This window comes from Leuciscus leuciscus, assembly GCF_965113295.1.
Source record: "Leuciscus leuciscus genome assembly, chromosome: 22".
NCBI lineage: Eukaryota > Metazoa > Chordata > Actinopteri > Cypriniformes > Leuciscidae > Leuciscus > Leuciscus leuciscus.
Window position 1 is genome coordinate 35,426,467 of NC_138746.1, and position 144,179 is coordinate 35,570,645.

General features: G+C 39.5%; 3 protein-coding genes across 3 annotated transcripts in view; 1 reads left to right on the forward strand and 2 right to left on the reverse strand.

Moving 5' to 3' along the window:
* Positions 1–2,926, reverse strand: part of prokr1b (prokineticin receptor 1b) — a 9,775-nt gene extending 6,849 nt beyond the window's left edge. The window contains exons 1-2 of the mRNA XM_082154750.1: positions 2,807–2,926; positions 1–4 (exon numbers count right to left, since the gene is read on the reverse strand). The exon at positions 1–4 is cut by the window's left edge and continues 752 nt beyond it. The gene's annotated coding sequence lies outside the window, so the exon portion shown is untranslated. The remainder of the gene's footprint in view (positions 5–2,806) is intronic.
* Positions 2,927–13,589: 10,663 nt separating this feature from the next.
* bfsp1 (beaded filament structural protein 1) lies at positions 13,590–36,067 on the forward strand (the record flags this gene model as incomplete). Its single annotated transcript, XM_082153771.1, has 8 exons — positions 13,590–13,957; positions 16,077–16,137; positions 18,012–18,107; positions 24,402–24,488; positions 27,504–27,617; positions 29,534–29,754; positions 30,749–30,840; positions 34,308–36,067. 8 exons carry the CDS (start codon positions 13,590–13,592, stop codon positions 35,237–35,239), a joined length of 1,971 nt encoding a protein of 656 aa, XP_082009897.1. The 3' UTR covers positions 35,240–36,067.
* Positions 36,068–38,149: 2,082 nt separating this feature from the next.
* pcsk2 (proprotein convertase subtilisin/kexin type 2) lies at positions 38,150–116,059 on the reverse strand. The gene is made up of 12 exons (XM_082153772.1): positions 115,689–116,059; positions 113,297–113,401; positions 104,517–104,630; positions 104,023–104,131; positions 103,100–103,137; positions 93,530–93,606; positions 87,746–87,834; positions 82,296–82,471; positions 76,027–76,242; positions 63,876–63,976; positions 49,219–49,446; positions 38,150–39,634 (listed from the first exon to the last, which is right to left on the reverse strand). The coding sequence occupies exons 1-12, from the start codon at positions 115,860–115,862 to the stop codon at positions 39,145–39,147; spliced, it is 1,917 nt and encodes a 638-aa protein (XP_082009898.1). The 5' UTR covers positions 115,863–116,059; the 3' UTR covers positions 38,150–39,144.
* Positions 116,060–144,179: the final 28,120 nt, after the last annotated feature.

Consider the following 144,179-nt stretch of genomic DNA (forward strand, 5'->3'; position numbering starts at 1 on the left):
AATGCTTCAGATGTTACATTTTCAGAAGGAGAAAGCCGCACATGAAACACAAAACCATCACGGTCAATGAAACAAAACATAAACACAGCCAATAAACACAATCAAACACTTTTGTTATTTCATGTGGTAAACAATATTACTGAGTTTAAAAGTAGACACTTCAAGCTTTCTAAAGACATATCTCTCATGTCTGCGTGGGAATTATTTGCTGAGTTTCGGTTCATTTTTGAGACGCGTTTCAGAAAGAAGTTCACAGAGGCTGAGATGGCAGAAAGCACACACTGTTTGTTTTCTTCATTTCACAATAGCACAAAGTTGTGTTGTTCTTGTGAGTGTATAAATAAAAGTATCCCTTTACAGTTTCGAATGATATATTACATTCCTGTATGATAAAAAACGACAGTATTTTAAGTTGATTTTGCAGATTTCGCAGATCACAATCCAGGGGGTTAAAGAGTAGTTCACCCAAACATTAAAATGGTGAAAATCCTTAAATCTGCCCTCGATCTCGTTCATGTGTTCATCAGAGAATAAGCGATGTCTGATTCAAGAACAAATCACAAAAGCGTTGTACACACAGCAGTTATTGAGTAAATGTCTCACTGTGGAAATTTAACAGTTCCCATATGACAAAAAAATATATACTTTCAAATATATTTTCAAAAATTATTTTAAAATATACAAGAAATGGCCCAAAATATATATATTAATGTAAATATATTTTCTACCAAGACATTTTTTGAATTTTGTATATTTTAAAAATAAAAAGATTTATTTTTAAAAGCATTTCAAATATATTTTGCCCTCCATATATTTCAAACCAAGATAATACATTTACAAATTTAACATTTAAAGAAAAACTTTACTTGTTGTACATGAATAAATTAACTTTAAAATGTAAATAAAAAAAAAAAAAAAAAAAAAAAAATTAGAAATTGCCACACTGCAAAAGTTGGAGTTTATAAAAAAGCAGGAGAAATACTTTGAGGAACATAACCAAAAGTTCAAGGTGTTGGCTGGTGGATTTATGTTGTGGCTGATCAGTGTATTTTAGAATGTAATTTTAAATGATGGATACAAAACATAGTGTAGATCTTCAGAAGGCTATTCCATCCACATTTGCATTTAGCAAAAATGCAGTATACTGTAAGACTGGAAATGTGTTTTCTTGCCCCTGAAATATATTTTGGTATATGAACGTCCGTCCATCCATCCATCCATCTTCTACAGCTTATCCGGGGCCGGGTCGCGGGGGCAGCAGTCTAAGCAGGGATGCCCAGACTTCCCTCTCCCTAGACACTTCCTCCAGCTCTTCCGGGGGGACACCGAGGCGTTCCCAGGCCAGCCGGGAGACATAGTCTCTCCAGCGTGTCCTAGGTCTTCCCCGGGGTCTCCTCCCGGTGGGACATGCCCGGAACGCCTTCCCGGGAAGGCGTCCAGGAGGCATCCGGAAAAGATGCCCGAGCCACCTCAACTGACCCCTCTCGATGTGGAGGAGCAGCCGGAATTCGGTATTCCACGTATTCCGGTGTCAAGTATATGAACGTTAAAACTAAATATATTTTCAATTTCAAAAATGTTTTTCATTGTGTACAACACATATTTAGCATATATTTTGGGCAGAATTATTATTATAAAAAAAATAAAAAAATTGCAGAATGGGATTTCAGAACACTTGCAATATATTTTTTGAGAAACTTTAATCGTGCTTTTAGTTCATTGAAAGCTTAATTTCCCTTTCACTATAATTGTATGGGAAAGAGCAACCAGAGTATTATTCAAAATATCGCCTTTTGTGTTCAAAGAAAGAAAGAAAGAAGTCATACAGAGTTGGAACGATTAGGTGAATAATGATAGATTGTTCATTTTGGAATAAACTGTTCGTTTAAATAATGAACACATTTTCATTAACTTGAGGAGAGGAGATGTTGAAAGAGTCCCGTGGAAGAAACAGCTCCAGTCTCCTGCGGATAACGTATTTATAATGTATGTACTTTCTCCTTCTGCAATGTGTCTGTATTACTAAAAAAGTGGATGAACGTGATTCACTATGAGGGAAACATGAGTGTATGCCACTGAGAAGCATCCAGACCTCTTAGGAAACCAAGCAGAAAGAAAATGATGCATCTTTGCAAACCAAAAGCATTTAGATGGTAAAATATGACATTTTAAAGAAGAAAAAAACAGTTTTAAAGCAGACAGTTTGACTGTATATACATTCAAGGATTGATTATTAAAGTGTGATGCTTATTTTTACATTATTAAACATTTTGCCTTCCTGGCTCCACCACAACATCCTATTCCATTTTAATAAGATTCGGCTTTTATTAAACATGTATTAACAATGCTTTAAAAGGGTGTTAACTTATGATACATCAAGTAAAGCTTTATATATTTATATATTATAATTAATTGTAATCACAGTCATAATACATTATAACCCCACAGTATGTAAATCCTAAATAGAAAAATGCAATACCGAATATTTTATCACATCTGCATCATGAGCTTTATTATAACCATGAAGAGGCATCATAATGCAACTGTGCTTACAATTATTGTTTTTTTTCTTGAAATGAATAATCAACAATTCTGTTTGCTGGCCGTTTACTTTATTACATTAGAGCAAGGCTGTAAACGGTTCATAAAGAAGAAGAAAAATAACAGACCTCAATAATGACAGATATTTCACAGTCAATATTTACCACTTTATCCAACATTATTTATGCTGTCACCTCATGTTTTATAACATGTTTAGTATAAATAACGATGAAGTTGTCTCATCTGATGTTGTGCGTAAACTTACCGACTTGTAAGAGTTGAGAGACGCGTGTCATTGTCTCTCGCGCGCGATGTTTGCCGCATCCGTGTAACGCGCGTGCTGGTGTGCGCGGCTCCGCTCGGGTCCTGCACAGATGAGCATCTTCTCTCTCCCTCTGGTGGCTCATGTGAAGTCTGATCAGTGCGCGATCAGTCCTCCAGCACGGCTTCATCTGTTCACCGTGACGCTGTGACGCGCGCTAATTGTAAGAGTCTCTACAATACGCCAAATTATACATTGAATACAGTCCTTGAATTAAAAGGCTCAGTTGGGATTATAACATTATACAAAACTAGTTATAAAGTGTCCCAATTTACCTGACTGAATTCACCCAATATACTAGTTTGTATTTTTTCGTGTCATTATAATATCTAATATTTCATAGGAATATTGAAATATAATTCCTTACCCTATTCACTTGTGTCTCCCGAAATGCCTGATAAACATGATTTCAGTCCTGATGTCCTGTACATGTATGAAATCTATGCCTTTCGAAACAGAAAGTCATATTTTGATTTGAAACCCCATAACATTTTCCTGAGATGTTTATTTATGACAAACAATTAAAAAATGTGTCAGATTTAAATGATAATTACAAAATATGATCATATTTCGATGAGAGTGTTAAATTTGATCAATAAACGAATGTCAGTCATTTTGAAAGTCCAAGGAGAGGCAGTTGTCATTGTGAAACTTCCAAACATTTGGTGTCTCTGAAAGCCCTGAATGTGCTCTTTACTGGACATCCATGATGAATGATGTCAGAGAAATGCACAAAATGTCCACTACAGAGGACAAAAGTCTATTCCTGTCCCAGGAGGCAGATTTGTATTCATTTAGGAGACATTTTTCTTTGTATATATATTTTTTTCTTTCCTTGATTTTTATTTACTATAATGCATTTTGATTTTGAAAACTTAAGTTATTTTTTATTTGATTTTTTTTAAGCAACAGCATGCGAAGTCTCCATTACCTAGACTAGTAACAACCGGTGGTCAGTGTTGAAGGAACCGTGAGTAATGTAATCTGATTACTTTTCCAAGTAACTAGTGAATACATTTATTTTAAATTTACAATGAAATATCTGTGTAACATTTTCAAACATGTAACGCAAGTTACTTTGTTTTCCCATTGACTGACTCCAGTCCTCATGTTGAGAGAAATCAGGAGTGCAGAGGTATTGTGTGCTTTCCTTCAGCTTGAGGCTTGTTCATTTCACTTTTTGGTGAGAAAGAGCCTTTAAATGTGCCAAAAATATGACCTTTTTTGTTATTAAAAAAATTAACAAACAGCCAAGCCCAGCACAGAGAAAACACAACACAAAAGTAACATAATTACAAAAAAAAGTAATGCAATTAGTTACTTTTTAGGGAGTAATGCAATATTAGTAAGTAAAGTAATATACTAATATAGAAAGGAATGCATTACTTTTAAAAGTAACTTTCCCCAAGGTAGTGAAAAATATATATATTTCAATGCATTAGCATTGCATTTCAAAACAGCAAGAAAACGCAAAAGCATTAACATATTTTTCCACCCATCTAATATTTTTGAAATCACAATGTCAGCTCCTCAGGGAACCACGCAACTTGTCTAATTAAAATTGTTCTTATACATTTAAATGTTTGAATAAAGGCTGTGAATAACCGTTGAGATAAATAGTCCGAGCCACTTCAACCACTCCAGCTGACATTAAACTGAAGTAGACAAACAATGGCTTGTGTCACGGTTCTCCTCTTAACAGCTGAACTTAACCAACAGCCTGATGAGTGAAGCATCCGTCAGTCCATCAGCTCATCCGATGGGTTATTAAACGACTGCAGACGCTCTGATGAGCAGAGGGACTGAGGCTGTTTCCCAGGTAATGAGGACCTGATCCATTCTTTCATTAAACACAGAGAGCCAACAACTGCTGTTTCTGGAGCCGCATCGACTCCCTGTTGTTTTTAGACTAATTCTATTGATATATGTTCATTGTGCTGAGGTTTTGTTCTGAGAAAGTTAGAGCATCTGGTTTACTAAAAAGCCATAGCCAGCAGGATAAACAATATTTTCTTCACTTGTCAGACAATATTTTCAGTAAAAAGACACGCATTGCAAAATAAATGCATGCAACAAATGCTTTGTCAAGAGTCAGGAGAGACAAGCTGAACATATTTTGCATACAGAAGTCTTGGTTAGATGATGCCCTTAGTTGTGCCAAGTTCTTCAAGTCATATGCATATGCTAATATGCTCAGGCTATTCCCTGAGTCAGTGTGATTCATTACAAGAATGCTTTAGTTAAAGAAGCCAAGGAGCAGGAGGAGATCTGGATCATTTCATTGAGGGAATCTTTGTGAAAAAAAAGGTACTTATTATGGAAATAATGTGCTTTAAAAGAATATGGCTGGACTGCATGTTAATTGCAACTGAATGCAAATCTATTACAGTGTGAATTATTATTACATTCAATTTATTTATTTATTTATTTTGCCTTGTCCCTGCGTGCTTTCCTAACTTCTTACATGAAAAACTTGCAGTGTATTAAGGGAATATTCTGGGTTTATTAAAAGTAAGCTGAATCAACAGCACATGCCCATCATTTTGATTACCACAAAAATAAATTACAACCCGTCCCTATTCTTTTATAAAAGTAAAAATCTGGGTTACAGCTCCAAAGGAAGTTAATGGGGACAATTTTGCAAGGTTGTTGCCTAAAACTAAAACTGCCATAGAAATGACCGAAACTTTACAGCCCTGCATTGAAATCCTCCAAAAATTGGTTTCATTGACTTCCATTGTAAGTTTCTCATTATACTTCCAGGGACAAGTCTAAATTATTTGATGTGTTGACATGCTGTGCCACAAACGCTGTTGATTGATCTTAACTTGAAAAGAACCCGAAATATTCCATGTGTTCCATTGTTTTCAGTATTAGTTACATTCCATCCTGCATGATGCCATTATAAATAGAGCATAAGTGGTATTTCTGTCAGGGAGGTTCGTAGTGCTTTAGTCATTCAGTCAAACAATTCTAGCCTATCACAGTGCTACTTTAGCTTTAAAAGTTCATGATGGCCTACATTTATCTGCGTTCATAAGCTGTCATGGCAACCGCCACCAGTCCCGGCCCATGGGGGGTCAGGCTCGCGTCCCAGCGAATTCTCTCAGCGGGATCTGACAGTTAAAAAAAATCTAAATCAATTTTAAGCTGGCATCTCAAACAAACCTGGTCATAAACTATCCCTTCCCTCAATGACTAACCCTAGGATTATTGACTAAGAAAGAACGCCTCATGCCAAAAAGGTTCTATAAGGAGAAATGTCTTAAATGATTAGATAATACTTTCACATTTAATGTGTTATTTCAAATTTTCCAGTGATGTTTCTAGAATGTTTAAAAGCTGTTTAATTCATAAAATTAAATGTAGAATGTTAATATTGCATTATTGATTTGTTCCTAGTTATTCACCAATAAAGTGTTACAGAATCACTTTGTGAGTGTGTGCTGTAATGTGGAAAGCCGTGCAGATTGTGGTTTATATGTTTAGTCTTGAGGACTGAGGTAGACTACGTGACCTAAATGGCCGTGCTGTAACCCAGTGGGTGAGTGCTAGAATGTCAGCAGGCATTACGCTTACAGGGTCAGATCACAGATCAAGTGCCTCAGAGGCTAACGTGAGCTACACGGAGCAAATGATAACCAAGAATGAAACACGCAAAAAAGGGTTGCAGTTGTTGCTGGAGTAACCCATTAGAAATGGTATATAATTGGTCACATCTTTTAGAATTTTCAGTCAGGTTAGGTTTTATTGCCATTGAAAATAATGCTTTAAATATCAGGCCATTTGGGCACAGAATATGTGCTTTTGTCATCATTCTGTTCAGTTTAGTTTAGTTTTCGTGGACTTTGTTTTCATTTGTCGTGTGTCTTTCTTCTGATTAACGTCCCTCATCAGCATCCTTGGTTAGCATCATTAATAGTTTATCCGTGTCAGCTGTGTTAGTTTAATCATCTTGTTTGAGTTTGCGTATAGGTCACCTTATCCTGCACTCTTTTCCGGTATCGTGTATGATATGGTGTGTGTTTTTATTCTTTGTATGGATCGCTACCTGTTGGATTATTATATGTAAAGTTACCCGTTTGAATCTTCATCTTCTGTGTCTACGTCTTCCTATCTGCATGCACCTGTTACAGCTTTAAGGTCCTTGCACACTGAGTATGCGTTTTTTCGCATTCATCAATTGTCAAAATGCTTGCTACGTTTGCGAAAAACACAGAAAATCGAACCCGATCCCAATTTTTTTATGATGGATGAAAGTTTTGGAGGCAGTGTGCAAAGATGATTGACATAACGTGAGGTCGTATTTATTTTATACGTACAACATTTCCGGACTCATTATTCATTTGAAAACAAACTAAATGTTTTGTTAAAGTTTGCAAAGTGCAAAAAGCTGACAAATTGATTTTTTATTTTATTAAATTTTTTCGGGTAGCGAACATCTCAGACACATTAATGATGAGATTAGTAATTAATTAGTAATTATTTATAATTTTTCATAGTTACCTATTAGTTCTTAATGATGCAAATCTCATTCAATAGGCAGGTCCATGGTGGGAATGGTGTCAGTAGAGCGCCATCTTTGGCTTACTCTTACTGACATCAAAGAAAAGGATAAGACACTCTATAAGACAAAAATAGAGTGCTTGAAGCCACTAGCAGAGTACTGGGCCACGTGGAAACGTCTGCCCGAGACCTCACAATGGGTGTTACATACTATTCAACAAGGCTACACCATCCAATTCCGGAAAGACCCACCTCTTCCCAACGGGGTCATTCCCATGACAGTGAGTCCTTAGGAGGCCTCGGCTTTGAGTCAGGAGATTTTGTCACTCTTAGAGAAAGGGGCTATAGAAGAGATACCCCCGCTCAGATAGAGTCAGGCTTCTACAGACGTTATTTTGTTGTGCCCAAAAAGGATGATGCGTTAAGCGTTGCTTAAATCTTGCGCTTAGAGCAAGCAAATTCAAAATGCTGACGTTAAAGTCCATTTTGTCTCATGTCCAAACCGGAGATTGTTTTGTGACCATCGATCTAAATGATGCGTACTTCCACATCCAGATCGTCAAGAGACATAGGAAGTTCCTCAGATTCACTTTCAAGGGCAAAGGTTACCAATACCATGTTTTTCCGTTCGGACTGGCTCTGGTTCCTCGAAAGTTTACAAAGTTATGCTAAGCTTTGGCCCTGCTGCGGCTCCAGGGCGTCTGGATCTTGAACTACCTGGATGATTGGCTGGTTTAAGCTCTATGTCCGAATTTGGCAATAGTTCATCTAGACCTAGTAATCTGTCATTTGAGGAGTCTTGGCTTATGCATAAACGTCAGGAAACGACTTTTCTGGGTGTGGACCTGGACAATGCGGGCACAATTGTCTTCTGCACGCTTTCATTCATTACAGGACTGTCTGGGTCAGTTCTGGGTACGACTTCTAGTCCACGTTGATTTATGTTGCAGACTTATGGCACCTGTGGTTCAGCTGGGCCTGCTCCATATTAGACCATTCCAATGGTGGATCAAAAGCCAAGGGATCTCGCCTCATTGCCACACTTTCCGCAGAGTTCTGATCAAGCGCATTTCATGCCCTGCATCCGTGGATGAGACTCCCGCTTCTTCGCAGAGGAGGTCCAGCTAGGGCAATATAGTCGTCGCAAAACGATCACGACAGATGCATCCCTCATGGGCTGGGGGGCAGTCTATCAAGGACACCCGACCGTTGAAGTCTGGTTAGAGGTGCATCGTGGCTGGCACATAAATTGTTTGGAAATGCTGGCAGTGTTTATGGCACTCAAAGGTTTCTTACCTTATCTGAAGGGATCATTTGACCCCTACACGTATTGGTCAGGACCTACTTTCGAGGCAGGGGTTGGAGCCAGGAGTGTGGAAGCTGCACCCTCAGGTGATGAGCCTCATATGGCAGAGGTTCGGCCGAGCGGAAGTGGATTTGTTTGCTTCGAGCATGACAATGCAGTGCCTGCTCTGGTTTACCTTGTCACCTCCGTCAACACTGGGAATAGATGCTCTGGCTCAAGAGTGGCCCAGGACCAGACTTTTTGCCTTCCTACCCTCAGCGGTGCTGCTCAGAGTACGAACTGACGAAGTGAGACATCTGTTGTCGGTGGCCCAGTTCTGGCCCACTCAGATATGGTTTTCAGACCTGGTCAGTCTGTTAGTCAAGTCAAGTCAAGTCAAGTCAAGTTTATTTGTATAGCGCTTTTCACAATACAGATTGTATCAAAGCAGCTTCAGAGTATTAAATTTAAATAATACAACAAAGTTTGTTTCAAGAGGAATTTATTGATTGATAAAATTAAATTAAATATTTAGTCTGCCCTCCTTGGGAGGTTCCCCTGAGACCACACCTGCTGACTCAGGCCCAGGGTATGATTTGGCACCCCATCCGGACTGTTGTGGGTGTGGCCCCTAAGCAGGGTGCATTAATGTTTTCTGGTCTCTCGGCTGAGATTACAGATACTATTCTTAACTCTAGGGCTCCCTCCACAAGGCACCTGTATGCCTTTAAGTGGAAGCTGTTTGCCTCTTGGTGCAGGCAAAGTGACCTGGACCCAGTTTATTGCCCTGTCGGTTCAATACTGGAGTTCTTGCAGAGTCGCTTTTCGGGCAGGGACTCTTAAATTTATTGTGGCAGCTACAGTATATCTGCTGAACATGTGCCTATGGGAGGTGTTTCTGTTGGAGGTCACCCCCTGGATGGATGGAATAGGCCTTTCCGTGTACAAATTCCCTCATGGGATCTTTCTGTTGTCTTGGAGGGTTTAACAGGTGACCCCTTTGAGCCATTGGAGTCTGTGTCAGAGAAGTTCTCAACCCTTAAGAAAGTTCTTCTAGTTGCTTTATCCTCCTGTGACGAAGCGGTGTTCGCTACGGCAGTTCTAATTAACCTATTTTCGACTACGCCACCTGGGGAATTTCACCCCAGGAATCTAACGATACCTCTAATGTAATAGGCACGCACAGGTCCTAATCACTTCGAGTCAGAGACACAGATGAATTGCAAAAAAGATGTACATTTATTTTATTAATCGTTAAAAGACATTTGTCATTAAAAGGTGTTGACCAGCAATCACTTCAATTTGCTAAATTCTAATGTTGGCGGTGGAGGGACCTGGGCACACCCAGGGGGCAGTCTCGGGATTTCACCTTTTTGGAAATTACTCTACTCAGTGCACACACACACACCAGCACAGCACACTCAGCGACTCATGTCAGAGAAGACCACGGCACACAGTGAGGACACCACCACCTAATTTTGTCACTTGTCTGCCCCCGGGTGCCCAGGACCTACCAAAAAGCAAAAGAAAAGAGACATTAACCAGTGATATGTAAACAAAATAATATATAAACAAAATGATAAGTAAACAAAATAAACTTGGTTTACAATTTCAGGAGGGGACCAACTCCTTGGTCCCGACCTAATCGTCACAAATCAAAACCCAAAAAAACAAGAAAACTCTATAAACAACAGATCACAATTTCAACAGCGTAAGTCAACCAAAAATAATATATAAATTCACCAACACAATAATTGAGTCGGAAACAAATACAAATTCAGAAAACCCACTCACTCATTAACATGAATCAAAGTAATAAACAAAAAGAAAACAAAATAAACTCAAAAACATACCACGGTTACAAAGTCACCGTCAGTGGAAATAGTTCGTTTGAAACGATTCACTCGATGCGGTTCACCGAAACGGTTCACTTGCGATGGTTCACCCAGAATGGGTTACTTGAAGTGAATCTCAAAAGCAGTTCGCTTGGATAATTCGCTGGAAACGATTCACTTAGAACCATTCACCTGGCGTGAAACAGAACAAAACAAACCGAACAGCACAAAACAGAACAAAACAAACCGAACAGCACAAAACAGAACAGCAGCTGGTAAGGCACAGCGCAAACAGGCTCCACAATGAAGTACCAGGCAGATAACTCTCGTTCAGAATGGCGATATGGTCCTTATCGCATGCAACTGAGCACGCCGTCCCGGGATCAATATGCGATGAATAGAGCCGAATGCCTCCGACAACGCTCACCGGCGCCGACAGATCTTACACTGTCTCAGAGGTCCACATTCAACTCTCCCGACAACAGTGACCAGCAAACGGCACTGCCAGTGGCTAGCAGCTTCGGCGAGACTTTTACGAGCGGCAACACAGCTGGCCATAACTCAATCAAACAGCAACAGGGCACATGGATGACATCACGTCCCTGAACGATGACGCATGCCAAAGAGCAGGTAATCCGGGCTCTTATTTGCACCAGACGCTGGGCCATTGGCCACGCATTAAACAATTACGAGTGGGAGGGGCGATAGACCGTCCTGCTACACTCCCTTAAGAGAATTGGGGATCTACAGGTTCTTTCAATCAACCCTTCTTGATGGATTTTGCCCCTGGGTTGGTTAAAGTCTTGTTGCGACCTAGGCCAGGTTATGTTCCTAAGGTTGCTTCGACCCCTTTTCGTTCCCAGCAAGTGGTCCTGGAGGCTTGTTCCCCTCCTGACTCGGTGACTGGGAGTGATGTGCGGCCTCTTGGTCTCTGCCCGGTGAGGGCGTTGAAGATCTGTGTCAACCGTACATCCCAGTGGTGTAATGGCTAAAAGGCGTTTACTATACATTCAATTAATCATTAATTATAAGCTTATTTTTTCTTATTTATTTAACAAATTGTATAATAATTGCTAATATGTCCAAACTATATGTTAAGTTAATCATTAATTACTAGTGTGTTCGTGCTTAACTAATGCATAATTCTGGACCCTTAAAACGAAGTGTTACCCTGAAGGGGACTGAGCAGTAGATATGTCCCCTCAATTATTCTTGTGGAGTTTTTAACAAATTTGAAACTTTTTTCGTTTTTAATTCCACTCATGGAAACTAATGGGGAAAAAACACTTACTGTTCATGAATTTTGTTAAAAGTTGTGTATTATTTTAGTTGTAAAGTTTTGGTCATTTTTTATGATAGATTTACAGCAATGCATAGCCTAACCATTAAAGAGATGTACAGTATGTGCTATTCGGGCATTTAATGTTGCTCTGTGTGAATGCTCTGAATGTGTTCATTTACTCTTTGAAAAATGCTGTCTGTTCAGCTGTCATGTTTCTGCAAAGTTCTGCGTATCATTGTGAAAGCTAAATGCAGCAGACACAAGAATATTCCACATTGTGAAATATCAATTCCAAATGACAAAAAAACCCTATTGATGTCCCAGTGAAGATTCTATAGCCAGGCACACACAACGCACAAGAGAATGTACACAACTCTGTTCATTCGACACACTCATACGTCATCCTCCCATTTGCTTCTAGCCAGTCACGTCCCTCACAATGTCAAAGGAGAGCGTGTTCATTTAGAAAGCAGACTGCAAAGTAAAGGAGAGGGGAGCTCTGCCAGCTTATGCTTTGAGCAATCACTTGAGGATGCTTCAGTGTGATAATAATCCATTATGACAGAGAGTAGCTCCATCTCCAATCAGAGCATGGCAGAGACCCCTAAAGCCCTGATGTGGATGACTCACCTTCACCTGAGCGGGGCCACAGTGCCCTGGTGCGCCAGACAGATCGCAGTGACCAGCTGATTACCTCCGAACACCTCTTAACAAAAGTGGACTCCAAATTCTGACTGGGTGAACAAGAAACTAGTGGTCAAAAGTTTTCATAAATCCCGACCCGACCCGACCTATCCCGCTAAATTTAGATCTCGTTTACAGAATCTCACGTTTAAATTTCCCCTTACAAAAGAGAGCATGATTGGGGATAACATTACCAAATATAAAATGTTTGCTTTACAATCATTTTATTTGCTATTTTGGTCTTATCATGACACTGTATGTAAAAATTAAATAAAATAAAAACAGTAAAAAAAATGTCACAGAGAATTTTTTATTTATTAAATGCGATATTTGTCACAAAAAAATATAAACTAAAAATATGAATAAAAGAAAACTGTTGGCTTACTAGCTATAGTGCAAAATTAATTTTTTCCTGCTGTAAAAGTTAAGGCCACCTAATACAGTAATCAACATTTGAAGTGGATCAAAACCTTTCATTAAAGTTACACATGAATTTTGAACAATACCCGTTCTTGTTTTAGGACAACTTTGATGTACTTTTTGATCCACTTCAAATGTTGACTGCTGTATAAAGTGTGATTGTAGGCCACTGGGTCTTTGAAAGAAAGAGTGGAAATAATTACTATCTCATTTCCATGCAATAAGATATCAATTTCATGAGGTTAATCAGCAGATACACCAATGGATGTATTGACATGCTGGCTGGGTAATAAAGTACTGGCTGTTATGCGTCATTGCCAGACTGTAGTTGAAATGTTTAGTTGTTTTGTGTGCCCTAAAACAGCAGGCCTTGCAGTTTTTCATTGTCAAACAGAGGGCTATTGAATCTTATCATTGTGATCATAGACTTAGCTGCTGTTCTGGAAACAAAAGCAGAGATCAAAAGATCATTCAACACAGCAAAGCCCTTGACAATGATGGTGCTTTTGCTGGCCTTGTGCACACAGGACTCCACTGGAAGAATCCATACGTCACACCATGTGAAACACTGGGATGAAACATTTTTTAGCTATTTGTCCCTGTGGCCCGAATGGGCAGAGTTTAGTCTAGCATGAGACAGCAGAGGGTGAGCACCCTAGTTTTCACACACTAAAGGTGCTGAGGGGTAAAGCACTTAGTTGAAGATCGCAAACAATGTTGAAGACCAGCTACAAGCATGAGGTACGCAAGGAGAAGTACGAGCACTCCGATGTGTACGAGGAGCCCAGCAGCCCAGAGACGGAGTCGACTCGGGACGTCCCGGGATGGCAGAACCTGCAGGAGCTGAACAGCCGCTTCGCGCGCTACATCAACCGCGCGCGCGTCCTGGAGCAACGCAACGCCGTGTTTCGCAAACAGCTGGAGACTCTGCAGCGCATCGAGGGGACGCCGGGGCTGGAGGAGGCCTTCAGCGAGCAGATCAGAGTCAACCGGACACGCATCCGAGAACTGCGGTCCGACCGAGCCAAGCTGGAGAGAGAGCTGAAAGATGCAGAGCGCATGCTGGACGAGTACAACAGCAGGTTAGACAATCTGACAGAGGATGAAGAGTGTGGAAGGTTGTGGTTGAAGACTTCTGATGATTGATAACCAGAGGGGAGGCGAGAATAATGCGAATATAATAGATTTAAGATAAGAAAATTCGGTTTTGTTCTTGGTGTGAAGTGAACAGGCCTTAACTCTCCCTTGTGTTGGTTTCAAATGCAATGCAGTCTGTTGGGGAAGCATCTTCAATCTGTTCATTGACTACATTGCATTTGAAACCAACACAAGAGAGAGTTAAGACATGTTCACACCAAGAACGATAACTATTAAAGATAACTTTATTAGCGTCCACACCAACGCACGATATCATTCTGTTTATTGTAAGCGCACACTGCAGTTTCTTCGTCTGTCTCTTTAAATGCTCGGGCTCTTTAAAGCAGGATGGATTCTGATTGGCTGTCAATGTTTTTATCATTTATCATCTGGACAAAAATCATTGTTAAAGTGATTCGGTTCCACTTTATTTCATCCACTTTAGACATTCTACTAACTACTTTGCAAATACTATGTCAACTATCTCTCATTGGAGTATTAGTAGGTTGTGAGTAGACTGTTAGGTTATGGTAAGGTGTTAGGGTTCGGGTTAGAGGAATAAGTTGACTTGTAGTTAGCAAGTTACTTATAGTCAGTATAATGTCTGTTGAGGAGCAGCACAATAAAGTGTTAGTAGATATTAACCAGACAATCTATTAATACTCTAATGAGAGTTAGTTGACATGTCGTTGCAAATCCTACTTATAGTTAGTAGAATTTCTAAAGTGGACTATCGAAATAAAGTGTTACCAGTGATTCCAGTGATATCGTTCCTCTGTGTCTTTAACTTTACAGTTGGTGTGGACTGTAGATTTTTAGAAATATTTCTTTTTCGATATTGTTAACATTTTTTTCCTTGGTTTGAATGGGCCTTTATCGTGGTTATTGACCAATGCAGATGATATCAAAATGTCCAAATATCGAGATACTGTTTAAGGGATATATAAAAGCAAAAACTATAGTCTAATTATGAAACTGATAAAAAAAAAACTAAAATGACACCAGAATACACTGTATGAGAAATGTGTTATCAAATGACTTATTCATGTGGTAACATCTAAATAAACTGATTTATTCAAGTCAGTAATATTATTTAACAATAGCAAATCTTAAATTGATTGTGTTTTCAGACCTTTGACTAAACCGTATAATTCCACAACAGTACAACTCTACATTACAGTGTATTCTGGTCAGGATCTGCTCAAACAAGGACTGTTGAGCGGCTGCTTCAGCCGAAGTAGATTATATAATATTAATAGAGAAGAGAAGAAATGCTATTTAAACAAAAGCGCAGCAAAACACAGACATAAAGTTCTGATTTAAATAATAATGCAGAAAAACATCGATTTAATGAAAGACTTGAATGTAAAGTTCTGATTTCCATCTTGTTAGTTTACTTTCTAGTTTACCCTGCCTTAAAACTCTGAATATATTTCAAAGATTTGATTCTGCTAAACTTTGGAAAATCATAGGTCCCAGTTTACATCAAGTGTCTTTAACTACGATGTAGTAACATTTTAGTTGCACTTATTGTGTACATACATGTTTTTACATTGTACTTGCATTTAAAATTCCTAAATGTAATTACATAATTACTGTTAACCCCTTAACCCACCTATAAACCAACAAACCTGTCCTAACCGTACCCATATCCTCCTCAATAGTGTTTTGTAATACAACAGCAACACAATAAGTACATTGTACATCTTTTTCTTTTTTTTTTTTTTGATGCTATAAAGTGTGACCAAATATTGTAGTCAATTATTCCTCAAAGGTGCTCAATGATTCAATAAGAAAACTTTGTTTCCTGATAGACCCATTAAGAAAACCTCAAGTTTATTAATGAACTTTTTCAGAGGTCAAGGGCATAGTAAATGAGAATCAGTCATGTTTGCATGCTTTATAACACCCAAGAAACCTCTGAATTATTACCAAACGAAATTACATCAGAGTCCACAGATCAAAGCAGATCAATAACTGTTAGAAAGAGCCTTGAGATCAAAACCGTGAACATGCATGATTGCTGTGATGAACTGTACTTGAAATACTCTCTGTTGTCCACAGATACAGAAATGAATGTGAATACCAAGAGCAGCTGCGGCACACGCTGGAACAGCTCAATAAGGTACAAATATACTGTGACCTGCAGTTTCTCAGGCCATTATGAGGGATCATGTACATCCAGACGGTCATTCTCTCAAAATAACCCCTAAAGTCCTGATGAGGTCTTGATCAGAGACACACACACACGCACACACACACACACACACACACACACACACACACACACACACACCTGAAGGGGGTTATTTTGGGAGAACCACGACTGGATGTACATTATCCCGCTTATTACACGGGTACTTGCAACATAAGTAAATAATTGACACAAAATATTGATCTGAGTTGAAATATTTTATACGGTGTTTAAATGCAAATGGAAAGAGAGAGCAGTTTCAGCGGCAAGATCAAACTAGACGGACATTTAAGAGATACGGTTTACAGTCATAACACTTATTACACAGCATTTCACCACATAAATAATGATGGCGATAAGAGATATTGATTTCAGAATAAACCGTTTTAAAATCGCACCTGTTTGTATCTCATAATCCAACAGTGTACAAAACAGGAGTCACAAAATGGCCGCCGCAGCGTTTGAATGAAACAAGAGAGAGCGAGTCCATGATACTGGAGGGCATAATTAAATAACTGTACACAAAATATTGATTCGACTGAGTTTTAATACTTTATTAGCTCACCAAATACAAAACTTCCACGAAGAGAAAGCGTTCCTAGAAGGCATATAGCGCTGCTGACTTCAGTGACCGGGATGAGCCTGTGTTTCTGTTCACAGAGGTTGTTATCTGGGAATAATTTACCGCTGGATGACGCTATTGACCAATCAGAATCAAGTATTCCACAGAGCCGTGTAATAAAAAGCAATAATCCATGAGATATCATGCATCTCAGAGATATAACCACAGGCGAGGAGGGTTCGAAGGCTCAAGGTGAAGTACCTCAATCCACCTTAGCAGCAGTGAAATCTATGAAACACGCACTCAAGTGACTTATCATTTTTTTATGAATGCAATGCTGTAAGCTACTCAAAACGCTCTTCATCAAGCCTAAGGCCAGAAACATATACAAGTTATTACAAATGCAAAGGCTTTTAGTTGTCTAAACTCGAAGTTGTGCATTGTTACAGGTTGTCTTGTAACACTCCGCATTCTCAGCAGTAACACATGGGGTGCTATAGCAGACATTAGTTTAAAAAGGATAATATTCAACTCAACTTCTATAATGGAAGTTAATTAAAGTTAGTTAAACTGGAAGTTACCCAAATATTGAACAGGACCTATTATTGATTTTCCCATGTTTATCTATCTTCAGTGTGTAATGTTACTGTTTGAGGATGAAAAAGCTCCAGTTCTTCTCTATATCAGTGTCAGTGTTTCTGAACTCCTGAAACGCCTCCATTGTAGTCTTGAGTTTCTCCCAGGAACGAACACGTCACAATATTCCTCATTATAATAATTAATACGCAGAATAAAGGTGCGGGGCCTGGTTGAGTTAGTGTGTTAAACTGATGGTTATGGTAAGGGGTGAGACATTTCCCAAACACACTCGAAGCGCTCGACCAATCACAACACACTGCTCCAGCCGACCAATCAGAGCACAGTGTGCTTTTCAGAAGGAGGGGCTTCATAGAGACAGGAAGTAAACAGAGCGTTACTGACAGACTGGGAAGAGAGGAGCCGCAACAATGGAGAATATGAGGAAAATAATCAACATTCAATCAGGAAAACCTGTTCTAGTAGAGCCTGAAACTACATCAAGACTTTGTAAAAGAGCATAATATGGACTAAAATTAACACATTATTGAAAATCAGGCCTTATGTTGAGACAAGTGTTTCTGAGTAACTCCACCACCATAGTTCACTGAACAATGTTTTCCAGAGAAAGCCTCAATTATGAGTCCCTTTGCTCTTGTGTTTGCAGGAAGCCGACACAGTGCTATTGAGGAACCTCGAGTATCAAATCCATCTGCAGTTTCTGCAAGACGACGTCAACGCTACCAGAGAGAGGCACAAAAAGGTAGGAGGAAAATATAACCCTGATTTCCACTTCTGTCTTTTCAAGGAGCTTCTGGAAAGTTCTTGTGTGAATGTTGTTGAAAGGAGTGTGTGTGCCGAGCTGACATTTACTCATTTACTCGTTCACTCAGAGAGCAGAATCTGGCATCTTTAAATGTGATGTCAGCAGTGTTTTTCCGAGCCGTCGAGTGACAGTCCATTGTGTGGCTGTGCTTTATCTTTAATCAGTAACTTATGTTGTACATCACATTCAGCGTCTGAACGCCAGAATATTCCCATCAACATGTGCATTAATACAGAGACTATGACAGGAGCAGCCGGAAGCACAGAAGCACACGAGCATAGGCATATGACACCGCAGCCAGAATGATAATAATATAAAAATAATAATATAAAAGCATTATTATGTAATAATCTTAATGCTTGTCAATAAGCTTAATGCTGTCCAGTGACCCAAAATATCATATATATATCAGTAATATTCTTTATCTGACATTTATTTTAAATATCTAATAAATAGCTTGACAAGTGCAGTTTTTCTTTCTTGCTTTGACATATTTCCTATGGAAACAGGAAGTCAGGGTGGAATATATCAATGCTAACGCAAATTGGAAGGAGGTTTGCTTTTTGTCTGCATTTTGTTTTCCACTAAATAATCTGAACATCATTCAAGCATAACGAAAAAGTTTTAAGTGACAAAACAAAACTGAAATACAAAATGAAGATGTACAGTAAAGACATTTTTACTGAACTTTTTAATTAGGCTTTTTAATTAGACAAGCTGTTGGACTGACACCCTGTCATTGTAAAGTTGATGAATTTGGTTTGTTGTTTGTAGTTATTTTTCCATCCAAAGTTGTGAAAGTTGTGAACCAACGCATACAATTGGAAAATCGCATAAAACCGCATAAAAGCAGCTTTTCCATTCCATGTGTTCAAGAGAACAAAATCATCACTTAAATTGGTGCAGAATATCAGTAATAAAACTGTAAGTTTCTGCAATCGGACTCTTTTTCCCTCCATCATAAACGAGTGTGTCTCAGAGCGTCAGACGAAACACAGTAAACGCTGTCATGTTCTCTGGCGTTCAGATGCTGGTGTTCGGGAACACACTCGTGTGTGAGACGCTTCTGGAGGGAATTAAACCAAATCATTCTGATCACACACTTCGACTCCGGCGTTTCAGAAACACCAAACCAACATTAGAGATACTGTGACGCCATTGGTCCACTGGTTACTCCAGTTATCCAATCACAGCTGACGCTGAGGCAAAGTCACATGAGGTTGAGGGATTCACTCAGTAAATGTATTGTCAATGTAGTTTATGCGAATGTCTTTTCATTGGATAAAAAAATATCCACCTCATTTGAGCGCATACATTTGACAAGTTTAAGTGCCTGTACGCTTTTTTTAATGCACATTTTTAGAATTTGTGCACATCTTGTGTTTTTTATGCAATATCCCAATATTCACGTAAAGATAGGTGGATAGGGAAACATAGCTAGTGTTGTCCATATCCAGTGTGTTATACTGATGTAAGGTAAGTGTCAGCAAGATGCCAAAAGACTTTCTCATTTGACAACTGAGAGTAGATGCCAGTGTGGAAAACCAGAAGCTGTTATCCTGCTCGTCTGTCAAGAGGTGAATGAGAGAACGTAAGCGACTGATGCTTTTTGCACAGTCATGCGTATACTGTGTCTAAAGCCACTGACTCGGTTAATCATTCACTGTTTACTACACATGAATAGCATATGAGGAAAAAGTGAGCAAAATGTGCAAATGTAACAGTATTTTGTCACATGTGCGTAACATCCCCAATGACAACTATTTCTGTGAGTTGAACTATTTCAAATTTAGATGCATTGCAAAATACTACATTTTAATCCAAATCTCAGTTAGACCAGGTTTGTACACATTGCTTGCGCATCTCTTTCATGCTTACTTTTTTCCCAGATGTTTTATAATTCACATTCAAATTCTCACCAAATCACCACCTCGTAAAATAGTTTTCCAATGAGATCGGGTTGGTTTTCTGTTGTTCAGACTACAAAATGACAGATTTATAGTTCTGAAGTGTAATTCAGTATGAAAGTATTCAGACACTTTCTAGTTGTCAAAATATGACATCCATAGTTTGTCTGAACTTCATCTTTGTTTACTCTGCTAGTACACATGGGTGATCTTGACTTCATATACTATCATTATTATTGTTATTATACATTTATTTATAGGTGCCTTATATGACACTCAAGGGCACGTTACAAACATAATAAAACAATCAACATTAACGCTACAATATGTACGATTTTTGTAGTAAAATATCCAAAAATCACTTGCACAGTGTGATATATTTCCTGCAGTTGTGTACTTACAATATCCCAAAATTTCCAAAGATTTTTTATTTCAGAGAAATTCCAATTTTAAATAATGGCTCGTCCCTGTCGGCCTGTCCCACTTTTCGCCTGTCAATGACGTAATATCCACGTTATCCCTGGTTTCCGCTCGTACTGCCATAGTAACCATGGCGACAGACATGGACAACTGCGTCACGTCTAGCGGCGCGCTCACGCTGTTGTTGTTTCGTTCAAACATTATGGACCATGGCAAGCAGACTTTGGGACAAAAGGAGAACTAAAATGAGGATCAATATCAGCGTGGTGTTTTCGAGATGCCGAGAGCTAGCATCCGTGACTAACTTCGACTTGACAGAGATTGACATAAAGCTAATCATTGTTATACAGCTCCACATGATGAAATGTTAGAATATGATCAGTATGTTATTCTAATGTTGATCTAGCTCACTGCTAGTCTCATACAGATAAACTAACACATAGAATAACATTAAGGGCCCTATCTTGCACCCAGCGCAATTGACTTTGTACACCGACTTTTCCCTCCACAGACGCACGTCAGTTAACTAGGGAATGAACTTGCGCTCCCGGGGGCGGTTCAGCGAAAAGAGGAGGCGTGTTTCGGCACAAACGTTCCCTGGTGCTATTTTGCAGTTTCAGAAAACAATTCAGTTTCAGATGCTATTTTAAGGGCGCATGCTTGGCCATAATCAATGTAGCGTGTGCACAACGCACATACACTTTGCTTCTCTCATCTACACACAGAAGCAGCAGATCTCATTTTTAGAAAACCATACATTATTACAAGGAAAAATATTAACACATGAGGGAAATCATTGTGGTGTCCATGAAGATGTGAAAAAATAGGCATATATCTAGCTTAAACATTTACCCAAATTATTATACGCGTTTAACCGAAGCTAATTTGGGTGTGTTTCTCCATCCCCAATGTCACTTCTCTGTGTTTTACGGCCCTGACGAGAACGTCGGTCTCCTCGGCTGTGAACCGCTCCTGGCGTGCGTCTGGCAAATCCGCCGTTATAATAGCATCCGCCATGGAACAAGCGCGCCTGCTCTTAAAGGGAATGTGAGATGTCGCTCTGATTGGTTTATTTCATGTTTTGCCCAGACCACACCTATGAATAATGAAGCTACTTCAGACCAACACATTTTAGATTTGCGTCAGATCCGAGATCCGCCCACAAAGTTACTTGCGTTTCGCGCTTGATACTTGCGTTTCAGATCGTTAAAATAGGGCCCAATAACTTTAACACACTCAAATGCAGTTTAGTGTGATAGTGTAGAGCAAGCGAAACAGCGCTGCGTTACCTCACAAGTTTCATTCGTCTAATAAACTGCCCTGTGTGAGTATTATTCAGCACTTGCGGGTAAGTTAGTTCGGTAGAATGAAATGTCCTTAATACTTTATATCCGCGGGACTCGCGTGTGGCGCTGATATCTGTCTCTCATTAGCACTCGCGCCCTGCTTCACACCACAGTCATGTTAAACACATCAATGTATTCACTCATCCATAAACATTATTAGATCCATCAGCATGACGGCAAGTTCTATATTTCTGCTTAATAAACCTGTCCTAAGTGAAAGAAATCAAGGCAAACAGATCGAATCCAATATTTGGTGAGGGTGTAGAGAGAGGAACAAGAGATTTATAATCAAATGTGTACAAGTGTTATAGGGTTTTCAACATGATGCAAGGGTTAAGAAAGTTTAAAGTTACAAACCTGCCTCATGTTTTTCAATTACAATTACTTTAACAAAGAGTTCCATATGATTACAAATGTACCCCCACCCCCCCATATTAACCATTTCCACCAAAATGAATTATTAAATTATACATAGAAATATTCTTATAAATAATAATAATACAAAATAAAGAAATACAATGTATACCATAAATAAAGACATTTACAAATAAGCATATCCATTTAAAAAAAATCTTAAACCCTAATTATATTTGGGTTATGTACATGTAATATTATGACTATATAAAATCAAACATAACACAGGTCAAGAGTCTTTCTAAACCTTTAAGTGATATACATCAACTTAAGGGGGAGAGTCTTCGTCCTCTCAAAATATGTAATCATGGGTTTCCAAATAACCCCCAAAAAAACAAGGGGGTAATCCATCAGCCGGAAACTGAAGCTTCCCCGGGCGCCGCCATTGATTAGCGTACCATCACCTGCTGTTAGCATTCCATTGACTCCCATTCATTTTGGCGTCACTTTGACAGCGAATAACTTTACATCTGAGGCGTTTAAAGACTCCATTTGTCCATTATTTATTTCTAAAGAAACACGAAAATTTATAAAAGGCTCCATTACCTTGTATCTTACGTTATGGCCCCGTAGAAGCAGTTTTTGTAAAAACAGGCTAACGATTGCGTCATAACCACGCGACTCTCTGTCGCACAGTAGAGAGATTACCGTATGGACAGGAGGAGAAGCTTGCGGGCGATCGGGGGGACGTGGAGGCAAAATGACAAAATTATTAATCAGAATACTTAGCAAAAGTTTCTCCTGCTCCTAGCTCATGGACACCTCATACTCACGCTCTCCGTCTCTGCACGTTTCGGAAGGGAATGATTCAGATTTCTCTTGGCACAGCTACTAGAAGACAGACGGGTTGCTCACGTCACATCTACGTCATCAAGCTCAGTTTTTAGTCTGCGCAGTACGCTCAGCCATCAGGAAGTGAGTGCTTCTAATTGACTTCACTTTTCTCCGTTGAAGTCTATGGGGTCGCTGTGTCCATTCCTTTTACTGTCTATGCAAAAAACTGACTAATCCTTTCATTAAAGTCCCCATGACTAGCCTAGAAATCTAGACGCACCCTAGCGGCAGCATAACTGCAATTTTATTTTGCAGCCAGTGTCGTCTGGCAACTCTCCTTTAGCTTGCGAGCTGGAAAAACCAAACTCTAGTCAGGCCAATCACATCGTGTATAGAGTGCGGGCTTAACATAATGATGGCAGAGTTGTGAAGTTCCGCGTGAATTCCCTGCTACTTGAAAACAAAGAAGAAAACAGCTGTCTTTCCAATCGGCTTTGGCCGCGACTCTGGAGGACTTGGAGTTAAGCTTTTCTTTGAGAAAAGAACAAAGAACGGCATTCTTAAAAAAGGAAGATGTGTTCGGAGTTTTGCCGACCAGATACGGCAAAAGTTTAATCTATCAACTAGCTCCGCCGGTGGGCAAATGCTCTGGTTGGTTGTAGCGCTGTCCTGTTGCGTGCAGAGGGAATCTGAAGGACAACCGTTTATCCCGCCCCTCAGATTGAGCCCTGACAATGGTGTGTTTTGTTTTTTGAAGTATTGCAGTATTTATTCTACATAATTTATACGTGCGCATTATTATTATTATTGTGTCAAATTGATGTTCCTGGTAATCTTGAATCAGAATAATTCCCTCTGGCAGCATCTCTTCTCTTCTCTGATGACGAGGGCGGGGCAACCTGTCACTCACATGAGTTCAGCCAATAGCAAACAACAACCATCCAATCAATTCCCCACAGACACAATCACAAGCCCCGCCCACATTTGTTCTTGTTCCAGAAGCGTTTCACTCGGATATACGACACAATAGGGAAGAAATACCTCCTCAACTTCCTATTCAAGCCGACTTTAAACATGTCGTTTTAAGTGAGTGATCCAGCGTAGTGGTTTTGAGACCCTGTCATTGGAACCACTGAAGAATAATTTCTTTGCATATACCACTTGCTTTGATAATTTGTTATACAATCAAATCTAATTTATAGAGTGATCTATATATAATCATCTATTTTCTTTTTATTGTTCAAGGGAAACATTCTTTGCATCCTCTCACGCCTGTTTCTCTGTGATGAAATTGACCTTTCACCAGTCCCACTCCTGATGTCCCCCTCCATTGATCCCTGTCCCGTGTGTGTGTTTGTCCTCCTCCACAGAACCTCGCTGAGATCCAGACGTATCTGAATATCCTGCACCAGATCAACCAGACGATCCCCCTGATGTCGAGCTCGTCTGTCTCAGAGGTGGGTGAGCTTGTGTCTCTCAGCGCCTCGGGCCCGTTCTGACTCTCGGGTCACAGGGAATAAGAGCTGTGTGTCTCTGAGTGGTCAGAATCCCTGAGCGATGACACCCTTTATCTTCCTTTATCACCGTTCTTCTGCGGTCGAGAGCCGCAGGGCTTCAGACATCTGAAGCGCACGATTACTGCTGAGGAAAGTCTCATTTTAGAACCAATGTTTTGCTTTTTGGCTTGTTTGTTTTTTACTTAAAGGGGCCTTTCACAAGATGTAAAATATGTCTCTAATGTCCCCAGAGTGTGTATGTGAAGTTTTAGCTTAAAATACCCCACAGATCTTTTTTTTAAATGTTAAAGTTGTCACTTTTTGAGGGTGAGCAAAACACAGCGTTTTTGTGTGTGTCCCTTTAAATGCAAATGAGCTGCTGCACCCGGAAAAGAGGGTGGAGCTTCAACAGCTTGTGTGTGTGTGTCTGTATGTGTGAGGTAATCGGAGCTGCCAACACAAAAACACACACACACACACACACACACACACACACACACACACACACACACACACACACACACACACACACACACACACACACATTGTCTGTGTATCATGCCAAAAGTTTCTCATTGAAAGCACTGCGCATTAAAAAGACCAAGAGTCTGTATGTGACGAGTAGGGTGTGAGAATGTGCTGTTTCATTTGAGCCCCTTTCACACAGAGATTCCGGAAAATAAATGGATAAAGTGACCCGGGATCTGACCTGGGTTCGTTTGATTTTGGTTCATTCACACTGCCAGTGATTTTCCGGAATCAGAAATCCCATAAAGACACGTAACATCGATGTGACTTGTAATGTCTCAGCAGCGTCTTAAGTTTGCTTATGAGCTGCGATCTGCGAGAGAGAGAGAGAAACCACGCTTCTCTCTCTCTCTCTCTCTCTCTCTCTCTCTCTCTCGAGAAACCACGCTTGTGCATTTTTTTCTCTGATTCGATCATAAACTTGTGCATTACGTACCGTTTCACAGCTGGCGAACGATCGCGGCTTCAGCGTCATCACTACGACACGGCATTATTACGGCTTTTGTTCACACAGCGCGCGTTCCGGGACTGAACACGGCAATGTTACTAGGTCCCCAACACGGCATCGATGCCGGAATCAATCCCGGGTCGTGTTTGCATTCATACAGAAGGCGTTCTGGCAATTTTCCGGCAATTTGCCGGGATCATCGCGCTGTGTGAAAGGGGCTTCAGTAACATGCTTTTTAATGTTGATGATCACATTATTTTACATATGCATCTGCTTACATATGCTATCGCTTGTTTCCGCCTCTTCTTCTCCTGTGTTTTGATCAGGAGATTCTGCACTCTTTCAGTAGATGTGTAATAGCGCCCCCTACTGTATAACAGTGGAAACATGGAAAGCCAGAAATGTTCATCAATAGTGGGGAAAGAGTTAATAATTTGTTGTATTTGTTGTATAGTCTCTATTAGTGGCCAAGTCACTCTCAGATTGTTTCAAAGCAGCTTTGCATTCATACACAGGAAAATAACAGAGTTAATGTTTCAGAATTCGTCAATTATTATAAAACAAATTCAATTTCAGCTGTAAAGCAGAAGACAATAGTGTTATTCAACTCAAGTCAAAACAATTTTAAATCAGTTCAGTTCAATAAGTGTTGAAGTTTCAAAGTTAATCAATTATGAAACAAATTTATTGTCTTGATTTACATCATTTTTGTTCTTATCCAATAGTGTCAGTGCAGATGAATCGATAATATTCCTGAATAGTTATTGTCTATAAATTGTCTGCTGATATAGAATATTAGGGGCCAATAGAAGAATTAGTGAGTTATATGAGCAGTGAATCGCTCATCATTCACTTTAATTTCAGCAGTTGAGATGTAAACATATGCACTGAATTTAAATTAACTTTTTTATTTGCTTACAATTTACAAAAAGAAAAGAAATGAAAACACATTTTTGAATCATCCCAAGGAGGAAAAATTTGTCGGAAAGATAATTTTTTAGCTTCTTGTGATATTTGGGGGGTCTAGTGATCATAGGTTACACTTTATTTCGACTGACATTCTCCTAACTATAAGTAACTCACTCTCATTAGAGTCGACTGTTAGTAGACTGATAGTTGAATAAGTTGAATAAAGGTTTGTAGAATAAGTTTACATGTACTTGTCTAAAGTGGAGCATCAATATAAAGTGTTACAGAAGAACAAAAAAAAAAAAAAAAAAAAAAAAAAGAAAAAACCCCTGCTAATCTAGAGTCAGATCAAGTCAATGATATTCTGAGCTAAATGTGAGTGGTGCATGTCTCTGCAAAGCTCAATGGTACAACGTTGAAGTGGGTTGCTATCCTGAAATGTGGTTGCTAAGGTGTTCCGTGTGTGTGTGTGTGTGTGTGTGTGTGTGTGTGTGTGTGTGTGTGTGTGTGTGTGTGTGTGTGTGTGTGTGTGTGTGTGTGTGTGTGTGTGTGTGTGTGTGTGTGTGTGTGTGTGTGTGTGTGTGTGTGTGTGTGTGTGTGTGTGTGTGATTGTTTTGCTTGTCACCAAAATGCCATTGTCGTGTAAATTCACAAGCGTTCGTTTTTTAAACCCTAAGTTGTCAGTTTAGACAGTTTTAAGAGCTTTTTAATTAGTTTTATTCAAATGGTGGTACAGCAATTAATTAAATATGTTCAGGAAAAAAAGATAGCATTCCTTTAAAATTGACTACATTTGTAAGTAATTAAACTGTTTAAAATGTCATATTGTCAGTTTTAAACCTTATTGATGTACCTTTTTCTTTTTAATGAATAATTGAATCCTCGTGTGGTAATTCTAGCGTTCTTGTCCTAATAAAGAGTCTTGTGCGTGTTTGACCTTCAGCTCTTTTAGAAACGTCAGTGTCGGGATTTGAAAGGTGTACAGTGACACGAGTCGAAGTGAAACATGCTCGAGCTGTGTGTGATCAGATCACAGGCACGCTTTGATGATGAGTACAGTAAGAAGTGTGTGAGCTGCTGTTTTCCTGCAGGATCAGGAGCGTGTGATGGCTCAGAGACGGATGCCGGGTCTGAGGACTCAGCTGGAGGAGTACAAGAGCGCCATCTGTCAGCTGAAGGCCCAGAAGCAGCGGCTGCAGACTGAGGTACCAGAGAGTCTCTCTGTCACAGACACAGCAGAACCACAACACCTGGAAACATCAATAAATTGGCAAAAAAATAAATAAAATAAAAATATGTTGTCTTAAAATTTTAAGTTAAGAAATTCAAAGTTTAAGTAAGCAGTACTGGCAGATTCTTATTTTGTACTCATACATTTTACTTATTCTTAACTTGAAATGTTTGATTATACTTATTCATGCACTTCAATGTCAACATTTTTATTAGTATAAACTTAGCTAGTTATAACAAGCTAATTCAAATAATGCTAAATTGCTAATTTGCTAACATATAGCATGGTAAAGCACTTGCTGTAAGAGTGCAGCAATATAAAGCTTTTAACAAACTTGCTCTCCAACCAAGCTCATGCTCCACCTGTCACCATGATGATAACTCTCCTAAAACCAACATTAACAGAAATTATTCTAAATTAGCATAACAAAACATGTATCACTACTAAATCTCCCAATTAACATTAATCTAGCACAAAAAATACATTATATTACACTTAATTTGAGCATTTATTCTCCCTTTCGAGTGCCATGGGCAAAGCATGCTGGGAAATCCCAGCCCAGTTTCAGTTAAACTTAAGTTCGTTTAAATTAAAATAAATAATTTCATAAAACTCAAAACAATGAAACCGTTCAGTTTACTTAAAATATATCAGTTCTGTTAATGTGAAAGAAAAAGAAAGTGCTAAATACTCATAAAAGTTAATCTGACTGAACTAATTAGTTTAATTCAAGTTTGTCCTACTCAAACCAATTAATTATTTTGAGCGTTAGGGTTTACAATAGATACAGTAGCCAAAAATGATCAAATTAATGATGGACGGGATTTTAAACCCTTCAATTCATTTTCTACTCACACATGTATGGGAGACTCTTTGAAGGGTTAGTTCACCCAAAAATGAATAAATCAATCAATAAATAAACTGTGATCAATTACTCACCCTCAAACCTGTAAGACTTTAGTTAATCTTCAGAACACAAATGAAGATATTTTTTATGAAATCGAATGAATCTCCATTAACAGCTCCGCATCTACCACTTTTGACGCTTAAAAAATGTCTTAGCTAGAATGCTAGATCATAAAACTAACCCGTATGAATTGAGTGTTTTAGTTAAAATATTCTGAAAAGACTTTCGCTTTATATGATGAACAGATTCAATTGATCACCTGTCGATTTTTTTTCTGTTATCAGTACTATTGGCCACTGCAAGATTCTTAAATATAGATATTGTTATGCTTAGTAGTTTTTTTTTTTTTTATAAATAAATATTTTATTCAGCAAAGATGCATTCAATTGATTAAAAGTAACAGTAAAGACATGTATAATGTTACAAAATATTCTATTCAAAATAAATGCTGTTCTTTTGAACTTTCCATTCATCAAATAATCCTGAAAAACAAAAGTATCACCGTTTCCATAAAAATCTGAAGCAACACAACTATTTCAACATTGATAATTAAAAATAAATGATTTCTGAAGGATCATGTGACACTGAAGACTGGAGTAATGATGCTGAAAATTCAGCTTTGATCACAGGAATAAATTACACTTTACTGTATATTCACATAGAAAACAGTTACTTAAAATAGTAATAATATTTCACAATATTGTTGTTTTATTTGATGAAAAATACTGTAAAAACAGCAATATTCTTTCAAAAGCATAAAAAAACAATTTTGCCAACCCCAAACTTTTAAACGGTAGTTTAGTTTGTATATACATACAGTATCTTCATTAGTCTTTATGAAGTCTACATCCCTATAGAGGAAAACTTGATCTGTCTTCTGCTGTGTTTGTCAGAGCAGAAGTCCAGTATAAATGGACTATAATGTTTTTTCTGTTAATGAAAATGTTTTAAAGTGAATGTTTTTCTATAATCTGTTTTTCTAGACCTCTGCGATGGAACAAAACATCAGGACGAAACAAGAGAGCTACGACGACGAGATCCAGCGGTACAACGATCAGATCGAGACTCTCAGGAAGGAGATCGACGAGGCTGAGAGATCCCTGGAGAAGTACACCAGTAAGTGCTGGCAGCTGGCCACGTACCAGAGCTCTCTGGAGAACGAGCTCGAGCGCTACAAGAGAATCATCGAGAACGAGGACAACCGGTGAGAACGAGCTCCGTCTTACACTCCTCACACCACATCCTGAATGACACCTGTACATGTGCATCCGTCGTCTATGTGAGATGCTGTCACGTTATTTTATTATGACCACTCTAACAAATGCTGGGTTAAAAACAACCCAAGTTGGGTTGAAAATGGACAAACCCAGCGAATGGGTTGTTTAAGTCAGCGCAGCGGTTGGGTTAAATGTTTGTCCAGCCTCCTGGGTAGTTTTATTTAACTCAACTATTGTTTAAAAATTGTTTGCTTAAAATGAAAATGAACATTTATTAATAGGTTTAATAACTGAACATTCATTAATAAGTTTAATGATTAATAATTAAACAATAAACATGTATTTAATTGCTTATTAATAAATGTTTTGATTATTATTGTTGCCTCTAGTTATGTGTCTGATTTGTAATTTCTAACCTATTTTTGGTTCATTTTCAAGCTAGTAAGTTTTAAAGAGTTAAACAGTTCAATTTTTAAATAGTTGGGTTAAAAAAAAACTGTCCTGCACGTTGGACAAACATTTAACCCAACCGCTGGGTCAAAACAATCAAATCACTGAGTTTGTCAATTTTTAACCCAACTTGGGTTGTTTTTAACAGCATTTTTTAGAGTGTAAGCACCAGTTTTCTTCATTACTGTACTGGCCAAAAAAGTCATCATCGTTGCATTTGTTGTACAAAAGAATGCAGAATTAATCATTTCAAGCTAAAACTAATAGCATTTTTCTTTGGCTTCCACACAGTGGCAGTATAACTACATCATCTTTTTACCCAATAATCCAAGGGAGATTTTATGTTGGGCAATTTCTTCATCTGTAATTAAAGCCTTTACAGATATTTTAGCATAAATGTATTCCAGCATCATTCATTAACACTTTATGTTTGATGTGCTTTGCATATTTGTAATATCTGACAATGCTTTCTCTTGGAATCTTCCTCAAGTCTTTAATACGGCTGCTTCATTTTCTTTCTCCTTCTCACAGATTGAACTCGGCGATAATTGGGACACCTATTACTCTGCTCACAAACAAATATGAAAACCCCCACAATCCTGGCGTGAGCAGGCCGGGTAAAGGTGAGAGTCTGGGGGTGTGTGTGTGTGTGTGTGTGAGTTTTATGTAACATGACTGCATCATTGTGATAGTCTTTGTGAACAGCCAACAGATCAAGAGCTAGCAGCTGCTGGCCTGAAGCAAGGGTTACGCCCACTCAGCTGTCAATCAAACCCACTCTGTCTCGCTCAGGCGCTCGCAGGCTCGTTGAATCTAGAAGCATAATACAATTGCCTGTAAGATTCTTTGCATTGGCCCTGCTAACAATGATAAATGACAATGACCTTATGTCTGGGCTCAAGTAACTGCTGTTTGTTAAGAGCCACAACACGTTTCTTAAGAAGAAAGGGAATGGTTTAGGTTACACTTTGCCCATGTGTTTGTTTTGGGGTGAATTTTACACTAGTAATTTAGTAATTTCACTATTTTAGATGAAGTTCCATTTAAAATATCACAATTTTAAATATGAAAATAAATAAAATTGATATATTTTAAATGGAACTTCAACTAATTTCAATAGTGAAATTACTTCACCCCTATTTACACTCTAATTTTAATTTTTTGTTCAATTGTAGTGAGTGAATTATATATATATATATATATATATATATATATATATATATAGATAGATAGATAGATAGATAGATAGATCATTTACAAATAATACAAATAAGAGTGTAAATACAGGTGAAATAATTTCACTATTTTAGTTTGAGTATATGTTACCATGTGCCAATTGTAAAATTCTAAAATAGAATGTTCAAGCAATATTTAAAAATAGTCCATATGTTTCTAAAATGTTTTCTTTCTCTAATGAAATTTTTCAAACATAAGACATTTTCATGTAAATATTGATAATAATCAATTATAGGTTTGCCCTCTGTCCTCAAAATGACTTTCCATCCAGTTAGTTCCCGTTAGCTGGTCTTGTGTATCCAGACCTTCACCTGGTTCATGAGGTTTGGCCTCAAGCCGCTGGGATTGGCCAAGGACCGCCCACTGTGAAGTGACCAATCACAGTTTAGTTTTGTTCAGCGTCATGTTTAGCGGTGGGTAGATGTCTGTGCAGGAACACACAGGCGTTCTGTAACAGACTCAGGGTATACTGTAGTGTTTACCTGCATATGCCGCAGATATTCCCTTCTCAGCGAGGAACTTCACACGATCTTCCATTATAGATGTGAGATGACACAAATAATAAATTAAAATCACTTTGAAATCCAAAGGGTCGGCCATGATATTAGCAGGGTACAATGGGGCTAAAGAAAAATTTGCTTTTCACCACTCCCATAGTGTATGATTGCAGAAAAAAAGATATGTTTTTGTTGAACATTGATGGAGCAACCGATTTGTGTGAGAATAAATCATAAAAGTGGTTTATTTTGGTTAAAAATATTATAAATGTATAAGGTGGGCCACATTCACACGGGGTAAAACTTAAAATCATCAAGGGGTCAAAAGACCCAGCTTGATATATGACATGTCCTTTCTGAATCTGACCATGTCATGTCAACAAATGGAAAACTCAGCTGGCTGTTTATTATCATGTTAATTATTGTGCCTCAGCAGGGCTTTGACCCCAACTACCTTTTACATGTTCTTCTGTTATTGAACATAAATTGCTTTAATTACCTTGAACAAAACTGAAAGTCATTAACAAGACCTTTGTCTCACAATATATTCAATAATTTGAGTGATTCTCATTTGCTGCTTAAATCTACAACAAAAAATTGGCGAATCGGCAATTGCGTCAAGGATCAGTCAAATTTCCACGTGCATCATCAAAAACGGTTGTTAAGAAAAGTGCTGAGCTGGGTTTGTTTTTGTTTTTTTTGTTTTTGCCATTTAGTGATTTAGAAGAGAATAAAGTCAAATGCGCCTTTTACCCCGTTGTGCCCTGCTTTTCTGTATCCAGTTGGTAAATGTGTGAACGGATCTCTTTTAAAGAGTGCCTCCAACAAAACGTCTGAATGTCTTTTAAGTTTTTAAGCCGTGCACTTCACAAACTTATCTTAATTCAGCATTTAGTTGGTCTTCTGAAGCATTCATTGCTGCAGTCCTGGAACTTGTGATCATGTCTTTTTGTTTCCTGGTGGACCGTTAAATATCGTTGCACACTAGGGGCCTCGTTTATAAAATGTTGCAAAGAAACCATCCTACATTTGATCTTACGATCATTTCTCAAATGTGTGTACGAGTGATTCAGAGAACGGACATACTGTACGCACAAAATAACCGGTGACTCTATATAGGGGTGGTAGTGGCGCAGTGGATAAGACACATGCCTTTGGTGTGAGAGACCCGGGTTCGAATCCACTGTGAGACACCAATGTGTCCCTGAGCAAGACACTTAACCCCTAGTTGCTCCAGAGGCGTGCGACCTCTGACATATATAGCAATTGTAAGTCGCTTTGGATAAAAAGCGTCAGCTAAATGAATAAATGTAAATGTAAATGTAAATGTACGCCTCTCTTCCAGATGTGAAATTTATAAATCGCAAATTATCTTGAAATTGTGCGCAGCTGAATGGTTTCAATCTCCGACTTGTAAACGCAGCCTAATGAATGTCATTAACATATAAAAGACCGAAGTCAACATCCAAATCCTTTACTTGAGAACAGCGAGCAGCAAGAATTTAGGTTTTAGATTATATTAGAAGCTTAGATTTTCAAATACCTGCAGGACTCTTATTCTGACATGGCGCTAAGCACTTTTCCACATCAAAGACCGTTTTCATAAATGCCGTGGATTTTGGCGAACGCACGCTCAAAGATTAAATCTGCGTTCACTCGTTTTATAAATGAAGCCCTAGGTTTCCAGAAAATCTGTAGAAGTCAGCCAATCAGATTTAGAGTTTTGTTTGCAGTTAAGCCCTAAGTATACTTCAATACTGAAGAATACATCGTCTGCGCTATTTACAGTTATCTCTTAATCCCCTCACACAAGCGCTCATCAATGTGGGTGTCTATTGTCATTATGTCTCAAGCTGTTTGTTGTTGTTCTGTCTCATTTGTGTCTTTTTTGATTGAGAAATAATGGGCCTGTGCAGTGTTGTCATTCTCTGGACAAACTATTTAGTGGAGAAAAAAAAAAACTTCAAGGTACATGTGTGAGCTGAGCATAGAGTATGAGCGGTTAGAAAAATCTGCAATTAAATGTGTTCTAGCTTGCTAAGTGGGATTCTCTTCAAAAGGATGTTCAAACATAAGAGTATAAAACCCTGAAAGAAAAAAACCTGCCAGTAGAAGAAGACAGTTTACATTGATGCTTACTATAGTGCCCCCATGAGGCAGTGTTGAGAATGCAATGCATACATTTCCAGTGCAAAAATATGAACAATCGTTTGAGAGTGTTTCACGCCTCAGCTTGGCCAGAGCATATTTCCAAAAGACTGATATGCACCTTTAGTGAAATACTTCAGTTCACAAAGTATTTGCATAACAAGACTGACCCTCAGATTGCACCAAAATCTATTATCTGCTTTTTTCAGATCTCACCCAAGTCATCCAAGTCATCACCAAAGTAAAGCCTCGTCAGAAGAACTTGGCTAAGAAAGTGTTTAAAATGAAAGAGATCAGTTCCAAACAAGCTAGTGGACTTGAGGATAATGCTGCAGATGAATTTTTGGAGGAAGAGAAAGAACAAGTGATGGAGGAGCAGGGGGCGAGAAGAGAGGAACATGCTCCTGGAGAAGATGTGCCTGATGGCGCACGGATCAGCAAGGCCTTCGACACGCTCTGCAACATCTTTCGTAATCGCAAGAAGCGGGGAAGGAGACCAGAGCCCATCGCGGGCTTCTTCACCAAGGGACGCTACGTACTAGTGACCGGTGACTCTAGCTACCTGGACCCCTGCTTCTGTTCAACCACCCCTTCTGCCAGTCACATCTTTGTTACATTCCGAGGTGACATGATGCCTTATGATCCTCACTGGACACGTACACCTTCCCCTACCCCAAGCCCCCTACCAGGACCAACACCCCTACACCCTTCCACACCTTCGGACCCAGGAAAGGGAAAAGGCGACGGAGATAAGACGAAGAGTGGAAATGGTAAGGGAAAGTCCAAAAGTGGAGAGCCTCATCCAAAGGGGAAAGAACCAGAACCAGAACCGAGCCCCAGTCCAGCACCAGGCCCTCATGAAAGGAAAGACCCCAGCCCTCCTCCCCCAGGCCCGAGGCAGCCCTCACCCCATCGCGGAGGCAAGAGCAAGATCCCGGAGGATCCCAGCATCTTCCCACCCATGCCATCGCACAGCTCCATCCCCCCAGACTCCATGAGTTATGAGAAGCTCGAGGTCATTGAGTCAGTGGAGAAGCTCTCGCCTGACAAAAAAGTGAAGGGCTATGAAGAGACAACCACAGTGGTGGAGACCATGATTGAGAAGACCAGTAGAAAGAAACATGCCGATAGATCCTCTTGAGCCACAGAAACATTCTGCACGTTCGATCCATTCTTGCCTCTGACCCGCTCCGGTTTTGCCGTTGACGAGATTCCTAGTGCTGCTGTTAACTTCCTGAACCATTGCCTTTGGCCTTTACTGTCTGAAAACTTGGGAAGCTAAAACTGAATTGCCCCATCTCCCCCCTCACACAAAAAGATGACTTAAAGGAGTAGTTCACTTCAGAATTAAAATGTCCTGATGATTTACTCATCCCCACGTCATCCAAGATGTTCATGTCTTTCTTTCTTCAGTCGAAAAGAAATAAAAAATTTTAAGGAACACATTCCAGGATTTTTCTCCATATAGAGACTTCAATGGGGTCCAACGGGTTGAAGGTCCAAATTGCAGTTTTTTTTGTGGAGCTTCAAAGTCTCTACACGATCCCAGCCGAGGAATAAGAGTCTCATCTAGACAAACATCGTCATTTTATAAAAAAAAAATATATAAAAAAAAATGTATATACTTTTTAACCACAAATGCTCGTCTTGCATTAGGTCTGCGAAGTGCCATGCATTACGTAATCATGCCGAAAGGTCACGTGTGACGTAGGCGGAAGTACCGACCTAGTGTTTTCAAGTCAAACTTGCAAAGACAAAGTCAAGAGCCCTTTGAGGCTGCATTGAAACTGCAATGTGGACCTTCAAACCATTGGTTCCCATTGAAGTCCACTATATGGAGAAAAATCCTGGAATGTTTTCCTCAAAAACCTTAATTTCTTTTCGACTGAAGAAAGAAAGACATTAATATCTTGGATGACGTGGGGGTGAGTAAATTATCAGGAAATTTTAATTCTGAAGTTAACTAATCCTTTAAGAAACATGACATGGAGAAGCTTACTTGCCCTTTTCAATAGGATTCACAGGCTCTATTCCAAAACCTTGTGAGCTGCCTTCTTATGCGCCAAAAATTATTTCAAAAGAGTTTGGTGTTACCATGTTGCTAAGCTAACAACACAATGACACAATAAAAAGAGATGGCTTACAAATCATAGGTTAAATAGTGAATTTCAGTTTTATATTTTATATTTTATATTCTGCATTTCCTTTTGCTTCATTCACCATCTTGGATGGATGTTTTTTACTCTGGGATTGCCTTCTCTGCAAAAGACACTTGCAATTACCCTGATGTCAAACTACAGCAAATATTTAGAGTTTTATTTGCTATTATTTTGTTCAAATTAAGATGCCATCATTGCCCACCACATTCACAGTCTTGATGTGTATTAACTGCACCAAAAATAAACATTGAAACCAAAAATCTCAACTTGTGTTGTCTGTTAGTTGTAGAGCCTTACATGGCACTGTCACCGCCTGTTGTAGAAACCAGTGGATTTTAAAGTGCAGTTTTTTAACAAATTAAACGTTTTGACAGGGTTTTTTTTAAATGAAGTTCACTCACACAAGATTACTTTGTCATATGAGTGTTCTAGGGAAAGCTGTTTTATTCTACACAAGGCTTCTATTCACTCTCTGCAACTCAGTTTAACCCCCTACTTTAGTCTGTAGAATAAATCAATCATGGGTGACTGTGAACACAGTATTTCTCCGCTGCTATGGATGACTTTATATGATGCTGAATCCACAATAATAGGTGTCTGGATAAATTCCAAGACCACCATATTAATGATAAAGATGAATAAGAGCTGACAAAAATGACAGTGCAGCTTTAAACATATAAAAATGTTGGTTACACTTTATTTTGATGGTCCACTTTAAAAACTCTACTAACTATAAGTAACTTTGCAACTACATGTCAACTAACCTCTAATTAGAGTATTAGTAGACTGTTAAGGTTCGGTTTAGTAGAATAAGTTGACATGTAGTTGCAAAGTTGCTTATAGTAAGTGGAATGTCTGTTTGGAGCATCAAAATAAAGTTATAAGCAGATATTAAGCAGACAATCTACTAATACTCTAATGACTGCTAGTTTACATGTAGTTGCAATGTTACTTATAGTTAGTAGAATGTCCCCCTGTGGTGAAAATCCAGCTTTTAATGTAGTTTATGTGTCTATGTGGTGTTAATACGCTTTAAGACAAACCATGTGTAAGTTCATAAGTCGACGCCATTGCTGAGTATTTCCTCCTTAAAACTGCAGTGAACCAAAGACAGTCTCAAAAACACACTTTGAAATCGCTGGTGTTTCTGACGTCACAAACTACCTTGTAACCAATCAGATCAACGTGTGATCGTCAACCAGTGGATCTCTGAGCTGAGTGAGTGAGTGAGTGGAGGCGGGGCTCATTTGCATATTCATAGAACCGCGTATATTAAACGAGGCAAGGGTGTCGAGTTACATTCAAGATATTTTAAGGCATGAAGAAACCTTAACAGGGTTCAGTTAGTTCTGCAGTCTCTCGCTTTCACTCCTCTGTGTGAGGCTGCTTCTCTGCGTGAGCCAGTCGCAAAATGAAACTCATCCATTTTTCATTAAGCTGACCTTGCGGGATACAGACGTGACCTCTGCATAATCTACTATCCAAGGTCCAGAGAGCAAGAGAGGGAGAGAGAAAATACTGAAGTGTCACATTAAGGATTCAAAGAAAGCCTCTCATTTGGGCACAATGCACCTTCTTTTTTTATAAGTTTACATAATGCGTATTTATGCGACTACAAATGTACATTGACAGAGCAACTTGCAACCAAAAACAGCCAATAGTTAGGATACTGAAATATATTACCTAGCAGAAGAATTGTTTATTCTGATTATTAACAATAACTTTATGTATTTATTTTACATTACTTTAAATTCTTATTGGATACGCCACGTTCAAAGATTTGTTGTCAGCTTCTTGGGAACCACAAACCATAGTTTGGGAGTTAGACTCCAACTCTAAACTATTGCACCCCAGATCAACCAACCCAATGGGGAAATTACTGTCTTAATCACTCAGGTGCTTTAACAAACAGCTAAATAGATTTATTATATATAGACAATGCTATGAAATATGCTTTGTTTGGCCATAAGCAGTATAATGACTCACATTCCATCTCTTCATAATAAAAAGTAATCTTCTCCTCACAAAATATATTTATATATTACAGAAAGAAATATCACTGCTCTGTTTGCAAGATACTAAACTTTAAGGAGAACCACACAAAATGATTTACAGTCACAAACTGTACAGCAGAGGTGTGGGACAGCAGGGTAAGCAAGAACATAATCAAGAGTAGATATATTTGGTTTATATACATTTCTGTAAAGAGTTAAAAAAAAAAAAAAGTAGGTGGAATGTAATATTTTTTTCGGTGGGACATACAGTGGTGGCAAAACGTACATTTGGACACTCGAGTCACACTTTTTGAATATCTTTGAGTTTGAATGTCACTGGATTAAAAATCAAAATATCAAACCAAGACAAAATGATGCTGGAGGTTTTCTGAGATATCGTTTTTTAATTACTTTTAAGGGGTGTTGGGTTCGCTTGGTCTGGACCACACACACACACACAAACAAAAATGGTTGAGACGGCACTATTATTCATATGAATCGCACTAACAGAGCAATCGCTCCAGAGTTTGGTTTAATCTCTGGTTTAACCAAACAAGCCTTAACCAACTGCTGACAAGACGATTTACTACTGTGAACTTCACCATTATCATTTGAAGCCTGAAAACCTTCTTTTTGTAAAGTGTTTTGCTTTTAAAATGTGCTTGTGTTGTCTTTCTTTACAAAAACTGACACTTGCATATTTTGACTTTTCTAAGTGTGTCTTGAGTGTCCGAATACTTTTCAGGGCCACTGTATCATTCAGAGAATACACTTTTAACATGAGAGACTCACATATGAGAGACATTCATTGAATAATCACAAGAAAAAAGAGAAAGCCGAGAGAGAATGGGCTAAGAATATATGCTTACACAGAGAAGACATCATGCACATGGCTAGTTATTTTTACTCAAAAGGCTTTTCAAGCTTCTCTCCACAGCTTCGTCTAATTCCTCCTCAAGCTCTTCTTTTTTGGACATGGCCAGTTTGGACTGGTAGTCCCTCACCACTTGGTCTATGTAAGGAGCACTTTGTGTGCCGTGCAGCATGACGGTCCACTCTTTCAGCAGGCCGTTCTGCGGGGTTTCTCCCTGGAAACCCACCTCCAGCAGCCAGGTTCCCCGAGGGTCCTCGCCCCACGTGTGTGTGGTCATGAAGGGCCATTTGTCGAAGCCCACCTTGGCGTCGTCGTCCCGGGGTCGGCGGCTCAGCAGGATCGACTTGGTGCCCATGGGTGAAGTCATGTTGACGTTGAGATCTCCGCGCCGGCTGGCGTTGACGGTGATGACGGCCTGAACGTGCTCCAGATACCGGACGAAATTGTCCTTTCCCTGGCAGGCATCGGTTGAGATGCTCAGCACCAGTTTGTTTCCCGACTGGATTTTACTGCACAAAGAAAGAGAGCGAGATATTATAAAGATGGCATTTAATACTGCTAGTAAGCTATGGGCGACGGTGGAAGATACTGTCTAACTGGCTTGTTCACAGACAACAGATGATTTTATCAGGTGCACTATACGTTAAACACGGCTGTTTTCCCAGCACCACGCTAACAGCGGTTCATATACATGCTAAAGCTCCACGGGACCTTTAGGCGAGCTATAAGCATTTCAACCGAGACAAATGTTATGTTCTTCCATTATCACTTCTCTGGAACAATGGAGACATACAGTACACAACATCCTTACTGATAAATATGTTTTGGAGGAAAAGGCCATGTGGAGAAGTACTGCAGATTTCTGTAGGATCCAAGTTCTGTATCTCAACCCATGCGTTTTATAAACAATCCTGGTATTGATTTGATTATTTCCAGAGGTGGACAGTGGTGGAGCATTTCTACTTTACTCAAGTACATTTTTCAACTATCTGTAGCTTTATCTTTGGAAAACTTTTACATCATTTCCAAAGCATAATGTCGTACTTTTGACTGCACTACGTTTCATAAATAAAAGTCCATGGTCCAATTGTTTTTACCTTTGATACTTAAAGTCCACATGAAATCAAAATTGACCCTATTTACTTTGTTAGCGCATATTACTAGTCTTGTGGAGAACAATTAATCCGTGCAAGTTAATACACAGAAAAAAAATTGTTTGCCGTGGTAATCTTTAATCAAAGTCTGAAAAGTTACTTCCGGTCTGGAATGGCGTTCCTTCTCCGATGATGTCAGTTTGACGGCTTGGGTTGAAAACGCTAAACCACTCAAACCGTTAGTCTGCTATGAGCGAGAGATGGAGAGGAGGAGCGCTAAAGTCAAACCCTGTCCTCTGTTCAATATTCCCTTTCACTGGGAAATACGTCACAACACTGGAGAAAAGTCGTTTGCAACTTCCGGTTCACGCGGACTTTAAGTACATTAGAAATGTAGTACTTTCTTACTTGTGCTCAAGTAAAACTTTGAATTACTTTTACTTGAGTAAAAGTAAGAAAGTACTAGATTTCCAATGTAATTAAGTATTAAATAAAATTCAGTATGAAACGTAATGCAGCAAAAAGTATGACATCATGCTTTGGAATGTTGTGAAGTAAAAGTTTTCCAAATAAAAACACTGCTTATGTAAATTTTTCAAGTGTCTGTACTTTATCAGAGTAAAACATACTTCACTACGGTCCGCCTCTGGTTATAAAGACGACTGTAGTTCTCTTAGCTCTCTGAATTTTGAAAAATTATAATCTCATTTATTTCCCCAATCTGAAATATTTCAGTCTAAATGAATATTCAATGAGAAAAATGTAGGATACGGTAGGACTTGCTTTTCTCCATTGGGAATTGATTGCTGAAAGGTAGGTGTTGTATACTGGAATAAGGAGGGTTTGAAACTAAACAGACTTTGTGATAATGAAAGATGTTCATTTTTGGATAAAACATTGCAAAGACAAACATTGTTTACAATAACACCAAGAACACGCATTCCCTAGTGAGAGACAAGTGTGCTTGATTGTATTGAATGTACCCATGTAGTGAACTTCAAAGTACTTACAAAACTGTATATACTTGCAGATCATATATTACTGAAATAAAAGGCCACTTAAGTGTACTTCAAGAGAGTAAACTTTCATGAGCGTGTGATGGATTTTTTTGTTTGTTTAATTAATCATAACTAACATTTATTTTTCTTGCAGGATTAACAATGATATGCTTTTGAAACCTGAAATATCCCCAAACACTCAGTCAGTCAGTGTGTCTGAATCATGTCTGAATATAACAAAAGGGGAAGTGAAAACTAGACAGATATCTAAAGTTATAAACTCATTATTGAGTAACAAAGTGAAATAAATCGAGAAATTTCTTCTACCTAGTAACAGAAGAATTAATAGCTGGATTATACATATGAAAAACCAATCATATTATAGGAAAATTATGTAATGTATCATGTAACCTTTGCCATGCTCCTATTCTATAAAAGCTGTTGTATTCTTTTTGCTGGTGGGATTCTCTCTGAAATTGGTCTGAGATCCTCCGACCGTGATTAAAACATATTCGAAGGCATTGTCTGGAGTCTGTCTAGTTAATGATGCGCAGCAGGTTATAGGACTCTAGACTCGAGATCTTATTCCAGAGTCATAGTGTAAAAAGGGACGAGACGTTGTCCGACTAGAAGCCAGTTGTCGACTGTAGACGCAGTGCTAGAGTATAAATATTATTAAGTGTCGACTGGAGATGCCCTGGTAAACTTAAGTCAGGTGTGTAGGTGAAAATCTACCACAACTGTTTCTTAGCACACTTTAAAAAAATACACATTGTAATAATGTCAAATTAAAAGTTTTAGCTTTTTTTTAAAATCATTACCCAGGTGATAAAGACGTACTATTAAATGTATTAAAAATTTACTTGAGTATGTTTTTACTACAATACAAATATACTATAACGCATTTAACAGTAAATATTTTTCACATGTTGTAATGTCTAGTTCAGTCATAAAACTCTAGAGGGCGCAGGCTGATCGCTCTTTTACACGCAATCTGCAAGCAATCACATTATTTCCACATGACACAAGCTGATTGGCCTCTGCTGGTCCTGCAGCCAATGAGATCGCTTGCTCAACATTTAAATAATCTGGTTCAGTGTTTGCTGTAATCTAGTCCTGCAGCGATATCAGAGTTCCTCTGAACCCCTCCACCTCCCCAGCTCCACCTGCTGGATCTGCAGCGGGACTGATGTATGTCTGGTGTTTCTGTGAATCTATTAGCAGCAGCAAGTCCATTCTTGCTCTGAAGCAGCAGCAGGATAGCAGATCTTTTCCACAAAGACTAAATGCAGTACAATTGAATAGTTCTTGCATGTTAATGAATATGGTTGTCATTGATGAAATAATATTTTGTTGTGCTTTAAAGAAATGCACTTATTTTGATGTGTTGACTAACATAAAACATCATGTATAAAGTACTTACATACAGTAGTGTTTTGCAATATTACATTTTAAGTTAATATATTTTAAATGTACTAAACTGCAACTTCATCATTACAAATGTTTATTTACAAATATATTTAATAACATGATATACAATTTTCAATAGAAATTACATTAAAGTACATTTTAGTTTGCCATAAATACTTGTCAGTACACTTTAACCATATTTCAAAGAGACAATATAACTAATTAAGAAATTACATATGTGCTATTTAAATTGGATTAGAAAGCACTCTTAAGTTCAACTAATTGTGTTTTATATACATCTTCATTTTTCATTTCATTAAGTGTCCAAAAACATTACATTCAGTTCGCTCTGAAGTATATTCTTTAAAAGTGTATTATTTCCGCAGTAATTACTCTTTTCAAGTGTACTTCTTTTTTTTTTTTACAAGGGTTAAGAAAGAAAACTGGGTCAGTTATTATTTCACATTGATTTGAAACCCTTCTGCAGACTTTCCTAATAAATCAGTGCAGAAGAAAAAGTCAGTAGATTGGCTATTAGATCACATTAATGTTCCCAGTGACATTTACAGAGTTAATATTAATTCAGCGACATTACCTAATAAACAAGTATGAATATAAAGACCTCTCTGGCCGTAATGGATAGGCATCAGGCTCAGACAAGTGTGTTTCGCTTCAACTACAGAAATCTCAAATAAATAATCGCCAAAATTAGTCTCTGTTAGGGGTGTAACGAGACCCTCGTGTCACGATTCGATACATATCACAATACTGAATTGTGATAGTGTACTTCTATCAAATTGACGATACAATATTATTGCGATACTCCAAGATATATGAGGTTAACAAAAAATGACCTGTTGATTAAAATGCTAAATTTGATATAACATTGCGTGTGTAAAAGTCTTGGACTTGGTGCTGAAACCCAAAGCACAGGACAATAGAGACACCAGAATAGCAATATTCATGATTCTGAAGCTGAAAATACTGAATTATTTTAGACTAATATGCTTGAACTCTGTCACTGACTAGATATATTTAAAATAATGTAGGACACTTTTACTGGTAACATCAGACATTTGGCATTACCGGGACCCACAAATATTCCCCCATTGCATTATTTAACATTATATTTAACATTATATATAGTAGTTTAATGTAGTACTAACACTAAAGCTAGTAATTTTCCACACACAGTAATTTTTATTTTGGGTGAATTATACACAATACATATTGTCACTATCCACGATACATATTGATGCACTTTTGTATTGCGATATATTGTGACACCCCTAGTATCTGTGCAAGAGCTAGAGCTTTAATGCAATGCTTCAGTTTTCATTTCATAAATTTACCGTTCTACCATTCTGATCTTCTGCCATTTCAAAACAACAAGCAAAACTGGGCCATGGAAAACAATGATTATATGTTCCTCTATTTTCAATGGCACAGCATCGTGGTGCCAACAATTGCTTTGGCCAGATGATGTGTTTTCCCCTCTGTAAGGTGTCTTTGTTGAGGCGCGAGCACAAAGGCCCGGCGCTGCTGACTGGCTGTTTTGATGATAACAGCGGAGGACCCGAGCGAGTGGCTGTAAAGTGGATGTAATGGCATTATCAGAGGCAGGTCTCCCAGTCTGGCCATTACAGCGCTCAGATTAGTGGGAGTGTTTGTGTGCGCGTCAGTCTTTGAGAGGCTAGTGTTTCCCGGGAAACTAGTTGATAGAAATATCCAAGGGCCACACAAAGAGGACACAAGGGTGTGGATGTGTTCGGTGCATAAAGACAAGACAACGGTTATTAAAAGGAAACATTTAAGGACATGTAAGGTCTCTGTGTTTGCAAAGACCTATTTAGCACATAAATGTCACACAGCTAGCATCAAAAGTGAAGGCTTTCTTGTTAATCAGGTTGTTGGCAACTATTTTGGTAACACTTTACAATAAGGTTCATTAGTTAACATTGGTTAATGTATTAACTAACATGAACTAACCATGAGCAATACATTTGTTATTGTATTTGTTAAAGGAGCCATATGTAAGATTGTGGCCAAAACTGGTACTGCAATCACTTTCAAATGACTGTAGAGCGGTGTATCCCCTCCCCCTCCCCCCTGACTCGAGGTTGCCAGATAGGCCGCAGGATCCAGCAGGAACGTAGGCTGCTACGTACAGTAGCTGTGGTAACTAGAGCAGAGCTGGCAACCCCGATGCCGGAACACTACTGACTTCGTGATTGGTAGATAGGTGGAGGGTGGCGCTTCAGGCCAAAACACAAGATGACAACATCAACATCAGTTGAGGGCTGCAACTTCACTTTTTAAATGACAATATCCTGGCCAGACTACTGTTGTCAGTGATATAAGTATTTGAAATGAACATGATTTCTTAATGTCTAGTGACATATCAGGGCCATTTTATGATTAATTGAAATACATTTCTTACATACAGCTCCTTTAATCTTTGTCAACGTTAGTTAATAAAAATAAATGTATTAGTAAATGTTGAAATTAACATTAACAAAGATTAATAAATGTTGCAGTTCATTATTAGTTCATGCTAACTAATGTAGTTAACTAATTTTAATTAATGAACCTTATTGTAAAGTGTTACCACGGAAATATAACTATTGTTACGTTAACTAAATGCAGCAGTTTACATAAGAAAGTACATGGAACACAGTACAATAATATGGAAGCTTGTTTCCACTACCGAATAAAAACTAAAAAGGTACTTGTGATTTTTATTTTGCAATTATATGTCATTTGTTTCTGTCATAGAATAAAAACATTAAAAATATATATTTGTGATTTTTTTTTTATCTCAGACTTCTGATTTTTTTGTGAGTTTATGTCTTACAAATCTGTGCGTACCAAATTTTGTTTCAAAATGTAGAGTACCATAACTCACAATGATCTGACAACATACAGATGTTATTACCGGCTTGGCTTACAACAGTAGACACATGAGTGAACAGGGAGAATAAACTGAGCCATGACCTGAAGACAGTGAGAGTTATGAAGAAAAGTAATGTTTGTAGCTGTAGCTGAGACAGAACTGTGGGACTTTGGGGGAGATTATTGATGAACATTGTTTTTGATAGAACAGCTTGCAAACAAGAAGTAATATGATGTGAACAAGAAACGTCTCGGTTACGAATGTAACCCTCGTTCCCTGAGTTGGGAACGGAGACGTTATGTAGTGACGACGAATGGGGTTTCGCTTAGAAAGCCTCTCACCCTCGAGTATTATAAAACAAGCCAATGGCAAAGAAGCCAATGGCTTACAGAATACACATATGACCCACGAGCGGGCTGCATATGGAGAAACACTGGGGTGTCCAGCCCACAGGGTGGAATGTTTCAATCCCAGGGGGGGCAAGGTGGCTTGCCAAGGGAAAGACACATGCTCAGAGAGGCTTACAGTCAAAATACACATGTGGGGGTCACCCAAGAGGGGAACCATGCACTTGGAGGCACCTAGCCTACTGATTGCAAAGGCTCAAAGGGAGCACTCTGCAGGGCGGATAGAACCACTGCAAGGTCCCAAGAGGGTACGAGAGGAGAGCGAGGAGGATTTAGTCTCCTCGCTCCTCTCAGGAACCTGATGACCAGGTCGTGCTTCCCCACGGACTTACCTTCGACTGCGTCGTGATGTGCGGCGATAGCGGCAACATACACTTTGAGGAGGGAGACAGCCTTCGCTCCAACCCATCTTGCAGGAAGGAAAGTACGACACTGATCGAGCATTTTCTGGGGTCTTCTGGTACTCTTCGAGAAGAGTACCAGGTGACAAAGAGGTTCCACTCGACGCATAGGCATGTCTCATGGACAATGCTCTAGTGGAAGTGATGGTAGCCACCACCGGAGGTGGTAGGGTACTCAAACCTGCCTCGTCCCATCCAGGAGCTACACATGGATGTTCCAAAGATCGGGATGAGGGTGCCAGAGGGTGCCCCGTCTCTGAGATAGGAGGTCCTTCCTCAGAGGGATTGGCCAGGGAGGTGCTGTTGTGAGGAGTACTAGTTCGGAGAACCAGGTCCGGGTGGGCCAATGAGGTGCAACCAATATGACCTGCTCCTCGTACTCCCTGAGCTCATTGGGGGAAATGCATACTTGCGGAGGCCACCGTGGCCAGCTGTGCGCCAGTGCATCCGTGCCGAGCGTGCCCTCAGTCAGGGAATAAAACAGGCTGCAATGGGAAGAGTCGTGGGAGGCAAACAGATCTACCTGTGCATCACCGAACTGTTCCCAAATCAGCTGAACCGTCTGGGGATGGAGTCTCCATTCTCCAGGAAGAGGCTGAAACCGTGAGAGCTCGTCGGCTGCACGATTCAGGTCTCCCGGGATATAAATGGCTCGAAGCGACCTCAGATGCCTCCTCAAACTGTCTCAGGCAAGTCAGCAGTGACTGCGCGCGCTCGCTCGTAAGCTGCGCACACATAGCGACCGAGTCGATTTCCATACTGAGAAAAGAGATCCTCTGCACGGGGGAGAGTTTGCTCTTTTTCCAGTTGACCCGAAGGCCCAGACAGGCTAGGTGCCGGAGCACTAGATCCCTGTGTTCGCAAACCTGGTCTCGAGAGTGATCTAGGATCAGCCAATTGTCGAGATAGTTCAGGATGCGAACCCCGTGTTGGCGTAGCGGCACAAGGGCTGCCTCGACGATTTTCGTGAAGACGCGAGGAGACAGGGCTAGCCCAAATGGGAGAACCGCGTACTGAATGCCCGCCCCTCGAAAGCAAACCGTAGAAACGGTCTGTGTTCGAGGAAGAATAGAGGCATGAAAGTAGGCGTCCTTCAGGTCGATCGCTGCAAACCAATCCAACATACGAATGCATTCGAAAATGTCTTGAAGACTTCATTTCAGCTGAATGGACAGTCTCGATCACACCCTTCGCCAGTAGGGTGGCGATCTCTGTACGCATGACAGGGGCATTGCCACCGACCATGGAGTAGCGGACTCCCCGGAAGGGGAACTGAATCCCATAGCCGAGCCTGATGATTCTCGCGACCCAGCGGGACAGGTTGGGAAGCTCTAGCCAGGCTCCAAAAAACTGTACCAGCGGAGTCAAGTGAACCACAGATGTACCCTCGATGGGGCAGCGAGGCGGAATGACCGGCCAGGACGTGGGAGGCGTAGCATCCCGGTGTGGGGGCACGGGTATTTGGCACGTGCTGACAGAGGAGGCCAGGGAAGGACCAGCGTTCCACGGGGGCCTGCTCTGCCAGGGGTCTGGTGACATGGAGGACGAGAGTGGCGAGTCATCCGAGACCTCTGGTGGTTCAGAGATGGGCGTGTCAGTTCTCTGGCCGCCGAAGAGGCCAGCCTGGGATATGGGAGTGTCGAGGAAACGAGTTTGCTCGGCATCTCTCATATTGGCCAGGTTGAGCCAAAGGTGTCCTGGACCACATTAGTGGGCATCATCTGGGCCAGGGAGCGTGCGGTCACCTTCGTTGCTCGGAGAGCGAGGTTGGTGGCGGCACGCTGCTCATCAAAGAGCCCTGGGTCAGTCCTGCCCTTGTGCATGTCCCTCAGCACTATAGGATTTCGCGACGAGGGTCAACAAAAACCTACAGGCTTTGGAGGGGTGCTTTGGGTCACCACAGGAGGAAGCGCTCTGAGGACACAGCTGCATCGCAACAGAACGTTCTAAATTACGTACCCTTTGGCCACGGCCTGATCAAGGGGAGGAAAGGCGGAGGAGGAGCAGATTTAACGCAAATACTCGTGAGTCATCATGATATATTAAATACAGTGTATTGAGCAGAATCTGCTCATATCTGGATTACTTAAACACACACGTCACTACGCAACAAATAAAGGCACGCTTGTTCATTTGCATTGAAGCAACAGCGAAGATTAAAAAAGCATTTGGTTAACAGAAAAGATGTTGTTATTTTCCAGCATCCTACATGTTCTTTGTTCTGCATTGATCAGTCCATCTAAAACACATTTTTGGCGAAAAGGATGAAAGATGAAGAGAGGAGAAGCTGGATGACAGGATTTTGTTTGAATAAGAAAGGAATGTTTGAAATCCAAATTTTATAATATATATATATATATATATATATATATATATCTATATCTATCTATCTATATATATATATAATATATATATATATATATATATTTATATATATATATATATATATATATATATATATATATATATATTATAAAATTTGGATTTAAAACGTTCGTAGTTGATCTGACGTAGTTAATCTGATTTATTTCTTCTTCTTTTTTTCTCTCTTTTTTTTTTTTTTTGGCTAGTAGAAGTTCTGATGCCCACTAACGTAAAAATTTAGTAGCCAAATTGGCCGGTGTGTGAAAAAGTTAATTTCAAACCCTGTTTGTCCTTATAATCTTTTATCAAAATGTAACAATTTGAGCCAACTTTGTGGCCTTTCCTTTTCGGCTGACGTCACAAGTCCCTTTTATTTTTCAACCATTTGGCTCAGTTCTGGTAATAAACGCATTCTGCTCACAATCCAGCCAATCCCCAACCTTCATTCTCCCTTCATCATCCTGTTCACTTAGAAATATCACTGTAGTCTTGTTGGATGCTTTTCTGGTGTGTTTTCTGTACTCACTGTATCTCCTGCACGGATCCAGCCACACAGTGAAATCGTTCGGGAACGGTCTTCCACTCGCGGGCGAGTTTGACCATTCCTCCGGCGTCTAACACACCGTATCCGAACAGATGGTTGAACTCCAGACCCACACCGTTCCTCCTCCACTGGTGCACCTCGTCATGCAGTTTATTCCTCTTCGACGTGAGGACTGTCAGATGCTGCAAGTCCCGCCAGGTCAAGTTCGGACTACAGGAAAACACACACACACATAAGAACATGTACATGTTAAATAGATATGTTTTCAGTTGAGTCTTGAAGGTAGCAAACAGATGAGATATTACAAAGAGTAAGGGGTAGTGAATTCCATCATTTAGGAGCATTGACACTGAAAATAAAGGAAATAAAGTCAAGCCAAGGGAAAAAAACTGCAATGATAATGTCATAAATATGAAACATTCAAGCCTCCTTTATGCTCCCAATCCTAATAGATATCATATCAATCTAAAATAAATGTGCTCTCGTGAGTCAGTTTCTGTAAAGACCACATATCAACGAATCAACAAAACCCTTACAGTCGCGTATGGTTTCTCACGAGTCCTCTCCTCAAGATGAAGAGCGATGAGCGCACAGAACAGATGTTGATTTCCCTGATTTACTGACTACTCTCTGACTATTAATCCTACAGGAAGACTAAAATCACATATCAGTGATGGTTTATATTTTATTACTACACAGCTCTCAGGAATACTTCACTCTGATCAATCACAGCATTCAGCAACAAAACATTTCTGAATAACCATCGCTCATCCCTGCTGTATCATCTAACAGAACGGTCTCTGGTTGTAGTAAGGGCTTGGAGGTCTGATGGTTATGTTGTGTTGGCTGAGTGTAAAAGAAAAAGAAAAACTGTAGGGCGGGACTTGATTCTGTGCATCGGTTGCTGATTGGATTATGCGATGTGGGCGTGGCACTCATGCGTTTATGTAGATGAGCGTGTGCTTGCAGGGGCGGAGTTAAAGTGCAGTAAATGATTGGAGAATCCTGCATACGCCACCAGAGAGAAGACTGATGTTTCACCAGATCCAAGTATTACATTTTGATTGAACATTACTAAGTAAAACAAAACAACAACAAAAAAACATGAAATGCATGCATCGATGAGTGGTTCAGCATAAGATCTACAACATGCATTTAGAAAATTATTAGGGTGAATTTCCATTTTAATGCTGAAATTAAAATAGAGGAAAACAAGTAACTTAGATTGCATTTTAATAATAATGCATACATTAATGTTGTGATATTGTTGCAGTCTAGTCTGCATCTAGTTCAGGTGGTAATGGACTACTTTTCTTAGCTGAAGCTTTAAGCTACAAGTAATATAACAACATTTCAACTCAAATTAATATTTTACACCTGTGTATCCTAGTAATAATAAAAAAAAGACCAAAATTGATTTAAAATACTTTTATTTCATACTAAGTATACTTTAAATCCATTAAGATAATTATTGACATATATTAAGACTTACTGATATAAAATTATAATTAAACTTAATTTGGAGTATTTCTTTATTGCACAATGCACATGCCCTAATATTATGCCTAAAATGTGTTTTAATATCAGTATTAATAAGGATTGTGTGATCTCTGTATAAAATCAGTCTTTAAATGCAAGATATTTCAAATGTACTGTAAGTTTATTTGCAATAGTCCCATGAGTATACTCAAGTATATCTTTAGTTGGACTTCAGCACTACTTCTGCAGAATTAAAGAGTATCAAGTACACAATTAGTTGTTCCAATTTAGCAGACTAAGTACACCAGTTTAGAATACCAAAAGTACAATTGCAGGGAATTTGTATTGTACGAAAACCTTCATCCACACTCTGGTTCTGCTCAGCTATACAAACACATGCAACTGAACCTGCAGTTTATAATGCGCATTTGCTTTCGGCTGAACAAAGAGGCCTGCTCTTTTGCCACCTACATCATTATTTAGTACTGAGCAAACACACAGACTTTACACAGGAAAGGCCGTGTCAACAGTTATTAACAGCAGTCCTACTGACATGTGTGAATGGAAGCAGAAATGATGTGGCAAAACTGACTCTCCCACCAATTAATTTTAACAAAGCTTTCTTAATCAAGTGTAATGAACCGGCCTTTATCACGGTTGGTGTTGAAATCACTGTCTGTGTTATGATTCCAACCTGCGTTCTCTTGTGTGTTCCTGGGGCCCGGTTGCACCAGCTGTGTGTAAGTTATAACTTAGCCTAGTTTTGACGTAAATGGACACTAAGTTACGACTTACGCACTTCTAAATATTTTTGCGTTGCACCATTAAACTTAGTTGAAGCGTAACTCTACGTATAAACTAAATATTTACGGCAGCCTCCGATCAGGAGTAACGGTTGTAATAAAATATCAGACAGACTGAACTGCATCAATAAGCTCTTCTTTTACCTGACAGACTTCAATTCTTTAGACATATATGATAATGCTGACATTTACACTCGCTTAAATTGTAAGAGAGAGAACATTATGTGAAAAGATTACCTTGTTAGTGGCCATCCTTAACACGAACCTGTCCTAAACAGCGCACCGCTGTGTGCATCGGTCCATGTTGTGCATGTCAAATATCAGTCAGAATCAATAAACGTAACTTCTTATGTTTTTTGTATCAATATTTATTTATTGATCCTTATTCATTTCATTTCAAATACAGTTTCTGAATGTTATTTACATATAAAAACACTTATGCTATTCATGATCAAGTATCATATTTAATGGAAACTTATTTTTACCATTAGTAACGTGAGGCAAAAGAATGAAGGATAAACTGAAATTCACAGCATTTCAACACAACATCTGCTCACGTATTTGAAGGCTGCTATTGGATCATCAAGGCTAAACGTCATATTATGCGACTACGCATTACTTTACGGAGAGCTTACGACCTACTAGCTACGTTCTGCCTTACGACCAAATGGTGCAACGGAACAAAGTTCAGAGTTAGTTACAAACTAGCTAGTAGTTACTAAGCCTCTCGTGTGGACTTAACGTTCCAATTTAAGACAGAACTTACGAACGGCTGAGTCCAACCCTACCCAGGAGTTTTATGTTATTTCCTGTCTTGCTCTATGTTTTGCAGTTCTTTGTAGGTTTAATGTTGATTAGTCTCCCCAGGTGTTTCTCATTAGCCCCGCCCCCTTGTTATCTTGTTAAGCTCGTCTGCCTGTGTGTATATAGCCCTTTGTTTCACTTGTTCTCTGTCAGTTGTTGAATGGACATTCCCTGGTTCACTGTGTTTCCTCCTGTTCCGTGTTTTCATCAGTTACTTTGTGTTTGGATTTGAATAAATCTAACCTTGCACGTGGATCCTCTTCCCAGCTTGCTTCTTTGCTTGTCTCAAATGTTACTGTCTGTTTGGTTTCTAAAAAAATTAAACGCTACACAATTTTTTTTGTGATTTTCGGCTCTGACTTTCTACAACTAGCCTTGACTCGTCCAGACTGAAAACCAGGGCAAAAACCTGGGCAGAATTAGTGTAGTGTATTCCAGTCTTAAGCAGCTACATGCAGTATTACCAAGCAAGGCAATTTATCTTTTTAATTGTTGCAGTATATTCATCCTCGCAGTTCTGTCTGTTCCTCCTGATTTGTACTGAAACTGCAGTTCCCTTTCTGTCAGTCACGTTCAACATTATGTCAAGTGATGACATCAGGGGTCTTACTTGGGAGTCTTAATGTCATCACTTGATCTAAAGTCTCTGTTCCCTCCATCAGGGAACGAAGGTTACGTATTTTTAACTTGCTCCTCATCACCAGTAAAGTATTAGTTCTGGCTACTCTTTTTGCATTCTGTTTGCTCCTCATTTCTGCTCACCTACAGCAATTGCTTTATCATTCTCAATGAGAAGAGCTCGTCCTCTTTCTGCCCCAGATCCTGCTTTCTATTATGTGTTTGTTTCTTATTACGATTAACCTGTATTTCTTTTTCTTTCATTTGATCAATTTATCAATTTGTAGCAGTAAATGAAGAGATGTCATATCGATCACAAGTTCAGTATGGAGTACCTCAAGGCTCAGTACTAGGATCGTTGCTGTTCACTCTGTACATGCTACCCTTAGGAGATATCATTAGGAAGCATGGCATTAGTTTTCACTGTTATGCTGATGATACTCAGCTCTATATCTCTTCATGCCCTGGCGAAACTTACCAATTCACAAAATTAATGGAATGCATAGCTGATATAAAAAATTTGCTGACAAGTACTCCCATACTACTTAATTAATAAAAAATGAATTATTGGACCAAAAACCTCCGCACGTACTGTATTAATCTTCTAGAGAGTACTGTCTAACAGGGACGTGCACAGGGGGGTTGCTCAGGTTGCCCGGGCAACTGCCCATATGCCCTTCTCGACTCACGTTGCCCTTCCGAGAAAAAAATTATAATTCGTACAATGGATGCAGAATTTCACGTAGGCCTAGATAAAAAAAAAAACGCAAAGCCTCATTCACTTCCATTCGGGCACCGAAAGTGAAAGTCAGTAGGGGAAGGGCAAACTCTGTTTAAGTGGCTGCAGCGCTGCACGCGACCAGTGTAGCAGTCGATCAAAGAGTATAGAGGTACTTCGACTCTTTGAGTCGATTCTGTTCCCTACCGGAATTCCTGTTCCCTTTACGCAATCATACTACAAATCATGCGTAGTTGCCCAGTTACCATACGTACCATCAGAACTGAATACGAGCAAGAAGCACAACTGAATGTACGGGAAGCCAAAAGGTTAAAAAAGGATTGTATTTTTTTGTTTGTTTTTTAAGCAATTTTTTCCCCATCTGTCAATTCAATCCAGATTATTTCTTTTCAAATTTAAAAATAAAAATAAAAAATAAAAACATTTATATGACATTTAACATATTGTTAATACATTTTGTATACTGTTTACAAAGTTGTATATCATAAACCTGTCATCTCTGACGTTTTGCAATCTTTATAAATAATAATAAGATTATAATATGAGGCATTGAGTTTGGACATAAACACGGTCAGATAAGGCAATTTGTATGGGCAAAATTCAACTGAATATATTCAGACGTAATGCAAAAACTATGAACAAGTGCAAGATTAATTAAATTCACAGAAATATTACTGGAGTGTGAGAACAATTTTATTATGCTACAGTGTATTTTAATAATAACAAAAATTGAAGAGTAGTGTAGTGAAGTAGTGTAGTGTAGTGAAGTATATAAAAACTAATTTAAAATATTAATAAAAGCTATAATAGTATCTCAATTATATTAAAATAACACTGCCCTTTTTTCAGGTCAGAGCAACTGCCCCTCAAAATTCCTGTGCACGTCCCTGCTGTCTAACACTTGATGGCTGATCTGCCAAGTCTTCGTCGTCGGTTAGGAACCTGGGTGTGCTCTTTGATACCAATCTTTCATTTGAAAGACACGTTTCTAGTATCTGTAAAACCACATTCTTCCATCTTAAAAATATATCTAAATTACAACAGACAGATTGATAAGACACAAGGTGAGCATTCAGTGAAAACAACAACTGAGATAACGAACAGTGAACCAAGTCCAGGAAAGTTGTGCAATATTATAATAATAATAATAATTATTATTATATAATAATCTTGGGATTCAGAATGATAATCAAAACACAGATGGAGTAGATTGTGTCTTAAAGCTTCACAGTTGTTTTTCCTTCATGGGTTCAACATTTAATTTTTGATTTATATGCTGTTGAATGTTTGATGATCACGTTAGTTTACATGTGCGCAAGCAATGCTTCTGTTGCTTGTTTCTGCTTCTTCACTCATTTTGTATCCAAAGATTCAGTACTCTTTCAGAAGATGTGTGACAGCACCCCCTAGTGTGTAGCAGTGAAAACATGGATTGCTGGAAAATTCTGTCAATGGCAGGGAAAGGGTTAATAACTGCACAGGAGTGAGAGAAGACAGCCAACACACCACACCCTTCTAATGAGCCTGAAGTACCAGATACAGTCCAAATATGATTTGTTCCCTGGCATTCATTGAAACATAGGGTAATTTATTGGCTTGAACCAAAAGTGACTTTTGATTTCTTTTTCATGAGGCGATCAACAATATTCATGCCAATTCTTCATCAACAGCTGAAAGTATGTGGATATGAAGTGCCTCAGCCGAGGGTTCAGAAATGAACAGTGATACCTGTTTTCCACCAAATGAGTAACAGTGCTGGTGCCAGAGCCCAATCTCACACTGTACCAAACATTTACGCAGAAGAAAAGCGGTGTGTATCTTTGTCATGTTGCACAGCTGCTCCGGCTACTTTGTAATTTTTTTCTGTTTATTTCAAGTACAATTAAAGCTGCAGTCGGCAAATCTGGCAGATTGGGTCGACTTAGCCAAAATGTTGAATTTTTACAACTCTCATGCCCATCCCCCACTACCAGCGAGCACCCTCCCATCGAGTTCGTGCTCGTCAGTGCGTGTGCACCAGATTTTCTGTGAACGCACCTGTCTCTTCAGTATCGATCAACACCATAGACTCGGAGGTAGGCTGCCCTGGCTAATCTACCCATAGATAGCAATAACCGAGGAATTGGAAGCTTGTTAGTAGATTTTCTCTCTGCCATCACGCTTCGTACAATCCAACACACCTGCGAACTTCAGGCGTGTGCATGTGATACTGTAATGTGCGCGAGGGGGGAGGGGGGATCTGTGGCGTGTGCATGTGATACTGTAACGTGCGCGAGGGGGGAGGGGGGATCTGTGGCGTGTGCATGTGATACTGTAATGTGCGCGAGGGGGGAGGGGGATCTGTGGCATGTGCATGTGATACTGTAACGTGTGCGAGAGGGGAGGGGGGATCTGTGGCGTGTGCATGTGATACTGTAACGTGTGCGAGAGGGGAGGGGGGATCTGTGGCGTGTGCATGTGATACTGTAACGTGCGTGAGGGGGGAGGGGGATCTGTGGCGTGTGCATGTGATACTGTAACGTGTGCGAGAGGGGAGGGGGGATCTGTGGCGTGTGCATGTGATACTGTAACGTGCGCAAGGGGGAGGGGGGATCTGTGGCGTGTGCATGTGATACTGTAACGTGTGCGAGAGGGGAGGGGGGATCTGTGGCGTGTGCATGTGATACTGTAACGTGCGCGAGGGGGGAGGGGGGATCTGTGGCGTGTGCATGTGATACTGTAACGTGTGCGAGAGGGGAGGGGGGATCTGTGGCGTGTGCATGTGATACTGTAACGTGTGCGAGAGGGGAGGGGGGATCTGTGGCGTGTGCATGTGATACTGTAACGTGTGCGAGGGGGGAGGGGGGATCTGTGGCGTGTGCATGTGATACTGTAACGTGTGCGAGAGGGGAGGGGGGATCTGTGGCGTGTGCATGTGATACTGTAACGTGTGCGAGAGGGGAGGGGGGATCTGTGGCGTGTGCATGTGATACTGTAACGTGTGCGAGGGGGGAGGGGGGATCTGTGGCGTGTGCATGTGATACTGTAACGTGTGCGAGAGGGGAGGGGGGATCTGTGGTGTGTGCATGTGATACTGTAACGTGTGCGAGAGGGGAGGGGGATCTGTGGCGTGTGCATGTGATACTGTAACGTGTGCGAGAGGGGAGGGGGGATCTGTGGCGTGTGCATGTGATACTGTAACGTGTGCGAGGGGGGAGGGGGGATCTGTGGCGTGTGCATGTGATACTGTAACGTGTGCGAGAGGGGAGGGGGGATCTGTGGCGTGTGCATGTGATACTGTAACGTGTGCGAGAGGGGAGGGGGGATCTGTGGCGTGTGCATGTGATACTGTAACGTGTGCGAGGGGGGAGGGGGGATCTGTGGCGTGTGCATGTGATACTGTAACGTGTGCGAGAGGGGAGGGGGGATCTGTGGCGTGTGCATGTGATACTGTAACGTGTGCGAGAGGGGAGGGGGGATCTGTGGCGTGTGCATGTGATACTGTAACGTGTGCGAGGGGGGAGGGGGATCTGTGGCGTGTGCATGTGATACTGTAACGTGTGCGAGAGGGGAGGGGGATCTGTGGCGTGTGCATGTGATACTGTAACGTGTGCGAGGGGGGAGGGGGGATCTGTGGCGTGTGCATGTGATACTGTAACGTGTGCGAGAGGGGAGGGGGGATCTGTGGCGTGTGCATGTGATACTGTAACGTGTGCGAGAGGGGAGGGGGGATCTGTGGCGTGTGCATGTGATACTGTAACGCAGTGGTTTTCAAACCCTGGGTCGCGACCCTCGGGTGGGTCGCGAGACTTAAAAAATGGGTCGCCAGGATGATTTAAGGAAAATATAATTAAATTAACAAACAGAATTTGTTTTCATAAAATCATAGTCTATAGGCCTATATAAAAGAAACACGCGAAATATGGCTATTTAAACAACTGAGTTTGGCGCGGCGCCTCACAAACAAGTTGACGGAAAGGAAACCGAGACGGCACGCGATGTTCCCGGACGCGGACGCGCGCGCATCGACATAGGCTCGGTCCTGCTCCTCCGTGGTATCGCGGTTGCGGCACAGGCGATGAAACGTCAGAAACAACAACAGGTGACTAAGCTATCGTTATATGATCCCGCTCTTATTCGTGCAAATGCTTTTAAACCATTCATGCGCGACAAGACAAAAGAGAACGCGCTGTCAGTAAATGTCCTCCTGACACACACACATAGGCTACACACGACCCACAGATAGACGCGCGCCAGTATCAAGTTCTCTTTCGCGCTAGAACGAACAACACACATGTATGCCAAAATGTCCGTTTTGTCGAGTATCCTCACAAGAACAGTCTTAAATGAGTTAAATAAAATCTTAAATGAAAGTAAAGAGTAGTGTGAGAATGGGATGCGTGAGATCGTCAGCTGTGGCTGGTCCTAAAGTGGCAGCAGCTAATTCTCGGAGAAAATTACTAACTGCTCTTGACTAAAGAATGCGTGTAGCTTTAATACGGATTTCTCTATATTTAGTTTATAATTTATGCAGTGCGGAATGTTTTGATAACCTTATCCAATTTCTGTATTCATATCTGTTAGACAGGAAAGGCACAGGTAAATATGACATTTATAATGGGTTTATGTAAGGTTTGTTTTAAGTTCACTTAAATTAAAAGTTTTTATACTTTTGAAGCCTAATAAATATTGAAAATTTGGGGGGATAATCATTTTCATTTTTTCTTAGAAGCCTATAATAAATAATAGTTTAGCATCCAAATAAATCTATTTATTCGAATTTATTCGAATGAGAGAGTTAGGTGAGCCCAACGTTTTGGCTTGTTTATAGATATTTTTTTCATTCTTGTTCTGTTCTGAATATCATTAAATTTAAAGGATTTGTTGTGGAATATTTTTAGTGATTTTTTTAAAGCATACATCAAATGATAGTAGGCTATATTAATTGGTTAAAATTCTTACAATGGTTAATGGTTAACCGGTTAATTAGCATCCCTGTAGCTTTAGCTAGATCAAAAGAGTGCGGAATCAACTTTGCGTTGCGATCGTGTCACGGATAAGTCACTGCACGTGCATCATCAAAAGCGGTTGTTAAGAAAAGGCTTAAGAATAGGCCTATATAGGCCTATGGGTCGCGTCAAAAAAAAAGAATAAAAGAAGGGTCGCTCTTGAAAAAGTTTGAAAACCACTGCTGTAACGTGTGCGAGAGGGGAGGGGGGATCTGTGGCGTGTGCATGTGATACTGTAACGTGTGCGAGAGGGGAGGGGGGATCTGTGGCGTGTGCATGTGATACTGTAACGTGTGCGAGAGGGGAGGGGGGATCTGTGGCGTGTGCATGTGATACTGTAACGTGTGCGAGAGGGGAGGGGGGATCTGTGGCGTGTGCATGTGATACTGTAACGTGTGCGAGGGGGGAGGGGGGATCTGTGGCGTGTGCATGTGATACTGTAACGTGTGCGAGAGGGGAGGGGGGATCTGTGGCGTGTGCATGTGATACTGTAACGTGTGCGAGAGGGGAGGGGGGATCTGTGGCGTGTGCATGTGATACTGTAACGTGTGCGAGGGGGGAGGGGGATCTGTGGCGTGTGCATGTGATACTGTAACGTGTGCGAGAGGGGAGGGGGATCTGTGGCGTGTGCATGTGATACTGTAACGTGTGCGAGGGGGGAGGGGGGATCTGTGGCGTGTGCATGTGATACTGTAACGTGTGCGAGAGGGGAGGGGGGATCTGTGGCGTGTGCATGTGATACTGTAACGTGTGCGAGAGGGGAGGGGGGATCTGTGGCGTGTGCATGTGATACTGTAACGCAGTGGTTTTCAAACCCTGGGTCGCGACCCTCGGGTGGGTCGCGAGACTTAAAAAATGGGTCGCCAGGATGATTTAAGGAAAATATAATTAAATTAACAAACAGAATTTGTTTTCATAAAATCATAGTCTATAGGCCTATATAAAAGAAACACGCGAAATATGGCTATTTAAACAACTGAGTTTGGCGCGGCGCCTCACAAACAAGTTGACGGAAAGGAAACCGAGACGGCACGCGATGTTCCCGGACGCGGACGCGCGCGCATCGACATAGGCTCGGTCCTGCTCCTCCGTGGTATCGCGGTTGCGGCACAGGCGATGAAACGTCAGAAACAACAACAGGTGACTAAGCTATCGTTATATGATCCCGCTCTTATTCGTGCAAATGCTTTTAAACCATTCATGCGCGACAAGACAAAAGAGAACGCGCTGTCAGTAAATGTCCTCCTGACACACACACATAGGCTACACACGACCCACAGATAGACGCGCGCCAGTATCAAGTTCTCTTTCGCGCTAGAACGAACAACACACATGTATGCCAAAATGTCCGTTTTGTCGAGTATCCTCACAAGAACAGTCTTAAATGAGTTAAATAAAATCTTAAATGAAAGTAAAGAGTAGTGTGAGAATGGGATGCGTGAGATCGTCAGCTGTGGCTGGTCCTAAAGTGGCAGCAGCTAATTCTCGGAGAAAATTACTAACTGCTCTTGACTAAAGAATGCGTGTAGCTTTAATACGGATTTCTCTATATTTAGTTTATAATTTATGCAGTGCGGAATGTTTTGATAACCTTATCCAATTTCTGTATTCATATCTGTTAGACAGGAAAGGCACAGGTAAATATGACATTTATAATGGGTTTATGTAAGGTTTGTTTTAAGTTCACTTAAATTAAAAGTTTTTATACTTTTGAAGCCTAATAAATATTGAAAATTTGGGGGGATAATCATTTTCATTTTTTCTTAGAAGCCTATAATAAATAATAGTTTAGCATCCAAATAAATCTATTTATTCGAATTTATTCGAATGAGAGAGTTAGGTGAGCCCAACGTTTTGGCTTGTTTATAGATATTTTTTTCATTCTTGTTCTGTTCTGAATATCATTAAATTTAAAGGATTTGTTGTGGAATATTTTTAGTGATTTTTTTAAAGCATACATCAAATGATAGTAGGCTATATTAATTGGTTAAAATTCTTACAATGGTTAATGGTTAACCGGTTAATTAGCATCCCTGTAGCTTTAGCTAGATCAAAAGAGTGCGGAATCAACTTTGCGTTGCGATCGTGTCACGGATAAGTCACTGCACGTGCATCATCAAAAGCGGTTGTTAAGAAAAGGCTTAAGAATAGGCCTATATAGGCCTATGGGTCGCGTCAAAAAAAAAGAATAAAAGAAGGGTCGCTCTTGAAAAAGTTTGAAAACCACTGCTGTAACGTGTGCGAGAGGGGAGGGGGGATCTGTGGCGTGTGCATGTGATACTGTAACGTGTGCGAGAGGGGAGGGGGGATCTGTGGCGTGTGCATGTGATACTGTAACGTGTGCGAGAGGGGAGGGGGGATCTGTGGCGTGTGCATGTGATACTGTAACGTGTGCGAGGGGGGAGGGGGGATCTGTGGCGTGTGCATGTGATACTGTAACGTGTGCGAGAGGGGGGAGGGGGATCTGTGGCGTGTGCATGTGATACTGTAACGTGTGCGAGAGGGGAGGGGGATCTGTGGCGTGTGCATGTGATACTGTAACGTGTGCGAGAGGGGAGGGGGGATCTGTGGCGTGTGCATGTGATACTGTAACGTGTGCGAGGGGGGAGGGGGGATCTGTGGCGTGTGCATGTGATACTGTAACGTGTGCGAGAGGGGAGGGGGGATCTGTGGCGTGTGCATGTGATACTGTAACGTGTGCGAGAGGGGAGGGGGGATCTGTGGCGTGTGCATGTGATACTGTAACGTGTGCGAGAGGGGAGGGGGATCTGTGGCGTGTGCATGTGATACTGTAACGTGTGCGAGAGGGGAGGGGGGATCTGTGGCGTGTGCATGTGACACTGTAACGTGTGCGAGAGGGGAGGGGGGATCTGTGGCGTGTGCATGTGATACTGTAATGTGCGCGAGGGGGGAGAGGGGATCTGTGGCATGTGCATGTGATACTGTAACGTGTGCGAGAGGGGAGGGGGGATCTGTGGCGTGTGCATGTGATACTGTAACGTGCGCGAGGGGGGAGGGGGGATCTGTGGCGTGTGCATGTGATACTGTAACGTGTGCGAGAGGGGAGGGGGATCTGTGGCGTGTGCATGTGATACTGTAACGTGTGCGAGGGGGGAGGGGGGATCTGTGGCGTGTGCATGTGATACTGTAACGTGTGCGAGAGGGGAGGGGGGATCTGTGGCGTGTGCATGTGATACTGTAACGTGTGCGAGAGGGGAGGGGGGATCTGTGGCGTGTGCATGTGATACTGTAACGTGTGCGAGAGGGGAGGGGGATCTGTGGCGTGTGCATGTGATACTGTAACGTGCGCGAGGGGGGAGGGGGGATCTGTGGCGTGTGCATGTGATACTGTAATGTGCGCGAGGGGGGAGAGGGGATCTGTGGCATGTGCATGTGATACTGTAACGTGTGCGAGGGGGGAGGGGGGATCTGTGGCGTGTGCATGAACTGTGATTGACAGTCAGATCTCACACAGCCCGATGCTGATTGGACCAGAAGAACCGGGAGCGGTGGATTTTTGCAAAACAAATAGCAGGCTCCAGGTGGAGGTAGAAGCGCAGGTTTTTTTTCTAAAACCGCCTGATTTATGTTGTTCTGTCGGAGCATAGTGTCGGTTTCAGTGAATATGATCAAAAAATATCTTGCCGACTGCAGCTTTAACTTGTAACAGCTTATTCTGGCAATCCATGTTTTTACTGTAATACTGTAGGGGGCGCTATTACACATATTCTGAAATAGTACACAATGTTCAGATCCAAAAACAAGCGAAGAAGAAGCAGAAACAAGCGATAGAAGCATTGCATACGCTCACGTAAGCTAACGTGAACGTCAAACATTCAAAAGAATATAAATCAAAACTCACTAACAATATTAAATGAAATGTTGAACCCATGAAGAGGAAACGACTGTGAAGCTTTGGGGATGTGGATGGACTCGATCCACTCCATCATCGATCTGGATCAGTTTCAGACGAAGTCTTTGACAAATTAATCTATTTTTATTTTATTTTATCAAACTTCCCCACATTCAAGTGTTGATAAAAAGAATGAATGAAGCTAGAATACATCTTTTTGTTTTTTGTTTAAAGTCTGTCAACTTTTTAAAACAGTGCTGGAAAGAGTTATGCAAAATCCAATTTCTTTAGATGCAATACATTTTCAAAACGAGTAGCAAGACTTATAAATAAAGAAACATGATGCAGAATGTTTACTTGTTGGCAGGTTATGCAATAACATCATCATTCAACTCTCAATTTATTGGGAATGCAGGTTTAGCTATGGCATCAGCACCATTTTGGTGTTAAAAGGGTATCAATCACGCATGAGGCAAGACTTTTTAAAGGACAAGTTCGGTATTTTACACTTAAAGCCCTGTTTACAGATCGTATCTGATGAAATAGAACGGTTAAGATTAAAATTTGGACACATGCTCCTGTCCCGAGAATTTTAGGTTTATTTCGCTTTTGTGGACCTATTTTGCCAAACGCGTCACACCCGTGATTCTTCCATTGAGAGCTTGAATAATAGACACTCCAGCCCAGTTGGTGGCGATAATGCACCTTTGCCAATTGCAAGAAAACCACGGGCATTTCATTGAATACACAGAAGAAGCAGAAGAAGAAGCAGAAGAGGTATTACTACGGCGGAGTAATATCGTAAAGGTGCTGCGGTCTCACAGCACGTCCTATTAAGTCAATGGAGTTGGACAAAAACTACGATAAAACCTGTTGGAATGCATCTTTTTCAGCGATTTTTGAGTGAACATATCAGTGAACACCCCTGACCACTCGGTGAGTTTCACGTCTTTGTAAACGAAAGTTTAATGTGTTTTTAGGACGGAATCTTCCAGTGCATATAGACAACCATTGTGGGGGTGGGGGTGGGGGTGGGGTGGGGGGGGTGGGGGGGAGCGAAATAAACCTAAAATTCTCGGGACAGCAGCATGTGTCCAAATTTTAATCTTAACCGTTCTATTTCATCAGATACGATCTGTAAACAGGGCTTTAAGTGTAAAATACCGAACTTGTCCTTTAAAGCCAGAGTTGTGCTTGTGTTCTGCTCTGACACAAACCTTGTCAGCAGTAATCTACGATCTCAGCTGGAGTCTGCCAGCACCGTGTGTACGCAAGCTGCCTTATTGTTTCATAAATCTTTCAAAGGAGCTCACTACTCATCAGAGCTGTACGCTGGAAAACAGAAGTGTACATACTTGGCCTCCAACGCCAAGGCAAACACTCCAGCAGCCTCAGGGGCAGCGGCAGATGTGCCCGAGTGACGCAGTGTGCAGTTTCCATACAGATCCGTGGTGGCCTGGAGACACACAGACAAAGAGAACGTCTTAATTAAACATTAGTGCCAAACATATTCTAATTACACTTTAAAAAATGCCTTTGATATTCTAATTCAGTTGAATTTGAGATAACAAACATGATGCAAATTTCTAGCTGTTCCAATGTTATATATAACAAAAAAATTTAATTATACAATTTCTGTCAGGAGCTTATATATGAATACAGTGATAGGCGTCGTATTCCTATAGGTAGACGTGGATCAGCTGAGAGTCACTGACGCTACGCTTGATAATAATAAAAAAATTTCATATAGGCTAAATGACTCATTATGTAAAGTAACTAGTGCTGGGAAAAGATTAATCAAATCCAAAATATACATGTGTGTGTATGTGGTATAATTATTTTGTATATATAAATACACACACATGCATGTATATATTTAAGAAAAATTTATGTTGTAAATAACATATTAAATATTAATATTTATATATAGTTTAAATTATGTATAAATATATTTACAGTATATACATGCAAATATTTTTAAAATAAATACATGCATATGTGTGTATTTATATATGGGTGATTCGCAACTACAGGCACTTTTGTACTTTTAATAAACAGAAACAATCTTTCCACCATAAACCGTCATTTCCACCACTTTCCACCACTACAGTTTTTTTTTTAAAGAAAAAAGAAAGAAAAGAATAACCAATGATGTGGATCTAAATGTATTTTAAATCAAGTATTAATAGTTCATTGCTTACAATATATGTGTGAGTGACTTATAAACATAGACCTGAGCAAAAATGAAATGCTGTAACCAAAAATCCCAACTCATGGCATTTAGCAGCTTTAAATAAAAATGCATTAAGTTCATGAAGTATTAAGATTTATTTTGTTACATGATTAGGTAGCCACTGATGTTGTTGACTGATACATAATCTTATATAATCAGTTTTACAATACTATATTGTAATAAAATACATAAATTGAAAAGTAGTGGAAATTACATCTTTGAAAGTGCTCTTCAGAAAAACTGTTAAAAATAATAATATTCTATGGATTCTAAAACTGGCCACTGTTATATTGTGTTAGAAACAAATAAATGAAGCTATGAAGATTGTTTTAAGTGTGTTTTAAGAGAGTGAATTTCCATAAGCTCACAGTGCCAAAGGTGCTCCTAGTTGGAGAATCACCCATATACAAAATAATTACACACACACACACATATATTAACATCAACGATTAATCGTTGCCCAGCACTAAAAGTAACTTGGTGTGCATACGATGGACACTTTACTATCCCATGAGGCCACGGGAGAGGATTTATGAATGACAGTAGGCGTGTTTCCATTACAAATTTGCGCAAAACTTTTCTAAAGTTTTTTCTTTAAATGTTGACAAAAAACTATTGTGAATTGACGGAGTTTCCATTAACCGATGTTATGCGACTAAAACTTATTTTTTTCCTCTTGCGATCAGTAAAATCATTCCAAAAACCATGGCAACGGACGCTGGTAGGTTTATGTACTATATCTCAGCCACTGCACTGGCCATTATTATTAATGGAAGGAGATGTGTGTGTGTTTTTCAAGCATTAATGGTGAGGAACGACCGTTATTATACTTGTGAGCGGCACATATGAGGAGTTTCTGGGTGTTTCTCCCTCAGATCTGCTTCGAGGTCTTGATTGTGGCATTTATTTGAGGTTTAGAATCCAGTATTCCTGTAATTCTTTTGTCTTATATGAATTTAACAAAGAACTCTGTCTCATATTCTGTCCAAACACACTGCGTCATCTACGTCAGGTGACCTGTAAATGCGCAAAAACTGTTTCCATTGCAGTTTTGCGAAATATTTCTTTTTCGAATTGCCTGAAAAACCTCCTCATGCGAGCGGAAAAACTTTTTTGCGATAAATGGGAGTTTTTGCGAAATTGACGTGTTTCCGTTGGGCGTATATTCGATTCGCAATTTCAATTTGCGCAATTTGAAGGGTAATGGAAACGCGGCTAGTGAAGCGCCGAACAACTGACGCTGGAAGGTCACATGACAATGACAACATGGCGGATGTAGTACGTCCACATTTTTTTTAACGGTCGCGAAATACGTTTCAAACCAAACGGCAACAAATTAACAGAGACAAAGAAAACTGAACTGGGAACAGTGCAAAACTAGCTCAAAGTCCAACTCAAAGACCAAATGTGACAGGACTATGGTGGAAGAACACAAAAGAGTTAAAACAGTATGAAGCAAGTGTACAAGGAAGAACAGCCGAATAAATCATTTGTTCTTGACCATTTGTTGTTGTGTTGTACTAATGAAATTCCTCTTTTGCGTGACAAACAGTTCAATTGTTTAAATTAAATTCAGTAAATTCCTGTCATTTACATTCCAATTCATCATCTTTTCTGTTGCTGCTGATTCACATTCCAGCTCATCCACTGAATAGAAGCCAAATCATAAATGCTGAATTCTTCCCAACTCTGTCGATCACAAACAGAACTTGTAATGAAACTCTTGGTTGGGCTGAGTGTAATGAGGAATACCCTGCAAAATCTCAAAGCTTTATTCGTCAACACAACACTTTGAGATAATGGAGTCACTGGAGTTGCCTGGTGTTTCATGATCTATCAAAGGCAGGAGATGAAAGAACCATCCATATTTGATGGATGGAAGTTTGTACTTTTGTGACCAATTTTGACTGATCTAAGCAAACCTTAATAAAAAGCAATGAGATTAAAGCAAAAAGGGAATTATTTAGTACTTTGTTAGTTGATGTGGGTCTTTTCTTTGTAAATATATTTGAATAAATACCATATTGACTAGGAAAAATATAGATGTTCCTTCTTTAAAGAAATAGTTACAGTAATAAACCCGTTTGCTGTATCTGTGTGTGTGTGTGTGTGTGTGTGTGTGTGTGTGTGTGTGTGTGTGTGTGTGTGTGTGTGTGTGTGTGTGTGTGTGTCCTGGTAACCCCTACATTCTGAGGACAAAATGTCCTCACAAAGGTGTCAATATACAAAATCCTTGTCCTTGTGGGGAAATTTTTTGGTGAGGAAAACAGCTTATAAATCATAGTGAAATTTTTTGAAAATGTAAAAATGCACAAAAATATAAATGTACGTTTTCTGCGATAGGTAGGTTTATCCGAGGTACGGGAAAGAATATATTTACATTTACATTTACATTTATTCATTTAGCTGACGCTTTTATACAAAGCGACTTACAATTGCTATATATATGTCAGAGGTCGCACGCCTCTGGAGCAACTAGGGGTTAAGTGTCTTGCTCAGGGACACATTGGTGTCTCACAGTGGATTCGAACCCGGGTCTCTCACACCAAAGGCATGTGTCTTATCCATTGCGCCACCACCACCATATAGTTTGAACAGCATAAAAAATCATTAGGCCCATGTCTATGGAAAGTCCCCACATTACAATGTGAGGACCAAATGTCCCCACAAGGATAGTAATACCTGAGATCACCAACATTGGAGGGAAATGGGCTAATAAATATACTAAATGATGTTTTTTTGAAAATATAAAAATGCAAAAAAGATGGGTAGGGTCCAGGGTAGGGTTAGGGTTAGGGGACAGAAAATACAGTTTGTACAGTATAACAATCATTACGTCTATGGAGAGAACGTCCTCACAAAGATAGCAAAACCGTGTGTGTGTGTGTGTGTGTGTGTGTGTGTGTGTGTGTGTGTGTGTGTGTGTGTGTGTGTGTGTGTGTGTGTGTGTGTGTGTAATGGTATATGTATTCGTCCCGAATCGTCACACTACGGGCGTCACGGTTCAGTGCATATAGTCAGACGATGAATACAGTCAGTCACAGGCGATCCACACTCCAGTCCAGAAGGGGGGACAAGCGGTAATGCAATGCTGTTTGTAAACCGCCACAACAGGAAACAGAGCAGAAAAAGAAGAGACGATCTACGCACCAACCCAAAACAAGCATTCAGATGGCACGCAAGAACGTATACGCTGAGTTTCGATTAATTTGTGTGAAGTGCTCCATGAACATTAAGGAAAGGTAACAGGGATGACAGAAAGCAGAATCCTGTTTGTTTTCTTTATGTAAAAGATGGCAGTAACATAAAAATACATTTCTTCTAAACTCACACAATAGTTTTATGAAAGGAGCAGATCAAAATGTACTGTAAGTTATTCAGTGATAATATTCCCCTTTTTAGAATTTGCCATTTATTTTGGTTTCATTTCTGCCGCTCATTGTTGAATAAGAGAGTGAAGTGATAAGCTGGTGGCTCACAACACCAAACCACAGCAACCCTTATCGCCCTGACTGAATCCAGACTGACACAAGCCAATTCCCTCCTTTCGATTGACAGGATCACCTCTGACAGACTAACCACAGTCTTCATCTCAGATCCTTTCTGTGAGTCTGCAGATATGCTCTGATTATGCTCTGATTATGCTGCAGATATGCTCTGAAGTTCGTAGCTGAATGCATGCCTTCAATTCCACTTTCGAGTCATTGTTCAGACATAAAATGCATGAAACAATTAACTTCCCATCATTTTATCTCTGTCATATTATGTATTATCACACTGCACAATACGGGATTGCATTTCAAAAAGATACTTTAAAGCACCTATGAACCGCACTCTCTTGAGCACCAAATTCAATCTTGTTGTAAAAATGTCGAGACAGGATAAGACTCAAAATCACAAAACGAGGACGGATGTATCCCACACTTCATTGCCTTACACAGCAACAGATTTTTCATTTGTTTTTGTGATAAAAATAAGAAAAAAAAAAAACTGAAGAATATAGAGATAATAAAATGGCAACGAAAGAATAAGAATAAGAAAGAAGTAATTAATGGTCAATTTAATTTTAATAAAAATTATAATAATATGTTGGAATAATTCTGCCATTGTAATAAAAATCATACATAATCATAAAACATTATAAAATTATAAACAATGGTAACACTTTATTTGATGTATTTATGTATAATGTATTATGGTATACATAACAAATGGGTAACACTTTATTATTATTATTATTATTTATTTGATATGGACATAACAATAGCATTGGACGCACCAGATACAGTGTTTTAAGTGTTATAGCAATACTGCTAATTTGCAACACTTGTCCATAGGAGACTACATATTTCATAAAACACAACAATGCGATATACAAAACATAGTGCAAAACAGTAACAATACACATCATCAATATTCATTTCATACAGCATTACCATGTGTGCAGATTTGACTTGATTTCAGCCACCGTTTCAAACCTCTATCAAAGGTAATCATGTCTGTCTGCAGTTTTAAGTCACTGGGCAGAGAATTCCATAGTCTCGATCCATTAAAGGAGAAACTGGACTGACCAAAGGATTTAGTAAATCTTGGCACTACACAGTCACCACTGACTGAGGCTCTGGTGGACGGTCTGAGTGAGCCCTGACGTCTAATAATGAGAGCTGAAAACAGCGGCGACACATGATTGTTCAAACATTTAAAAACCAATTTCAGAGTACTGAAATGTATAAAATTTTCGAAAGTAAAAAGATTATGTCTACTAATAATGTCACAGTTATGTGATCTCATAGGTTTTCTGGCATATATCTTGACTGCCTGCTTGTACAATGAAACAGCCGGCTTGAGTGTGGACGCAGATGTTTGTGACCAGGATGTGATGCAATAAGACAGATGTGATAAAATCATTGAATGCATGTATAACATGGCGGCCTGATTAGACAGATCCCTCCTGATAAAACGAAAACAATTCAAATTGGACTTGACCTTTTTACAAACATATTTGACTTGACTTTGAAATTTAAGGTTGTTGTCAAGAATAATTCCCAGATATTTGGTCTCTTTTACTTCTTGAATAATTTCATTATTTATGCTTACTTCAAATATTCTGTCAGAGGGTCTTGTTTTAACTGTGAAGCAGACAGCAACAGTTTTCTTCACGTTTAAAGTTAAATGGGATGACTCTAACCATTTAGAGATGTCTACTAGGGCAAGTGTCAACTGCTGTGCTGCCAGAGCTGATGTTTTTGCAGATAGATGGATAACTGTATCATCTGCGTACAACTGGCAGTTGGCACCCTTGCAGCTATCAGGGAGGTCATTGATGTACATTGTGAACAACAGTGGCCCCAGTACAGATCCCTGAGGAACCCCCATGTTATTAGGGCAAAGAGCTGACATCACCCCATTAACCTTAACGCACTGTTGCCTTCCTTCCAGATATGATTGCAACCAGGCCAGAGAACTAGGTGACATTTTAAATTGCTGGAGTTTATTAATTAGCACCTTGTGATCCACCGTATCAAAGGCCTTTTTTAGGTCTAGAAATACAGCACCAACTACCTGCCCTTTGTCTAGAGGCCCCTTAATTTTCTCTATCAAATAACAGTTAGCTGTTTCGGTGCTGTATTTGCGCCTAAAACCAAACTGTTGTGGATGCAGCAGCTGGTTTGACTCAAGATGTTCAATGAGTTGTTCAGCAATTACCTTCTCTAAGATTTTGGACACGACAGGTAGAATTGCAATAGGCCTGTAATTGTTGGGTGTATCCTTTCCTTCTGACTTGTGGATGGGTGTTATTACAGCGGGCTTCCAGCACTTTGGGAATGTATTTGATCGAATAGAGAGATTAACTAAATATGTAATTGGTTGTAGCAGACTGTCCTGATGTTTTTTAATCAAGGTCATGCTTAAATTATGGATGTCTTTTGCCGCGGAGTTGTTCATATTTGTGATTATCTTTTTAACTTTATCAGGAGAGACCTCTTGGATTTTAAACATGCCTACGTTAACTAAGCTAAAATCTTCAACACATGTCACCCTATTTTTAAATTTATTTGCTAATTCCTGCACAGAGTCAATAAAATAATTATTAAAAACATTTGCCATTGATTCATTGTTATTGACAAGAGTGCCGTCCACTTTGATGGACTCTATTATGTTGTGCTTTTTCTTTGCAGGGTTGGTTAAATTGTTAATATGTTGCCATAATTTAAAACTACTGCCATTGGCCTCTTCTATTTTTTTAGTAAAAAAGTTGGTTTTGGCTTTACGCAAATTGCTTATGACTTGATTTCTAAGTGCGGTATAGATTAGATGATCTGTTCTGTTTCTTGATTTCAGAGACTTTTTGCGTGCAGTGTCACGTTGTTTCATAATGTGCCAAATATCTGCATTAAACCAAGGAAGGGAGTGTTTTTTTGGTTTACTTGTCCATGTTTTAGTGAACTTTTTTATCGTATTACTCAGTGTAGTGACAAAGATATCAGCACTTTTGTTCACATTACACTCTTTCATAACATTATCCCAGCTCATTTGGTTCAGTTCTTCTTCAAAATTATTTTGTTTTGCTTTTGGAATTCCTGTTTTCTGTATTTTTGTTTCTTGGTTATAATAAGTCAATCGTTTTTTGCCCAATTTCCTAACAATTAAGGTCATGTTATGATCCGAAAGCCCAGTAATGAGGTTATATGTTTTATAATAACTGCACGCTATTAATCATTAGTTAAGCATTAGTAAACAGTTAATTCATCATTTATAAAGCATTAATAGACATTAACAAGCAGTTTATAAATACAGTTATAAATGCAGTATTCTTAATTTATAAGCATATCTATAATGTGTTTAATAATTGTGTTTTCATACTTAATTAATGATCAATTTATCATTTCTAAATGAAGTATTTCATTATTTACAAACCGGTTATTTAGGAGTTGTCAGTGGTTCATAAGATCACTTAGAAAGTGTAAGTAAATTATTAATAAACTGTTTAAATACATATTATTATTCAGACATATAGTAATAGTTACTTAGTGTGTTAATAAATGGTTTATTACCATGTATTTCTACTGTAATTCAGGGTTAATTCGGGTAGTTATAAAGCATTTAGTAGTGGTCAGTTCACTATGTTTGTGAGCTAATCTAAAGTGAGGACTAGTTATGCTTTGTAAAGCGTTTATAAAGAAGATTTAAAGGCTGTTAATATTTTTATGTTCTGTATCGCTGTGTTGTATTTGTTTACTTTTTCTGTTTAGAAGAAAACTGAGTCTTTAAATCTCCTTTATAAATGCTTTACAAAGCATAACTAGTCCTCACTTTAGATTAGCTCACAAACATAGTTAACTGACCACTACTAAATGCTTTATAACTACCTGAATCTACTACATTTACTTACACTTTCTAAGTGATCTTATTAGCCACTGACAACTCCTAAATAACCGGTTTGTAAATAATGCAATACTTCATTTAAAAATGATAAAGTGATCATTAATAAATTAAGAAAATACAATTATTAAACACATTATAGACATGCTTATAAATCAAGAATACAGCATTTATAACTGTATTTATAAACTGCTTATTAATGTATATTAATGCTATATAAATGATGAATTAACTGTTTACTAATGCTTAACTAATGATTAATAGCGTGCAGTTATTATAAAGTGTTACCCTGTGTGTCTTATTTATTGTTGTCTGTCCCGATATGGTGCAGTACACAAAACACAAAGTAATGGCGAATAACAAGACATTCAAGTCGTGCTTCTCCCTGCCCTCGCTTCCTTACGGGCGGGGATACACACGACTTGTTTGTTATGAGTTTGGGAGTGGATCATGCTCTTCCGCTTCGCACGCTCCGCTCCCGCCTCTCACATTTTGAGGAAAGTGTTTAGGCTTGCGTTCCTCACGGTGCCGAGGCAACATGGAAGCTGAGATCGTGGGGTTCGCAAATGGATCTCTCGGAGGGGTTAGAGACGGGCGCCGCCCTTTCTCCGCTTTTATTCTCTCTCTGTCTCTCTGGTGTCGGAAGCCTGTCGGAAGGTGAATGTGTTGAGCATCGGGACGGGGGAAGAGGATTTGCCACCTCTTTGCCCAACATACGAGGAGCTGGTGGAGGTGGTTACTCAAGGTGTGTCTAAATTGAACATTGACTGGCCATTCAAGAAACAGGGTGCTCGTCCTAAACGCAAGTTGGACAAGCGCTTTTTGTTATTAAATATAGCACCTTCACCACGGGGCCTTCCATTTTTTCCCAATCTCCATAATAAGTTATCGAGATTGTGGAATAAGCCATACTTGTCCCGTCTTTTCAGCCCCCAAGTGCATGTATATTCAGATATAAGGGCGTTGGAAGAGTTGGTTGCGAGCTATCTGTCTCCTAACTCAGCATCGTCCCTGAAGGCCCCAACACAGCCCACTAAGCCACTAAGAACGTCAACAGCGCTAGTTGGTAAAGCGTACACAGCGGTCAGGCTAGCGCATGTCTGCACACCTTGTCAATTCTGCAGGAATACCAGGCTGATCTGCTGAAGGACTTGGATGATGGCGAGGGGGTAGGGCCCAATGCGGTTCGAGAACTGCGTCGGGCCACAGATTTGTCTCTCAGAGCCACCAAGGAGACAGCTAGAGCAAATGGGCAGTCTATGGCAGCCTTAGTGGCCGCAGAGAGACATCTGTCTCTATCAGAAATAAAAGAAAAATATGGAGCTTTTCTTCTTGATGCCCCACTATTGCCTCCTGGTCTCTTCGGCGATGCCCTGAATATGGTCATCAAGAGGTTTCAGGAGGCCAAAAAGCAGGCAGAGGCATTCAAATACAACGTTCCTTGCCATGCCTTGCATAAGCAGCCCCAGCTGTCGAACTCCTCGTATAGGGCACAGCAAAAGGAGAGTGTCGCATCTTGTGCCTGGCCACATACTGTAAATCAACGGGGTTGGGACAACACTCTCAGCCGAATCCTTTTAAGCAGAAGCCGCATCTGAGGACTGTTCTTCTCGCGAAGAAGGCTTCGGCCCAAACGAAGTCCTGACTTCTGGGGTGGAGTGCTGTACACCTCAGAATACGGTGCACCGTGCCACTTCGATGCCTTCAGGAGGCTGTTCTGCCAACCCCACCATCCTCGGTGCCTCAGGGCGCAGAGGCTTCCAGTGAGCTCATGACTCAAGGTCTACAAGATGTTGTATCAGGCTCTCGCTCTCTGAGAAGGGTCAAAGAGCAGTCAAATCAGTTGCTTCCAGACAGTTTGCATGGAAGCACTTTCCTCAAACCAGATCTGAGGACTGGTTTGTCACAATAGATCTAAAAGATGCATACTGTACTTCCATGTCTCCATCATTCCACAACACAGGAAGTTCCTGAGGTTTGCTCTCGGGGGCGAAGCATACCAGTAATGGGTTCTTCCATTTGGTCTAGCTCTATCACCCTGCACATTCACGAAATGCGTGAATGCAGCTCTGGTGCTGCGCAGGCTGTAAGGAATTCACATTCAGAACTATATAGACGATTGGCTTATCCTAGTGCAGTCGGGGCAGATGGCAGTTCGGCATCGAGATGTCTTTCTCGCTCACATGCAGAAGTTGGGGTTGGAACCGAATGCCAAGAAGAGTGTGCTTTCTCCATTACAGAGAACCACTTTTCTTGCTGTGGTGTGGGATTCAGTTACGATATGGCCCGTCATTTCACCCGCTCGTGTTGCTGCTATCCTCACAGTCGTAAAAGAGGAAAAGCTAGGCCAGTCACTTACTGTGAAACAGTTTCAGAGACTGTTGGATCTGATGGCAGAAGCATCCAACGTTATACCTTTTGGCCTGCAAGGTGTATTCCTTCCAGCCACATCTACTCTGAAAAGAGTAGGAGATCTTCAGGCCTTATTGGTATCCACATGCCTTGAGTTTTCAAGGAATTCCAGAAACCCTAAACCTCTACCCTAAAGGTATCCTACCCTACCCTAAACCTGGTCACTAAGGTGCTGACCAACATACAACAGACATCGTTTGATCGTTTTATACATCGGTCTATCGTTTTGCAAGCCTTCTGCCCTCTTCCTTTCAGAGATCAGGACCAGGAAAAGCTGAACCTTGTTTGTCCAATTAGAGCTCTGGATACATATGTCCGCAGAGCTGCCCTGTTGAGGAAATCTGATCAGCTGTTCTGTTTTGGATCGCATAAAAAGGGGCTTCCTGCTTCAAGGCAGACAGTCAGCAAGTGGATAGTCAAAGCTATCCCTCTTGATGAGGTCTCTAGTCAGCCGTCACCTTTGGCTGTCAGAGCTCACTCTACTAGAAGTATGGCGGCCTCCAAGACCTTAATTTCGGGTGTATCCTTCAAAAAGTTTGTGATGCGGCGGGCTGGTTGTCTCCACTCACATTCATAAGGTTTTACAGCCTGAACCTGGATGCTGCCCCAGATCCACAGGTGCTCATGTCTTAGATGTGCCACAGTTTCACACGGACAGGCACTTTAAGTACAGCTTTGGGCCTTACCGTTCCCAAAGCATCATCGACACAGCGAGAGTTTCCTCGAAAGGGAATGTCTCAGGATACAACTGTAACCATAGTTCACACATTCACGCAGAGGCGTTCCCAAAGCGTCATCGATGCAGCATCTCGTTCCCTTCTCAGGGAACTATGGTAACAGTCGCAACCTTAGGCGGTTTCCATGTTTTATGGGGACTTTCAATCGATATAATGATTTTTATGCTGTTTAAACTGTATATTCTCTCCCCTACCCCTAAACCTACCCATCGCAGAAAACGTACAATTTGCAATTTTTACATTATGGAGTTTTATGTAACAAAGTTCGGGAGGAGCACGTTCAGCCAATCAGCACAAGAGGAAGCCGTTATGAATATAGCCTTCCCTCACCTCTGTCCCATGACAATTTCACAGGATCCCTCCACCACCCCATCACTCTTGGTTGGTTTTCAATCCCAGTCAAAAGGGGGGAGTACTCTGGATTCGGCCCTCCACCGGACAGCACGCGAAATACGCATAAATTACTATACCTGATTTCATGTACGTGTGAACTTGTGAATTCATTTTTACAAGCTGTTTTCCTCATGGGGAGCAAAAAATAATGGACATAATGTAGGGTTTACCAACACACACACACACACACACACACACACACACAAACATTAACACTAACACACACACATACTCGCTCTCTCTTACCCACTCACAGACACACACACACACACACACACACACACACACACATTCTCTCTCTCACCCACTCACAGACAGACACAAACAGACACACACACACTCACTTACCACGCCAGCTTCAGGGTTTCGTTTACGGCCATTGCTGAAGGTGGAGGCTAGGGTGGAGGAGCAGCTTTCATCATAGAGTGCAGTGCGTCCATCATTGATGGCCGAGTTAATGGAGATGGTCCACATGCTGGAGGCGTATCCATCGCAGTTACAGTCGTCATAGCTACCACCGTCTCCGGAGGCCCACACATAGATGCTGCCTTTCCCACCTCTGCCCTGTTCGACACACAAAGCGGCACGATTAAGACCCGTACTCACGCCTGCTACAGCTCAATAAGGAGCAGTCAACTCTCTTTGACATTTTTCTTTAAGGGCCTTTGAGATTTACTCAATTTATCATACAAATTACACTCACATAACCAAAAGTAATTCAACAGAGACATCAGAGAGGCGTTTCAAGACCTTTTAAAGACTACAAGCTCTCCTCTGAGTGTAGATGATTCAAGCAGAGGCATTGTGTGCACGATTCTTGTCTGAACATATAATTTTGATGCTTTTAGCTGAACGCAAGAGCGCTCTTTTCTTTAGTCTTTAGGTTTTATAGTGGCAGGCATCTGAGAGGAGGAAATTTGTACAGTGCAATTGTGATCTTAAAAGGTTACTTGATTATTGTTATTTGAACAGTAGGTGGTTATTTTACTATGCTAACACATTGAGAACCGATTATGGTCCTTCGAGACCTCTGGGCACCAGCCTCTTTGGAGTAAACAAATAAGGAAAATAAGATGGTGTCTTTACATTTTGCAAACACTACAGAATATCTCTGAATTATGACATTATTTTTTATGATAATTGAGACTTTTGAAAATGACTAATTTAGCTTCTGATAAGCCCAACGTCAAATGTGACTAAAAAACATGAATTTATGTAGTGTGTAGTATCTGCTAATATGAGAAATAAAGTCTCAACAGTGTAATAGAATAAAGTCACAATTAGACACCACATTTTTAATACGTTGCAAGGATGAAAACAATTTAGACATTTAGCATACTGCTTAGATGTTAATGAAGTCTAATTTGTTTTCACCCTTGCAATGTATTAAAAATGTGGTGTGTAATTGAAAAAACGTGCCTGTAACGACATTCCTGCAAAATTATATTTTGTTGCTTTTAGCAAGTTTGTGACCCTTTGAAATCTAAACATTTAGTGTGCGAGTTCAGTTTTACCCAAAACGGATTAATATGAATCTGACCATTTTTTACAACGTTGGTTATTGTACATATCGCTGCAGTTTGGAAATGAAATGTACGGTTTGCAATTGTAAATAAAGTAGCACCTACATTAAACCCTACCCTAAACTTAACCGATAGTGTTGACAAAAGCAAACATGAGATTAAAAAATGCATTTTCTGAAGCAACCATGTAACCAATAAGCTACATACTGTAAATCTTAATAATAAACCTTATATATAACACATAGCCTAATCAGCACCCAAGCACACGCATAAAGCTTGCCACAGCGCACCTGCAAAGTAATGATTATGAATATGTCATAAAAATAAAATAAAAAAACAGCAAGGAGACTGTCTGAACATTGTAATAATTTATTGATAATGTTTTCTGTGTTTTCAGCTGCAGAGATCAAGTCAACGCTGCTGACTCGTCATCTCTGCAGTAGTGGACGCGCCGATGTGCACGTTTCATACGGATTACATAATCTGAGAATATTTGTTTCCCCCTTGAATTAGTAATAATCGCTTGACATTTCAAGTTTTTTATAGATATATTTCTCATGTCTGTGTGGCAAGTATACACTGAGATTTTTTTATTTTATTTTTGACGCGCTCCAGTTCACAGAGACTGAGATGGCAGAAAGCACATCCTGTTTGATTTCTTTATTTTACTAAGGCACACATTTTTCTTGTTATTGAAGGTTTACACAAAGAATTGATTCCTTGATTCCAAAGTCAAGGTAAAAATCAAGAGGAATCAACTCCGCTTTAAGAACCCTTTTCAGGTAAACAGAGTTAATCAATAATTTGTCTCTCGCTCACTAAAGTAATTCCCACAAGGACCCGCCGTTAACGATCTGTCCCTCACGGACTGTGTAACTTCACCACAAGTTTTTTTTTTTTTTTCTGCGACTAACCGACTAATACAGTTTTTGGTTGACTAAGCCTCTTCTGATCGACTAACGATTAGTTCAATATTAGGGGTTAGCCCTAGTCATAATACAGTATTGTGCATTTAAGCATGTAAAAAGAAATATTTATGAGTTGACAATCTGCTCCTGTAATCATAATTTGTGTGAAAAGGAGTAAAAGTTGTTGGTGTTTTACTGCCACTAGTGTTCATTTCAGCTGGAAACTGCAGTTAGAGGCATGTTTTTCCAGTGAGCCCAGCCGCGGCGCTACCATTGGGCCCGGGTGGGCCTGGGCCTACCCATTTTAGTGGCCCTGTCCCAAATGGCACACTTCATGTGCACTTTCGGTCTTGTGGACTTACAATGGTTGCCACGTGCGCGTGTCCGTTAAGTCCGTGAGACCGCAGTGTGTCCCATTTCTCATTTTTAGATCTCAGAAGGGTGCTCGTGAGCACCCCCAAGTGGTCGATTTGCGCCCTTGATGTGCACTTTTGCCGAGCCCGCGCTGATGCGAGCTCCGCAGCAGACTTCTTCCCGACAGTCAAAGCGGCATTACTTCAAGAAAGTGCGGACTCAGCGGAAGACCGCGAGTTTTCTGGAGGCCCACCTACAATAAAAATCCTGGCGCCGCTAGGTGCGTTGCATTGTGCCAACATTTAGAGGCACTGATTCGAGCATAGTTTGTATATCAATATCAATTTTACATTTGCAGTGCCAGTGCCTTGTTTTTGTGTGTCAGACCTCTAAGTGCACTGGCCCCACTGGTCTGGACCATGATCCAACCTTTTTACACATCCCTTGACTGACTAAATGAATACTCTGGTGCTCATTTTAGTGAACAGAATCTCTCCATCTCTTTCTTGTTTCTCTTCCTCTCACACTCTTTATGAATGGAGACCCATCAGCTGAACTCTGGAACAATTACACGTAGCTAACACAAGCGATTGCGCTTTAAGCACTGCTGGTTTTGTAACAGGCTCTGTTTAGTGTGGGAGGGAGAAAGTTCCTTCCGGACGAATGAAGGAACATTTGGTCAAACAGCAGGAGCAGAAGCGTCTGTGCTGATATTCAGTGTAATGTCACTGACTTCAATATGGACATGTTGTTATTGTTCTAAGTCCCTATGATGTTCTGGTCTCTAGATGTGACTCTGGGTCCCTACTTCAATGAAAAAAAAGTAATACATTTTTGGGTAAACTATTCCATTAAATTTAGTTGCATTCTATGTGTGATACTGGTTATGGAAATCATTTGGACTTTCATTCCAGAGGGTTTAAAAGAAGAACAAGAAGGCTGTCCATCATCCACGCAGACATGATTCTCTGTTTTCTCTGTATTTTGAGCATAATCGTGTCGTGTTACAAGATGACACAGAGGTTGAAAGACTGGATATAACACTGCAAAAAAAAAAAAAAAAAATTGTAGAAACAGTTTTCGCTCTGAAATTGCTAGTAAATTTCACAATTAATTATGTGTAATGTCAAGTAAAACATTGAATTAAACAGAGTTTTGAGGTAGAGAGACTGAAAGAGAGTTTTCTTGAAAACATATTCAAATATTCCTTGTTTATTGAAATACCCCATTGTACTTGCTATATAGTAACCACAATTATTGACCGACAATCCAAAAAGATTTTGTGGTAATCGACATTATGCTAAACATGCGGTTACTGATATTAAACCAGAGCATTGAAACCACAATGCTGAACTGTATCTGGCTTTTCATTAGCACTCTCTGTACCATCCTACATATAAATAAATGAAGTGTTTGCCATCTGACCCTTAAAATGATTAAACAGCGTTCAATATTACTCCCGGGCTCAACCTCGGTCCTCTCTAACTGCATTGAGAACGCCTGAGGGACAGACCGAGTCTTCACCCATCACTGCTATTCTTGTCCAATCTGATTTCAATTGCAAAGGGCTGTTGAAAAAACAGGCAGATTACTCTGTGCGATGGCTCGTCTTGACAGATGGGTCACCCTCATAAATCCTGCTCAGCAGAGGAACGCTCAGCTACATTTATACCCATTAGCCGAGGCAATTTGTGAAGGCTCCAGTCACGGACAGGGGACGCGCAACTAAATAACACATATAGTGTGAAGCAACGAGACTCTGCAAGGTTGACAACTGACATACTGTGGGCAACTGACATACTGTGGGCAACTGACATACTGTGGGCAACTGACATACTGTGGGCCCTATTTTAATGATCTAAGCTCATGGTCTAAAGCGCAAGGCACAAGTGCACTAAGGTCGGTCCGAATCCACTCTTGCTAGTTTAACGACGGGAAAAATGGTCGGTGGTCCCGGCGCATGATCTAAAAGGATCGTCCCTATTCTCTTAATGAGTAATGGGTGTGCTTTGTCTCTATTCTCTTAATGAGTAATGGGTGTGTTTTGGGCGTAACGTGTAATAAACCAATCAGAGTCTCATCTCCCATTCCCTTTAAAAGCCGCTCGCGCCATGGCAGATTCGCTATTTACATGGCAGAATTTGCAAGTGGAAAACTAATAAGCAGAGTGTAAGTGCGTTGTGGACCCGCCTATAAGTGCACATTACTAACGTGCTCTTTAAATAACAAAACAAAAAAATACTGCACCATTGACTTTAGACCAGGTCTCAGTTGATCAATGGCTCAGTATATTTCAGTTCCTCAAAATAGCAATGCTCCAACAATGCGCCAGAACACACACTTGTTCTCAGACTAGCAGCCTGTGGCACAAATGCATTTGCTATTTAAAAACAAGACATGAAAATGAAAACTGTGTCGGGCTGAAACTAGCAAAACACACTTGCGTCGCGCCTGATAGGGCCCTGTATGTTAGTGAACGCCTGGAGGCGATTGTAATTTTAATGGTAAAGACTGAAAAATGTAATTGGTTAATGGAAAGTTTCTTTAGTCTATGCAATAGAACTAATAGGACATTTTCACAGTAAAACACTGTTAAATATAAAGTTTTTGGAAGTGACAAACAACAAGTCACCATGTCATTTGCGGTGAAAAGCCCTAAATTGGCATTCCCAAAATGTTCTGAATGACAGTTCACGTTTGATGGGTCTTCACTGGAATATGTCAGTTTCTTCTTAGTTTTTTCTTATCAGTTATGTTACATCTTATGTTGTTAGATGAATGTTTATTGCATTATTTTAGTGCCATGTGTGTTACCATGATGGTGTTTTGGGTTTAACACTGTGTGCATCTTCTATATATCAGTATTTCCCTCAGCTTGGGGAAAAGCCACTTGTGATGAACTTTACTTTACTGTAAATTTAAGCGAAATCTGTAAAACTTAAAATGTTGCTACCGTTTTTTTTATTTTTTTATACAGTTAAGTTGTGGTAATCAGAGCTGCCATTTTTTTCTTACTTTACATTATCAAAAGTAAGTACCTTACATTTACTTTTCTTACTCCACATTTGCATACTGAATTTTCATTGAATTGATTTCAAGGATATTGGGGATATATAGGAATATTTCCTTGTGGAAATGCAAATTCTATTTCTATTAGTTAATCTGGTTTTATATTGAAGCTGAATCTGTAAAAATAAATTGATATTTTCAGAACTGTGCAATAATTAGCCATTTTCTTTCTCACTTTAATAACATTTGCATAATATGTGCATATCAAATTGTGATTTAGAATATTGGGGATATATAGGAATATTTCCTTCTGGAAATGCACATTTTCTGTTCTATTAGTTAATCTGGTTTTATATTGAAGCTAAACCTCTAAATACACTGATATTTTCAGAACTGTGCCATAATCAGTGTTGCAGCTGATCTAAAGTGGCAGAGCGACCAGGAGGACTCCGAACTCCAGGTTTTTATCTGATTGGACCAGATGTTACAATTCTGTACCTGTCTAGTTTTTCTTCCCTCTTTTCTCTCCACAGCAGCAGCAGGCGATTCATAAGGGAATCCCGTTTGCTATGCTGCAAGAAAACTCGGATACACTCTATTTTAAGGTGTCATTGTTACAATGTAATTCTACATTTAATTACTGAGTAATATTAATTAACAACATGTACCTACTATAGGGTTAGCGTTAGGGTAGGATTAGGGTTTGGTTGAGGGTTAGTTGCATGTAATTATGCATAATTTACTGTTATTAAAGTACATGTAACATATGTAACAAGGACACTGTAAAATAAAGTGTTACTGAGGCCTGCGTTTGCTCCGGTACCTTATTGACTCCGTCTGCCATGGCCTGCAGGGTGAGCTCGCGAGGACCGTCCACTGTTTTGCCATCATCGGTGGGACCCCAGCTGGCACTGTAGATGTCAATGACCTGTGGCATGTGGCTGATGGAAGACGCCTCAATGATGTCCGTCATGAAGGGCTGGTCCAGCATACGAATGCCTGCAAAAAATGGCAAGACTGAGAACAAGGGAACAATAGGAAAACCCTTGATGCCGCTCTATTCATCATGATCTGCAGTGATAACTGGAGGGGTGAGAGGGTGTGAGATTCACTGGTGACATAATAAGAAGAAGCAGAAGATAATAGCTTTGGTACTGCATCAAGCACTTCACACGTTTCAATCTTAACTTTGCTTCTCTCTCTCTCTCTCTCTCTCTCTCTCTCTCTCTCTCTTCTGACAAACTTGCAGAAAAGAAGAAAATAAACGTCCCTGCTGGTCTAGCTGGTGAAACAGCATGTAATGCTTAGATCCTGTAGCAAGTAAAGGCCCTCAAATACTCATAGCAAAGTTCTTTTCATTCTTTACTTAGGGTTAATAAGAAGTGTGAAAGCTGTTTGCGAACATCCCGAAGCATTGAGTCTCCCGGAGTCTTGCTAGTTAACTCTTTCCCCGCCACTGATGAAATTTTTCCGCATTTCATGTTTTCACTGTTATACTGTAGGGGGCGCTATTACACATCTACTGAAAGAGTGCAGAATCTCCTGATCAAAACACAGGAGAAGAAGAAGCAGAAACAAGCGATAGCATATGTAATCATATGCATATGTAAATTATAACGCGATCATCAACATTAAACAGCTTATGAATCAAAGCTGCCGAATGTTTCTGAATGAAATGTCGACCCAGGACGAGCTTCAGGACTGTGAAGCTTTGGGGGTGTTGATGAACTCGATCTACTCCATCTGTGTTTGATCATCGTTCTGAATCCCATCGGATGTAGTCTTTCACAAAAACACGATTTTCTCAGCTTTTTGCTCAGAATGTTGCTTTTTTTTTTTACAAAACTTACTCACATTCAAGTGTTGATAAAAAACGAATGCATGAAGCTAGAATAAAACAGGTTTTTGTTTAAAAACAGGCTCTGTTCTTTATTTTGATATATTGCATATTCAGATATTTATACAACAAAATATTCTGGGGGTCATAAAAGCTGTGTTCAAAAAAGCTGGCGGTGGCTGGCGGGGAAGGAGTTAAACAGTCTGAAGGGGACTGTGATGGAGGCCAACAATGTAACTTCTGCAATGATCTTCAACAGGCAACATGAGCAGCGCTAACTCAAGTTCATTACAGTGCGTTTAAATATGCAACAATCTCTGTCTTTTCATATATATCTGCACAGGTTTAAGCCTGAAGCTCTGTATGAATACACTCTAAAAATACCACTGCTGTGTCATAAGACATCAAACATGTGAGACCTTTAATGCTGACCTCTTCCTGAAGGTGATTATAAAACACTGCAAGAGCTGAGACTACAGACACTCAATGTGTGTGTCCTTTGTAAGGGACAAAAGCTAAACACAAGAGATTCACTGGCAATTAGTTACTCTCCTTTACATTTGTGGCCTTTTGAAAACAAAAGAAATCAATGTGCTGCAGTGCGTAAATGATGTTTTTATTGATGCTGATGTTTGTGTGCTGGAGATTGAGGAAGAGGGGAAGGGTAGAAGTTATCAATATGATAAAGATGATTTTCCGAAACAAACGGATCATTCATCATAGTCGTTCAAAGTCATTCATTATATTTATCGACTACACAGAACAAACCTGATCAGGAAAAAATGCATAAATTATTTTAATTAAAACATTGTCTTGAATCTTGATAGTATCCAAACACATTAATATGAATATGGTCTCTGAATTTAATTGGCTTCTTGATTGTAATTTGTAACATGCATTTTCTGTAAAGCTGTTTTGAAACTTTTTTTTACTTATTATGAAAAGCTCTATACAAATAAATGTTAATTCAATTTAATTGAATTGCATATTGAATGTGTATATTTGCTCTTAGCTCACGAGACGAGAAGAGACGAGACGAGACACTTAGCTCACGAGACGAGACGAGACACGAGATTGGGTTCATGTGAGCGAGACGAGACGAGACGAGACACTTAGCTCACGAGACGTGACGAGACACTTAGCTCACGAGACGAGACGAGACACGAGATTGGGTTCATGAGAGCGAGACGAGACGAGACACTTAGCTCACGAGACGAGACGAGACACTTAGCTCACGAGACGAGACGAGACACAAGATTGGGTTCATGAGAGCGAGACGAGACGAGACGAGACACTTAGCTCACGAGACGAGACGAGACACGAGATTGGGTTCATGAGAGCGAGACGAGACGAGACGAGACGAGACGAGACACTTAGCTCACGAGACGAGACGAGACGAGACGAGACACTTAGCTCACGAGACGAGACGAGACACGAGATTGGGTTCATGAGAGCGAGACGAGACGAGACGAGACGAGACGAGACACTTAGCTCACGAGACGAGACGAGACGAGACGAGACACGAGATTGGGTTCATGAGAGCGAGACGAGACGAGACGAGACACTTAGCTCACGAGACGAGACGAGACGAGACGAGACACGAGATTGGGTTCATGAGAGCGAGACGAGACGACAAAAATGACAAAATTCATGATTGGAACAATAGTCTGCAGGTGCATTTTGTTTTAACAATCATCTTGTAATTAATGTAATTTCCGTTCTACTTAATGAGTATGAATTATCATATGCATTGAAAAGACAACAACATACAAGCACTGTAAAAGGTTTTGCCACAAACTCAACTGACTGACTTCTCTCCTGTATGATTTCACAGGTGTCTCTTCAGACTTTACTGTACATGAATTATGAGCTTCCAGAACTTCTGATTGAGACTGTGTGTGACCTCCTAACTAAACTCCTTTCCACAAATTGAAAATTATTAGTGTTATGCAAACAAGAAGTGCAACCATAATCAAAGAACTCTCTCAATATATAAAGTGCAAACAGAGACTAGAGTCAAGAGGTGGTTACATCTACACAGCCCAGCTTAAGATAGGTTTGATATTGGGAGACAGGCTATTGTGTGTAGCAGGCATCAGGAAGCTTGCGTTTTACTTTCACTTTCGAATTAGCGATCTCACATAATCTGTGTATAGATTATAAAACATATAGACATAAAAAACATTTATCAGATGCTTAGGCTCTGTTTCATGATGAATCCTCCGTCATGGTCTTGTCAGTCATCTCACCTTACTTTTGTCACGTGATCAGTGAACTGAGTGTGTGACTCTGCAGCTCGTGTGGGATGAGCAGAGCAGACCTTTACAACAGTTTCTCGCAGTCATGGTTCCTGTGTCATGTGATTTCCTTGCCCTCATGTGATCATGTCTTGTGCTTCCCTTTACTTATGTGTCACATTTTGATTGGTTCATCATTGTTTCATTGGTGTTTCTTGTTTGGTCATCAGTCTTCTGTGTATAAAGAGCCGTCATTTTCACATTGTCTCTTGTCTAGTATTGTCTCTGTAACTTCTGTTGGTGAGTTGTTTTCATGTTAATGTTATTGACCAGTCTTTATTTTGCTCACTTATGATTATTGTAAATAAACTGCACATGGGTTCAGCTGCAACTCGCCACAGGACTTTTGTGATAATGTATCACAAAGAACGTGGATAAAAAATTCAACGCAGATAGTGCACAACAAGAGCCTATTGTCTGACTTGACAACTCTGGTTCGTCCCTTGACTGCTAAGCCTACTCTCAACTACTCTCAACTACTCTCAACTACTTCCAAGGCAATTTGCTTGACATCTCAAATGAGACGTTGTTAGGAACATTGATAACACTTTATTTCGATGGTCCCCTTTAGTCATTCTACCAACAATAAGTAACTTTGCAACTACGTCAACTAGCAGACATTAGAGTATTATTAGTCTGTCTGATTATTATCTGCTAACACCTTATTTTGATGCTCCCCAACAGACATTCTAATGACTATAAGAAACTTTGAAAGTACTTCAGATTATTCTACTAAACCCAACCTAACAGTCTTCTAATACTCTAATGAGAGTTAGCTGACATGTAGTTGCATACTAATAAGAATTAGTTGACATGAAGTCAACTAATGAAGTACATATGAAGTACATTAACTTGAGTACTGTACTTAAGTCCACTTTTTGAGTATCTGTACTTTACTTGAGTTTTTTTTTTTCTGGAAACTTTTTACTTTAACTTCAGTACATTTGAAAGACAAATATTGTACTATTCACTCCCCTACATTTCTTATAAGGTCATTGGGTAGAAAGTAGTAATGTCAGTCAGGGATTGCATTTTGGTTGGAAATGAAAGTCGGTTTGACGCCAGAACCCGACTGATGTTGGATTCTGACATCAACCTGATTTTCATTTTCAACGTTGGGTTTGGTCTTCTAAATGTGAATTTTGTCATTGTTTCGGAGCACACTAGCTTATAGATAACAGTAAGGCTAACATATTCACACTAAAAGCCAAAAAACTTTAAATATGGCACTATTTGAGGGAACGTCCGAAGCCATTGTAGACGTTATTGAGTGCACTTATTCAATCTCATATTCAATCCCACTACTGGAACTGTGTTCTAGTTAAGCAATAAGCCCCTTGAAGCCGTATTTTACAGTGGATGTAGGACAGCTAAGGGCATTGTTAGCTACGATGCTGAGCGGAAACCTAAAACCCCCTTAGCTGTTCTAAATCCACTGTAAAACACGGCTTGAGGGGGCTTATTACTTTTATAAAACAGTTACTACATAAAACATTCATTTTAATATTTATTTTATTCCTAAAATAAACATCAGCAACAAAAAATATAACGTTATAACACATTTATTCCTCCGCCAAGCAATGTAGTTCCCAAAGAGGTTGCTAAGCAACACATGCAGCAACAAAGCATCACAAACGGCAGTTGCGCAGTAACACTAATGTAATGCGGTCACAGGTGTGTGTTTGTCGAGTAATTTACAACGGCTTCGAACGTGGCTCGACCAATCAGAATCAAGGACCGGAACTATCCGTTTTATAAAAATACATTTGATATTGATATGAGGATAGGCATAGATTCAGAGGCATAAGGTACTACAGTATAAGTATTACATACAACAATGCAACAATAATAAAACAATGCTTTGACATTTACTTTTGATACTTAAGTACTTTTAAAAACGAGTACTTCTGTACTTTTACTCAAGTAAAAATCGGTCTCTACAACTTTTACTTGTAACAGAGTAATATTTGACCAGTAGTATCTGTACATTCACTCAAGTAAGGAAGTTGTGTACGTTGTCCACCTCTGCTGCAAAGTTACTTATAGTTTGTAGAATGTCTAAAGTGGAACTGTCTAAATTGACCAGAACTTTACATTTATGATGAGGTCATCACTGTAAAAAGCCTATCAGAAACGTACCTGCTACCTTGGAGTTGTAGGCCACGCCCACCCCACAGATGTTGTTGTTTGAAACTGCAGACACCTCACCAGCACACCTGGTTCCATGACTGGAAGAAACAAAAAAACATTCAGAGATGTCGAGAGTTACATATTTCATAATGATTTATGTGATCTAACAATTAAATATTAAAGTTATTTGCTAAAAAAATCTCTCCAGTCAGCAAAGCTCTTATTCAGTTATTCTTATTTGTGGGCGGGGCCTGTGCAATGTGACGTCACACGGCTAGAATCTGCAAACGGCTTATTCTGAGACACTGCTTTGATTTATGGGGATTAAACAAGGAGTTTGTGGATTTTTATCATTACACTCTCAGAAAATAAAGTACATAATTGTACCTTTAGAGGTACAATGGCTTGTCACTGCTGTACCCTCAAGGGTACAATATTGTACCTTAACCTTTAAAAGAAACGGTACATATATGTACCTTTTAATACTTTTTGACCCTCAAAAAGGTACATATATGTACCTTGAGGTCCAATAATAAGCCCTATGGGGTATGTTAGTGTAGATTGTACCTTGGGGGACAGAAATGGACTCCTACTGTACCCCTATTTCTGACAGTGTACATGGTGGTTGTGTACACACACTGTGACACACATTTATGTTCAAACCCCATGTAAAAGTGAATTTTGCACAATAGGTCCCCTTAAGGAAATGAAGTCATTGATGTTGAACATTGTTCTACTTCAATAACAACCCGTAAATGTAAAAGACAAGCTTCTAAAATGGTCTCTAGAACGGAGAATCCTCAGGAAGAGCCCCGGCATGAAGCACAGCGATGGTTCCCTCCTCTCCTCCACTCAGACAGTCAGCGCTTCTATTTATATATAAGCGTCTGATTATGCTGTGAGTCTGCAGCTCAGATGATATTGCTCTGCTCTCACCACACGCCCCAGCATGCTTCACACGGTGGAAAAACACAAGAGGATCTTCTCGCCTTTCTATTAGATTGTGTCTGCCCTTGATGCGCACTGTAAAAAAAATACCAATTATGCCAAGGTTTAACTAGTATCTTTCTACAAAATATCATATTCAGATTTGTACTCTGAAATCAATGCAGGTTATGACATTTTCTGTGTATTTAAAGGAACACGACGACTTTTTGGGACTTTATCTCATTCACCGTATCCCCCAGAGTTAGATAAGTGCGTACGTGCCGTAACTCTGTCTGACGCACCCACCGCTAGCCTAGCTTAGCACAAAGACTGGAGGTGAATGGCTCCAGCTAGCATACTGCTTCCAATAAGTGACAAAATAACGCCAACATTTTCCTATTTACATGTTGTGATGTGTATAGTCACAGCGTGTACAAATAACAAGGTCACATGAGACACAGCCATCTTCTAACCGTATACATACTGGGAACTATATTCTCAGAAGGCGAAGCACTGCTACTTCTGCAGAGTGATTTACTCCAACTCTGAGCGAACTCTCTGCTCCTCACCACGGGGCTTCTCAGGCGCTGAGTAAATCACTCCGCCCAAGTAGCAGTGCTTCACCTTCTGAGAATATAGTTCCCAGTATGTATACGGATAGAAGATGGCTGTGTCTCATGTGACCTTGTTATTTGTACATGCTGTGACTATACACATCACAACATGTAAATAGGAAAATGTCTGCGTTATTTTGTCACTTATTGGGAGCAGTATGCCAGTCTTTGTGCTAAGCTAGGCTAGCGGTGGGTGCGTCAGACAGAGTTACGGCACGCACTGAGATGAGAAGGGTATGTATGGACTTATCTAACTCTGGGGGATACGGTGAATAAGATAAAGTCCCAAAAAGTTGCCGTGTTCCTTTAACTATGGACACCTAAATATTTTCAAAATCGACTAGTCTGCAGGTTGCCTGAAAGACTGATCGGTTCTAAGAAAGCCTTGTATAAGGCTGGTGTCAGGGTCACCCAACATTGATCTGACATGGTTTTTACAGGGGTGTTTATCAAGTCTTGCATCTAAAGTCTGATCATAATTCTGGAAATGTTTTAGGTTTCGACACAGAAAATGAATAATGTTTTATAATCAACGATTATATTAGTATGGGTTCCTCAACCAGAAAGCCACATACTGTACATGAAGAGTTCAGATGCAAAATCCTCTAAGTGCCATCTGAAATTTTCTTCTAGAATGATCATTTTTATCAAGCTCGTATATTTAAGTTCAGTAATTTCACTTAAATGACAATTAATAGGTAATTTTCATTGGCATTTAAGTGAAATTACTGAACTTAAATATACGAGCTTGATAAAAATGATCATTCTAGAAGAAAATTTCAGATGGCACTTAGAGGCTTTTGCATCTGAACCTTTCATATATTAACACAAGACATGGCATACAAAACACAGAATATACTGTGATTTAATTGACAGTTGTCAATGTAAGAATTTTCCATAAACGCACAGCAACTAGTAGCCAGAATCATGCTGTAAATTTGCACAACTTTTTTTTTACTTAACTGTGCTGTATGTAAGTTTTTGACTGTACTAAAGCATAAAAATACCATAATATGTTGCTCAGATATTTAGGAAACATGCTAAGTTCACATACGTGTTTCTCTGTAAAACACTTCTACAGCCAGTTATTTTACTATGAAATGTGCGTTCCGTGTTGGAATGTCTGTTTGTGTTTTGGTCTGTGCGATACCACATGTTGCCAATTTACCCAATAGTATTTCGACACCCGGGTTGCCAGTTGCCGGAAAACACAGCATAATGCAGCCTTGGAAGCCAGCGAACACACAGGGTCAGAGATCGGAGATTCTACCCGACCTACAAAGCCTCGGTATCCATCTAAATATCACTATGAACGGGAGCATGTTAAAACGCGATATCAACTCATCATAAATCAATAAATCAACTCATCAGCTTTCAGTGTGAGCGGCGAGTCTAAGGTGGAGGGAGAAACAACGATCTCTGATATTTAGAATTTGGACTGCAGTACCTATTTCCACCACTAGCTGTCAATCTCACATATACCCATATACACATATGTAACGTCTGGTACAGTAATATTCTCTGATGGTGTGACAGTGTGACGGGGTCTTTGAGCAGAGCAGCACGCCGACAGAAGGCTTGCCAATCTTCCCTGACCTTCCTCCCGTCGGGCACCTTCTGTCCACATACTGTACATATGCAAGAGAGATATCTCATACACTCTCGTGAAAGCATTAGCTGTCGGCTGCACAATAAACAGCTCATCATCCAAGCCAAGAAAACAGCTACTCTTGTATTTGATATATTTCAGTTTTGAACAGGTTCCTAGCTAAGAATTCAGGATCTTAAGAGATTATATTGCTTTTTTTAATCAGGTTTAATCAGTGTGTTGAATACAGCACATGTGTCCCTACAAGAGCAGAAGAGCTTGTGCTCGGTGAATTCAAATCTGTTCAATGTCATTTCATAACTCTAAAGCATCCTTAGACTGATTCCGGTGAAAACTATAAACATCGTGGCTCTGCGGTGCGATTGAACCGTTATTGCTTATTTGAGCATCCAAACCAGCCCAACACAGACACACTGGCTCAACCAATCACATACATTTGGGGTGGGACTATCTGTTTGTCCAAACCATAGCAGGCGGACCGGTGGAACTTTGTTTCCATGGAATAAAAAAGTAAAAAAAAATTCCTCAGAATTGTTTATATCTCACAATTCTGAGGGGAAAAAAAGCAGGAATTGGGAAATATAAGCAATTGCAAGAAAAAAAAGTCACAATTGCTAGTTTATGTCTTCCAATTTGGACTTTATTACTTGCGATTATGTATTTTTATCTCACATTTCAGCAACTGTCAGTTATAAAGTCTGAATTGTGAGATTAAAAAGTTGCTTCATAACAGTTTTATTTTCATGTCTTTCGCTGGTGGTGCAGAAATGACATGCTTTTGCACACAATATACTGTATATGAGCCTCAATCATCTGAGAAATTGAATCAATTAAGAAACAAATGAAAAAATCATCAGTGAATAAAGTGAATAGTCAACAAATGCATTTTTTACTGCTAATGTAATGTAGTGTCATAAACTGCTTTTTAAAAATATACATGCTTGGGAGTTTATGTGCGTTCTTAACGTTAGTGAATGCGAATGCTTTTAGCTGTGAGTTCACTTGTGTGTCGCTGCGTTACGAAGTGTTCTGAGTGCACACAGTCACGTTACTCTGGGTCGTATCGAATGGTGAGATTCTTGTTTCTTTCTTGTCCACACAACACCCTTCCTCACAGAAACATCTCTCGTTTGTTCTGTTTCATAATGCACAGCAGAGAGGAGGATCAAATGATTTATTCAGAGAGAATGGAAGAAAACATTGATTTAAGTATTAACTCCTTGCATCCCTTGCAGAGCATTAATGAATGTTTATTGTAATGTAAAATCTATTGAGTGCTGAGTCATTGATCAGTCCCACTGGAGGTGGCCCTGAAACATGACACTAAACGAGGCAGTTTTCCTCGTGTTCTTCACCTCGGCTGGGTTTGCTCAGGCCTAGATCGCTCTGATAGGAGTGCAGAAGGAAAGGCTCATTGCGTGTGTTAATGCAGCTGGGCTGAGAGCCAGGGAGAGATGACTTAATGGGGTTACGTGTAAGGAAAATCAATACAGAGAGGCAAGGAGTCCTTCATCCAAACACTGCTAAGAAACACAGTTGCAGGTCAGTGCACTGCGGCATCAGCGAGATCTTCAGCGAGCAGATTTAGATCTTATACGGTGTGTAGTGAACACATTCGAGGTCAATAAGATTTTCTCTTTAAAGCAAAATTAGCTGTAAAGTATGGAAGCTTATCTCCGCCACAGATTAAAACATTTTTAAAAGATAATTGCGACATGTTATCTCACAATTGCGAGTTTAAATCTCGCAATTCTGACTTTGTTTCTCTCAATTGTGACTTTATATCATGCAATTCTGAGAAAAAAAAGGAAGGATTGTGAGATAAAAAGTTGCAATTACCTTTTTATTTTTTATTTTGTGGAGGAAACAAGCTTCCATATTAAAGGCATTTATAATGTTACAAAATATTAATATTTCAATTAACTGCTGTTCTCTTTCTATTTATCAAAGAATCCAAAAAAAAAAATGTTTTCAACATTGATAATAATCATAAATGTTTCTTGAGCAGCAAATCATCATATTAGAGTGATTTCTGGAAGATCATGTGACACCAAAGACTGTACGTTTTGACCAAACTAAAACCTTTGAACAGTACTGTAACTAATAATACAGAAATATGATTACATAATCGTAGTTGATTAGCTTGTTTTCATTTGAAACTTGTACCAAAATACTATTTTATTCACAACAAATGAAAAAAAGTGCAAAAAGGGCTTCACACTCTGTGAAACATGAGTAAAAAAAGACAAAAAACTTTGAAGCTAATGTTATCAGACAGATAGTTCTCAATCTGAATTCTGATTGGATGGAATAGATATAAACATGACATTGCGTCCATAAGCTTTGCATTGTGTCCACTCAGTATTTTCACATTTCTACATGGTTCTTCTGGCTACTTTCCCATGAAAATAACAAATCCCAGAGAGCAACACAGTGCCAGCCCAGATCCGGGCCACATCCGGCACATGTGGGTTCAGCGCGTACCAGATGTGGGCCGGATCTGGGCCGACTCGATGTTCCTGTCCGGGATCTGTGCTGTCCACTGACATCCACTCAAACATCTACGGATGTACACATCAGAATATGGCCACACACACACTGTCATTCTGAACACCGGCCACTAGAAACGGAGGAGTTCATTACCTGTTAAACCAGTCGTCCGTGTAGCGAGGGTAAGGGAACGGGTCGTTGCTACTGAAGTCAAAGCTGGCTTCTGCGTTCTGAAACATCAGCAAGAAACAGAGGATCCGTCATCAAGCTTTACAGACTTATGAATTAGTACCAATTATGTCAAAACAAACAATGAGCTTCATTTCAGTAATTAGTCATTCATTATTTAGAAACCATCTCTGGAATTCCCATTGTGTTCATCCCTCCGTGTGCTTTGAGCTGCCCCTCATTAAACGTTCCTCTAGCTATTCCTTAATTAACTATCCACCCAATCTCAGGGGTAATGTATTCACACACTGCGGGAAACACGGCACAGACACCTAAATCAGGAGAGGAACTTCATTCTGGTCTGACACAAACTTGCTGAGACACGGGGAAGAAAAGGTCGGTGTGGGTGTATGACCACAATCTGAAATGAGTCGTTTTGTCACAGTAATGGTGTATATATATATATATATATATATATATATATGCAGAAAATTCAATGAACCAATAATGTTTAATGTTTTTTTTTTGTTTTTTTTATTTGTTAATTTTTGAAATCAGTCTCTTCTGCTCACCAAGGCTGCAAGTATTTGATCAAAAATACAGTAAAAACGATAATATTGTGAAAAATTATTACAATTTAAAGTAACTGTTTTCTATGTGACTATATTTTAAAAACGTAATTTATTCCAAGCTGAATTTTCAGCATCATTACTCCAGTCTTCAGTGTCACATGATCCTTCAGTAATCATGCATTATTAATGGTGCTAAATTATTAATAATGGTTCTTATTATAACAATGCTGAAAACAGTTTTTGCTACTAACAAAAAAATTCAGGATTCTTTGATGAATAGAAGGCATTTATTTTAAATGAAATCTTTTAAAATGTTATAAATGACTTTTCTGTCAATTTTGATCAATTTAATGCATAATTGCTGAATAAAATTTCTTTACCCCAAACTTTTGAAAGAGCACAACAGTTTTCAACATTGATAATAAAATTATAATAATATAGTTTCTTGAGCAGCAAATCATATTATACTGATTTCTGAAGGATCATGTGACACTGAAGACTGGAGTAATGATGCTGAAAATTCAGCTTTGATCACAGGAATAAATTACATTTTTAAATTTTACTGTATTAATGTTTTTACTGAATGTTTGATCAAATGTAAATGCAGCTTTGGTGATCATGAAAGACTCCTTTCAAAAACAAGAAATCTTAATTATTCCAAACTTTTGATCGATATTATAAATAGTGTAAAACAGTCCTGATGGCTCTACCGCGGTATAAAACATGTGAAATCTCTCTATCCACTGCCACACGGTATATATGACCCATGAGCTGTAAACATATTTAACATAATTTCAGCCAGCGAAATCAACAAATGCCGTCTTCAGAGCAGAACCATCCAGAACCTTCCCCACGCTCATGATCTCAGGTCTTCACAGCGCTTCTCCCCATCGCCTTCATTACCCGGACAGGCCTGAGCGTGGCCTTCATTAGGCCAGAGTTCACTTGTGTGGTCGATGGCTCCAGGCTGATGAGGTTTCAGCCTGGCATTTACCAGTGACTCACTGGGAGACAAAAGGGAGGCCTGTGGTTCCCGAGGCTCGGTTTAATGACGTGTTTGGAGAAGATAACAGAGGATGGAAGGTTTTCATAGGGATGACACTGAGAAAACTGAGATTCACTAGTTCATCCAAATTCAGCTGGTCTCCCAGTGGAACCATCGGTGAGAAACATTCTTATGACAAAGTATAACAAGAATTTCTTCAAGCAGTTTTTGTTCTGACCATAAGCCCAATGTTAACTATTACAAAAAGCCAAATGCATGCAATGTGAGATCCCTTCTTAACTGGTAGACAGTCACATCACACTCCCTAACATCAAAGTACCAAATAACAGAAACCAACATTAGAGATGCTGCGACGCCATTGGTCCACTGGATACTCCAGTTATCCAATCACAGCTGACGCTGAGGCAAAGTCACACGAGGTTATGAGGGATTTACTCTGTTAATGTGTTTCCATCATAATTTACGTGCATTTCTTCTCATCGGATGAAAAAATGTATCCACCTCAATTGTGCACATATACATTTATATGAGCATTATTAGAATTTATGCACATCTTGCCGTATCCATCCCTTTTTTTTAACGCAATATCCCAAAATTCACATAAAAATAGGTGGCTGGAAACATAGCTAATGTTCCTGCCACAGAAAAGAAGTCCAGTTTCTCGGAGTCTGCACTCAGAGAAAGTAGAGCATGATAATGGACAGCAGTCCCAGAGCGAACGGCTCCCAGAGACAAATGACACATCAGTCCTGTGCTTTACAGCAGTGTGTGTGTCCCATAATCCATCAGTGCAATCGTGGAGATTCAGATTCTGCCTTCACTTCAGCTCTCTCAGAGGAGAGGAAATATTCTTCTCTGCCCCAGAGACTTCATTAATGGAGAGCAAGACGAAAACATGAAATTGCATCAGTGCTTCAAAACATCATCAGTAATAGTGATATTCTGAATTGCTGTGTATTTATATATATATACAGTATATTTAGGGATGCACCATTTAAATGGCAAAAAAAAAAAAGGGCCGATACCGATAACCGATAATTCTTTATATTTTAAAGCGATAACCGATATATTGGCCGATAAATCTAAATCCGAATTTATTTTAATAATTTTTGAGACAAAACAAAACTGCAAAAACATTACAAAAACAAAAGTCTGTCCCAAGCACACAATTTTAATGTTCTCATTATAATGTTGTGTAGCCGATATGAAAGATTGCTGTACATGTTGCACTTTACTGTGTTTTCCTTTCTTGAAGTGATTTCAATCATATTTCAAGCAATTCAAAACCATCATGTTGAACAGTGCACATCTGAAGTGTCTTGGCTGAGGGAAATAATACATTATTTATGGTTTTAATATATCGACCAAATTTTCTAATCGGGCCGATAATGATAACATTAACAAATATATCGTCCGATACCGATATGGTGGCCGATATATCGTGCATCCCTTATATACACACACACACACACACACACACACACACACACACACACACACACACACACACACAGCTTCATCAATTATTTGGCTGAAAAATAAGTATGGGATAATGACCACTCAGTCGATCATTACTGCAAAATTATCCACAAACAGGGGAGTCTTGCATCACTTTATAAAAGCTATAAACCATGATAGACTATAGGCCCGGTTTCACAGACAGGGTTTAGATTAAGCCAGGATTACGCCTTAGTTCAATTAGGACATTTAACTAGCTTTTATAAACATGCCTTAGAAACTAACATTACTGGCGTGAATCTCGAGACAAAACAATAGCACTGACATATTTTAAGATATGTTGCTTTTAGTTAAAACAGCTCAAACATGCAGTTTAGTCTCGGACTAAGTCTGTGAAACCGGGTGTGATTTTACCACAATTAAGGGAATTAAGGGAAGTCAAGGGTCTATTACCCCTATACACTCGTAGCACACAGCCTCCAGTGGCTTTCCAGTACAAATATCTAAACATCCATAAATCAAGATTAATTTACTCGAGAATCAAAATATCTGCCAATGGGGTTTGAAAAATAAACTTAATTCAAAGGGAAAACTACGGTGGCCGAGAGAGCTCAACGCGCTGCAACTGAAGAAAACACATGCAAATAGAAAAACACCTGCAAATTAAGAAAACATCTTCATCAGTTTCACAACACATGTGTGCTCCAAATACTCACAACACAACCAAATACAGAAACGCGCTGCAAAAGTTCACAACACAAACAAATACAGAAACGCTCTGCAAATAGGACAGAACACAACGGAAATGTTTCCGGGGAAGCCAATAAGTGACGGACCCAACTGGGATGTGCTTACGGAGCTGTCTACTTTAATTTTATTTTATTTTATTTATTATTTTATTTTTGTTGCAAAACGTACAGAGATTACACGTTTATGACATACAACTTTGTATACAATATACAAAATGCATTTGTAATATGTTCAATGTCATAAGAATACTATAAATTAAAGAAAAAAAGATAGAGAAAAAGAACATGAGGGAAATATATTAATATATACATCAGTTACATTGTACACATTCATGTTATGTTAAAATAAGTTTCATAAGAAATGTTAGAATGAAGGGTCCAAATCATAGACAGTAGGCTATATAAGAGGTCCAAATATGAGACGGCGCTGCGTTGTCATGGGACCATCCCAGGTGAAAATAATGAGGAAATTACATTGGCTTTCGTTGCTCCCTTCATCAAGTCCGTTCCAAACGGCTACATAATGGCACACAAGTGCCCCGCTCCCTCCAAAGTGCCCACGTCAAGGGCTCTGCCGTCTGCCCTTTTAAGGGAGTAACATTAGGGCATAGGTAAAGCTCACGAGCAATAAAAAACGTCCCAGCCGGGTCCGTCACTTATTGGGTTCCCCGGAAACATTTCCGTTGTGTTCTGTCCTATTTGCAGCGAGTTTCTGTATTTGGTTGTGTTGTGAACTTTTGCAGAGCGTTTCTGTATTTGGTTGTGTTGTGAGTATTTGGAGCACACATGTGTTGTGAAACTGATGAAGATGTTTTCTTAATTTGCTGGTGTTTTTCTATTTGCATGTGTTTTCTTCAGTTGCAGCGCGCGTTGAGCTCTCTCGGCCACCGTAGAAAACATAATTTTTGCATCGTACAAAATTAGATTAATGTTCACTAAATAGTTCCACTCATGCTATATCTGTGAGGTCAAAGTTGAAAAAATGCTCTAAAACCCCTGTGTGTGTGTGTGTGTGTGTGACATCATTTTAATCACCATGGAAACCGAATACCATAGAGGAAAGCATGTTGAAAGACACACATACAGCGCAGTGAATTCAGCAGCAGCTGAGCGTGATTCGGTCTGTTCTTTGGCAAGTCTCCATTTGGCTTCCGCCCGGAGACCGCAGTTAGCAAGCGATGAATTAAATCCAGTCCCCTGTCGGAAACAATCCTTCAAACGATTATGCTAATTCACTCCTCATCCCACATTAGTCCTTATTAGGAAAATTATTCTGAATCTATTTTTAACCTTGTACCCTTCAGGCACACACACACACACACACACACACACACACACACACAAAAACAAACGTTTACATTCTGTCTTTCAGCGAGTATAGTTCTGCTGCTAATGGTGAGTAACGGGGATGTCTGGGAGGAATTGATGCTAAATAAAACAGTAGCAGGGGAGGACATGCTGAATTATGCTTCAGCTGGGCCCGGCTGGAGACATCATCCTCCTCCGCAGTCAAACCCAGGTTATTTTTGGGTTAAACTCATCTGTGGTGCACATCCACGGCTCCTGCGGCTCACAGAGCTCAGCGGGTCTCAGAACAATAACAGCTCTACTTCACTGGCAGAGACGCATTCGTGAAATATTCTGGTTCCGACTCCCATTTCGACTCCATTAACATTTCATTGATAGTTATTTTAGTGGTTTGGATGAAGAACTTCCGCAGTAAATACTGTATATACTAAGGGGTTTAACAATATATCTTGTCACAATATAACGCAATACAAAAATGCAACAATATGTGTTGTGACAATATGTATTGTGTATAGTTCACCCAAAATGAAAATGACTGTGTGAGAGTTTTCAGAGATTTAGTGTCAGTACTACATTAAACTACTATATAATGTTGAATATGTATAATAATGCAATGGGGGAATATTTGTGGGTCCTGATAATGCCAAATGTCTGATGTTACCAGTAAAAAGTGGCCTACATTATTTTAAATATATCTAGTCAGTGACAGAGTGAAAGTATATTCGTCTAAAATAATTCTGTTTTCATCTTCAGAATCATGAATATTGTTATTCTGGTGTCTCTATTGTCCTGTGCTTTGGGTTTCAGCACCAAGTCCAAGACTATTCACTTACAATGTAATATCAAATTTAGCATTTTAATCAACAGGTCATTTTTTGTTAACCTTTTATCATATGTCTTGGAGTATCGCAATAATATTGTATCGTGAGTTCAGTATCGTGATATGTATTGAATCGTGACATGAGGGTCTCGTTACACCCCTAGTATATACTAAACAAAAAATCTATACTAAAACAACACTTTTTTTTTTGTCACATGAGGGACTGCAAAATTAATGTTTTAAACTGATCAGTCAAACAGATAGCCCTGTCCCAATCTCATTGGCTGAGCCAATGTTGTGGTGACAGGTTCCCTTTCGAGGGAACTTTGACACTGTGTCATTGCATTAACACTAAGGGAACATTTTCTGATCTGGATTTGGAAGTTCGCTCTGGGATTTCCTCCGGTTTGCACGAGTACCTCCCTTCCGTTCATAGCCTATTCGGCTATTGTGGGGTATAAACCAATGCCACTGGTTTAGGAAACACTTGCGTTTAACTCTCTCCTGCTTTGGCATCATCTTTAAAAAGGCAAGCCTTGCCGTCCAGGCCATGCTATAGAATATCAGCACTGGTTGGCAAGGCCTATGAAGCGGCAGGTCAGGCTTTTGGTTTGGTATTACAGGCCTACCAGGCTGACCTGCTGAAGGAACTGGATACCAGCAAGGGCCTTGTCCCTAACGCGGTTAAAGAGCACTGCCGAGCCACAGACCAGTCTCTTCGAGATACCAAACATATGGCCCACGCTATCGGCCATTCAACGGAAGCCAGAGTAGCGACAGAGAGGCACCTGTGGCTAAACCTGTAAGAGATCAAGGAAAAAGAGAAAGCTTTTCTGCTGGATGCCCTTATCTCGCCATCTGGCCTTTTTGACGACATGATCAACACCACTGTCAATAGGTTTCAAGAGCCAAACGAAGCAATCTGATGGATTCCAGCAGCCTCCGGTCCCTAAGGAGATCTCAGGTCTGTTTTTGTGTCACAGGCAGCCAAGAAAAAGATATCCTGACGCCAAGTCGTTACTGGCGAGCCCCTTCGAGGGAGAAAGAGTGGTACTGGCGTACATGCCCCATCTCTCTCTCGACCCTGCCAGCTCCGTTGTTTGGTGGAACAGCGGTTTCCGGCTGGGTTTTTGGCCCGTCTCAACTCACAAACACCTCTTCTGCAGAGCGTCTCTCCTTGGGTTCTATGGACTATAGAATACGACTACAGAATTCAGTTTAAATCTCATCCTTCTCGTTTCAATGGCATGCTCCCCACTATGGTGAAGCCAGATCAGATACCTATACATATTCCATTGCTAACGCAGGAGCGACAGTCTCTCTTGGACAAAGGGGCCATAGAACATGTTCCCCTCCCAATAAGAAACTTGTTAAAGCCATTATTTTCTCGTCCCCAAGAAGCAGAGGATAACTGCTCTACCTGAGGGCAGTGTACATTCCTGGACACCTAAATTCGGGAGCAAAGTAAGGGGCTGAGGCCCGGGGATTGGCGACACCATCCTCAAGTAGTGGAGTCCATATGGTAGAGGTTTGGCCAGGCAGAAGATCTCTTCACCTCCGAGGAGTCTCCCGGGAGTTCTGGCAAGGGTTCGTCAGGATGGAAAATGTCTGCTACTAGTAGCTCTGGAAACTGTGGGTCTGGTCCCTGAGGGGTTACAGCTCGTAGATTCTGCTCTCTCAACTGAGGTCATTAATTACATGTTAAATGCTAGAGCCCCCTCCACTAGGAGACTGTATGCTCTTAAAGGGAACCCCGGGTATTAAGACTTGTATGGCTTAATATAGCGTAAATTATGTCTCTTACTAAAATATCTGGTAGAAAACCCTTGAAAGATTTACGTTATTTAAAAAAATCCACATCGTTTTAGACATATTTGGACAATGGGGGGCGCCATTTTAGGTGCGCAGTGCATTCTGAGTCGATGACTCAGAGACGTCACTCGGTGAGCTACTGGCGCTTCCAGTAGACACAACACAACTACTGGCACCACAACACAACACTTTACCGCAACACAACTCGGAATATAAATACTGATACAATGCCACATTGTGCGGCTTTTGATTGTAATATTCAGTCGAAGGGCAACAAGAGAAGCCTTCACTGCTTTCCTAGCTATAAGAAGAGTAGAAAAGAATGGGAAGATGCCTGTGGACGAAAAACAATCCCTCTTTGTTCTCTTCTCTTTAGCCCTGATGCCTTTGAGGCTTTTAGTAGACCACAGCTTGCAAGAACTTACAGGTGGCGATGTATATAATCATAGACTTAAACCAAATGCTGTACCATCGATTCTTCCCCACAGGAGTCTAAACACCGTCTAAACATCGAGTGAAATTCGCTCTGAGAAACGGCTTTAAACGATTCATTAAAAAGAACTGGTTCGTCATAAGAGTAATTCGTTCATGAATGTGTTTGTTGCTGCGTGCAACTAGTAAAGACAACACAAAAGGAAAATGCATTAACTATTTATAGACGTTGTTTTGTTTTTTGGCACCAAATCATCCTTTCAACACATTCAGTTCAGACTGACAAGCTCTAAACTCTAAACATCATAACTAAAACATCACTGCCTTTGCCTGGACACTGCCACTCACTGTAAGTGCAGGAAACACTGTAAGAGTATTTTAGCATGTCTTCCCCCAGCCTGATTTACCAAGAGTCGTGAAGGACTGGCAGACAGAAAATAGTGCATCTCTTCTGAGAGACACAGGGTGAAGTACAGATGGAAAGAGATCTACTGTGTGTATGCAAGTAAGGCACTGATGTATGATGTGTGGCAGCATTTCTTAATTGCCAAGGTGCAGCAAATCCCCTCTCAGCGGGGAAGAGAACTCAACCATTAGCTGCATTTTTAATTGCGCACAGGATGCAAATGTGTCATCTGTTTGAAGAAAAGAAAGCCTTTCTTTGCAAACCTTTGCAACAGGGATCATTGCCATGCGCTGGATTTATTCCACTGTCTACATGCTGTAAAGCTTCATAAGCCGCATGAACATTAAACATTAATTAGGTTGAGAAACGGAAAACAACACATTATTTTGCCACAGAGGAGTTTGCTTGTTTAGCGCTCCACATTAACCAGTTCATTCTAGACGTGTGAGAGGAACTCAGTGTGTGCGGCATGACCAAAGCTTCATATCACAATGTGAGTCATATCACATCATTGTAACTGTGTATACGATAATAAAATAATGTTTGCTGAGCATTCAATTAAAATGGTTTATCTATTAAATAACCAGTTCAGCTAAATAAATACTTCACAGATTAAAAGTACTTCAACGGTCACACATTACAACAAGGTTCCATTAGTTAACAGTCGTTAACTGCATTAGTTAACATGAACTAACAATTAAAAATACTTCTAAAGCATTTATTAATCTTAGCTAATATTAATTTCAGCATTAACTACTACATTGAAATCATAAGTTGTATCTTTTATTATTATTTCATGGACATGTCAAGCTGACATGAACTAACAATGTACAGTTGTATTTTTATTAGCTAATTTTAATAAAAAAATTAATACATACTGTAGTTAATGCATTACAAATGGGAACTTATTGCAAAGTCTTTGCAATACTTACAATTTACTTCAAATGTTATATAAATATTAAATATGAGGATTAAATGAAAAAAGTACTTACATAATTTGAGGCAAGATCTGGATGTAGATAATCAATACCTGCAAGATGATGTCAAAATAGTTCGTTATTGGGCATTCAATCTTTACATGATGAAATTCACTACTAAACATTATCAAGCCTTTAAAGTGCCTCTATTGTGTTATTTTAAAGGTTCTTAATGTTGTTTCAGAGTCTCCTATACCAGGTTTACATCTATCTAAGGTAAAAAAAAAAAACTTTATTTAACTCATAATCTCCACTGCAGCGTCAGCTCTTTTCTCTCAGTGTCTGAAACGCTTCCATCAAGGATTCAGTCTCTCTAAACCCCGCCTCTCTGAGAGCTGCTCTGCTCTGATTGGTCAGAAAGCAAACGCTCATTATCGTATCTGAATCTCAGCTCTTGATATACAGTGATACGAACAGTAACGATGGCGTGGGTTTTACCGTATCAATCTCATCAAAGTGGATTTGCTTTGTCAGCAGAAAACTGCGTCTTCTCGACACGAAGACACAAACCAAACTCTTCCAGTCTCAGATAAACTACAGTGTTTGAGGGCGGGGCTAAGAGACGCTGATCAGCCAATCAAGACCACAGGCTGGCATTATGCAAATTAGTCACAAATCTACACAGGTTCATCAGGAAGTGAGACTGAATCACTGACGGCTCGTTTCAGTTCAGAATCACTTCTTTCTTTTAGGAGTCAATAACTCCATTTATCTGCACTTTGATCTCAACTTATCAGACCTTTCACACTCTCAAACAGCTTTATTACACACTACATGAAAGGAAATATCCAATAAAGCATAATAGTGGCACTTTAATTAATGTCAAGTCCAGTCAAGTCAAGTCACCTTAATTTATATAGCATTTTTAACAATATAGATTGTTTCAAAGCATTGTTCATTCACACAGCGACAGTGTTTGGTGGACAGGCTTCGCTCACCGTCGTCCATGATGGCGATGGTCACTCCTTTGCCGGTGAAGCCCATGTTCCAGGCTTCTGCCACGTTCAGGTCCAGCCCCGGGGTCCCGTCCGCCTGGCCTGTGTTTATCTAATCAAACAACAGCGAAAGCGTCACACGGGCTGAGCGTCCAACGCACTGAAAATTAGATGTCATGAGGAAGGGAAAATAAATGTCACACAGATATTACACTTCGCTGAAACCCTGCTGTGGAGTGTTTATAACTGACAAACTAAATTAAAGAACGTTCTCCAGGGTAAAACAGACAGGGATGCCTGTCACGATAAGCCCTGGAGAAATAAAGAAGATATCAGCGTGTTCTGATGCTGGCTCACGCACCGATGTTTACGGTGACGGCTAATGAGGAAAAGCGTTTAAATGAAGAGTCATCAGCGATTCACGACTAATGCAATACAATCAGTTCCAATGCTGAAGGTCAAATAAAATGAAGACATCATGAACAATAATTACTTACAAGATACCACTGTTTGGTGAAAAGCGGGTCAGTCATGTTGACGTCAGAGTTGCTGATTTCTCTGTATCCTCTCTTCTGACGGCCAAAACCCTCCTGAGGAAACACATTTTTCACCTGGAAAACAAAGGCAACTTACTTTAGATTTCACTGGATTTCAAGCTTCAGACTCACTCTTCTATGCTTGAATACCGTGTTACATCCAACAAATACTGTAGAGTTACATTCAAGCTATTTTAAGGCACATTTTAAAAACATTTAAATATGTCATTTAGGTGATCAAAGATAAGATTTAAGGGATAAAATTAGAGACCACAGGGAAACTTTAAGCAAATTCATTAAGTCGTATCGGTAACATTTTATAATAACGTTCAGTTGTAAGTCATTTATAAGTGGTTAGTTAATGATGAACTAATCATTTACAAAACATTCATAAATGATTAGCAAGTGATATACTAACATTTCATGTATGTTTTGTAAATTCCGTTACAAGTCATTTACTAGTTATTAGTAAATGATTAACTAATTATTTACGAAACATCACTATGCATTCATAAATTATTATAATAAGTGATATGTTAATTATTGTATGTTTTGTAGATTCAGTTATTTACAATTGATTAGTTAATGATTAACTAATCATTTATAAAACATGAATATGCGTTTCATAAATGTTTAATAAATGATGTTATTTTATTGTATGTATCAATTAGAGGATGCAGAAAGTGTTGTAAATGCCTTGAATACACGTACAGATCATTTGTAACAGGTCAGTAACAATGATGTGTAAACATTTACAACACTTTCTGCATCCCCTAATCTAAAGTGTAAACTATTCATCACTTGTAAATGTGTTACACATCATTCGTAGATCTTATGCTTTATTGATTCAAAACATACAAAAAAAAGTAACATCATTTATTAAACATTTATGAAATGCATGGTCATGTTTTGTAAATGATTAGTTAATCATTAACTAATTGTAAATGACTTATAACTGGGGTGGTAGTGGCGCAATGGATAAGACACATGCCTTTGGTGTGAGAGACCCGGGTTCGAATCCACTGTGAGACACCAATGTGTCCCTGAGCAAGACACTTAACCCCTAGTTGCTCCAGAGGCGTGCGACCTCTGACATATATAGCAATTGTAAGTCGCTTTGAATAAAAGCGTCAGCTAAATGAATAAATGTAAATGTAAATGAATCTACAAAACATTCATAAAATGTTAGTATATTACTTGCTAATCATTTATGAATGTTTTGTAAATGATTAGTTCATCATTAACTAACCACTTATAAATGACTTACAACTGAACGTTATTATAAAGTGTTACCGTTGTATCTAAAGTCTCTAATCGCGCTTTAAAAGCTTCAGACTCACACTCTATGCTTGAATACCGTGTTACATCCAACAAATACTGTAGAGTTACATTCAAGCTATTTTAAAATTCACAGGAAAAAACATTTAACATTTAAATATGTAATTTAGGTGATCAAAGATAAGATTTAAGGGATAAAATTAGTGACTACAGGGAAACTTTAAGCAAATTCATTAAGTCGTATCTAAAGTCTCTAATCGCGCTAAAAAGCGTTTTGCGGACACCAACATCCGAAACACAACATCTGCTGGTGATCAACCATGAGGTCTTTTCAGTACACAAACAGCAGAGCACAATATTCACAGCTCGTAGAGTTTTAAAGTGCAGGATTACTCATGGTCGGATCGCTGTCCTTTAAAGCATCACACAGCAGAAACTTCACAGCGAGACCCTTCACCTCCACACCGCAGAAACCCCCCGAAGCCCGGCACTACCAGAGCGTGACGTCAGCCAGGCCTCGCAGACAAAGAAACCCCCAATTACACTCTCACATCTGCATGTGAAATAAAGACAGATGAAAGTGTGCACTCGGTCTCAGAGAGCGCTTTGATGGCGCGAGGAACCGGCCCTCCACACAAACACCGGCAGCAAACGAGCATTTCTCCTTTTCACGGACATTTTGCTTGCGACTAGCAGTATCGACAAGTCGATATTCGAGAACATTTTAATGCTTAAATCACTGCAAGCTGATGACATATTAATTATTTTCATGAGCAGCTGAGATTCCCGGCCTTATACAGTATAAGAGTTTATTATGAAACGTCTAGTTCTGGCAAATTGTTACTTTGCACCTTTACATCCATACAATTTTTATACCAAGACTAAAACACTAACATTTAAAATAGGGATGAACCGATATGAACATTTTGTCCGATAACCGATAATTCTTTATATTTGAAAGCCGATAACCGATATATTGGCCGATAAATCTAAATCCAAATTTGTTTATACATTTTGAGAGCCTGATTACAAAAACTAAAATCTAACCAGTTAAAGCCATGTCCCAAATGTTGTCATTATAATAAACTTGCGCTGCACATGTTGCACTGAACTGTATTTTCCTTTTTTTGAAGTGATTCCAATCATATTTCAAGCAATTCCAACAGTGCGCATCTGAAGCGTCTCGGCTGAAGGAAATAATCCATTATTTATCGGCTTTAATATTTCGGCCAAATTTTCTAATCAGGCCGATAATGATAACATTATGAATTCTCATATATCGTCCGATACCGATTTGGTGGCCGATATATCGTGCATCACTAATTCAAAAACACAAAGCTGTCTGCAAGTGTATGTATTATATCTCTCAGCCGTGCAAATATATTAGCATATTGCTGGAGACCCATGAGAGGTCAGAGCTCTTTGACCGCATTGATCCACTGTGGCAGTGAATCAACACACACACTTGCCATTCAGAGTCATTCAAATAAATTAAACCAGACAACACATGAGCCGTACTTGGTGCTTTGGTGCAAATAAGGGCCATGCTAAGATGCACAGAGCATACTGGGCAAAAGAGTTTAATTGTGAATTTTCCCATTTAGAAAGATCTTCATAGATACTGAACCATGTGGTAGTACAAGCATGACAATTATGAACAATATAAACTTATTTCTAATGCATTATAGATAATATGACTTGAGATTGTGCTTAATCTCTGTAATAGCTTAATAGAGATGATTAAAAGTAATCATGCAGACTATGAAAAACAATACAGACTTAGTCTGATCGATATGACAAGTAAAAGTAGAAATGTAGAATTTTAATTTAGTGGCCTTATCAAGTAACTTGTTTATTTTTATAAAGAATTAAACTGATGTGTTGACACATTTCAACGCATGTTCTGTTGCCAGTGTTAGTGTTTTGTTTCCATGGTTATTCATTGATTGTTTAATGCACTGCACCTGTCACTCGTTTCGGCCATTGCTTTGTGTTCGTATATATTGAGCCTGTTTTCTGCTTTGTTCGGTCTCCATCGCATGAAGTTGGTTGTTCTGGTCATGGTTTTGATATCTGAGTTTCCTGAGAACCTGTGTTTTATTTTGAGTTTGAAAAATAAAGAATCTGCTGCGATTAGATCCAGCTTTATTTCATCTCTGTGTCAGCCGACTGTGACAGCTGTCAGTAATAATTTGTTTTACAGTTTTGAATCTCTTAACTCAGTTTGTTATGAATAATCTTATTAATTGAATATGCATCCATCAAGTTCCAGCTAAAATGTTAATATAATTAAATGAAATGAACCTTTTCACTGGTTTGTCCACAGATTGTCAGTACAACAGTTTAAAACTTTTTCCTCAAATGTCCAGGAGATATGTATATCATGATATTACTTTTATTAAAACAAAAATACTAATGCAGTGATTTAAGATTTTAGTCCTAGTACAAAACACAGTATTCTATCAATGTGCTTCTTTCTGCAAAAGATGAGAAGAAAATCTCTCTCTACCAGGAACTACATTCAAGGACATGATAATTGAGTCGAACGAGTCTGAGCTGAAAGGTGGGAAAGTGACGGGTACAAGGAATAAATTGGCTTCAGGGGTTTATGGGTCGGTTGGGTCTATTGTAAAAATTCACTACACTACAGTAAATGGGTTTTGAAGGACACAGTACCTTTCATTTACCAATTTCGCAATCAGTTGCATTGTGTTTTAGCATCAGTGATCCTTAAAAAACAGCAGAACTCATGATGTTTCCTGATTAAGGGACATTCAGGCATATGTTCTTAACCCTGTGTTTCTCTCTCGTGTGTTCGTGGTGTTTCCGGTGGGACTGCGCTCAGAACAGCCTGTCTTATCTCCTCACATCTGACAAACCCGTGACTCAGATGTTGCTGCTTCTCAAAATGGCACCGTACGCTTCATACGTGCATCGCCCTGAACACTGTCCTTCCCCTTTACACACAGATCTTCATACACAATCATATCTTAATGCATTTATTCATTTAGGAGACTGCTTTATCCAAAGGGACTTTCAAATTATAAAAATACTAGTTGAAATGACTGATCCAGAAGAGAAAACAAGCAGTGCAGATTTGCGTTCCCTAAAGAAAATACAAGTGTTTCTGAGGTAGCAAATGTAAGTGGGTCTTTGCGTGAATATCCCTCTTAATTTTGTCCCTAAAGTTCAGAACACATGCTTATTTAAGCGTGTCTTTAAAGGTGAAGTGTGTAATAATTGCTCAACTAGCATTGTTGAATTAAAACCCCAAACCCAGAGCGATACGAAGAGCGACAGAACAAATAATTTACTTTTAGATGATATAGAAGAAACTGTTTTTAAAAAATGGCCCCTGCTTTGTTAGCACAAGTTCCTGCTCTTATTGTGCGCAGTTCAGCACACTCTTAAAAATAAAGCTTTGACGTTGTAAATGGAAATGGAAATGGAAATTGTAAACGACATATACTGTACGGAGAGACTTGCATTTACTGTTAGACTTAATTTGGAAAAATGTATTAAGAATTGGGATAAATGTATTGTGTAGGGATAAGTGTGTTATTGTAATTCAAAGAGTGTATGGAAATTGTTTTGTCTGGACAACGCCTATGATGACCCCTTGTTCCTTGTTTTCATTAAAAAAAAGTAAAATTAAAAAATTAAGCTTCCAAAAGTGGGTATTCGCAGCGATGCCATTGAAGAACCATTTTGTGTTCCAGAAAGTGAACCCTAAACCCTAAACCCCTAACCCCTAAACCCTAAACCCTAAACCCCTAAACCCTAAACCCCTAACCCCTAAACCCTAAACCCCTAAACCCTAACCCCTAACCCCTAAACCCCTAACCCCTAACCCCTAAACCCTAACCCCTAAACCCCTAAACCCTAAACCCTAAACCCTAAACCCTAAACCCTAAACCCTAAACCCCTAAACCCTAAACCCTAAACCCTAAACCCCTAAACCCTAAAACCAAGAACGTTTTTTCTACTTTTTGTGCACGGAAAAGTTCAATAGATTCAATAGAACCACAAATGCCAATAAATAACCTTTTTTTTTTATGTTTATTAAATATTTATTAAATATTTCTATTTTCATCTATGCAATCCTTTATTTAAATGTAACTTGCTTTGTAAATATGTCTCATTACAGAAGAAAAAGGATCCGAGACGGACAGTTGTGATGGAGAACGCTGTTAAACGACAGAGAGAGACGGTCCAAATGAAGAGCAAAGCAAATATTCCCAGTGTCTCAGTGTAAACAGCCTGAGAGGAGCGTGTGAATGAGCAGAGCACAAACACAGGACAGATCAATACACAGCGCTCGGAGAATACACACAACACTTGAGCCGGAAATGATGGCGATGGAGTAACCAGGGTCAGTCCAAGACTCTTTGCCTGTATAGGACTGAGTCACCTAAAGTTGAGGTAAATCCATCACAAACTGGGATGCTTTTGCTCCAGGGATCGGATTTACTTCCTGAACATTAGTTTTGAACAATGTTGGGTCATGTCCTTAAAATCAAACGTTGATATTTCCTTATTTCACAGCAAACTGCATAGGCCCAACAATACATGAAATCAATGCAACAAAGCTGTACATTTGGGTTTCTAAATGTCTCTTGAATTTCAAAGGTTTCGCATCCCGAAACACGCTCAAACCAACACAAAGTTTATTCCCATTGCAATAAACCTGTATTTAATCTAGTCTGGGTCATATGTTCCTTTACTTTGTGTAGTTTTGTTCACGGCTGTATGGATCTCTGTCTACACCGAGAAAGTCAAAAATATGATTTGAAATCAGTGAATACACCTAAATACACTGATTTACCAACAACTATTTCTTATGCATTGATGTAATTAAGATAAAAATGACAAGTTACCATCGTTTTTACAATGTATTTGTACTAAATTCAATAAAGTGACGGATCATTTTCACCAAAATACAGTAGAGTTTGATTGGACACAAAACCTTTGATGCCAACAACAGAAGATGTTGCAAGCATATTTTATTCTTCTCCTTTGCAAAAGCTTTTTTCTTTTTGTAATAGCATGATTTAATAGTCGGTTATATTTTATTATTAGCATTTGCATTTGTTTTTCCCCTGCTGTCCATCTTTAGCTTGTGTCCATCAGTAAAGACCGGCCGAGCTGAAGCACATCAGTCTGTTAATGAGACGCGTGTCATTTGTCAAGATGATGAATGGATGAAATATGATGGGACTGTCATTTCTGAATTGATTACCCTGGTCAATGGAACGGACTCTAATTGAATCAAAACTGTAAGTGGGGAAGTTTTCAGAGATATCATCCAGTGATTGATGGAAACAGACATAGAAAAATAGAGGCATTAGAGACCGGTGAGCTTTTTCTTTCTTGCTTAAAGTGAATTGAATTAAACATAAAACACTGTCTACATCTGAAATCACACACTTCCCTACTATATAGTAGGCAAAAAACAGTATGTGACAAAAGAAGTGTGTCTGAATTCACAGTACTCATAAAAGAGAAGGGAAAAGTCCCACAGGAGAGGATTTATGAATGGCACTGATGCTGGCAGGTCACATGATATTGACATCATGGCGGATCCAGTACGCCCGGATTACATTCATACTACACACATTTTAGCGGCCGTGAAGTATTTTCTTATTTAAAATAAGTAACTATTCGTGCGATTTCGGACGCAACCACTGTTCTTAAAGGGGTGGTTGATTATGATTTGACTTTTCTAACTTTAGTTAGTGTGTAATGTTGCTGTTTGAGCATAAACAACATCTGCAAGGTTACGACGCTCAAAGTTCAAAGCAAAGGGAGAGATTTGCTTTTAAAGAAATCGCTTTTTAAGAACTACAACAAACGGCTGGTAGAGACTACACCACATTCCTCCTGGGTTAGTGACATCACCAACACTAAAATTTACATAAATTTACATACATACATTCTTCTTGAGTCTCTCCATCTTTCTGACTCTGATTTAAACATGGCTGCTAACACACACACACACAGAGAAGCTCCGCTCTCTGTGCCGGGAGCAGCAGCTCATTTGCATTTAAAGGGACACAGTGTGTTTTTGCTCACCCTCAAAAAGTGACAATTTGAACATGCTATATAAAATATCTGTGGGGTATTTTGAGCTATAACTTCACACACACACTCTGGGGACATCAGAGACTTATTTTACATTAGTGAAAAGGGCATTATACCACCCATTTAATACATTTCACTTCCATAATGTGATGTATTTCGGAACATGATAATCAATGAGGAAAAAATGCTTGGTTTTATTAATCGGGAAATGATTGGATGGTGAAGAGCGGAAGACATGAAACTCATGGAAATGTGTTTACGTGAATCAAGTTGAAATCGGTTTGTTTGCATGATGTCTAGAGAAGCTTTCACCAGCAATGACTTAATATAATGCATCTTCATGCTTCGAAGATCTTTGCGAACGATGACTGCAGCTCAATATGTTGATGTTGAGGGTTTGGCGGATGAGTTAACACACTTTAGCTGGAGCAATGCTTTCGAGAGGTTCAGCCCTGATGAACAGACTCATAAATAATTCAACTCCTCAAACCCACAATTGAACATTAATAGCTGTTTAGTTATTAAAAGTGCAGAAACTGAACAGATCCTCTCATGCGAGTTCCCATTGGTGCTGTACCGCCTCACAGGATTATGGAGGATGATTATAGGCTTAAATCTTACAGATTCAAATCTTCACATTTTCTGTCTCAAAAAACCATCTATGGTTCATTTATGGCTCATTTTATTTAATGAAATAGCAGTCTCAGCTCCAAACAGAGAGTGCAGTCTGTACTGTATATTTCACTGTTTTAAGTCAGTGGTATTTATTGGATGTTCACACTATAGCATAAAGACAAAGCAAACATGTGTCCTCCTGTCTGAGCTGCCAGCTGTCCGGACTTTATGTCCCAAATCAATCAACTTTGCTCAACTTTTTAAAGTGCAATTCATCTTATGCTGACATTAAAACATACATTACGTATTTCTTATGCTGTACATTGAGAGGTCGTGCTACATGTGATATATACACTGATATTGTCGTGACACACCGTACAGCATGACCTTGACACAAATTTGCCATTAAGCATAATTTGAAATAATACAGTTCAGTGGATGCCAGCCATGTAAACCAACGCTGACGTGTTTCGCATCAGAGCTGTGACTATATTGTGCATTTTAGCACTGCATTGACCAATCAGCATCCAGAATCAGAACAAAGCATTTTCATAAAATAAACAAATATAACCTCATTCAAACTGCATAATGTCATAATAGCATTCAAACATTAAGCCAAAAACTTTATTGACATGTGAGCCTTTAACTCATACAAGCAATGGATCTGGCATCAGATTAGCGGCCGTTTCCCAACGGCTGGGTTTGTTTCTATGGGAACACACACACACACACACACACACACACACGCTGTGACATGCTGTTCTTACCCGATGATCGTTCGCCAGGCGGTGGAGGTGGTGAACGCTGCGTTTCCTACGAGTTTTAGGGATTTCCCGTGGGTAGAAGTGAAATAACCCCTCACCAAAGGGAAGCTGAAAGGAAACAGACGTCTGTTAGAAGAGGCTGAGCTCTGGAGAAGTGTGGAATACACCAAACTCAGTCGACGCATTCATATTTCATCCCGCTAATGTGAATTAATAAACTGACACTCATACACTCATCCGCATGAAAATGTGTTAAAGATTGGGCATAAAAAAGATGCTGAGATTGTTTGTGCATGCAAATATTACACTGCAAAAAATGCTTTTCTTTCTTATTTTTGTCTTGTTTCCTAATTATCTAAAATGTGTTAAATCAAGATGCATTTACTAGATAAGTAAAATGACATAAAAGATTATATTCTGATAATTTTTCTGACCCCATTGGCAGATAATTGTGCTTGTTTTAAACAAAAACTCATTTAATTTAGATTGTGTTTTCTCTCAGAAAACAAGATATAATTTCTTATGTCATTTACTTATCTAGTACATGTTTCTTGATTTAAGAATTTTTGATATTTGTACTGAAAACAAGACAAAAATACTAAGTACGAAAAACATATTTTGCAGTGTAGATAACCAAAAATGTAAGTAAGATGTTTATGCCACTAATGCTCCCACAGAAATGATCATATGATCTGACTGTATTACTGTATATTATAAACTGACACTTTTGTAACTTTAGGCAAGAACTTTATTGGCTTCCACTGATCTACAAAACCTGGTCTGAGTGACAACAACTAATATTCACTGTAAATCCTAATAAGTTAACACTGAGGAAATATGTTGCGTTATTTTTCATGATAATAAACAAGATTAAGTTGTATTACAAAGGCATGTTCATTACACTTAACTTGGAATATTAAGAATACAGATCAGATCCAGTTGCATCCTATGGCTCTGAAAGCGTTACATCTAATCTATATTTTGGCATCTGTGTTGTATTTTTCTATTTTAACTCAGCTATCTTGTTGTACATTACACTATAATTTATATTTTATGTATTTTTAATTGTTCACCTTTCCACAATATCTTTTCACAGGCTGTCATTGTTCAGTTGAATCTTGTTCTTAAGTTCAAGGCAAATCGTGATAGTGAAATTCTGAGCATGGAATTGAAGTAAACTAAAATCTCCAGACACTCGTTACACAAACAGAGTCCAAACACTGTTCATCAAGGTGCACAGAAAGCAGTGAACTGCATCATTCAAAGAGACCGGTAATTGGTACAGACAAAGAGTGCATGAATTAGAAGAATAAAATATATCTCTCTCTCTCTCTCTCTCTCTCTCTCTCTCTCTCTCTCTCTATAATAAGTTGAAAGATGTTATCCCGATGCATGGCCACACGTGAAGCTCTGTTCCACACCAGTGCTGTTTTGACATTTGACAAGGCTGATTTGTGAAGCTCATCGAGTCTCTGTTCTGTGATAAACGGCTCTTTATGGAGACATTGGGATGTCAGATGAAAGATATGTTTACTATTTACACTAGAGTAATTCTCAGTCATTTTCTTACTGCTCCTGTTAACATTACACAACCAAAAAGAATAATAAGTAGTTTCTTAAGTTTGATGATTAATCTGCTATGTCGTGTTTATGACACATTTATGACAGGTTATGATGTATTGGTTTATGTCAAGTTGTCATAACAAAGACATCTCAAACAAAGTCATCTTTGCATTTAAAATGACATAATTGAGCGAATGACACTTAATGACAATTGTCATTAACATGCATAAAACCTCCTTCATATTAATAACATGTGTCATACATGATTATGAAGCTGTCATGTCAGTCTTATGCACACAAGTAAAGTGTTACCTAAGAAATGATGTGATTCAGTTGTGTAATGTTTTGATAATCACCTGCATAATTGTGCATCTACAATCTCCACTAGTCAAAAATCATAATAAGATCAAATACATGCCCTCCGAGAATTAAATAAAATCCTATACTAGATAAATTGAAATTCCTATTTTCAAGTTATATTATTTCCACATCTTTCTTTTAAGTATTCTTCTTTTATCCCTTGGCAGTTCCAGTAGGAATATTAATTCATTCCGAAAATTAATTCAGACAATATGACCATTAAAAAAACAATAAACTATGACTTTGTAAATTGATGTCTCTCTCAACTTCCGAGTCTATATTTTGCAGAATGAATGAAGCACTTAATTCCAGTTGATTTGTTTCTGATGTAAACAAGAACACCGTGTACTCATATTTGCACGAGTGTGCATATGCTTCTATATTACTGCATGCTTATAAAGCCTGCCTTTGAGCGTTATTTCAGCATGCATGCATCAACACGCCAGTTCTGAAGGCGTTCTGGTGCGCATACCTTCCTCGCGCTCCCGAAGCCGTTCTCCAGGGCAAGAGTGTGAGCATCTCCATCCCAGCCCTCGTGCAGCTGGACCAGAGCATGATTGGTGAAGATGAGCTCCTCTCCTGCTGCAGATATCAGCACCAGTGCATTGAGCAGTAAGAGAACCACATCTCTGAAGAACAAACGCATCGTGTGTGTGTCTCTCTCCGTGCTGTGTGTGAGTGAACGCTGTCAAACGGAGATCGCTTCAGCAAGGCTCGTCAGGACGCATCTCTGTCCTCAGTCATCGGTGCATGAGTGTGTGTGTGGGACCCAATCTGCATGTTCAGCCTCCCTTTAATCTATAATTCATCGGCATAAACGTGTGGCTGTTTTGCATGTGACGTTCCACGGAAAGATGCCCAATAAGCAGAAGCGGGTGTGGCTGATTTCTCTCTCACTCCCTCACTAGTGTGGATGAAGTGATGCTGTACTTTCAGCACCCTGGAGAATTCCTCCATCCGACTCCAGGCTCGGATATTCATGAAGAATAACAACATAATTTAGACGCGTTCCTCAGTTTGGAAACGAGACTTCAAAATCAACCCGTTCTCGTTAGATGCGTCTCTATAGCACGCATTGTTTATCGTGCAATTTATACGCAAAAATTAGTTTTTGCGTGCATATGATACGCACTGTAAACCCTTGGGGATTAGTGGTGTGAGGTACGTACGCAATAAACTGCGTGTCATATACACGTAAAAAACTAATTTTAGCCTTTAAATTGCACGATAAACACAATGCGTGCCATAGAGACGCATTTCATGAGATCAGGCTGTCAGAATAAATGCAGCTCGTAGATTTTGGTTAAAGCAATATAGCTGTTGAACTATTTATATTGTAGCCTGTTTGATTTAAAGTTCCCCTGTGGTGTAAATCCAGCTTTTAATGTAGTTTATATGTCTATGTGGTGTTTTTAATATGCTTTAAGACAGGGTTTCTGCAGGTATCTTCAATTGAAATTGAATGCTTTTTAATGCCTTTTTAATGCAATTTTTTTTCATTTTTAATGCCATACACGACCCATGACTAACCACGGATATTTTATACATACACACACATATATATATATTAAAAACACCGACATTTGTATAGGTTTATATTAGTTTTATATATTTTATAATGTAATCATTTCACAGTTAATCTACAAATGAATGTAGAGACAACATAAAGGCCAGTCTCACTGATACTAATCCAGCTACTGATGTCTGGATACAAATTATTTCTCCCCTCTAATTTTAAACATTAATTATAGCCATCCAACATTACAGTGTAATTGAAAGCTATCCATTTTTTAACATTAGGCTTAAAAAAAGAAATATGACAACTTTTAATTTAAGTGAACTTAACAAACAATCCTCACATAAACCCATAATAAATGTAATATTTACCTTTGCCCTTCCTGTCTAACAGGTAGGACATATACAGAAATTTAATAAAGTTATCAAACCGTCTGCACGGCATAAATTATAGATTAAATATGGACTAATGCTTATTAAAGCTACAAGAGTTCTTTAGTCAATAGCAGTGAGTAATTTTCTCTGTTCCCTTTGTTCTGTGATTATAACTTTACTGACAGTAAGCTTTATTGGCTACTGTCCCTTTAAGAGCAGACGCTGCTGACAGAAACACGGATCTAACACGCGCCTCAAACTCTTTGCGTTCATTAAAGACTTTATTTCACTAATTTAAGAATGCTCTTATGTTATGAGGATTCTCGACAAAACAGACATTTTGGCATAATCGGTTCAAGCGAGAAAGAGAACCGTTTTCTGGTGCGCAGGATACTGACGCGCGTCTTTCTCTGTGTGTGTGTGTGTGTGTGTGTGTGTGTGTGTGTGTGTGTGTGTGTGTGTGTGTGTGTGTCAGGACATTCAGCAGCACGTTTAAAAGCATTTACATGAATAAGAGCGGGATCATATAATGTATCGCTATACCGTGGCTGTCAGACTGCATATGAGACTTTACGGCGTTGATTCCCATTGTAACTACTCAACTTAAATACCTTTTTACAAACGCTGCAAAATCCTTCTTTATTTTGACCACCAACAGGCTGCAACCATGTCCTAAATTGTCTGTCTTCGTTGCACTTTCCCATTTTTCTTGTCTAGTTTTATTCCTGTTGTTCCTGCTGTTCAAAATGCCAGCGTCATCTCCACATCACGGCAATTGTGCTCCGGCCGGAGGCAATCATCAAACTGGTTCCGCGTGTTTTTATCACACTAACGTACATATTTTGCGATAGCAAATAAAAATGATTAATTATGAAGGCTATATTCAAATAAATTAATAAAATATGAAAAATTTCTTCAAAACGATTTTAATGCCTGTAGGATTACAATTTAATGCTTTTTAATGCAATTTAAGGCCTTATCGCAAAATCCATTTAATGACTTTTAATGCTTTTTAATGCCCCGCAGAAACCCTGTAAGACAAACCATGTGTAAATTCATAAGTCGACACCATTGCTGAGTATTTTCTCCTTAAAACTGCAGTGAACCAAAGACAGTCTCACGTTTATGACGTCACAAACTACCTTGTAACCAATCAGATCAACGTGTGATCGTCAACGAGTGGATCTCTGAGCTGAGTGAGTGAGTGGAGGCGGGGCTCATTTGCATATAGAATCGCGTATACTAAATGAGGCAAGGGTGTCCAGTTACAGTCAAGATATTTTAAGGAATGAAGACATTTTTTTCAAAGAATTCATTCACTCACCCTCATGTCGTTCCAAAAAAGACTTTGGTTCATCTTCGAAACACAAAAGAAGATATTTTAATGAAAACTGAGAGATTTGTGTCACTCCATTGACAGCAACACAACTACCACTTTAACGCTTCAGAAAGTTCATAAAGAGATCGTAAAACTAATCCATATGAATTGAGCGGTTTAGTCCAAATTTTCTGAAGAGACAATCGCTTTATTTGATGAACAGATTGAATCTAGGCTTTTAATTTATTTTTATATTTTTTGAAACAATCTGGCCAGGAACGTGTGACAAGGTTTTGATTTCATGTTGACAGTAAAGATTTTATGCCAGTAGCCGATGCTGGTTTGGCTTCTTTTGTACAGTAAATGCAAAATGAGGAAGACTTGTTCATCTCTTCCGTATGTGAGTTTCCACAGAGGAGCACGAGATGACGGCGACGAGGAACTAAACGTCCATCATCTTCAGTGCGACTCATTCAGCGCTGAAGGCTTCTCTCACAGGACGCCATCACTGACACATTAATGTCCACACACGAGGTCAGGGAGAGACGCGTGTACACACAGATGCTGTTGTACAGATGTTGTTCAAACTGTAGAGTGTGTGTATGCGCGGCTCGTCGTCTGTGTTCTGTGACTGAACGAGATGTGATGTTGTATAGTCGTTGGTTATTGGTGTTTCTATTGAAGTGACCTTTTCAGTCTGAGTCTCTGAATAGACTCTCGGTGTGTGTGTTCATCACACACACATCAGTGTGTGTTCGGCTGAAGCGCTGTGGCCTCTTGCTGGAACCAAAGAAATTCATTCAGGTCTGTGTCTAGGTAGTCTTCAAAGGGGGAAAAGCCATTGTTTTTTGTTTTTTTTCTTCTTTATATTTTAATTAATTGAACAGCCAAAAAATACAGGTTAAAAAGTCCCTATTCAGATTTGTTTTAGATATTTAGCAATGTGAAATAAAATCCTAAAATCTGCCTGCATCGACACCATTATATGAGAACTAAGCTGGACGAGGACATTACGGTTTTCTCCAGAGCGGCTGTATATATATATATATATATATATATATATATATATATATATATATATATAAATGAACTAAATTAATAACTTTTTTCCAACAAAAATGAACATGATCAACAGAAATGAACTCACTGAACTTACTTAAAGGGATACTTCAGGATTTAGCATTAAGCTTTGTATTAGTAGAAAACCTGTAGTATTTTTGAATTACCGTGCTTTCCACCCTCATATCCCCCTGAGATGAGAGATTTAGGGCGTTTTTCCACTGGGTTCGTTTGCTGCGGTCCGAACCCGAGTGCGCTAGTTCCCGGCGCCCCCCGCAGCGTTGGTCTGGTTTCACACTCAATTAGTTGTATCGAACCCAGGTGAGTTTGCAGTGATCTTACGTCATCGCAAACGCAATCAAACAATGATATCGACAGTGATACGCATGCGCGGGATACTATACTTCCTGAACAAGCGCGCACCCGAGTCCGTGTTGCTTGCACATTAACGCGAACCGCACCACGGTTCGGGAGCAACCGAGCTCAGACCACCTCCTCCAGGTAGTCTCGGGTTCGGTACTCTAGTGCGCACCCGGGTCCGATGACAGCGTTCACATTAGCGATTTTTCATGCGAACCGTGGCCCGGTCCGCACTAAACTGCCAGTGTGAAAGCGCCCTTATGTATTTTTTGTCTGGAAAAAATCCTCCGATGACGCAAAATTGTCATTTTGCATCATCTGAGGATTTTTTGGCCAGAGCCGAGAAACTACAGCCAGTAGAAGGAGCTGTCCCACATTTTCTCAACCCGCCCATAGGAGGTGGGATCTCACTCACAGAATGTACACACAGTATCAGCCGTCTTTCTTTGGAAGCTAAGCCAACAGGCTCTTGTTCTGTGGAGAAAGCTGAGTAGTAGGAGAAAGCTGAGTAGTAGGAGAAAGCTGAGTAGTAGGAGAAAGCTGAGTAGTAGGGGTTACCATCCTCTTTTTCCCGGACATGTCCGGCCGTCGAGATCGTCCAAAATTTTTTGCTTTCTGCAGTCGCCATTCATTGTTTACATGCACACCTTTTGTTTCAATCTAACTGAATTCATTCTGATTGGTGAATCTGAATGTAGTGTTTACATGAACGCTAAACAAGTGATCGGTCGATGTGCGTTTTAACATTGCTAAGAAAATTCCCGCTCCTCCGTGAGAGATACGAGACCTGTGCGTCTCAGTAATCACGCCACCGGCCTCGCGCCGTTCTCCCGCGCCCCTCAGCCTCGTCCTGCTCGCCACAGTAAACATAATGAATGACGACTGTAGAACGCAAAAGCCGAATCCTGGACATTTTGGGCGATCTCGAAATCCCAGGCAAACTCGTCACGGAGACTCACTAGTAGCCTAGCCTTCTTCTTTTCAACTGCGCTCTCTTACCGGTAGGTGTGGCTTGGGAGTGGCCTCCTAGGGCAGCGAAGCAAGTGCATTCTGGGAGTTGTTCACGAGCATTCACCTCGTTAGTCTGTGTCTGGATTACTTGTGGATTATGATTAAAGACTGCTTTAACTTTCATCTATATCATCAGTTGTGACAGAGCGCAACGTATCAAAATGGTCATGATTTTGCATTTTACATTACTGTAAAATGTAAAAACAATTCTTGGCAATTAGTGACAAAATTGGGCAATTTTCTCACCAATTACTGAGTTTGACGGAGTGACTCACAAACCTCTTTCTAAGGGGACTCTCTTGGGATCCATGAAATTGTTGCTAATCAGGAACTCAACAGAAAATGGATCCTCAAGCATTAGGAATGGGAGAGTTTTACCTCCTGCTATTGATTTAATTTACAATGCTTATTTGGAGGTTTTCATGAACTCATATTAATTTAAACACTTTGGAATGTTTTTTTTTTTTTGGGGGGGGGGGGGGTTGTGACGTAAAGTGGTGTAAAAACGTAAAAATACACTCTTCCTTATTGAAACATATCAGTTTTAACTAGGCATGCACCGATATGAAAATTTTGCCCGATATGATAACTGATAATTATTTTTATTTGAAAGCCGATAACCGATATATTGGCCGATAAATAAAAAAAACTGAAAAAAACAAATGAAAGCCTGATTACAAAAACAAGATTCTTATTATTAAAAGTCATGTCTCAAACACACATTTATAATGTTCTCATTATAATGTTTTGTGGCCGATATGACAGACTTGCGCTGCACGTTACACTTCACTGTATTTTCCTTTTCTGAAGTGATTCCAATCATATTTCAAGCAGTTCAAAAACATCCTGTTGAACAGTGCACATCTGAAGTGTCTCAGCTGAAGGAAATAATACATTATTTATCACCTTTTTAATATAAATGTTCTTATCGGGTCGATAACACTATGGGCCCTATCTTGCACCCAGCGCAATTGACTTTGTACAGCGACGCATGTATCATTCCTATTTTGCACCCGCGCACAGCGGACTTTTCCCTCGACAGACGCACGTCGGTTAACTAAGAAATACACTTGCGCTCGCGGGGGCGGTTCAGCGCCAAGAGGAGGCGTGTTCCGGCGCAAACGTTCCTTCATGCTATTTTGCAGGTTTAGAAAACAATTCCGCCACTGACCGGAAAAAAACAGTTTAAAGTCAGTGGCGCGTTGCGCATGTTATTCATATGCTATTTTAAGGGCGCATGCTTGGCCATAATCAATGTAGCGTGTACACAACGCACATACACTTTGATTCTCTCATCTACACAGAAGCAGCAGTTTTCATTTTTGTAAATGATACATTATTACGATCGATCGATAGATAGATGATAGATAGATAGATAGATAGATAGATAGATAGATAGATAGATAGATAGATAGATAGATAGATAGATAGATAGATAGTTTATTATAAAAGCATACATCTAGCTTACACATTTACCCAAATTATCATACGCCTGTTTAAACGAAGTTAATTTGGGTGTGTTTCTCCATCCCCAACGGCCCTGACGAGAACGTCGGTCTCCTCGGCTGTGAACCGCTCCTGGCGCGCGTCTGGCAAATCCGCCGTTATAATAGGAATCCGCTTTAGAACAAGCGCGCCTGCTCTTAAAGGGAATGTGAGATGACGCTCTGATTGGTTTATTTCACGTTACGCCCAAACCACACCTATGAGTAATGAAGCTACTTCAGACCAACCCATTTTAGATTTGCGCCTGGCGCAAGAGTCATTTATCACGCCGGTATAATAGCAACAGCGCCCGAGATCCGCCCACAAAGTTACTTGCGCTTTGCGCTTGATACTTGCGTATCAGATCGTTAAAATAGGGCTCAAAAAATGAATATATATCGTCCGATACCGATACAGTTGCCGATATATCATGCATACCTAGTTTTAACCAAAAGTTTTGTAGTTGAAAATGTCTGTCAACCTATTTCTGTCACGATTCTGGTCCACAAAGAAGACGATGCAGAGTTTAGGAAGTAAAGTAGCAAATTAACTTTATTAAACAAAACAAAAGATTATAATCCAGCAATCCAAATCAACATGAACAATGTAACAGTGTGTGTGTGTGTGTGTATAGATACACAAACAACACCAGACAAAGAACTGAGGAAACTGAAGGGCTTAAATACACTAATGTAATATACTAATGAACTGAAACGCCAACAGGTGTGATTAATTACCAAAACAATGGGCAACAAGAAGCAGGAAAACAAAGAGAAGTGAACTAAGAATCCTTGAGAACGAAACCAAAAACCAAGAAAATGAAAACATGACAATTTGCTGTTTTTGTCAACACAGAACTAACACAACTTAGGCTGTTTACACAACACTGTTTTCAACAAAAAAAAATACAAAAAATAGGCATTTTGGCCGTTCATTTACACGGCAACGGCATTTAGGGAGCCTGAAAACGCAACATTTTTAAAACAGGTTTCAAAGTGCACGTTTTTGAAAACGGTCTCCATTTAAACAACAAAAACGCGAATCTCTGAAGACGATGACGTTTTCACACATGCATATTACGTGTTCAGTCACAGTGTTTCATCGCCATCTACTGGCCTGGCAGCAGAATACAGCGTTTTTAGTCGTTTTCGTGGATTCGTATGAATGGGGATCGGTTTGACGATGGTGTCGTCTGATCGCGGAAAACTCAAAGGAAACACTTCTCAGCTTTCAGCAGTGTTGTGCAAGTTACTTCCAAACTGTAATACATTATAGATTACTTGTTTCTGTTAAGTAATTCTTTACCTTACAATATTACTGTCTCAGAATTGTAATGCGTTACATTTCTTCTGTATCACTTGAGTTACTTTCACCAAAATAACTACAGAAGTAGAACTTAACGTTCTAAAATGACAAAATGTCCTACAGAGCATTTTACGTCCAGTAGAAGGCGATATGATGTACAATAATGACTGTGGCCTACTAACAATATAGCATATAATTGGCAAAGTGAAGGCTCAAGGCGATGCAAGAAAGGATGACAGACAGAATCACAAACGATCCAAGTCCGTTAAAAGTATGGTAGAGGTAAAGTGATTATCTGGCAATATCTGGGAATAGCTTGGGTCTATTCATATTAGACACAACAGAACTGAGTGTAAACTCTAATGCCATGACAAGATGCACATTTGTTCTTTTCTTATTGTTGCCATTATTTTATTCTCTTTAAATTCAAGAGGTTTACAACACAAAGCTGTCATGCACAGAGTGCGCATGATGAACATAGCTTATGCTTTCTCGGGAAGTATAAAGTGCAATTGGAGGACCAACCCTCAGCCTCAGTCATTTTAGTCCATAGAAATGAACATATAGGCTAAACATAGCCTGACTGCTTAGAAAGAAAACACAGAACAAATAGAGACCCTTAGGCCTATGTGCCTCTAAAAGGACTGAAACAAAACAGGCTACCAAATAAAAGCAGGTTAAAATAAATCCACTTAGGCTACAACAACAAGACAGATTGCAATTGGCTCTATAGGACTAGACACTTTTCGAGAATACTCAAATCTAATTAAAGTGCTTGGGCCTACAGGCCTAACAGGAAATATGGCTCAGTCATTTAAAGGGATGGTTCGGAGTAAAATCAACCTAGGGTCCTTTGCACCATGACCTTGAGCCAACTGGAATCTGAAATTACCCCACTAATAATGCCCAGAATGGTACCAAACTTCTACAGTAGTATAAATAGGTTCTGTACTCATAAAACGAGGCATTGGAAAGTTTGTAAGTACATCAGGAGTTTATTTAAATAACACTTGCCTGATGGCTAATGCTACCGCTAACCCGGACGTCGACGTCACTTCAGTGATTAGATTCATTGTCTGTTCCAATCGGATGCAAGAGTATACATTCACATTATGCTGCTGTATATACACTGAAAAAATGATTCATTGAATTTACTTCTTCTTCTTTTTTAAAGATAAAGTGGTTGCAATCAATTTATTTTAGCTACATTTAAATAAACACATTTAGTTTCAACATAATTTTTTTTTAAATGTTGCTAAAACAAATTGATTGCAACCACTTACCTTAAAACATTTAGTAAATTCAATTAATATATATATATTTTTTTTTAGTTTAGGTCTGTTGATGGCTATAACATTTTGACCCAGTGACCTAGAATCTATATGAACTAGATTATATAAAATTCTAGCTAGTCATCATGGAAACGTTAGCTTAGCTTGTCATTGTTGGTCACAGGGATCTTGCTAACTAGCTTCTTAAAAGCAGGAGATTCCACCGTTGACATTGGTAACGTGTATTCGACGACATACTCTACGCCACAAGTCTTCCGACTTCTCGAGGTTCAAGTGGCATGATGGCAGACCGAGAGAGTTTAATTTCTGCTGCTTTGGCTTATCACTCTCGTCCTCTGTGTTTCTTCTCTTCTCAGTGAGTGGAGTGGTCGCATGGCACCGTTCGAGATGTTTTTTTAAACTGCTAATGCTATTTCGCGATTATCTCTGACAAACTCGAAGTAATGCGCATACGTCGATCTCGCGAGTGTAAAGTCTTCTTCTGCCATCTTCTCCCATTAGCTGCTCTTCCACGGGCCAGCGCGAGCACAGAGGCCGAGATCATGTCTCGCGGCTCTCCTGTAAAAGTCGCCCTAAACACGCCTTCACTGGACTATTGGTGCGTTCTATTATTTATCCGTGTCGGAGTTCCGACTAGGAAGACAGACGTTGCCTAGCAACACGCACCATCACGCCCTTTTCCACGGATTTCCCGGCTCGGAAGTCGGACAACCGCGAGGACACCGAGCAAGAATTCCGATAGAGAATCCAAGATGGCTGCGCCCTGTTTGACTTGTTTTCATTGTTTTTGGACCGCTTTGGTTGTTTAAATGTTTAAATGACGATTTTAATCTCTCGTATTACTGCAATACCTTACTGTGTCCGTATCACTGCCTGTGGGTATGGGAATCGGTCTTGTTGTGAGTGCAATATTGAATGAAGCCTTGTTTCAAACGGGTGTTACTAACATGGCTAGCGTTTTTTCTCCGACTCGGACGCGCAAAACATACCAGAACGCTTGAAGTGTGGAAGTGACGTCATATCCGAGGGCCGAGCCGGTTCGTTGACAATAATAGAACGCACCATTAGTCACACAATACAAAGGTACACCAGCAAGAGGGAGATGAATGAAATAAATCGGCATACAAATATATCAGAAGCTGTCATTTAGTCTTTATTTACAAACTTGGACACCACACACGGCTATTGACTGACTACCAACAGGGAATAACTTACTTGCATTTTTCATTCGTTAATGTCACGCGGTCTTGCTGTTTTTTGTTCTTTTTTCTTTCTTTTTTTTGAACAATTACATTTTGGGCTAAAAGTGTGTTGTAACGCAAGAGTTACTGAACCGAGTAAAATATTACTGAAAATTGATTAGTAATGCCTTACACTACTGCGTTACAGCAAAAAGTAATACGTTACTCCCAACACTGGCTTTGAGCGTATCGCTGTCGTGTAAACGTACCCTAAATCGCTGGTCAAAATATCGATGCTGGAGTCTTTAGTCATTAAATAAAGACCTATTAGGCTTTCTTTAAAGACTTTATAGTCTATAAGTGTAATATTAAATAAGTGTAACCCTGTTTTTAAAGCAGCATGACGCTCAGAGAAGGTTTCCTGATCCAGTCAGAGCTCATCTTTCACATGAGAATCGTTTTAGTTTGCAATGTCAAATAATATCCACATGTGCTTCAATGCCATGAAGACTGAAAATTGTTTTCACGCAGTGCCGTATTTTATAGAGTCACATCTGAAGTCAGATGTCGAAAATCATCTTTTACATGAATGGCTGTTTTTTTCTGCAGGTTCTCTGCATTAGGAGTGTTTCTGCTAATGACACGCTTCATTCACAGCCTCGCTCCATACGCACCAGTTCATTACCTCACGCTGTGGCTCCAGATATTATCCTGCTAAATCATGCATGTGTCCTCGCATTACAGTAACAGTAGGAACAACCAGGCAATGGTGAATCAGTCTGAAAGGTGGGGTTGTAATCTTGATGAGAGTGTTTGCATGCACTTGAACAAACACTCACACACCTGCAATTATACAGCGGAGAGATAATCATCTGCTATTTGGGTTCCTCTGGCCTTCCTCATGGGGTGGGGGGGGGGGGGGGGGGGTACGGCTGTTTGAAGGAAATTTGTTCAACAAAATCCATCCATCAGCAAGAGAATCCAAAAATGCCAGGAGTTAATAGCAATTATAGAATCAGCATTATAATATTATTTTATTAATATAGGTTATAATTCATATAAACATTTGTAATTGTAAATACAGCAAATTTCCCTTAACAGTATTGCATATAGTCAATGGTCATATTATTGAGAATTTTTATATTGTTTATTTGTATCAGTAGACACAAGAGACACAATAAAAGGGATTTGTTATCCCAACATTTGTGAAATAGTTCTCTGGGTTCTCCAGCTTGATGTCCATTTTATTACCAATTTATTTAAGAAATATATAAACTTTTTTAACCCTCTGGTGCTCTTTGGTCATTTATTTATGTATTTATCTTTTTACTTCATTGGAAAGGTACAAAACTTGGTAAAGGTTTCAGCACCTGCTATGTGAACACAAAACATAATTATAAACATGATTCGAAAAGGTTAAATGGTCCTGAAAAACAATAGCCACAGTTGTGCTCCTCGCCGTCAAATATGAGCGGTTTCTAGTGAAAACCTTTAGTACTGCGGCCAAACAAAATCTGATTGAAAGCTCATTTCTTGAGATGTTAAGCTCAAATTTGGAACAGTCAAACATGATTTTGAAAATATATATTTCATATAAAAATCGAAAATAGAATTTTGGTGCTCAATATTTTGAATATGCTCAAAAAGTGAATAAGAAATAAATACAGCGTAAATATATGACTGTAGTACCATATAATTTTAGTACCATAAAATACCCTAAAAATACAAAATATTAAATAAAACATTATGAACTAAAACACAGTACATTCATTTCATTAATATAAAAAAAATTCTGTTGTGACCGACACTTACTTAAAAAACTTAATGCATAAATTCTAAGGCAGTACAACCATTTTAGGAGAAAAGTGCTTCTTTTCGAAAAAATTCTTACAAATTCTTAATGGCACTGAAAATATATTATATTTTTATTTATTTTTTATTTAATTATAAGCACATTTAAAAACAACCCAAGGTTGACCAATTTGCTTTTGCGAACTGCTCCGAGACTTGGGTTGAAGATCTAAATGCAGCTTTACTGGGACAGTCCAGAATCGTAACCAATATAATGAGCAAAGGGTCAAACACACGGGCGAACAATCCAAATGAGCAACAGGAAGAAACACAGACTAAAGGAAATCCAGAAAACAGGCAGAGAATTTAAAAAACAAGACACAGGAAACCAGGAAAACGCTCAGAAATACAGTGTAACAACATAGAATGACTGAAACAGGGCTTAAATAGGCAAGAGTAAACGAGATAATAACACACAGGTGGAAGTAATCAGAACATGATGAGTCCAGGCAATGGGTTATGGGAAATACCCAGTACAGGAGACAGAAGCAGCGCCCCCTGGAGGTCATACTGGGAACTGCAGCCTGCGGGTGTAACAGCTGGACACAAAAGAAGAACATTAAGAGACAAAAATAAATGAATTCACATCAAAAATCAGTGCTGTACAATGTAAAACCCACACTAAAGACATAATTGAGGAAATAGATGAGTTTCAAGCATGAAAAACCAAATCTCTTTCAAGGATTGCAGATGATTCAAATGTATTATCATTATTAATGTCCCAGCGCGAGGAGCAACAGACGTGTTGCCAAACACAACGACACCATCTTTCATCTATAAATAAATGATATGTTAAGTTATATATTCACATGGAGCTCACAGTGGAAAAGCTTTGGGCAGTTCTTGCAAGTGAAGCGGAAAAGCTATGTCATCACTGACCTTTCACTGTATCAGATCCACTGACCTTTAAACACAACAACATATCGATCCCATGTTTTCTTACTAATCTCTCCTAGACGAGGCAGAGGAATCACTGAGAACAAGCAACGCTGCTTCACAAGATTATAAAACTTGTGAAATATAATCAACACTTTATGTTGCCTGGGAAACAAGTACGACGTCTATAACGTCTGGAAAGACTGAAGCTGGTATTTTCTCCTTCTTCGGAGACGTCTGATTGTTTCTCTGTCTCTGACTGGTCATTGCCTTCTCTGCGGCTGAGAGACTCTGCATCTCTCTTTGGGTCTTTGGGTCTCTCTCACTTTCTCTCTCCAGTTGAGATCCTAAAGGCTTTTAACATTCCCAATGCATTTAAAAACACCTTTTGCATTCCAGTTTGAACATGAGCTTATAAAACATGCCTAAATTCATATCGTATCTAATAAATGCATTCGTGCATTAAAAAAATCTAAGTTTTAGATATGACAGTGTTATTACTATGTTATTACAACATTTACCTTTTTAATAAGAAATAAGAAAATCAGAAATATTTCAAATTTCAACTTTTAAATTCTAGCAAAACCACTGTGAATTTTTTTTTCAATATTCATGAAAAAGTTTATTTGACTATATCATTATATGAAAATTTACATGAACATGAGAATTATACAAGTATCAATGGATTTCATTAAATTCCTTTGAACTTATAACTGCTTACAAACAGTCTATTTATGAAACATACACATTGTCTTTCTAACAAAACAACATAAATATTTTTATTTTATTTTTTAAATGTAAATGTATGTATTTTACTTTATTATAATATGTTACGTGCATAAACTTTCCCTTTTATGGTGATAAGATGATACATTTTTCATGGGCTGTAGTTCACTGGATACTGTTTATTTGTTACGTCACTCAAATCTTTTGTATGTCTGTAGTGTGTTTGTGTGTGCATACTTAATTCAGTTCAGATAACATCATATTTAGAGTTTCTGTTGATTAAACCAATCTCCTTCATTGTATTGACAAACATTTTTAATTCCAGTGAACTCAAAATTGTAAGCCAACCAGGTAACTTACTTTTTTAAGCCAAAGTTAAACCAACAATATATTATTTTACAGTGGTAAAAGAACTGGGCTGAGTTTCCCGATAACGTTGTCTCTTAGCGCGCTACGAAGACTCTTAAGGTATAGCTTAACTGAAGGTATACCATTTCTAGGCGTGTTCCCCGAACTATATCTTAGGAAGCTGCTTAAGATATACCTTCTTACGTGCGACGTTACCCGGCGCTGTCCGTGGCGATGCTGCTGAATCTGCTGATATCGATGACTCGAGAATCAATTATTCTCTCGTGCAAGGGCTGTTTATCTGAGAAAGCGGTGTTCTTTATAAAAAAAGCACTTTAGAAATAGTTGAAATTGCATTTATTAGGACTCATGGGATATTATAAAAAGTAATCCAAACTATAATAGCCTATAATAGCATTGCCTACATATTTTAAAATTGTATCATATATTGCTGCCATAATAACCATTTAAATTTGTATGTGCTTTCTTCTCTTTCCCATTTTTGTTCGCTGAGGTGGAGCTGCGATGAAATATTGTTCTTGTAAATACTTTCCAGCATTTCAGTAATAAAAGTGTACGTCACGTACGGTGCTCGGCAGTGATCAAAAAAGATTTAAACAGTGAATTTTGAATCTCTTCTTGAAAACTCAGAGATGTTGATTCAGACGGCAATTAAATTACCACACGACCTGTTTGTCAAAAAACAGTAGGTATTTGGCCAGGGATTTTTACGCGGGTTGGGTGAGAAAAAACACTGATATTATGGATTCGGACGGCACTAAAATCACAGACTTACCCCTGTAAATGTTTAAAATACCGGACGAGCCCATGATAAACAATATCAGCGTCCGAATAGGACTTAACTGACAGTAGCCTTTGCTTTCACTGGCCTTTAAAAGCGCTCTTTTATTAAAATACATTTATAAAATTGTATTATATATAATAATATAATTAAAATTCTAACAACAATCAGTGTAATGACAATTTTATTCTTTGCATGAAAACACTTGAATTAGCCTAACTGAACACTGTCTGTGTGTATTAAAACTTCAGAATTATATTCATATAGCCCTGCAACAGTGATAAGGTGAAGCTAAGAGTGGTCCAGACCAACCTTCCGAAAGTATGACTTACAGAAGGTATACTTAACTAAGAACGTTTCGGGAAACACGTATTATCCATAAGGTACAGCTTAAGGTGTAACTTAAGAACGACGTAGCGTTAAGAAGGTTTCGGGAAACTCAGCCCTGGTCGTTCACTCACATGACAACGAGGTTTTGGGGCCTGAAAATGCAATCTTTTGAAAATGGGTTTCAAAGTGCACGGTTTTGAAACCGATGCATTATTGTCTCCACGTAAACTACAAAAACGTGAATTTGTGAAAACAGTGATGTTGTCTATAAAAAGTGACATCGCCGGCTGCTTGAATACAGCGTCCGTGTCAACAAGGACTGTTTTGACATTTTCGCGAAAAATGCAAAAAACAATTCGTTTTTAGTACATCTTTGTTGTGTAAATATTCCCTAAATATATATTTACAAAAGTATTTTGAGACAAATCTAACCAACTGATTTAAAAAAATCTACATAAAACCATCAAAATTGACCCGGAACACAATTGGTGTTACAATGTACCATTTATTTTCATAGAAGTTTTGTTCCAGTACTAATAATTAGTATTAAAAAAATATATACAGTACTGTGCAAAAGTCTTAGGCATGTTAATACAGGACTGTGAAAAGTACTGGCATTTGTGTTGTTAAAATGCTGTAAAGTGAGAATGCTTTCAAAAATAACATGCCTAAGGTATTAACATGCCTAAGACTCTTGCACAGTACTGTATATACCTCTTCCGAGTCAAAACCGACCCGTTTACAACTGGAGGGTTAATGGTGGAGCTAAGGAAGGTCCAAACTAATATTAAATCCCATTATGAATCCATGTTCTTGAAAATCAATGAAATAGCCAGCACAGTATAATCATGCACTTGTTTTGTGATCATCCGCCCAATAGTATATTGTCCAGTGACTCCTCATGTCTCTTCTATTGCATCGCTCGTCTGCGGTCTGTATCTCGCATCGAGAGCCACTTCACAAGATTGCATGAACATTCAGACTGAAGAAAACACCTGTGTCACCTGAGCTTGTAGTGGCGGACCGTGAGTGACCATTCGTCATGTGACTCAACACTGGCTGAGGTAGATTAAATTAAACCCATCCGTCTCGCTTCCCTCTCTCAGGAAACTAAATTGTCCTGCCACAGTGTCAGAGCTATTTATATGATCAGGAATGACAGATGAGTCCTGCTAACTCAGTGATTTGCTGTGTGTGTTTAGCGCCGCTGAGGTCTACGCTTCCATCACAGGCCTCGTCGTGCTGATGTGAGGACACTGACACGTATATCAGAATAACAGCAGTTAAAGCTCAGCGTTATATGCCTTGTTTCTGTCCAATTTCCCTCACAGTCTTTCTTTTCTTATGAATTTAGCTCCCATTTTTGAGTGACTTGGTTCAAATGCTTTCCAAAAGTGACATGAGGACTGATAGTCTGCTATTGCTATATCTACTATCAGGGTTGGATTGACAATTCTTGATGTTAATTGATATTTAAAAAAAGAAAAAAGAAAGTAGTCCATTGAATTTAAATAAGTAGAATTAAAATCAAAATATATGTATATAAACAATTTTCATTTAAAAAAAGTTTAATCTTGTTTGAAAGTAAAAAAATGTAATAAATAAAAATTCAGGTTTAATAGGCCTTGCATAAAGACATTTCAACCAATTCTTAAATCATGAATTTGGTGCAGTCTTTTCTCACAGTCAGTTAGATTAATATTTAATATATTTTGCAATGAAATTCTCATTACCTTATGGTAATGAGAATGTGTTGTTACAGATATCTCATTCCTGTCATGCAAAGTACAATGCATTTTTTTTCTCATGCTGAATTTAATACAAATCTGTAATACAGTAAAATGATTATTACAGTCACAAGAATCTAACAAGTCAGACAATATTTTGCCAATTTGATTGTCTTGAGTTTAATTCTTAAATTATATCTACTTTTCAGCTATTTTTGAAATAAAGAAAGAAAGACAGAAAGAAAGAAAGAAAGAAAGAAAGAAAGAAAGAAAGAAAGAAAGAAAGAAAGAAAGAAAGAAAGAAAGAAAGAAAGAAAGAAAGAGTTACATCCACCAGATGGAGTGCCCTTGATCTCCACTAGAGATCTCCTTGCTTTCCCTTCATGGACTACCTTTCCCATAAACCTTTTCCCGGACTCATTTTGCTTCATTACTTTCAGTGGTGTCTCATTACCTGGTTATCTCTGCCTATTTAAGTCCTGTTCCCTTTCGAGGGAACTCGCGCTGCGTTGAAAGTGACAGTCAGCCGCCTTCAAACAACTTTTCCCCCGCCGTCGTTCCAGATCTCGTGTCCAGATCACCAGTCAGCGCCTGCTCCTCGCTCCAGCAACTGCAGAGGGAGAGTGTTGCCTCTCGAGCTCCTCCACAAAAGGCCTGGGGTTCAAGACAGCACTCTCAGCTGAAGTCTTCCAAGCCGAAAGCAGATTTTAGGACTGTCATTCAGGTGAGTAAGGCGAAGAGGTCCTGATGCAATGCTCAGGCCTCTGAGTGGCTAGTTTGTCACGATAGATCTAAAAGATGCTTACTCTCACATATCCATCCATCCTTTCCCAACACAGGAGATTCCTGAGGTTCACCTTCAGGGGAAAGTTGTACCAATTTCGGGTTCTTCTAGAGGAGGTCCAGAGGTTCAGTCAGAGGATATGTGTCTTTAGTGTGAATAGTGTGGAATAGTGTGTTTTCTTCGTGGAGCTAGGAGGATGAGGCCTGTCATCCAAGCCTGGGCCCCCAAGTGGGACCTGGCAGTGGTTCTTAAAGGGTTATCCCTGGCACCCTTCGAACCCATTGACGAGGTGTCAGAGACATTTTTATCCCTGAAAGCAGCCTTCCTGCTAGCCATTATGTCCCTCAAAAGAGTGTGGGACCTGCAGGTGCTATCTGTCCCTCCCTCTTGCCTCGAGTTAGCTCCTAGAGGAGTGAGAGCAATTCTCCACCCGAGACCTGGCTATGTGCCATCGAGTGTGGCACAGTCTGTCATCTTGCAGGCTTTTCATCCTCCACCACATGTGTCAGCTGATCAAGAGAAGCTACATTTACTATGCCCTGTTCGAGCCTTGGAGGCCTATGTGCAGCCCTAGGTCCTCAGGCTAGAGGAAGTCGGACCAGTTGCTTGTGTGTTTTGGGTCACTGAAGAAGGGTTCCCCTGCCTCTAAACACACTATTAGTAGGTGGATTGTAGAGGCTATTTCTTCAGCGTATGAGGCGTGCGGTTTGCCTCTGCCTCTGCTGATAAGAGCCCACTCGATTAGAGGAGAGGCATCCTCCAAGGCCCTGCTCTCAGGGGTCTCCCTTCAAGAGGTCTGTGATGCCGTCGGCTAGGCCTCCCCACACAGCTTCATAAGATCCCTACTACACCAGGTTCACAAGCTGAGTTGTGCCAGATTTGCTTCACACTAGAACAGACACTAGTCAGCGTGGCGCAGGGGGTATTTCGTTCCCCAAAGTGTCGTCTTTTGACGCAGCGCGAGTTCCCTCGAAAGGGAAGGTATTGGGTTACGACTGTATCCGGGAACGAGACGCTGCATCCCTTTGCCACACTTCCTGCGTGCCTGAGAACGACTTGCTTCGACCTATCAGAAGCTGATGCTGTTACATCTCTTTATAGCGCCCTCACATGCGACGTCACAGGTTGAGTCATGATGCAACACCAATCGAGATTGGACTAGATCCATACAGGCTTCAGACGCAATCAAGCTGAAGGCGTTCCCATAAAGTGTCGTCTTTCGACTCAGCGTCTCGTTCCTTTCCTAGCTTGTAAGTTGTAACCTGAGACATTTATCCAGTCATTCTCTTGTATGGGTCACAACTGCATTTCTGAGCGCTCCTTTGAGTCTCTGTTTGATGATCTTCTTGACCCTGTTTTCTGGATTTGCCCTGTTTACCTGAGTTCCTGGGGTCTGTTTGGATTGTTTGCCTGTGTTTTGACCTCTTTCCTGTTTTTGTAATACAATTTTTGGATTACCCTTAATAACCTGCAGTGTTTGGATCCTCAGCCTTTGCTTCTCTGAGCAGTTCGTAACAGAAACAGAAAGCGAATTCGCAGAAAATGATTCCCCATTGTTATTCTCTGCATGCTCTGCATGCAAATTTAAGATAATTGATGAAAAGAAAACAGGAATGCATAATCAGACTAATTTGCAGCACTCTCTTCATTTCTTATTTAGCACTGAGCACTTGTGGCTCTAAAGAATGAACCGCTGATGGATGGAGAAGGAAGAGTGTGATTCAGAGGCAGCTGGAGTTTCTCAAGACACAATTCATATTTAGGACAAATCTAAGCTAATCAAAGAAAAATAAGGCAATCAGAGTGAAGACTTTTAAGACCACCAAGATTATAAAAATTGTACTAATAAAGCTAAAACAATCCCACTGCATGTTCTGAATGGAATTGTAGATTATCTGTGAGATAAAACAGGAACACAGTCAATGTTTCATCTATACAAACTCCGATAAGAAAGTAAACATCACAAATAGTCCAGAACGAAGCATGATGAAGTTAGGATTTGTTTAATCTCTAACCATGAGTATAAATAAAAATAATAAAATTGATGCTTGCTTAAGTAATACATTTTAATAACTGTAAATATGCATTTATGCATCCTTAACAATTGAAATAGTTTAACCAATGTAAAAGTTTTTTTTTTATTTCTGTAAAGAAAATTCCAGATTTTCACAGTATTCCCAGACCTGTGAACCCACTGTACATCAGTTGATCACGCTGTAAATGCCTCACATGATCACAAGCTCTCTTGCTATAATAAAATATACGTCATGATCATCTGCTGTATTTGTAATGCAGAAAGCGAGATGAATTTCTAGCCTTTCACATATGCTGTGAATGCATTATCTCATTCAGCACAGTCAGTGAAGGGCGACGCTGGTCATCATAACTCTGAGACAGCATGACTGAGCGACTCAAAGGCGATGTGTCCTCCAGCTCCATCTGTGCTGTACACGGATGACAGAATACCACACATTACGGCTGCACTTTAAACCACTCCTTTAAAAGTAGGTGAAATGTGAGGCTCACTCCGTCAGGATCAAAATGGCATCTGAGAATGTTCTCCAATAAAATAATCTAATTTTGCAACAGACAGATGAAAAAAAACACACAAAAAACCAGCAATATCCTGTTAGGTGGATGATAGGATGCTTGCTGAAAATGATAGCACCTTAAATGAAAGGCTGCATCCACAATTCACATGTTGCAAAACCACAAGTAAATTATGTTCACACTAATGCATTCACAGAGGAAGTGTTGCGGTCTTAACGTGTTTTCTTTTGGTTTTAATGTTTTATTTTCTGTCTATTACCCGTTGCTGTCCGTCTGTGATTGAGTTATTGTGAACACCTGGTTTGGATGGGCTGTGGGGTATAGACCTTTCTCACAACTTCCGTATTTGTGACCGGAAATACGCAATCGTCGTGGTAATCTACTTCCTCCGCAGTCAAGGCAACATAAACAAATGGCGCAAGCAACTAGCAAGAGCTATTGACACGCTAATGATGTGTCATTTTAGTTAACAGTTCAGTAACAGTTAGCCTCGCTCTCTACTTAGCTTGATATTTATGGCCAAATTCCTCGTGAATTATTTTTTTTATCCTTTATTTAGTTTTTTCTTTTTGGTGACGGAGTTTTCCTCCACGAGTCGTCACATCAGCAAATGTAATATTTGGCAAATCCGTTAATGAAGTTGTGTAGACTCTTTGATCCATTTTAAACTTGCCCGGGTTTATGTTTTTCTGGTGTGTTGACGCTTGACAGGAACTCCGCTTCCACAACGATTACATATTTCCGGTTATTGTGAGAAAGGTCTATTTAAGTGCCTGTTCACTAACCAGTGGGGGGTTGTGGGATTGTTCAAATGTTCTCTTTTCTCTTCTTGCGTTTCGCAGGACGGGCTCGTGGCAGGTGCCCTTGGATTTGAACCCCTCTACCATCACAAGTTTCTCGTTATGCTTCGCATACTTTGTGGCCATGGTTGGACTAGTCAGCGTTTGAATGTGTGATTAAGTGAGGTATGTAACTTTCAATTCAAAGAACCAAACAATGGGTTTTGTGTTCAAGATAATTTTATTCACTGTTTTGTCTCACACATGTCGAATGGAAGGTACACATTCCATTGCGACTCATGTTTGTCGGTCTTAGTCTTTTGTGCCTGTAAATAAGAAAAGGTGAATGTAAATTATACAAATAATGATTTGTTTGTTAATGGTGAATCTCTTGTCTTACCTTCTTCCTGGAACATCCTAATAGAAGGGGCTCGCGAACAGGAAGCCTGACTTATACCTTCCCAAAGGAGGAGGAGTTCAAGTATTGAGAATGTTGAATATTACATTGAATGCATGTCTTTTAAGATTCTCGTTGGTTGTCATGATGAAAATGGAGCTTGATAAAGAAGATGTTAATATTCATGTTTGAATGTTGATGTTAAATATGATCTCATAAATAAGCTATGTAGATTGTATTTGAGATAGCCTTGCCATTGGTATGTTTGAATTTGAGGAGAGGAGCCTCAACTATAAAGAGTCTAATTGTTTGGACAAAAAGGGTGAGAGAACGAAGGGTGACTGTTGGGCCAGTAGCCAACGTGTTTGTTTCTCATGTAAATATTATTGTTATGTTTTTATTTTATTTTATTTTTTTACTTTTGTTTTTCCTGTATTGGAATTTTGGTGGATGGAACCCTGTTACACTGTTTGGAGCATGCCCTGACAAGAAAATGAAATCACCTTTAAGAGACTAACAGAATGTGGTAATGTGGTATGTTTTCCCCTAGAATCTTGTAATAAATATATATTTTACAACCGTAATTATTTTGTGATCGCCCTTTTTTGTTGCAGTTACGATCCGAACTGTAACAGAAGTCTATGGCACAAAATAGCAGGAATAGTCCGTCATACAGAAGTATGTGATTGGAAGCAGCTGTACTGAAGACAACAGTGTCATTATTCAGCTTCATCCTATGATGTCTGTGAAGTCAAATGGAAATATTTGTGTCATTTACTAGTCATTTCTGAGTGAACATTTTTCAAAGTAACAGATAACAAAGTAAACTGTATTTGCATTATTATAATTGAAATATTTGTTTCTATACATTTTACAAGGCTTACCCCATAGACTTCCATACAAGCGCACTGCTGTAAACATGATTTTCATTTGTTTTTATAAACAGGACAAGTCTAAAATAATATAAGAGAAGTATTAAAGGGGTGATGAGGGGTGATTTTAATATGTTCACTTATAATGTTAATACAGTTGTGGAAAATTATTACTTTCTACCTTCATTCTGAGCCTCTGTCTGGAATTATCCGTTTTTAAGGCGTGGCTCCTTTAAAGGGCTGGTTGATTATGATTTGACTTCTCTAACTTTAGTTAGTGTGTAATGTTGCTGTTTGAGCATAAACAACATCTGCAAAGTTACAACGCTCAAAGTTCAAAGCAAAGGGAGATATTTGCTTTTAAAGAAATCGCTTTTTAAAGACTACAACAAACGGCTGGTAGAGACTACACCACATTCCTCCCGGGTTAGTGACATCACAAACCCTAAAATTTACATAAACCCCGCCCCCGGGACACGATTTATAGATTATCATGACAGAATATGCTAATCAGTGACTAGAAAATAACTACACATAAGCTACATAAACTCATCAACTAACCATTCAGAAATGTCCTGTTGCTTCTACATGTTGTCACTTCTTCTTGAGTCTCTCCATCTTTGTCTGACTCCGGTTTGAACATAAAAGTGCATGTGCATGTCTGTGTGAGGTAATCGTAGCTCCGCCCTCTGTGAAGGGAGCAGCAGCTAATTTGCATTTAAAGGGACAGACACAAAAAAGTGACAATATTAACATGCTATATATAAATATCTGTGGGGTATTTTGAGCTAAAACTTCACACACTCTGGGGACATCAGAGACTTATTTTACATCTTAAGGAAAGGGCATTATACCACCCATTTAAGGCTTGTCAGTAAACAGCCGCTGTTATGATTGGCTAACATCACTGCATAGGAAACAGTATCAATACACACTTGCTGTTGCACGTGAGAAAGTGTTTTTAAAAAATTATCCATTTAAAAATGTAATTTACAGACAAATCTTTTACGTAGAGTTTGTGATGCAGTTGTCAGATCAAATACAGTCGCTTCATCTGTCAACTAAAGTTTCTCTGCAAACTCTCCATGCTGTCAAATTCTCCGAACAAACATATAATCCTCCAGTGCGATCCGGGACGCCATTAAAACAAACCATTGACTTGTTTCCAACGCTGGGATCCTCCTGAAGTCTGCATAGAAACACGCTGTTAACCTGGACAATCAAGTCCGTCAGAAACTGAACACACATATGTATACATTGTGTTTATCTTTTTCAGTTGTCCCTGCTATTTATATACACTGTTTACATCGTTTATAGTTATCCTGCTAATTCTGAAGAGCTGCTAAACGTGTTTCGTTGTTTCTTTTAACAATGACTGAATCTATCTATCTATCTATACTGTATCAGTGTAGACAGCGTCACTCATTATAATGGCTTCTGTCTTTTTTTGACATGACGCTCACAGCCGTTACGCGACTGAACGCAAGTGGGCGGAGCCTATGATGTGATGATGTAAAATGATTTGCTGATGTCTTGCTCTGGAGGCGGGCATATGCAAATGAATTTCCCCATATGACATCACAGTTCCTGAAATATCAAAACAAGCTGTTTTTAATTATGTTTTAAGCTATGAAACTTGCAGGATGTTTTAATGGTACAAAGACCTCACATATGTCAAAAGATCAAGAACAATTTGATTTCTGATGTCATGAACCTTTCTGACACTGAATAATAAACACAGAACATGCTGACTGATTTGATCATTATCACGATTTGATTCGTCACGATACTGAACTCACAATACAATATTATTGCGATACTCAAAGACATATGATAAAAGGTTAACAAAAAATGACCTGTTGATTAAAATGCTAAATTTGATATTACATTGTGTGTGTAAATGAATAGACTTGGATTGGTGCTGAAACCCAACACACAGGACAATATGTTTATACTTTCACTCTGTCACTGACTAGATATATTTAAAATAATATTGGCCACTTTTTACTGGTAACATCAGACATTTGGCATTATCAGGACCCACAAATATTCCCCCATTGCATTATTATACATTATATTCAACATTATATATAGCAGATTAGTACTGACACTAAAACTCTGAAAACGTAATTTTCAGTTGGCTGAAATATCCACGATAAATATTGTTACGTTTTTGTATTGCGGTATATATTGTGACTCCCCTATTTACCAGCATTACTGAAATTAAGATGGTGAACTAATGCTTGGGTTAATGAGAGAACTCATTTGCAAAGTCATCCATCTGACCTGTGGTTTGGGTCAAAGCGAGCGAAGTGCTGAAGCTCACCAGAGCTTGTTTATTTGTGTGGGTGATGTTCTTTTCCACCTTCAAATTACATTAGCAGAAACGGTAATGATCCCTCCCTGTACTCATCCTATCCCAGAGGACACACCTGACCCAGCACAAGAACACACTCCATTAGAAAAGCAAACAAGGGTTTTTACACACAACCTTAAGTAGGTTTCCACTTTTCCCCGCTGTGGTACACAGACTCTGGGTGTTTGCTCAGCCGGCACTGATAAGCCTGTGCATAAAACAATGGACGAAAAGAAGCGTGCAATGGAAAAGGTGTGTTATATATACAATGTTCTGCACTGTTTCTAATTCAGTTTTTAAATGAGCACATTTGCAACACTGATCATGTGAACTCCGTCATACAGACGCTCGTGGATGATTCTCGCATTATTCTGTATAAGATGATCAAACCTGCCGGCTGGAGCTCTGCTGTGAGCTCTTAAAGGTCAGAGGTCAAGCCTGCAGGTGTGTGAAGAAGCAACAGTGACACTGAGGCGTTCTGACAGCAGGAGCTTTAGCAGAGAGGTGTTAAAACTCTCCATCTGTCCCTGTACGACCTCTCTCACGAGCTAGTGCAGATTTAGCAAATGTAGCTGGTCATTCGGTTATACAGTTGCAAGGTATGCGTACTATATTTTTACATTTACATTTAGTCATTTACTAGAGACTTTTGTCCAAAGCAACTTACAATTTAGGACTAAGTTAAGCGAGTCATCGTGAAGAGGCAAAAACAACACAAGAAGTGCTCAAAATACAAAGTTCAGGCATAATTCAGAGCAGCAAAAGCCCGATAAGGGAGGATTATAGTAAAGGATTTTTGTGTAAAAAATGTTTTAAGTGCTATATATTGAAGAAACACATACTATATAATGGGAAATATGGTTTCCAAGAATGCAGTGTGCTCTTATTAACCTTCCATTTACAGTGTGATGAATGACCAGGAGGTTAGTACAGTTGAAATGGAAGTTGCTCTAGTCTTTTCTCCTCTATTGTGTCGTATATCCGAGTGAAACGCTTCTGGAACAAGAACAAATGTGGGCGGGGCTTGATTGTGTCTGTGGGGAATTGATTGGATGGTTGTGGTTTGCCATTGGCTGATCTCGTGTGAGTGACAGGTTGCCCCGCCCACATCCTCAGAGAAGAGAAGAGATGCTGCAAGAGGAACTTATTCTGATTCAAGATTACCAGGAACATCAATTTAAAACAAATGACTCATTATTATTTGGTCTGACTATATCAAAAGTTAAGACATCACTACACAAAATTGGATTAAAACTGCAATAGAAATATTTTTATTTCTAAGGCTACGTGTCCGTCCACACTAGCATTTTCAAGCGTTTTCCAAAAGTTTCTCATCCACACTGAAACGTCGGAAAACTCTCAATTCTCCTCACAGCGCATGCGTAAACCCTCATGAAAGCTCACTGAGATGATACAGACAGAACAAGACAATCAAGTTCTCACGCAATTCTTCTGGCAGGATCATTTAATTTAGCAAAATATCTCAGTCATCACTGATCGTCCAGATCACGTCCTCTCAGATCGCTCTCACTCGATGTTTGGTCTGAAACTGCTCTGGTGTTTCACCGCAGGACAGCGAATACGAGGACATCTTCTGTCATGTTTGCAGGACTGTGATATGAAGAGTGTGTGAAGGAACATATTTTAGCAACTGTGTGAAAGTGAACAGCACATAACAGACACAATACTGGTATAAACATGAATATCTATCGTTTCAAAACGCGTCACATGACTAAACTTACGTCATCGTTTTTAAATACCTCAGTTTTGACAGTCCATATGCAACACGAAAATGGTGTTTTCAAGTTTATCCACTTTGGAGAGCGTTTTCAAAAAGCTTTGTTTTCATTAATAAAAACAAGGAGTGGACAAGGCGGAAAACATCTGCATGCCACTGCCTGTATAAATGTGCATGGTAGTAATTTTTGACATTATTTTTTATGCAGTATACTAGTTTCCATACTGAGTATTGTCATACACACTCAAAACGTCATTCATGAAACATGAGCAGAACAAACAATGGCTATATAGGCTTATAATATTGCTATTTTTAACCTACAGGGGGGGGGGGAAACAGCATAAATAAACATAAATGACATTTTTAATACTGCATAGCCATCAATAATTTATCCACACACACATAATTCTCTCTTGTGTAAGGAGACTGACTCATATGCCAGCGTGTTCCCTGTCGTTCCCTCGCCGTAGGTCAGCAGATCCTCATTAGACAGAGTGAAGTGTTAAGGAAATACGATTGTGTGGGATGTTACCAATACTAATACAACGCGACACGAGGAAGGACCGTTTGATTATTGAGCTGAATCCCGTTGGCACGCTCAGCGACTCTGATGAAAGACTCGCTGGTTCAATACCCTCTTCAGAAGCCACGCTTAATCAGACATCTGCCGAGTGAATGACGCTCTCATAAAGGATATTTGGCAGCACTCAAAACAAACCGTGCATTAAACACAAGCCGGGCTATAAAACCACCGAGCAAAAGGTGCCTGGATGTCCTTATTTAACAGAATATCGCTCGCTCTCGTCCACCAAGTAGATCCGCAAGCAGCTCGATCAATGAAAAGGCCATTAAGCTTAACAAACCTGCCGGATCTATAAACTCTATTGACTCTTGAAAAAAAATAAAAGCACAACTGGGGTAACAGATCGAGGCATTTACTCATGCATGTGTGATGGTTTGAGAGGTGTTCATGTGCGTAGGTATTGAAAATAACCCTGGAGTTTGTCCTGGTTGTTTCCTGTATGTCAGCGTAACTCGCCGCTTACTGCATCGTTGTGGGAACTATAACTAGCGAGTCACTAATGTTTCCCCAAACCGGCCGTACCTCTGGCGTTTCAACCACGTTATTTAAAGGCCTTTTTTTTTTTTAGCTTTTGGTATGAATATGACAAAACAATGACAAAACTTGCGTTTAGGAGATATAATCATTCAAAACTTACAGTCTCTCACTTCCGCTTATGGCGAGTTCACATTGCACAATTTTAGGCCCGATTTTCACTTGCTGACTCGCAGACAAATGCCCGAAATCAACGGCAAACCGGTGCTCGTTCACGTGAGCGACACTCACGCAGTGTGGATGACCAAAGACGCGATCTGAGAGAATTTCACAGTCCTGCTGTGTGAATGTGTTCTGACCAAGCAGCAACCTCTCTGTCTCTCTCTTGAAACCAACACGGAAGTGAATTAAACAGCAATTCATCGACTGGCCACTAGAGACCGGCTGCAAAAGTGAGTCAAATCTGCATCTCCCCCATGTTGAAATGCACTACTTCACAGCAGAAAAACACATATTTACAGCCTGGAGCAAAAAGTGGCATTGGTCTATACAGCTAATGTTGCCCTTCATGACGACTGTGAGGGGGGTGAATTTTTTTATAACTCATCCGTTTAAATTATATTAAGCCTTAAATTTCTGCATAATTAAGGGTGTGTCCACTTTTGAGTGACAGGTGGATTCCCGCTGCTGTGGTCATTAGTCATCATTAGCCGTTTGTCTGCTGTCTGTTAGCCGTCACGTTACCTCAGCTCATTGTCTGACTGTAAAGATAAATAAATTCGGGAGTGACGCGCTGCCAAGATGGCGACGGTCGACCACACCCACTTCAGGCTTCAGAAACAGTCTTCAGAAACACTACGGGTGACGTC

What these genes read in the sequence shown, in the direction of transcription:
- pcsk2 (XM_082153772.1), bottom strand. Translation starts at nt 115,862, where the DNA reads ATGCGTTTGTTCTTCAGAGATGTGGTTCTCTTACTGCTCAATGCACTG. An exon ending in GCCTGGCGAACGATCATCGG is followed by an intron (nt 104,631 to 113,296) that starts GTAAGAACAGCA and finishes TTTGTTTTCCAG; the next exon opens with GTGAAAAATGTGTTTCCTCA. An exon ending in CAGATCTTGCCTCAAATTAT is followed by an intron (nt 93,607 to 103,099) that starts GTAAGTACTTTT and finishes CTGATGTTTCAG; the next exon opens with AACGCAGAAGCCAGCTTTGA.